Source organism: Triticum urartu, chromosome 6A (assembly GCF_056163025.1).
Source record: "Triticum urartu cultivar PI428250 chromosome 6A, HENAU_Tu73, whole genome shotgun sequence".
Classification (NCBI taxonomy): domain Eukaryota; kingdom Viridiplantae; phylum Streptophyta; class Magnoliopsida; order Poales; family Poaceae; genus Triticum; species Triticum urartu.
In genome coordinates, this window is record NC_141878.1 from 226733507 (window position 1) to 226877685 (window position 144179).

Here is a 144179-nt window from a genome sequence, read left to right on the forward strand (position 1 = left end):
TGATATTCCTTTTCTTCGAATCCCTAAAACAGAAAATAGCAATTCTGGGCTGGGCCTCCAGTTAGTAGGTTAGTCCCAAAAATAATATAAAAGTGGATAATAAAGCCCAATAATGTCCAAAACAGTAGATAATATAGCATGGAACAATCAAAAATTATAGATACGTTGGAGACATATCAAGCATCCCCAAGCTTAATTCCTGCTTGTCCTCGAGTAGGTAAATTATAAAAACAAAATTTTTGATGCGGAGTGCTACTTGGCATAATTTCAATGTAAATCTTCTTAATTGTGGTATGAATATTTAGATTCAAAAGATTCACGACAATTGTTCATGTTGACATAAAAATAATAATACTTCAAGCATGCTAACAAAGCAATTATGTGTTCTCAAAATAACATGGCCAAAGAAAGCTATCCCTACAAAATCATATAGTCTGGCTATGCTCTATCTTCAGCACACAAAGTATTTAAATGACGCACAATCCCGATGACAAGCCAAGCAATTGTTTCATACTTTTGACATTTTCAAAACTTTTTCGATCTTCACGCAATACATGAGCGTGAGCCATGGATATAGCACTATATGTGGAATAGAATGGTGGTTGTGGAGAAGACAAAAAGAGGGGAAGATAGTCTCACATCAACTAGGTGTATCAACGAGCTATGGAGATGCCCATCAATAGATATCAATGTGAGTGAGTAGGGATTGCCATGCAACGGATGCACTAGAGCTATAAGTATATGAAAGCTTAACAAAAGAAACTAAGTGGGTGTGCATCCAACTCGCTTGCTCATGAAAACCTATGGCATTTTGAGGAAGCCCATCATTGGAATATACAAGCCAAGTTCTATAATGAAAAATTCCCAGTAGTATATGAAAGTGACAGAATGAGAGACTCTCTATCATGAAGATCATGGTGCTACTTTGATGCACAAGTGTGGTAAAAGGATAGTAACATTGTCCCTTCTCTCTTTTTCTCTCATTTTTTTTGTTTGGGCCTTCTCTTTTTTACGGCCTCTTTTTTTCGTCCGGAGTCTCATTCCGACTTGTGGGGGGATCATAGTCTCCATCATCCTTTCCTCACTTGGGACAATGCTCTAAAAATGATGATCATCACACTTATTTTTTCTTACAACTCAACAATTACAACTCAATATTTAGAACAAAATATGACTCTATATGAATGCCTCCGGCGGTGTACCGGTATATGCAATGAATCAAGAGTGACATGTATGAAAGAATTATGAACGGTGGCTTTGCCACAAATACGATGTCAACTACATGATCATGCTAGCAATATGACAATGATGGAGTGTGTCATAATGAACGGAACCGTGGAAAGTTGCATGGAAATATATCTCGGAATGGCTATGGAAATGCCATGATAGGTAGGTATGGTGGCTATTTTTAGGAAGGTATTTGGTGGGTGTATGATACCGGGGAAAAGTGCGCGGTATTAGAGAGGCTAGCAATGGTGGAAGGAAGGAAAGTGCGCATAATCCATGGACTCAACATTAGTCATAAAGAACTCATATACTTATTGCAAAAATCTAGAAGTTATCAAAGCAAAGTATTACGCGCATGCTCCTAGGGGGATATATTGGTAGGAAAAGACCATCGCTCGTCCCCGACCGCCACTCATAAGGAAGACAATCAATAAATAAATCATGCTCTGAATTCATCACATAACGGTTCACCATACGTGCATGCTACGGGAATCACAAACTTTAGCACAAGCATTTCTCAAATTCACAACTACTCAACTAGCATGACTCTAATACCACCATCCTCATATCACAAAACAATTATCAATCATCAATTTTTTTTCTTAGTGTTCAACGCACTCAAAAGAAAGTGTTACAAACCATGAATACCAAGCATATTATTATTAAGCAAATTAACACGCTATTAAGACTCTCAAAATAATCTAAGTGAAGCATGAGAGATCAATAGTTTCTATAAAACAAATCCACCACCGTGCTCTAAAAGATATAAGTGAAGCACTAGAGCAAAATTATAGAGCTCAAAAGATATAAGTGAAGCACATAGAGTATTCTATCAAATTCCAAATTATGTATGGCTCTCTCAAAAGGTGTGTACAGAAAGGATGATTGTGGTAGACTAACAAGAAAAGAATCAAATTATAAAAGACACTCCAAGCAAAACACATATCATGTGGTGAATAAAAATATAGCTCCAAGTAAAGTTACCGATAGAAGTAGACGAAAGAGGGGATGCCTTCCGGAGCATCCCCAAGCTTTGGCTTTTAGGTGTCATTAGATTATCTTGGGGGTGCCATGGGCATCCCCAAGCTTAGGCTCTTTCCACTCCTTGTTCCATAATCCATCAAATCTTTACCCAAAACTTGGAAACTTCACAACACAAAACTTAAAGTACAAAATCTTATGAGCTCTGTTAGCGAAAGAAAACAAAAGACCACTTCAAGGTACTGTAATGAACTCATTCTTTATTTATATGGGTGTTATACCTACTGTATTCCAACTTCTCTATGGTTTATAAACTATTTTACTAGCCATAGATTCATCAAAATAAGCAAACAACACACGAAAAACAGAATCTGTCAAAAACAGAACAGTCTGTAGTAATCTGTAGCTAGCGCAAGATCTGGAACCCCAAAAATTCTAAAATAAATTGCTGGACGTGAGGAATTTATATATTAATCATATGAAAAAATAATTAACTAAATATCACTCTCCAAATAAAATTGACAGCAGTTCTCGCGAGCGCTAAAGTTTCTGTTTTTTACAGCAAGTTCAACAAGACTTTCCCCAAGTCTTCCCAACGGTTCTACTTGGCACAAACACTAATTAAACACAAAAAACACAACCAAAACAGAGGCTAAATAAATTATTTATTAAATAAAAGCAAGGATAAATATTGGGTTGACTCCCAACAAGCGCTTTTCTTTAAATCCTTAAAGCTAGGCATTGATAATTTTAATGATGCTCACATGAAGGACAAGAATTGAAGCACAAAGAGAGCATCACAAAACACGTGACAAACACATCTAAGTCTAACATACTTCTTATTCATAGGCATCTTATAGGCAAACAAATTATCAAGGTAAGCAAAAACTAGCATATGCAAGGAAACGGAAAGAAACAATAGCAATCTCAACATAACGAGAGGTAATTTAGTAACATGAAAATTTCTGCAACCATATTTTCCTCTATCATAGTAATTACATGTAGGATCATAAGAAAATTCAACAATATAGCTATCACATAAAATATTCTCAACATGATCCACATGCATGCAAAGTTGGCACTTTTCCGAAATAGTGGGATTAACATTAACTAAAGTCATGACCTTTCCAAACGCACTTTTATCAAAAACTTCATAAGATTGAAAATTCTCCAAATATGTGGGATCTAAAGTTGACATTCTTCCAAACCCACTTTCAATATTATTGCAAACATTATAATCAATCTCATATTCATCATGGGGCTTAAATAAATTTTCAAGATCACAAGAAGAATCACCCCAATCATGATCATTGCAACAAGTAGAGGACATAACAAAACTAGCATCCCCAAGCTTAGGGTTTTGCATATTATTTGCACAATTTATATTAATAGAATTTATACTATCATCATTGCAATCATGCTTTTTATTCAAAGATCTATCGTGAATCGCTTCATAAAGTACTTCATCACACTTTTCAGATTCACGAATTTCAAGCAAAACCTCATAAAGATAATCTAGTGCACAAAACTCACTAGCAATTGGTTCAACATAACTGGATCTTTTAAAAAGATTAGGTTCTCTATTTATTAATAAATAAATGACTATTCCAACCATACGAGTAAACAAGAAACGGGCAAAAGAGGCAAATAGAGAGGGAGGATAGAGAGAGAGAGGGCAAATAAAACGGCAAGGGTGAATTGGGGGGAGAGGAAAACGAGAGGCAAATGGCAAATAATGTAATGCGGGAGATAGGGATTGTGATGGGTACTTGGTATGTTGACTTTTGCACAGACTCCTCGGCAACGGCGCCAGAAATTCTTCTTGCTACCTCTTGAGCACTGCGTTGGATTTCCCCGAAGAGGAGAGGTATCAATCCAGTAGGAGGCTATGCGCGAGTCCCTCATACCTACACAAAAACAATAGCTCAACGAAACCAACTCGCTTAGGGGTTGTCAATCCCTTCACTGTCACTTACGAAAGAGAGATCTGATAGAGATGATAAATAATATTTTTGGTATTTCTGGTATAGAGATGCAAAGTAAAAAGTAAAAGGCAAAGTAAAAAGCAAAGCAATAATAAAGTGATGGAGATTAATATGATGAGAAAGAGACCCGGGGGCCATAGGTTTCACTAGTGGCTTCTCTCAAGAGCATAAGTATTCTATGGTGGGTGAACAAATTACTGTTGAGCAATTGACAGAATTGAGCATAGTTATGAGAATATCTAGGTATGATCAGGTATATAGGCATCACATCCGAGACAAATAGACCGACTCCTGCCTGCATTTACTACTATTACTCCACTCATCGACCGCTATCCAGCATGCATCTAGAGTATTAAGTTAAAAACAGAGTAACGCCTTAAGCAACATGACATGATGTAGAGGGATAGTTTCATGCAATATGATAAAAAAACCCATCTTGTTATCCTCGATGGAAACGATACAATACGTGCCTTGCCGCCCCTTCTGTCACTGGGAAAGGACACCGCAAGATCGAACCCAAAGCTAAGCACTTCTCCCATGGCAAGAACAACCAATCTAGTAGGCCAAACCAAACTAATAATTTGAAGAGACTTGCAAAGATAACCAATCATACATAAAATAATTTAGAGAAGATTCAAATATTATTCATAGATAGACTTGATCATAAACCCACAATTCATCGATCTCAACAAACACACCGCAAAAAGAAGATTACATCGAATAGATCAGCACGAGAGAGGGGGAGAACATTGTATTGAGATCCAAATAGAGAGAAGAAGCCATCTAGCTACTAACTATGGACCCGTAGGTCTGAAGTAAACTACTCACACTTCATAGGAGGGGCTTGGATGATGACGTAGAAGCCCTCCGTGATCGATGCCCCCTCCGGTGGAGCTCCGGAACAGGCCCCAAGAAGGGATCTCGTGGATACAGAAAGTTGCGGTGGTGGAATTAGGTTTTTGGCTCCATATCTGATCGTTTGGGGTGCGTGGATATATATAGGAGGAAGAAGTACGTCGGTGGACCAACAGGGGGCCCACGAGGGTGGGGGCGCGCCTGGTAGGGTAGGGCGCGCCCCCTTCCTCGTGGCCTCCTGTTACGTGCCTTGATGTAGGGTCCAAGTCTCCTGAGTTGTATTCGGTGAGAAAATCACGTTCCCGAAGGTTTCATTGCATTTGGACTCCGTTTAATATTCCTTTTCTTCGAAACCCTAAAACAGGCAAAAAACAGCAATTCTGGGCTGGGCCTCCGGTTAGTAGGTTAGTCCCAAAGATAATATAAAAGTGGATAATAAAGCCCAATAATGTCCAAAATAGTAGATAATATAGCACGGAGCAGTCAAAAATTATAGATACGTTGGAGACGTATCACGACCGTTTTTGTATAATCTGAAAGTTTTCCAGTCGTCAGCATCAACCCCCTCGCATAAAATACGGGGGTGTTTGGAAAAGCATTTGATCACTCTTGATCCAACGTCTTGGTCTGTGAAGGAGGTGTCAATGCGGCGAACTAGGCAACCGGACTATAGGGCTTTAGTACTTTCACTTAGCCATAGGAGTTTGACGGTGCGTCTACAATATAGCCCCTGGTATGTATGCAGTCATCCGACTAGGGTGCGTTACATGAGTGACTAGAAGAACGGTCCTTCGTGCAATACGGGAGGAATCGCGAAAGATTCTAATAAGTCATCGAGTGATTGACCAGCTCTCGCCGCATCATGATAGTCAGTTTTCGGCTTTCTCTACTGAGGTGCTCATCCGGATAAACCGGGACACAATCGCAGTAGTTCTCCCTTTACTACCCTAGCCGATATAGCGGAATGTAAGGTAGTAAGCACAGGAGCCGGGCAACCCAACTATTGACCAAATACATGATTCAGAGCTGATGCATATAAGTCCAAACTCGCGATGCCGAAGTGTGCTCTAAAGCTATTCGTACTTGTCGGCAATTCATTTGTTCCCATATCGAGCCCCTGGCAACCCGTGCCAAGGTGTGAGTGTGAAACAACCGGAGAAATTCAGCTTTCTTAGGATAAAGCGAATACTGGGTATGGATTATGCCCACTAGGATGCGATTGATATGTCAATTGCCATTTTACAAATAATAATGCCACGACCCAGTCTATTTGACATATGGGTGGTCAGAGGCTGATGGAGAAGGCATTTACAGGCTCAAAATAGAGAGTACGGTCTACAAAATTATTTGGACCTCCTGTCGCATGTCTACGCCGCCTTGCCTTGGTTTAATGATTCGTTTGACAGGAACAACCTTGGGGTAAGTGTATGAAGCCGAACTCTGTAAGAGTCTATGAGATGACCAATATTTTGCGTCACTTTGATAAGATAAAAAGGAATAGTTAGAAATGAAAAGGAGGAAATGGGAGTGCTTGTAGGCTTGCCCATATCGTGCCTTCGCCGATGGCCAGGGTCCATTAAGTGCATAGTTATGCATGCGCGGTATAAACTTCGCGTGATTGTGAGGCGAACGACGGAGGCTGGACTGCTAATCCTGCTCCGAGACAGTTTGGTTCCATTTAATGGGAACCGGCGGCTTAATGGCCGATGAATTGTGCAGCTTGATGAGGCCGCTTTGTGCTTCGGCTATAATGGCTGAAGTGCAATCCCCTGTACGGCAGGAGTGCCCCGTATTTCCATTTATTATTATGATGCCACACGGACCGGGCATTTTATGTTTTGCGAGGGCGTAGAGTACGACCTCATTGAGTTGAGCAAAAGCGGTATGCCCCATTACTGCGTGGTAGTCACTGTGGAACGGGGCAATATCGAAGGTCAAGCCCTCGCTTCGGAAGTTGTTTGGCGAATCGAAAATGACTTCCAGTGTGACGGAGCCCATGCAGTGAGCTTCTACGCCGGGTATTGCTCCCTTGAGGATTGTTGCAGTGGGTTTGATTCTAGAAGGATCAATGCCCATTTTGTCGACAGTGTATTGGTACAGTAGATTAAGGCTACTGCCGCCGTCCATAAGGACTTTCGTGAGATGGAACCCATCCATAACTGGATCAATGATCAGAGCTGCCGATCCGTCGGGACTGGTATGTCTAATTTTTGGGGGAACCCGCTCTGTGGCGTATGCGTCCCGTAGTGCACGCCTGTGCTCCCATGTAGGGGTGTGCGTCGCATATATCATATTTACGGTTTTCACTCCGGGGGGGTGGAATTGCTTTTGAACCCCGGTGTTCGGCTGGCGAGTCTCTTCATCATCGCTGTCACTAGGCAGCCCCTTCCCCTTGTGTTCGGCTTTTAGCTTGCCATCTTGTTTGAAGACCCAGCATCTTCTGTTAGTATGAGTAGCTGGTTTATCGGGGGTGCCATGAACCTGGCAGGCCTGATCCAATATCTTATCGAGGTTGGATGGTCCGTCTCTATTTGCCTTGGATGGCTTTTTCCGTTGACCGGGCTTGAAGCCGCTGAATCCAGCGTTAACTGCTGTGTCTTGTGTTATTTAATCGTTATTACAACGCTTGTGTTTATTGCGTCATGGCTTTCCGTTGCCGTCTCGGACTTGGGAAGTGCCCGGGTCGCTAGCGCCGTTGCTCCAACGAGAGAGCCAGCTGTCTTCTCCCGCACAAAAGCGGGTCATTAGAGCAGTGAGGGCTGCCATAGATTTTGGTTTTTCTTGACTGAGGTGGCGAGTGAGCCATTCGTCCCAGACGATGTGTTTGAAGGCCGCGAGGGCTTCGGCGTCCGGGCAATCGACAATTTGGTTCTTTTTAATTAAGAACCTAGTCCAGAGTTTTCTGGATGACTCTCCAGGCTGCTGGATGGTGTGACTTAAGTCATTGACATCTGGTGGACGGACATATGTACCTTGGAAGTTATCGTGAAAGGCGTCTTCCAGGTCTTCCCAGCTGCCAACGGAGTTCTCCGGAAGGCTTTTTAACCAATGTCGGGCTGGTCCCTTTAGTTTTGTTGGTAGATATTTAATGGCATGGAGATCATCGCCACGAGCCATGTGGATATGGAGAAGAAAGTCCTCAATCCATACCGCAGGATCTGTTGTTCAATCGTATGATTCGATGTTTATGGGTTTAAACCCTTCTGGGAATTCTTGGTCCATTACTTCGTCAGTGAAGCAAAGTGGGTGAGCGGCGCCTCTGTATCGGGCCATGTCGCGACGTAGCTCGGATAGAGTCCGTCTGCGGTTCTCGGCCCAGGAGTGAGTATGGCTATTGCGTTCGGCTAGATAGTCGTTATCGCGTGTCGGGGCACGTCCCCGTGCTCCAGAGATTGATCTGTTCTGACCTGCTCTACTGTCCGAGTCCTGCCGTAGGTCATATGTATGTTCCTAAGTTGTTTTGTGTTCGGCCTGAGTTGCCGCTTTATCCCGACCGCGTGCTGGTCGGTCAGCCACATTGCCCAGTGATGGTATGGGCTCTAGCGCCTCGTCATCGACCTGAGGTAGCAGTTTGTGCTTCGGGTAACTTTTGGCTAGGCACTTAGGGCCGTATCCTTCGTCTGCCAAGACATCGGTCCATTTATCATTGAGTAGATCTTGGTCAGCTTGAAGCTGCTGTTTTTTCTTTTTCAGGCTCCTTGCAGTGGCTATTAGCTGGCGTTTGAAGCGCTCCTTCTCGAGAGGTTACTCAGGCACGATAAAATCCTCAGTGCCAAGGCTCGCCTCATCCTTGGAGAGTGGAAGGTAATTACAGTGCTCCCGTTCAACTTATTCGTGCGTGGCCAGTTCATCAGGGCTAACTTTCCCGTCTTCCCGTTCAACTTGTTCAGAAGTTGCATCAACGGGGTCTTCATTGTCTTTGGCACTGTCTGGAGTGTTATCTTCTCCTGTGCCGGCGCTTTGATTGTATCTCGGGAGGTTTATACTCAACTGGATCTTCCTTGTCCTTGCCGCTATTCTCTATTGGTGAATCCACCATGTATATGTCACACAAGGAAGTGACCGTCCAGTGTCCGGTAAACGGAGGGTTTTGGGCCTCTTCTTCTACGGCATTGTCGTCCATACCATCAACGTCATTGGAGCCATAATCGAGCATGTCAGTTAAGTCTTCGAGAGTGGCTATTAAGTGGGTGGGGGATGGGAAGCGAAATTCGTCATCAGCCTCCAGTTCGAACCGGATATAATTCGGTCGTGAGTCCCACGCTAAGGAGAGTGTTTTTAATGAGTTTAGCACATCGCCTAAAGCCGAGTGCCGGAAGATGTCCACGGGGCTGAATTCGACGATCGACGCCCGGTTAAGCTTGTCATGCGTGGACGCACATGCTTCGGAACCTGTAGCCGAAAGCGTGTTCGAGGTTCTAGCAACACAGATCTTACTTGAAGTTGGGTCTGTGTGCGGCTCCGACACCGCTGAGTCTGTAGCCCCCGTGGCGGGGTTGGGCCTCCCATCCTCGGATGGAATGACCTGCTCCGGATCTAGAGCTGAAGCATTTGCAGGTTCTATCTCCTAGGTGTAGTTCAATGATAGGGTTAGGCCATGTACATCATGGTGAGAGGGAGCGGCTACTGCCGCGGTCTCGAATCTGTCGAAGATCAAGTCTCCGCAGATATCCGCGACGTAGTTCAAACTTCCAAATCTAACCTGATGGCCAGGGGCATAGCTATCGATCTGCTCTAGATGGCCAAGCGAGCTGGCCCATAGTGCGAAGCCGCCGAACATGAAGATCAGTCCGGGGAGGAAGGTTTCTCCCTGGACAATGTTGTTGTGGATGATTGATGGGGCCATCGAACCTCTTGGCGACAGCACAGCGGAACTCTCAATGAAAGCACCAATGTTGGTGTCAAAACCGGTGGATCTCGGGTAGGGGGTCCCGAACTATGCGTCTGAGGTTGATGGTAACTAGAGACAGGGAACACAATGTTTACCCAGGTTCAGGCCCTCTCGATGGAGGTAAAACCCTACGTCCTGCTTGATTAATATTGATGAGTATGGGGTTACAAAGAGTTGATCTACCACGAGATCGTAATGGCTAAAACCCTAGAAATCTAGCCTATCTGATTATGATTGTTCTGTGTCTCTACGGACTAAACCCTCCAGTTTATATAGACACCAGAGGGGACCAGGGTTGTACAAAGTCGGTTACAGAAAAAGGAATCTTCATATTGGGATGCCAAGCTTGCCTTCCACGCCAAGGAAAGTCCCATCCAGACACGGGTGGGACTCTTCGGTCTTGCATCTTCACAGTCCATCAGTCCGGCCTACGTACCATAGTCCGGACGCCCGAGGACCCCCTAAGGACTCCCTCAGTCACGAGCAGAGACCTTCAGAGGCACTGGGCTTTGCTTCATGGGCAGAACTTCCGGAGATGCTGGATGTTCCCGGCGTTCTGGATGGGGATCCCGTCCTGCGTCTCCAGGCACGCGGCGCAAGGCCTGGAGACACAGGCGATCCTAAATGGGACAACCCACATGGGCAAGATCATGTGCGGCCCTTCCCTATAGAGCACCCGCCTCAGGACGAGATCACCCACTTCGAGCGTCCTGGAGCGGACGCTGCGATAGTAGTACCATCACAGCGCTTGCTGGTATCTTGCTGCTCGGAGCGAGGCTTCACGGCGGCCTTCCTCCCCCAGCACAAGGTCCATCCCCCGCATGGCGTCCTGCTGCGTCTCATCAAATGCCAGGACCCATGCATTGCGATGCCTGAACTCGTGAGGGAGAACCGCTTCTACTCCGTAGATGAGGAAGAAAGGGGTCTCGCCTGTTGGTTTCATGGCGGTGGTGCGGATGGACCACAACACGGAATGGAGCTTGTCGTGCCAGCCCCTGCCACAGGCCTCAAGCTTCTTCTTGAAGGTCCTGGTCTTGAGGCCCCTCAGGACCTCTGCGTTGGCGCATTCGGCTTGGTCATTGCTCCTGGGGTGTGCCACCGAAGCATAGCAGATCTGCATTCCAAGGTTAGCACAATATGTCCTGAAGTGATTGGTAGTGAACTGTGAACCATTGTCGGTGATGATGCGGTTAGGGACCCTGAACTGGCTCAGGAGGCCCTTGATGAACTTAACTACGGACCCAGCCGGGATGGTGCGGATGGCTTCCACCTCTGCCCATTTGGTGAACTTGTCGATGGCGATGTAGAGGTAGCGGTAGCCCCTAGGCGCTCGAGGGAACGGGCCTAGGATGTCCAGCCCCAGACCGCAAATGGCCATGAGAGCAGGATGGTTTGGAGTCCCTGAGCTGGCTGATGGATCTGCTTGGTCTGGATTTGGCAGGCCTTGAAAGACTTTACCAGCTCGGTCACGTTGTTGAGTGCCGTGGGCTAGTAGAACCCGCTACGGAACACCTTGCCGACCAGGGTACACGAAGAGAAGTGATGCCCGTAGTCTCCACCATGTATGTCAGCCAGCAGCTCGCTCCCCTGCTCCCTGGAGATGCATCTCAAGGAAACATCATTTGGTCATTTTCGGTACAGTTCACTGTCCTGGATGTAGTACGCCGTAGCCTGCCGGGCCACATGATCCACGTCTTCCTCCTTCTCCGGCAGAGTCCCATGCATGAGATATGCCTTGAATTCCTTGGTGCAGCACCCCTCCCGAGGCTCGAGCGCCAGGAGCAGACGCGGTCCTGAGGCGGGGATGCAAGCGGGGGCTCCCGAGGCTGGTGGCTGAGGGAGTTCTTCTCGAGGTGATGTAGTCTCCACGGCCGCAGGGGTCGCCGAAGGCTTGAAGAGTTGCTCTTCGAAGACACCAAGTTCTTGGGGTAACTGCCTTGACACCCTCTTGGCGATTTCATCAGCCTCCTTGTTGGTGCCGCATGGGACGTGCTGCAGTTCTAGGCCCAAGAATTGCTTCTCCATCTTACGCACCTATGCGAGGTATGCTTCCATGTGCTTGTCCCTTGGTTCATACACCTTGTTGGACAAGTTGACGAGCAGCTGGGAATCGCTCTTGATGGTGAGACGTTTCACTCCCAAGGCCGCTGCTGCCTTGAGACCGGCGATCAACCCCTCGTACTCCACAGTGTTGTTGGAGGCCTTCTCGCCCTGCTGGAAGCAGAGCTGTACGGCGTAGTAGAGCTTATCTTGGGTGGGTGAGATGATCACGGGTCCAGCGCCCGCGCCTTGGCGCGCAAAGGCGCCATTGAAGTACATGACCTAACCATCCGGTGCTTCACTTCCTGGCGAGAGAGACGGGCTGCTGCCATATTTAGGTTCTGGGAGGTCGATCCATTCGGCCACAAATTCGGCTAGGGCGGCCCCCTTGATGACCCTGGTTGTGCTGAACTCGAGCTGAAATGCCTGAAGTTCGATATTCCACTCAACGACCCTTCCCGCGGCATTAGGGCTCCGGAGCACCCTCTCTAGTGGGTAAGCTGAGACGACTTTGATCGGGCGGCCTTGGAAGTAATGGCGCAGCTTACGTGAGGCCACCAGGAGGGCGAGCAGAAGCTTATGTGGCATGGGGTATCGCGCCCTCGCATCCCGCAGCACCATGCTGACGAAGTACAGTGGGTGCTCGACAAGGGCGGGAGCGTCGATGGAGCCCGCATTTGCTGGAGGTCGGGGCGTCTCTTGAGGTGATGGGACCTCAGGAGCCTGGTCATCCATTGGGGCCTCTGCAGGCTCGAGGACGCCGCCCTACCGGGCCTGATCATTTGTTGACGTTATTGCATCCTCTACGGTATCCTCCTGGTGCCGTATCGCCCTGACTGGAGGTGTGGCATGGCTCAGTGGGCCCTTGGCCTGGTGCTCTTCCCGGACCGCCACTAGTGCCGCGCTGGCGGAGTAGGGAGTGGCGGCAAGGTAAAGCACCAGGGGCTCTAGGGGACGAGGCGCCACCATCACCGGAGGGCTAGCCAGGTATCTCGTGAGGTCTTGAAATGCCAGGTCGGCCTCCGGGGTCCACTCAAACGGGCCCTTTTTCTTCATCAGCTTGAAGAACGGTAAGGCGCCCTCCCCCAGCTTGGAGATGAAGCGCCCTAGCGAGGTCACGCAGCCCGCAAGCTTCTGCATTTCCTTGAGAGTTTGCGGTGGGATCATGTCTTCTATCACCTTGACCTTCTCCGGGTTAGCCTCGATCCCCCTGTGGGACACAAGGAAGCCCAGCAGTTTGCCGGAGGGTACACCGAACACGCACTTCTCCGGGTTGAGCCGCAGGTCCACCTGGAGTAGGCTTGCGAAGGTCTCCTCCAGATCCAGAATCAAAGTTCTTGCCTCCCGAAATTTTACCATGATATCGTCGACATAGGCTTCAATGTTTCTCCCGAGTTGCTGACCTAGGGCGATGTGCATCAGCCGTTGGAAGGTCGCACCTGCGTTGCGCAGCCTGACCGACATGCAAGTGTAGCAGTACACCCCGCATGGGGTCAGGAAGACCGCCTTCTCCACATCCTCCAATACCATCTTGTGGCACCCCGGCTTAGAGAAAACTGGAACGCCCCGTATTCCAGCCCAGAGATCAAGGAGAAGTCTTCTGGAATATAGCACTGCTTAGCCTAGAATAAACCAGCTTACTATTATTACATGAATATGAATACAAGGTCTCCGATATTACAATAAATAACATGGGCACGACGACACTACGCCATCCTTAGTTGCTCTATGCAAGAACCAGAACAACTCGAAGCAGCGGAAAAACTACTGGCAGCGGAACAATGACGACGGTGGTGAACTCCACTCCGCAGGGACTCTGGCTGGAGCGCTTATCCTAGCTCGCAAACACAAGAACAACACCAAACAAGCAAGCAATCCAGGCACGACCTGCAAGCCGGCATGACACGCCAGGTCAGTACATTGAATGTACTTGCAAGATCACAATAACCAGACGCATTCAAGACAAACAACAGCATGGCAATTACAGGTTAAGCAGGAATCATCATGAAATCATCAGGATAACATAACATTAACAACATGAACATAATACTGCTAGAACAATATGATCATGGCAAGAACATATAAATCTGATGATACTAGCATGCAACATGATGCGACTACATGCACCATTTATTCAGCTCAGGTTACCTCGTAACCATCACATACATCACTTACCAACCTCGGACATTACACGATCATCTCAGGATCAAATCAAGCTTGGTATAAACAATACCGTAGTAATCATCAAATGACCACAAGGAGCTTGATCTTTACCCATGATTCTCGCGCAACATCATGCATATCCAACAACTCGGTATCCTCGATAGCACGGTGATCATTCCGGTGATCACAACCATGACCAACACTTGGTCTCAAACCGTGATCCTTCTGGCGATCACAACCAACTTATCTCCTCATCGAGTCATGGTTGTTATATAGCACATTATTATTATTACTGTTGACTCATAGTGTGACCGACACGAACTGGGCCCTTATCCGCGGGCGCGGCTATCGATAGGTTTAGTATACACTCTGCAGAGGTTAGCACACTGTACCCACACTACGGAACCCATGGCCTCGCACTCCCATTCGGGTGGACCAACGGCGTTCCGACAAAACCGATCTACTACCATGACACTCTCCCGGCCACTCCGACCCACTCCCAACTGGGCTAGTCCTGGGTGGCCCCATGTCTACCAAAGACACAACGACAACCTTCATGGCCAAAACGTCCCTCACGGGGACCGGATCCATAACAACAACAACGGACACACAAGGCTTATGTCCGCCTACCTAATCAGGGTAGGCCGCCCATAACCTTCCCTAGTTGGAGGCACCGGCGAGAGGCACGACAATAGACCCAGTTAGGACCTTCCCATAAAGATAAGCGTGGTTGCACTGGTCAGTTTGATATGGTGGCACCATGACTCAGCCAACAGTTGTTCAAGTTCAATTTAATCCGGTTAAACTTGAATGGAATATGCTGAGCCATTCTAAAATAACATGATGCATTTACAAAGCATGAGCATGATATCAACATAAGCACGAGATGCAACATAACTATCCACCATATCAACTATGAATAATCTCCAACTGAACATGGCATAATGACGAGCATTAATATTACAAGTGCAACACTACTCATAGCATAACATGACCACTAGCATCAACCATAAATTCCATGCAAGAACTCATCAATAACATTACCTAGTAACACTTAACCAACTAATAGGAAAGGAACAACGCATATTAACAGTACTCGGTAACCGACGTTAGTCATGCATCGAAGAACATGACCAACCCAACATGTACTACTATCAAGCATGGCAATATGAAAGTACTACTAGCAACTAGCACTACTGGAATCAGCTCATTTGCCATCTGCCAGCTCTTTGCCGTCAGCTAGCGGATGGTAAAGAAGCTCTTTGCCATCAGCTACCCAAAAGCAGACGGCAAAGAAATGGCAGACGGCAAAGAAGCACTTTGCCGTCCGCGAGCTCTTTGTCGTCTGCCAGCAGACGGCAAAGAGAGAGGTGGCCCCCACCCCCCGCCCGTTACTCTATGTTCTCTCCTCGCCGACGCGCCCCGCCACCACTTCCCACCCCACCGCCGCCGCCGCCGCCCGCCGTCGCCCCACCACCCGTCGCCCCCGCCGCCCCACCGCCCCGGCCCCCAGCCGCCCCGTCCCCCCCGCCCCGGCGCCCCGGCCCCCTGCCGCCCCGCGCCCCACCGCCCCGGGCCCGGCCCCCCGCCACCGCAGGCCGCCCCCGCGCCCCGGCCAGCTCCTCCACCGGGGGCCTCCTCCACCGCCCCGCCCCCCTCCTCCACCGGCCCTGCCCCAGGTGAGCCCCCTCCTTTTTTTTCTGTTTTTTTTTTCTGTTTTTCTCCTTTTTAGTTTTAGTTTAGATTTAGTTTTAGTTTTAGTTTTAGGTTTAGTTTTAGTTTAGTTTTAGGTTTAGATTTAGTTTTTTTCCTTTTTTTCTGTTTTATTAGTTTTAGGTTTATGTTTAGTTTAGATTTAGTTTTAGATTTAGTTTTAGGTTTAGTTTAGTTTGAGGAAAGAAGAAGAAGAAGAGAAAAAGAGGAGAGGAGGAGAAGAAGAAGAGGAAAAAGGAAAGGAAGAAGAAGAAGAGGAGGAGGAGAAGAAAAAAGAAGAAGAGGAAGAAGAAGAAGAAGAAGAAGAAGAAGAAGAAAGAGGAGAAGAGGAGAAGAAGAGGAGGAAAAAGGAAAGGAGGAAGAAGAAGAAGAAGAAGAAGAAGAAGAAGAAGAAGGAAAAAAAGGAAGAAAAGGAAGAATAGGAAGAAGAAGAAAAGGAAAAAAGAGGAAAAAAAACCCGACCCGACACGGTACCCCGACCCGACACGGCACCCCGACCCCGACCCGGCACCCCGACACGACACCCCGACCCCTAGACCCCGACCCCGACACCCCGACCCCGACCCCGACCCCGACCCCGACACCCTGACCCCGACCCCGACACCCCGACCCCGAGCTTGACCCGACACCCCGACCCCGACACTGACACGGCACCCCGACCCCGACCCGGTACCCCAACCCGACACCCCGACCCCGAGACCCCGACCCCGACACCGACACGACACCCCGACACCGACACCCTGACACCACACCCACCCTTACCCCGACACCGACACGGCACCCCGACCCTGACCCGGCACCCCGACCAGACACCCCGACCCCGAGACCCCGACCCCGAGCCTGACCCGACACCCCGACCCCGAGACCCCGACCCCGACCCGGCACCCAACCCGACACCCCGACCCCGAGATCCCGACCCCGGGCCTGACCCAACACCCCGACCCCGACACCGACACGGCACCCCGACCCCGACCCGGCACCCCGACCCGACACCCCGACCCCGACCCCGACACCCCGACCCCGGGCCTGACCCGACACCCCGACCCCGACCCCGACACCCCGACCCCGACCCCGACCCCGACACACCGACCCCGACACCCTGAACCCCCGAGCCTGACCCGACACCCCGACCCCGAGCCTGACCCGACACCCTGACCCCGACACCACACCCCGACCCCGAAACAACACTCCGACACCGACACGGCACTACCCCGACATCGACACGACACCCCGACCCCCCGACCCTGAAACAGCACCTCGACCCCGACACGGCACCCCGACACCGACAGGACACCCCGACCACCGACACCTCCCGAAAAGGTGTTCTTTGGCCTTCCAGAGGCCGACGGGGTCATATATTTGTGAATTATTAGTTAGGTCATATATTTTTCGATTTTGTTATGGAAAACATCATATATAATTGTGTTGATCGTGTAGTTTTAAATGTGCAGTTGTTTCATCGCTGCGAGGTTTGGTGTTCGACGACCTCGCCGTGCGTTTGACGAGCTCTGCCCCTTCGTTCGTGGGTGAGCACAAATGACAAGTCCTCCTCCCCCATTAATTATTTGATCTATTCCGATGAAACTTGATAGCTAGCTATATATGTGTCTTGAATCATCAGTATGCGTAACCAATATGTGTCTCCCGTTCGAAAGCGTCATAGTTATAAATATGCATGCATTTGCATATTTATAACGTTGATTCTTTCGAATTGTCCAACGCTATCCATGGACAGCCCGAGTATGTGTAGATTGGGTTCGTTTTCCCATATGCTTTGCTCCGGATCCGACGCATATATTTCATCAGTGCCTCCCCTGTTGTTCTCCGGGTACACATCCTCTCTGTTTATTGCAGAGACGTGTATCAGGAGAACAGCGGAGAGGTGCTGCCAAAATTTTGCGTCGGATCCGGAGCATAGCATGGGAAAATGAACCCAATCTACACATACACGGGTGGGATTAGGACCTATCATTACCTATTAGAGTGTAGGTTGCATGGACGTAATAAAATTGACAAAGTAGATCAACTAATGAATATATACATGGTGAATTACATATATAATTGTTGTGTGTCCAGTAGCTCTGAAAGTCAAGATGAGTGACCGTGCTTGGATGTATACCGGTCACACTGGTCAGAACAAATGGAGCGCTGAATGATTCACAAAAACTAAGGGGTTTGTGCAAGCCGCATTTGCAAATGGCCAAAAGAAAACCTGGTGCCCCTGTTTCCGGTGCGGCAATTGGGAAAAGAAGACAGAGGCTGAAATGGACAAACACCTGCAGAAGAGTGGTTTTACGCCCGATTATACGGTGTGGACATTTCATGGTGAGTCTGTCCAACGTGACCGAGCTGAGGTGGATCGTCGTCGCACTGACGAGCATGGTACCGGGATGGAAAACATGGTGCAAGGCTATGATGATGCTCGGGATTCGGACGAGGAGATGGAGGAATCTGCAAAGGCCTTCAATGAAATGTTGGAGTCTTCGAAACGTCCGCTCCACGAGCACACTGAGCTTTGTCAGTTGGATGCCATCTCACAAGTAATGGCTCTGAAGGCTCAGTTCAACTTGGGCAGAGAATGCTATGACGCAATTATGATAGTATTTGGACGCTTTCTACCCAAAGGCCATGTAATGCCTGCAAACCTGTATCAGTCAGACAAAATCCTCCGTGCACTGAAGATGCCCTATGAGAAGATACATGCCTGTGAGAAAGGATGTGCCTTATTTAGGCTTGACTATGCAGACTTGAACTATTGTTCCATTTGCAAGTCTTCCAGGTATATTGTGGTAGACAACGGTATGGGTGAGAAGACACAGACCAAAATCCCCGTTAGTGTTCTTCGGTATATGCCAATCGTACCAAGACTTCAACGTCTTTTCATGGTCGAAGAGACGGCCAGACAGATGACATGGCACAAAATAGGCAAAAGAACCTAACTAGATACAGATGGGAATCTGATGATGGTACACACATCGGATGATGTTGCCTGGAAAAAGTTTGATGAATTACATGCTGACAAAGCGGCAGATCCGAGGCATCCTCGAGTCGGCATCAGCACGGATGTGTTCAGTGTGTTTGGTATGACGGCAGCCCAATACAGTTGTTGGCCCGTATTTGTCTTTCCACTCAATCTCCCCCCGGACAGATTATGCAAAGAAAGAACATTTTCCTGACGTTGATAATTCCAGGACCCAACTATCCGGGCAAAAATATGAATGTGTACATGCAGCCGCTTAAGGACGAATTGCAAGAAGCCTGGGATAATGGGTTCAAGACATACGATGCCTTTAGCAAACGGAACTTCATAATGCGTGTCTGGTACATGTACTCGACGCATGACTTGCCGGCGTATGCGCTATTCGTTGGCTGGTGTGTGCATGGAAGGTTCCCGTGCCCCACATGCAAGGGAGCTCTTGAGTTTCGTTGGCTTCAGGCCGGTCGCAAGTTTTCTTGCTTCGACATGCATAGACAGTTCCTGGATCTTCGCCATAAGTTCAGGAAAGACAAGAAGAACTTCATCAGGGGTAGAGTTGTCAAAAACTCTGCACCACCTGCATTGACATGCCAACAAACCCTGGATTAGTTAAACGCTCTCGAGCCAGATCCACAACGTCCAGGGTACTTCAAGGGGTATAATACTAAGCACGCGTGGACTCACAAAACATGCCGATGGGATCTGCCTTACTTCAAAGACCTCCTTTGCCCACACAACATCGACGTGATGCACACTGAGAAGAATATCGCCGAGGCACTTTTTGGTACATTGTTCGGCATAGATGGGAAGTCAAAGGATAATACTAAGGCTAGAGTCGATCTGGAGGCGCTATGTGATAGGCCGTTACAAAACATGAAAGAACCGAAAGGAAAGCAGAACTGGATGAAGCCAAAGGCATGGTTCAATCTTGGAAGGCTAGCTATGAGGGAAATTCTCTTGTGGGTGCAACAGCAGTTGATGTTCCCCGATGGGTATGCAGCGAATCTAAAGAGGGGAGCGAATCTTGATAAACTGAAGATATTTGGTCTCAAGAGTCATGATTGGCACATATGGATTGAGCGGGTAATGCCGGTGATGTTGCGTGGCTTCATCCCTGAGGATGAATGGCTAGTACTGGCAGAACTCAACTATTTCTTCCGTGTTCTTTGTGCGAAAGAACTATCGCCTGGCGTGCTAGAAGAAATGGAAGAGTTGGCGCCGGAGTTGATCTGCAAGTTAGAGAAGATCTTTCCACCGGGCTTCTTTAATCCAATGCAGCATTTGATTTTGCATCTCCCGACCGAGGCAAGATTGGGGGGGCCCGTGCAAAATCGTTGGTGCTACCCAACTGAGAGGATGCAGAAGACGCTTCGAGAAAAATGTAAAAATAAACGTAGAATTGAAGCATCGATGGCTGAGGCATTCATCACAGAGGAGGCGGCAAACTTCGTAACAGCGCACTACGAAGCCAAAAATCGTCATTTGCATAATCCGAAGCCTCGGTACAATGCTGACGAGCCTAAAAAGGGTGGATCCAACCTCAGCCTATTCAAAGGGAATCTCGCACCAGCTAGTGTTTCACATCCAGTATCTTTGGATAACGAAGAATGGCGGACCATTTCGTTGTATATCTTCAACAACCTGATAGAAGTGCGGCCGTACATCGAGTAAGTTCTCGGTACATTGTCTTGCAACTTCTATTTCCTTTGAACTACTCTTATTCCTGGATATGTCATACAGTCGATACGTCGCCATATTCTCGTATGGAGCGGAGATCCAAAAGGATTCCGTCGAAGAGTATGAGCTTCTCGCAAAGCAAGGAGGTGGCTATCCCGGTTTCATCTCTTGGTTCAAACAAACGGTAATTTCTATTAGACAATTTCATTTCATTCGCTAATTTGTGCATAATGCAACAATCCTTTCATAAACTTGTAGGCTAATTCAGAGTCTATGGACGCCGAATTGAGACAAGTCGCTAATGGTTTTGACTATAAGGTCCGTTCATTTGACAAGTACGACATCAACGGGTATCACTTTCGTACCTATGGCAAAGAGCTATCTATGGCCGACCGAAAGTCTACAAATTTTTGTGTATCTGCTATCGGCGAAGGAGGTACCGAGTATTATGGGAGAGTTGAAGCAATTTATGAACTTCTGTTCTATGGTGAAAACCCACCGAATGTCGTAGTCTTCAAATGTTATTGGTTTCAGCCGAAGGAGACTAGAAGGACTCATGAACATATAGGGCTAGTTGAAATCAACCAAAGCACTCATTTAGATGTTCCTGATGTCTATATTATGGCTCAACAGGCGACCCAAGTATTCTATCTACCGCGGGCCTGCCAAACTAATCCAAATCTGAAAGGTTGGGATGTCGTTTATGAAGTGCCGCCACGTGCTAGACTTTCTCCCCCAAAGGAAGAGGATTATGAACCTCACATTAACCCAGACACATCTGAAGGAGAATTCTTCCAAGAGACACGTCTTTCCAAAAAGCGTTTCAAGAACCGCTATACTTCACCCCAAAACATTGAAGTAGACAGCGACAATGAATCCGACATCACCCCAGAGGAGGAACAAGAAGAGCCAGAACAAGAAGAGGTTACTGCTATGGATGACCTGTCAATGCTTGACCGATTACGTCAAGGTGGCCTTGCACATGTTGATGCCAATGAACCCTATGAGCCCATCATTGATTATAGTGATGATGATGATTATGCATTTATTGATGATACTGATCGAGATTATTAGTAGTGTCAGGTATTCAATTTTTTTATGTTGTACTTGATGATGATACACTTAAGTGATATACATATTATTATTCATGTCGGTACTTTTTTTATGTTGTACTAATTTCGTTTATTCTTTGTCATGGCAGGTGTTGAAAGATGGTGGGCGCTGGTCGGGAGCGCGCCGAGGCCCCTTCTTCGTCGGAGCGTGGTGCGAGGTCTTCCATTCCACACGCACCTCTCCGCCGAGCGTTGCTGGACAGTATGGCGACACCGCCGGGCCCTTCTTCGTCGACCGCGGTGCCCAGCAGGGGACGAGGTAAGAAGAAGAGAGGAGCTGGAGCACGTGGTCGCGGGAGAGGACGTACGATGACTGCTAGGGCGCCTTCCTCGCCGCCACCCCCAGCTATTTCACCCGAGCACGTGACTGCTAGGGTGGACTCGTCTGAGGAGGAGGCTGCACGGACTCCGGTCCACGAGCCTCCGGTCCACCAGTCTTCGGCTCACGAGCCTCGGGTCGACGGGCCTTCGGCCCACGAGACTTGGGCCCACGAGACCCTGGAGGAGCACACGTCTGGATGGGGTACCTGGCCGGGTCAGCTTGAGCATGGCGGGGAGCCGAGTGGCCATGCTGATGATGGCGGGGAGCCGACTGATGAGGAGGGGGGAGGAGGGGGCAACGTCTACCAGCGTGGTGCTACACGGCTCCCGTCCGTGCCGGTGACCCGCGAGCAGAGGTGGTTGATTTTCCCTGATGGGGAGAGGTACGTAAGTGCATTTAATATTTTTGTACCTTCTGCATTCACGTTTCTTCAAATAACTAATGCGTTGGCCTTGTCATGCTGCAGGGGTTGGGACCACCATCATAGTGTCCGCCGGCCCAACTCCGTCCTTGGAGTTCTTTGCCGGCAAAACTTCCCGGGGTTTGTCACGTTGCCTGGTGAGGGTCGGCTTCCAGAGCTTGGATTGAGCTGGGAGCACTACGTGGCTGCCCCGGCCCCGCCGGATGAGATTATCGACGGTGTCGTGTGCGACATGAGGGCAGACATGGTGATCAGAAAGTTCTGGGTAATTTCTCCTTTACACATTTAAAAATCTTCAACTAGCTAGTTATTAATTGTACTAATCAATATTGTCTCATTTGATTGCAGACATTCTACAGGTGTGAGGAGGGATACGAGGAGGACGCGGCACATGTTATCGGGAACGTTTGCAAGCGCCTACTCCAGAACTTACGGCACGAGGCTCGGGTGCAGGCTGTTCGAGACTACTACGCCTTGCGTGGTATCAAGAAGACCAAGCCGGCGTGCCGCGATAAGTTCCTGAGTAAGGAGCAGTACATGAAGGTAATTCTTAAGGCCTTCTCTACTTAAGTTCCTTCATTTAGTAATTCTTAGCCGTAGCGCTCAAGTTTCTATTTGCTAACTTAGGCGCCTCCGAGATGGTGTGCGGATCGGATGGATTGTTGGGAGGTGTTGGTCGATGAGTGGTGCTCAAAACAATGGCTAGCCCTCCACAACGAGGCCAAGGACAAACGTGCCCAAATGGAAGGTGTGCCACACCATCAAGGCAGCTCCAACTTATATCAGTTCGGGGCGCAACTGGGTATGTGGTTTGCTTCATGATTCATGCAATTCATTCATCATGCTAGCTTGAGCCCTTTAATTACTAATTTTCATTGTTTCTCTCTTTCAGGCACGCTACAATAAGGCGGATAAGGTGCCAGAGGTGTACGACCTGTATGCCATGGCCCACACTGCCTCTTTCAAGAAAGTCAAGGCTTTCTCTCAGTCTGACCTCGATGATGCAAACAACTTCACCATTATCTCCTCCCACAACAAGCTCGTGAGATATAGAGATGAGGGGAAGGCGAGGAAAGGGGAGGACTTTAACCCGAGCCAGGGTCCCATTGATCAAGAGCTGGTGATGATATCTGGTGGCGGGAGGTCCCATGGCTCCATAGCCATTGGAGATGGACTTATCCGTTGTCCTAGCACTCTCCCGGAGATCAAGGCGCGCCAGTCGAGCTCCGCTCCTGAGATAAGGCCTCGTGAAGGGCCAGTGCAACTCGCCATCAAGGTTAGTGATACGTACTCAGTTATCTTTCTCCATTAATTACATTGTGTGCGCTTCCATCAATGATTAGAAATGGTCATGTGAGTGGTGTTGCAGGCTGGTATACAGAGTGAGAGAGATAGAACGGAGAAACTTCTGGCGGAGGCGGCGGAGAGGCAGCGGGAGTTGGAGGAGAGGACGACAAAGATGATGGAGGAGGAGAGGGCACAGAATGACATGCAGGCAAGGGCCATGTACGAGCTCCTTGTGGTAAGTTTCTTCCGCAGATTAGCCAAAACATTCATGTAGTGTTTGTCTCATTACTAACTAGTATGACTGAGTCATCAAAACCAAATGTGCAGTCTGTGTGCGAGAAGACAGGTCAGACCGCTCCGCCGATGCCAGTGATTGCTCCTGGGACCACGGTGAGTTTTATTTGAATGGACATTACTTGCTAGTCTTAACATTTGAGTGTCATCATGCTAACAAGACATTGGAAATGATCTTTGGTGCAGCGTAACTCCAGACAAGCATCGCACGATCCTTCTCCATCTACCGACACGAGCCACCCCGCTCCTACACCTCCTGGATCTTGGTAAGTTTATCTAGTGTTTTGCTTAACACATGCATAAAGACCTGGACTTAGCTTTATTTCCTCCAATGCTTACCATAATGACCTAGACTTAGCTTCTTCTCCTCCAAAATGACTTAATAAGCTTACTGACCTCCAAAACCATCCATTTTACCTAAGTTAGCTCTAAAACGATCTGTACTTAGCTTACTTATGTCAAAAATTGCATAATTAGCTTAGTTAGCTCATAGACGATCCATTTTACCTAAGTTAGCTCTAAAATGACCCATTTTACCTAGGTTAGCTCATAAATGATCCAGTTCATCCAAGTTAGCTCAAAAATGACCCATTTTACCTAGATTAGCTCCTAAATGATCCATTTTACCTACGTTAGCTTTAAAATGACCCATTTCACCTAGGTTAACTCCAAAATGACCCATCTTACCTAGGTTATCTCATAAACGATCCATTTCAACTAATTTAGCTCATAAACGATCCATTTCACCAAGTTAGCTAAAAAACGATCCATTTCACCTAAATTAGCTCTTAAATGATCCATTTCACCTAAGTTAGCTCAAAAAGATCCATTTCAACTAAATTAGCTCATAAATGATCCATTTCACCTAAGTTAGCTCAAAAACGATCCATTTCAACTAAGTTAGCTCATAAATGATCCATTTCACCTAAGTTAGCTAAAAACAATCCATTTCACCTTAGTTACCTCAAAAACGATCCATTTGACCTTAGTTAGCTCATAAACGACCCATTTCAACTAAGTTAGCTCATAAATGATCCATTTCACCTTAGCTAGCTCATAAACGACCCATTTCAACTTAGTTAGCTCATATATGATCCATTTCACGTAAGTTAGCTCATAAATGACATACTCTTCTTGTTCTAGTCTTCTTCTTGTTCTACTCTTCTTGTTCTAGTCTTCTTCTTGTTCTACTCTTCTTCTTGTTCTACTCTTCTTGTTCTAACTTTCTTATTTTTCATTTTGCAGATTTCATTCACTTGACGAAAGCTTGCATAGATGGAGTGCTACTTATCCCTTTCTCTGTTTCTTTTGTATCGTTGAACTATGCATGTATCGTTGGATGAAACTATTGTAATATATATGGTTGGATGCCTCTATGTTGAACTTGTTATGTATGATGGAACTATGCATGTAATATATATGGTTGGATGATGAAGTTATGTGTTGGATATCTTATATGTTTGCTCTGTAATGGCCTTTTGAAATATATCTATATATGTCATATATATTTGTGATGAAAATTGTTGGATTTAATAAAAAACAGATAAAAGAGCCAATATGCAGGCTCTTTGCCGTCTGCCACCGACGGCAATGGGCTCTTTGCCGTCTGCCGCGGACGGCAAAGAAGACACGTGGCATCCAGCTGTGCTTCCTGGGAGCTGACCCATTTGGTTAGTTTGCCTACAGTGGCAGACGGCAAAGACTTTGCCATCAGTGGCAGACGGCAAAGAACCTGCCATGTAGTGATGTGTAGATGACATCATACGGCGGACGGCAAAGACACTAGAAATTTTGCCGTTAGCGGCGGACGGCAAAGGCCTGCCGTTAGCCACTTAACCGACTGATAGCGCAATTATTGCCGTCCGCTCTCTTTGCCGTCCGCCGCAGACGGCAAAGGGCCTTTGCCGTCAGCCGCCAGGAAGCAGACGGCAAAGTAGTTGTTTACCGTAGCCTACTTTGCCGGAGCCTTTTGCCGTCCGCGGCTGACGGCAAAGGCCTTTCCCGTCCGCCGTTCATGCCTTTGCCGTCCGCCGTGGCAGACGGGAAAATAGCTGATTCCTATAGTGTAGCAGGGCATGATAACCAGGTGCATAACAACATAGCAAACATGTAAGCACTAACCCAGAAGCATTACCGAAACAACGATAACCATATTTTAAACAAGCAATCGTTTGATAAATATTCAAGTTGAAAACCATGGCTACTGCATGACTATTATGCAAGTGGGTATTATGGCTTGCCTAGGGATGAAGAAGGCACCGAGGATAAGTGTGGTGAAGCCGTGGAAAGATTTGCTAGAAACAGTTCTCTCTCGGAGGGGATGTTTACGTGCAAGGGAAAAAAGCTCATTTTCACAGTGTCAAACCATAGTGAAAATGAAACCAACAGAACGGGTTCGACAAAACGAAGACGTGGGCTTTGGAATCACCTCATTTGGAGTTGTGGTTAAAAAGATATGAAGGGTTGAAGTTCAGGGACTTTTCTGCAAAAATATCATCACAAACAAGTCCCTGAGTGGATAAGACAGAGGCACAAAGTTAGAAATACGCTTTCTGATTAAGAAAACGCATTCTGGGCTGAAACAGAGAGGAAATACGCTTCCTCTAAAAGAAAACGTACTCAGGGGAAAGTACGCTTTCTTTACGCGAAAACATACTGGAGTGTTTTACGCCTCCACTTAAACACATGGCAGAGGCAGGGCAGGGGCTTGAGCAGCTGACGTGCGGGTCCCATGGGTGGGGCCCGTCACTTATCCAGGTCAGCATGGCGGGGCGGGGCTCTGGGTCGATGATGCGTGGGGCCCGCCATATCCATCTCCCTCTCCTCACGCATGTATTCTTCGTCCTCACTGCCTCCCCGATCAGAGACAGAGGAGAGTCAGGGGAGGGCACAGCGTCGGCGATGGGCCGACCGGCTCCGGCCACTTCCGGTCGAGATGAGGCCAGCGGACGGCACAGGCGGAGTGCCACTCCCGCCTGGAGCAGAAGTGGCGCCGGAGAGGGAGCGGGGCCACAGCGACGGGAGGAGGCAGGGACGGAAATCGGTGGCCGTTCTCGAGGGACACAGCCCTGGAGGGGCTCCGGCAAGGAATGGAGGTGAGAGGAAGGGTCTCCGGTGTGTGGGGAAGCTCGTGGAGAGGTCAGGGAGTGGAGGGGTGGCTTGGGTGGCTCAGATTTGAGAGGAGACCCGAGGCGGCCATGGCGGCGATGGTGGACACAGAGAGCTCCTCGAGCTCGTTTGAGAGGCTGGGCGGGACCGGAGGAGAGTTGTGAGGCTGGTGGTGAGCTCAGAGGCGCTCGAGGTGGGCCTATATAGCCATGGGGCGAGGTGTCGCGCTGTCGTCGCCGCGGACACGTGTGCGCACGCATGAGCTCGGGGAAGGCGACGAGAGGGAACATGAGGGAGATCTCACGGGGAAGAGGCGGCCAAGGGAGCGCAGGAGAGACGTGGCCGAACACCATTAAGGCGCGGTCGTCCATAGTGCGCCCGTGGTCGTTCGGCGGCGAGCATCGGTGGGCGTCGGTGAGGAAACAGACGGAGGAGGAGAGGGGTCCAGGGGAACGGCGACGACGCGGGCCAGCTGTTGGACACGCTCACGCGCGCGAAGGCGACGAGAGGGAGAGGGTCCCGAACAAGAAGCCATTCTAGACGCGCCCACTGGTGCACATAGTGCCACAAGCGAAACCAAACGATGTCTGGGGGTTTGGCCTTCCTTGGTAGATTTTAACTGAGGTGGTAGATTGGTTAAAAGTGCTCTGGTTAAGTGGTAAACCACCTTTGAAGTTTACTGCAATAAACTTGGATGAGAACTGCTGATCAACAGGAAAGAGTTTGGAAGCAATGGAGTTGTCTGGTAGGTCTAGGGTAAGGACTTTCACCCTGGTAACTTGGAGAGGATTAGGATCAAGATTTAATGTAGTTGCTTAACAACCACATAAAATGGCCCAGAAACTAGATTAGGATGATGCACTCTGATGAAGCATCAACTTGAGCACAAATTGGGAAAGGCAGAGTCATTTGGTCCTATGAAGATTCTCAAAAAGTGTCATACCAATTGGCCTAGCCAAACTGGTACTTGCTTCACAAACATCTCCTCTGGAGAGAAACTTGCAAAAATTCTAGAGGAAAAATGGTTGATGAACCATTCCCAAAATGGGTGGAAGTAGGCTATATGGATAATAGAAGACCTAGAAAAATTGGCAGCCATAATGGAGCAAGATAAAATATACTTGCTTCACAAACTGAAATTTTGGACAGAATCAAAGAATAGAAGATGATCTCACATGGAGGCATGACATGAGCTCTACTTTGGTGGAGGGCTATGATATGATGATATGAGGGATCATGCAAAATGGCAACTTATTTGGATATGCCTAGCTTGCACCTCCTTCACAAAGTTTATTTCTGGACAGGAAAAGGTGTCAAAGGAGTTTGAGGTCAATTGGGAAAAGGAAAAGGTGTCAAAGGAGTTTGAGGTCAATTGGGAAAAGGTGTCAAAGGAGTTTGAGGTCAATTGGGAAAAGGAAAATAGCACTTGCTTCACAATGTGCCATTTAGGGCAGAATAGGAAATGAATTATTTGAGCATGATGATAAACATGACAAATGAAATATTTTGCCATATTTGAGAAATAAATGACCCAAACAATTTATGAGAATTATTTGGGAATTTTAGGAGTGGTGGAAGTAAAGGTTGCTTCACAACCTAGGGCAATTTGAGTTATTCCTTTAATAGAAAAGGAATATTCCCAATAAAAAAATATTGGGATTTGGGCTAGGATGAAAATGACAGGGTCTAGGGAAGGATTTGGGAATGACAAGCCACTCTGGAAACAAAGAATAGGGCATCTTCTTCAGTTTCCAGACCACATAGCCACGGAAAAAGAAAATCTCAGGCAAAAACCTCAGAAAAATGAAAGAAAAAGAAAGGGCCAAAAATCAGGCTGTTACAAACCTTACCCCGTTAAAGAAATCTCGTCCTCGAGATTTGGTTGCTCAGGGAACAAGTATGAAGATACTGACTTAAGGAAAGCATTTCCAACTCGGGTATCCTTTTTCTTATGTTTGTTCCCCCTAAATTTTTATCTGACTGGTCCTAGGGTGGTTCGCTTTAATATATCCATATTCTGATAGATCTTACCGTGCTTGTTCATGCTTATCCGGGCTCCAATTTCTTTTTAGATCTGCTGACTTGGCTGACTGTGATTGATTCTCATGACTGAAATATATGTAGGTCCCACAAATCCAAGAGTGATTTCCGCTGGGTGTGTTATCCGGCACTGACAATCTTTCATGAAGTGGTGATCAGATTTTTCTAGTGGACAACCAAGCTCAAACTGCTTGCATTGGGTTTCTCCACTAAATGCAGGACCTTTGGGTTCCAAACAGTGAGTTGGGTCATAACCACTTTCCTGACAGATTCTGGCTTATCGCGGAAGTTTCTGAATCATCTTAACTGGTTCCACTATCTTGAGTATCAGATCCGTACAAAATATTTGATTGTCGCCTGTCATGGCTAGCATAAGAGTTTGACCTGTATGATAATATCTGCAGACTTGACTGTCGGTGGTTCTGCACCACGCGGGTCTTGCAACAATTTTCATACCTGCAACTGGTCTTGCTCCTTCATTATTGTTTCCTTGGTCTGGATCCTTGGCGGAAAGAGCTGGGTCATATTGCTTCTTCGTATCACCATAGGTACTGTCGGTGAAATTTTTCGGCAATTGTAGCTTATCCTCAATTTTCTGACAAGGTACCCCATTAAATGGCAGGTTCAACACCCCTCAAGTTCTGACCGCAGGAAAATGATCATCCGAACCTTTGCAAGAAATTGGCAAATAAATTAGTAGCCACCAGAACGGTCTTTACAACTCAGATCTTGGACATTACTGAAATAACTAAACCACGGCTCAGGACGGCCGAAAAGCGGCTCAGAACATGAGACCGGGTTGATAAGAAGAAGGTGGCAGCTCCCTAAAATAGGCAAAAAGCAGCTATAGGGCCACTGTCACAAAAAGAAACTCAACAGTTGTACGAGACAGCCGAAAAGCAGCTCAGAACTCGTGACAGTCGTTGAAGAGAGAAATAAAAATCGGCATCCACCCCGGATAGCTCAAAACATCTTAGATCACAGGCGTGGTGCCGTCATTGGAGAGAAAGGGGACAAGGGCTCATCAGGATCATTTTCCAGGTTCACATGTACTTGCATTGAGCTCATTGATGTAGTCAATCCTCATAATCCTTTGTCACGCTGCGGTGTATACTGGCTTTCTTGTCTTAACCATCCTCACGTGGTTGTCAGATCCTCATCCGAGTGACTTGTAAGATCTTAGTGGTATGCTCACTGCATATATATGAGAATCTAATTCCTGACGCAGACATGTATTCTGACTGATTCTTGCTTCTGACCAAAATGTTGCAGATCTGATTCTTGGGATTCACTGCCATATGCTATCAATTCACAGCGTACTACCTTGTACCAATGTCTTACTGAGGAAGATTGGCTGGCTTGTGCTCGAAACTTTCATTGGACAGCTTGCTGAACAAGACTGGGTATCGTGCTTCAGAAGCTTACCCCCTTAAAGACTTTGCTGGGGAAAGACTCAGTACCTTATGCCAGAAGCTTTTGCGGTTTCTTACTGAAGAAGGCAGAGTACCTTGTACGGGAAATCATCCATGTATCGTACTGAGGAAGATAGATGAATCCTCCCTTGGAAGCTTCTTGGGTATCTTGCGAGGGAAGATTGGGTTGCTTACACCAGAAGCTTCTTATTGTTATATGCGGACCGATTTCCACATATATAACCATCTTAATATTTTTGTTATTGATTTCTTGTATGAAACGGGGTTTTGCAGGACTATCCTTCTTTCTGAGTACATGCCATATTTTTGCTTGCTTCCAGGTACATCGGGTTCCAAAATCATTCTCAATGGAAAATTAAACTTGTATCTGAGCCATACCTTTGATAATATTCTGTCAACCTTGCACACAATTAATCTTCTTGCTGATTTGATCATTTCTGCTATGAGGAGTGCACGTTAATGCAAACTTTATACTAACATTCCATCCAGGATTTCTTTTGTATTCAGACGAGCTATTTCCAATTTCACTGTAGTCTGCTGACAATTCCATTCTGTTTAGCTGAGTTTCCAAATATATGTATTTCTTCCTGACTATTCGGGTCCGGTGTCGGCTGACGAGAAACTTTAATAGGGGAAAAATTTGTAACACCGAAGGCCCAAAGAAAGAAACAAAAGAAACGACTAAAACAAAAGCACCCAAGCATACTACTAATATAATTAATCAAGCAATCTTCACATATTACTGCTACTCACACCATAATATGCATGCACACCTAAGCACACAAATTGCATGGGAGCTCCGGTATTACGGTCTAATATGTTGTGGCGGCGTGCACGAAAATTATATCCATGTGTGGAAGGAGTTGGTGTAACCGAAGCTACACCAAGCACTGGCAGAATAGTGGCTGGATCTGGATGGATACACTAGTGAGGACGGACTTGACGATCAAGTAGCGAGACACAAAAGTCATGATCACCTCATCATCATGCGTACGAAGGGAATAGTACCCGTCCAAAGAATGAAATGACAAGGCAAGATAACAGTGGAAGACGGGGTTTAATGGCATTGCCCTTTTCTGATCAGCAAGGGTTGCCAAAAGAACGAGATGGAGGGCAATGGATGATGATGTGGTCGAATCACACCGAAGAGCAGGCATGCTAAGAAGGAGGGCGTAGGTAGTGGATCGGAACCGATACCACCTACACTTACAAGATTAACCGTTAGTGACAAAATAATAATCTATATGCATGCTATGCGACAAACAAATGCAACAATCAAGTGCAACAAACCAACTGGGATATATACTATCGCTTTCTAACGTTCGCGCGGGCTAAGGCATCCTACAGCCAGACCTGCTCTGATACCAAGCCTGTGGCACCCCGGCTCAGAGAAAACCAGAACGCCCTGTATTCCAGCCCAGAGATCGAGGAGAAGTCTTCTGGAATACAACACTGCTTAGCATAGAACAAACCAGCTTACTATTATTACATGAATATGAATACAAGGTCTCCGATATTACAATAAATAACATCGGCACGGCGACACTACGCCATCCTGACTTGCTCTATGCAAGCAGCAGAACAACTCGAAGAAGCGGAAAAACTACTGGCAGCGGAACAGTGATGACGGTGGTGAACTCCACTCTGCAGGGACTCTGGCTGGAACACTTATCCTAGCTCGCAAACACAACAACAACACCAAACAAGCATGCAATCCAGGCACGACCTGCAAGCTGGCATGACACGTCGGGTCAGTACATTGAATGTACTTGCAAGCTCACAATAACCAGACGCATTCAAGACAAACAATAGCATGGCAATTACAGGTTAAGCAGGAATCATCATGAAATCATCAGGATAACCTAACATGAACAACATGAACATAATACTACTAGAACAATATGATCATGGCAAGAACATATAAATCCCATGATACTAGCATGCAACATGATGACACTACATGCACCATTTATTCAGCTCGGGTTACCTCGTAACCATCCCATACATCACTTACCAACCTCGGACATTACACGATCATCTTAGGATCAAATCAAGCTTGGTATAAACAATACCGTAGTAATCATCAAATGACCACAAGGAGCTTGATCTTTACCCACGATTCTCGCACAACATCATGGATATCCAACAACTCGGTATCCTCCATACCATGGTGATCATTCCGGCAATCACAACCATGACCAACACTTGGTCTCAAATCGTGATCCTTCCGGCGATCACAACCATGACCAACACTTGGTCTCAAACCATGATCCTTCCGGCGATCACAACCAACTTATCTCCTCATCGAGTCGTGGTTGTTATTAAGCACATTATTATTATTATTATTATTATTATTATTAATGTTGACTCAGAGTGTGACTGACACGAACTGGGCCCTTATCCGCGGGTGCGGCTATCGATAGGTTTAGTATACACTCTGCAGAGGTTAGCACACTGTACCCACACTATAGAACCCATGGCCTCGCACTCCCATTCGGGTGGACCAACGGCGTTCCGACAAAACCAATCTACTTCCATGACACTCTCCCGGCCACTCCGACCCACTCCCAACTGGGCTAGTCCTGGGTGGCCCCGTGTCTACCAAAGACACAACGACCACCTTCGTGGCCAAAACGTCCCTCACGGGGACCGGATCCATAACAACAACAACGGGCACACAAGTCTTATGTCCGCCTACCTAATCAGGGTAGGCCGCCCATAACCTTCCCTAGTTGGAGCCACCGGCGAGAGGCACGACAATAGACACAGTTAGGACCTTCCCATAAAGGTAAGCGTGGTTGCACTGGTCAGTTCGATATGGTGGCACCATGACTCAACCAACAGTTGTTCAAGTTCAATTTAATCTGGTTAAACATGAATGCAATATGCTGAGCCATGATAAAATAACATGATGCATTTACAAAGCATGAGCATGATATCAACATAAGCACGGGATGCAACATAACTATCCACCATATCAACTATGAATAATCTCCAACTGAACATGGCATAATGACGAGCATAAATATTACAAGTGCGACACTACTAGAATCAACCATAAATTCCATCCAAGAACTCATAAATAACATTACCGAGTAACACTTAACCAACTAATAGCAAAGGAACTATGCATATTAACAGTACTCGGTAACCGACGTTAGTCGTGCACCGAAGAACATGACCAACCCAACATCTACTACTATCAAGCATGGCAATATGAAAGTAATACTAGCAACTAGCAGGGCATGATAACCAGGTGCATAACAACATAGCAAACAAGTAAGCACTAACCTAGAAGCATTACCAAAACAACGATAACCATATTTTAAACAAGCAATCGTTTAATAAATATTCAAGTTGAAAACCATGGCTACTGCATGACTATCATGCAAGTGGGTATTGTGGCTTGCCTGGGGAAGAAGAAGTCACCGGGGAGAAGTGCGGTGAAACCGCGGAAAGATTTGTCAGAAACAGTTCTCTCTCAGAGGGGCTGTTTACGTGCAAGGGCAAAAAGGTCATTTTCACAGTGTCAAACCATAGTGAAAACGAAACCAATAGAATGGATTCGACGAAACGAAGACGTGGGCTTTGGAATTACCTCATTTGGAGTTCTGGTTAAAAATATATGAAGGGTTGAAGTTCATGGACTTTTCCGCAAAAATATCATCACAAACAAGTCCCTGAGTGGATAAGACAGAGGCACAAAGTTAGAAATACGCTTTCTGATTAAGAAAACACATCCTGGGCTGAAAAAAAAAGGAAATACGATTCCTCTAAAAGAAAACATACTCAGGGGAAAGTACGCTTTCTTTATGCGAAAACATACTCGAGTGTTTTACGCCTCCACTTAAACATGTGGCAGAGGCGGGGCAGGGGCTTGAACAGCTGACGTGCGGGTCCCACAGGCGGGGTGTAGGATCGAAAGTATGTCTAGAGGGGGGGGTGATTAGACTACTTGACCAAATAAAAACTTAACCTTTTCCCAATTTTAGTTCTTGGCAGATTTTAGCTATTCTAGGACAAGTCAAGCAATCATCACACAATTCAAGCAAGCATGCAAAGGGTTTATTGGCAGCGGAAAGTAAAGCATGCAACTTGCAAGAATATAAAGGGAAGGGTTTGGAGAATTAAAACGCTATTGGAGACACGGATGTTTTTCCCATGGTTCGGATAGGTGGTGCTATCCTACATCCACGTTGATGGAGACTTCAACCCACGAAGGGCAACGGTTGCGCGAGTCCACACAGGGCTCCACCCAAGGGCAATGGTTGCGCGAGTCCACACAGGGCTCCACCCACGAAGGGTCCACGAAGAAGCAACCACCCACAAAGGGTCCACGAAGAAGCAACCTTGTCTATCCCACCATGGCCATCGCCCACGAAGGACTTGCCTCACTAGCGGTAGATCTTCACGAAGTAGGCGATCTCCTTGCCCTTACAAACTCCTTGGTTCAACCCCACAATCTTGTCGGAGGCTCCCAAGTGACACCTAGCCAATCTAGGAGACACCACTCTCCAAGAAGTAACAAATGGTGTGTAGGTAATGAACTCCTTGCTCTTGTGCTTCAAATGATAGTCTCCCCAACACTCAACTCCCTCTCATAGGATTGGATTTGGTGGAAAGAAGATTTGAGTGGAAAGCAACTTGGGAAGGCTAGAGATCAAGATTCATATGATAGGAATGGAATGTCTTGGTCTCAACACATGAGTAGGTGGTTCTCTCTCAGAACAAATGAGTTGGAATGATGTGTGTGTTCTGATGGCTCTCTCACTCGAATGAGAAAGAGGTGGAGGGGTATATATAGCCTCCACACAAAATCCAACCATTACACACAATTTACCAATCTCGGTGGGACCGAATCAGAAAACTCGGTCTGACCGAAATAGTAAACCTAGTGACCGTTAGGAATTTCGGTGGGACTGACATGCAACTTGGTAGGACCGATTCGGTTAGGGTTTGGGCATATCGTAATCTCGGTGAGACCGATTACACAAACTCGGTGGGACCGAGTTTGGTAATAAGCTAACCAGAGAGTTGGTCAGGCAAACTCGGTGGGACTGATTTGCTCTTTTGGTGAGACCGAGTAGAACTCGGTGAGACCGAAAAGTTACAAAGGGGAAACACTGAGTTTACATTGCAATCTCGGCGGGACCGATTCGCTCTTTCGATGGGACCGAAAAGTTACGAAAGGGAACCAGAGAGTTTGCAACCCCATCTCGGTGGGACCGACAACCTCATCGGTAGAACCGAATTGGTAGGGTTTGGCAGTGGCTAATGACAAGTGAAACTCGGTGGCACCGGATAGGAAGAATCGGTAGGACCGAGTTTGGCTTAGAGTTTAGGTCATATGTGGATATGGAAAAGTAGTTGAGGGTTTTGGAGCATATCATTAAGCACATGAAGCAAGAGGCTCATTAAGCAACACCTCATCCCTCCTTAATAGTATTGGCTTTTCCTATGGACTCAATGTGATCTTGGATCACTAAAATATAAAATGAAGAGTCTTGAGCTTTTGAGCTTGAGCCAATCCATTGTCCTTAGCATTTTGAGGGTTCCACATTCACATCCATGCCATGCCAATCATTGAGCTTTCCTGAAATAGTCATCTTGGAATAGCATTATCTCAACGAGCTATATGTTGTTATGAATTACCAAAACCACCTAGGGATAGTTGCACTTTCAATCTCCCCTTTTTGGTAATTGATGACAACATATAGATCAAAGCTTCGACAAATGATAATAAGCATGAAATATATCGTCGCTTTGAGAAGTATGTGATAGGTAAGAGCTCCCCCTAAATTTGTGCATATTTAAAATTTGCTTTGGACTGCAAATGCACAAAGAATTAGAATCATGGGTTACTCTTCCATGTCACATACATCTTGGTGGAGCGCTCAAAATGATAAGATTGAAATACATGCACTCATCACCAAGAATAGTGAATGATCACAAACGATAGATAGAATGATAATATTTAAGCAATCATTAAGCAAACATTAAGTGTAGCTTATGATCTCACAGGCATAAGGACGTAGTATCAAGCACTCAAAAGTAGAAAAGGTTCGAAAAACCACCAAATAAAGCAAGAGAGAAAAGCAACACTCTCTCTGTCGAAGCCTATGATCTATACATCTTCTCCCCCTTTGGCAACAAGTTACCAAAAAGTTCATAGAAAATGCATAGCACTAGATCGACGCTCAGGCTTGATCCTCAGGTGGTGGTGGAGTCCGGATCACTCCAAGGACGAAGGCTTCTGTAGATGTTGAAGTAGTCACTGGAGTTGGAGCTGAAGTAGATGCTGGAGTTGAGGCTGTAGCTGGTGCTGAGGTGGTGGCTCTGGTGTCAGGAACTGGCAGTGCAGACGACCTCGGACCTCGTGGCACCCTCGCAAAAGCATGAGTCGTGGTCCTGCCTCTCCTCTCATTCATGTCCTCTTGGAGCTGCTCCACTACAGACTGAACTTCTGTTACCTTGACATCCAAGTCATAGAACTTCTGTTCCATGATTCTCTCTAGGCTCTTCTGATTCTTAGTGAAATTGGCCAGACTTTGCTCAATTCTCAGCGTGGACGCAATCAAGTAACTGAGCTGCTCTTGTTTGGTCTTCAAGAAGTACTCAGATGCCTCCGCTTGAGTAGGCATCTTGGCAGCTTTTTCCTTCTTCGCCTTCTCCTTCTTTGCAAATGCTTGGGCAGACGATGGCTCATTCTCTGTCATCACAACTTCATTGTCCTCGAAATCTGGACGGATGGGCAGGTGTTCCTTATCCAACAAGTATATGCCCATGCCCATCTTGGAGTTGATGAGCTCCTAAATCTGTGGGGCATACCCACAACTCCTCTTCTGGTCTGCAGCCATCCTCTTAATGGTTTCCACAATGAGACTCATGACCTTGAATTTTTGAGGCACGTCAAAAACATGAAGCAAGTTGATTGCGTGACCTCTGATCATCTTGTGATCTCCAGACTTGGGCAGTAGAGTATGCCTTAGTATCCAATTGATCGTAGGCAATCCTGAGAGCAGATAATGTACTGAGCCAAACTTGAACGTGTCAAGTGCTTCATTCGGAATCTCCTTGTACATGTTGGACATGGAGTTATGATCCATCTTTTTCTTGGCATAGATATCCAAGTCCTCATCTTGCTCCTCTGGGGCATTGATGATCTGTGCCCACTCAGCAACTATAGATTGGTACCTTGTACCTTCTGACATCCATGTAATCCTCCCATCTGGATAAAAGTGAGCTGTGCAGTAGAACTGCATGATGAGTTCCTTGTTCCACTTTGTGAGCTTCTGCCCAACAAAGTCCTCTACTCCACACGCTCTAAAGCTGTCCTGAACTCCTGGGTAGTACTCTTCATTCTCCTTGATGTAGGTCCAGTCGACCCATCTCATGTCACAAACGATTGGCTTCTTGTCAAGCAAAACAGTCTCATAGAAATCTTGCTGCTCCTTGGTATGAAATCTGTAATCCACGGCAGTCCTTCTCCTAGAAGCATATGGATCTGCTTCTCTCCATTTCCTGAGCCCTGAGTCTCTCCTTAGCTTCATATCCTCAGCCACAGGATGAGCATCGTTGTGGTCTGGGATCTTGGGCTTGAGCTTCCGAAGGACACTCTCTTCTTCTTCTTCAGTAGCTTCAGGCACTAGGGCCTTGTTCTTTTCTGCAGCAGGTATACTCCTTGTATTTCTCTTTGGTGATGTCTTAGGCTTAGATGCAGCCTTGGGTGCTTCCTTGGGCTTGGATGCAGCTCCTGACCTTATGGCATCTCCCATAAGTTTGGCTGCCTTGGGCGCTGGTGCAGCTGCCTCTTCTTCCTCCTCCTCTTCTACCATGATGGAGGCTCTCCCAAGCACTTTGGCTACAGTCTTCTTCACCCTCTCTTTCCTCTTTTTGCTCTCAGCAGCAATGGGCTCAATGGGAGCAGGTGCAGGCTTCTCAGTGGAGACTCTAGCCTTTGACATGGGCTGCCTGCCTGCTGGCCTTTTGATTTTCAGGCCCGGCTTTCAGCCATGAGCTGGCTCAGCTCTCTTGGAAGTGGCCTCTTCCTCTGCCACATAGTCTTCATCCTCAGAATCAGACGTTCTCTTCTTCCTTTGACGTGTGGAAGCCTTAGGCAGATTGCTGGGTGTGCTCCTGCTGCCATCATTAGAAGAACTTGAGGGGCTAGTGCCCTCACTCATCACAACTTGCTGCTCAGACACATTCTGGCTGTCACTTTGATCAGACATGTTGCAAACTGACTGCTGACCCTGTGAATAGATTATGGATAAGATAGAGTGGATGAGCATCATAGAAAGCAGAGATAGTTGCAAAAGATTAATTCAAAAACTTAGTTTTAGTTTTCCACAGAAAGCATCTCGGATCTACCGATTTTCAAACTCGGTGACACCGAAGCAGTTTTGGCACCAGAACTGGTGAACTCGGTCAGACTAAGTCACAGTTCGGTGGCACCGAGACTGCTAGGGTTTCACAGAATTCCAAAATCGGTCGCACCGATAAGTTATTCTCGGTCAGACCGAGTTTCACTTGTGCAATGGCAAAAGCCAGATCGGTGGGACTGAGTTTTTCAACTCGGTGGGTCCGAGATGGTTTCGGCGGAAACCTAACCCTAAACTTTTCGAATTAAGCCTAATCTACGAGTTCATTGACTGGATAGGAGTGTTTCAAACGTGGCAAGAATCATGATGATCACAATGTGCTAGGAATCGGAGAGGAGAATAGCACAAAGACCGAGTCCATACCCTAGTTCGGCGGAGACTCGCTACGGCGGCAACGGCGGGGCAGAAATCCGTTGACGGCGGCGGAGACCAGCGACTGGAGGCTGTTGGCGGCGAGAAGACGATCCGGAGACCTCGGGGGCAGAGCAGGCTATCGCGCGGGTGAGGGGTTTCGGAGAAATTTCCAAAATTCTGCCCGTCACTATATATAGCCCGACCCTGTCGGTGTGACCGAGTGGAACAACTCGGTGGCACCGAGATGCAAAACTGTGTGCAGTTATTGCAACTCGGTGTGACCGAAAGGTTCAAATCGGTTGCACCGAGATTGAAAACCTAGATCAACTTAATGAACTCGGTAGGACCGAAATGGAGTATCGGTCAGACCGAGATTCATAAAGAGGTTTTGGAAGTTTAAGTCTATGACGAATCGGGGACTCCGAGCGCTCCTCACACAGAGTGGTTCGAATCTGACTTGATCAAACTTTGTGATGCAGCATGAATAGAGTTTGAGACGAGAAAAGCATAGATAGCTAGGGAAGGTTCTTAGGCATTCTTGTCCATCCACTTGGCAAAAAGAAATAAAACCGAACAATCAAAGCAACAAGTGGATGTCCTCGAATGAGTAAAATATGCAATCAGCATGCTCACACAATAAGATAGCAAATGAAATATGTGACAAAGCATGCACAACCAATCCTAGCATCTATCAAGCAATTTGCGATGACTAGGTCATCTATATATGAGTATATTGACTTAGGAGTCAAGTGAGAACACTTGATTGTAGGTCATACTCATCGTTTAAGCTCAAGTGGGGTTACCACTTTTACATAAAGCATTGTTTTGTTCACATCTTTAGAGTTGCTCTAGCTCAAGTCTTAGAGTAAAGCTCCCCCTAGATGTGATATCCCCCCTAAGAGGGATGAACTAACCTTGGGTTTTGTCGATGATGACTTCATGTAGATATTGAAGATGTGGATGCTCAATGTTGATGTAGATCTCTTGGGGCTATCCATTTGAGTGAATTGCACTTTCAATACCTACATGGGTTAGTCCCACAAGGAACAAACAAGGATATCCATAGACATAGAGTGATGCACACAAAAGATGATGTCCATGAAAGCTTTTAGGTTACCTTGTCCCTTGTCTTACCAACAAGAGGGTTTGTGACTCCTTGAACTAGTGCAAGATGTGGAAGTTGATTGCACTTGTTCTTGCCAAAATGATAAGAGTGAAGTATATTGGCGGAGTCACCCTCAAGAACTCTCTAGTTCTTCTTCTTTTGGATCTACATCATCTTGATGGGAATCCTTGGAGTTGTAGTCGTACTTGATGAAGTGGAATTTGAAGTAGTCTTGGGAATCCACTTGATTAAGGTCTTAGGAGCTTCTACAAATGCATCAATTTCCTCTTGAAGCTTGTCCTTGACTTTTTGCTCGTAGTCTTGTGGTGGAAGATCATCTTGAGCTTGTGTCCCCTTGAAAGAGGTCTTCTCTTGTTGAGGGACAAACTTCGTCTTGGGATATTGATCTTCTTCCCATTCAACTCCATTGGCATTGAACTTTTGTTCAAAACCAACACCTTGATTCTTCCGGTGCATTCCTTGCTTGCGCACAATTTCCTCGAATTGCTTACTCCCGGCAAGGCTTTTGTACACTCCTTTCTCTATAATTCCCTTCAATAAGCTATTTTCTTGCTCAAGTGTAACTTGGCTAAGAGAATCATTAGTGGAATCAAGAGAACTACTAGAAGAAACAATATTGGATTTAGCATGATCATTGTTACGACTAGAGGAAGAATCTTTCTTGTTAGACTTGACTTGAGGCATGTAAGTGGATAAGAGTAAACGCTTGGCAATGTAAGAAGAACTTTTCTTGCGGAGATCATCATTGATTGCCTTTAAGAACTCATGCTCTTGCTCAAGATTGAGCTTTTCAAAGCGTAATTTCTCATGAGCTCTTAAAAGTTCTCGATGATCTTCGAAGATAGTGTCATGAGCTAACTTAAGAGTTTTTAGTTCTTTAGTTAGAGCCTCAATCTTCTCCTCATCATTGTCATTCGTTTTATCTTGATTAGCATGATTAATTGGTCTTTCATCATAGTATTCATCACTAGAGTTTTCACCAAGCAAATCATCACCTAACAAGTCATCTTCATCACTATTGAAATCAACATACTCGGGGTGTGTTACCTTAGGACCTTTGGCCATGAAGCATCTTCCAATTCCCTCATTTGGTGAGTCAAATATGTCGTAGGAGTTGGATGACACAAGTGCTAGACCGGCAACACCTTCATCTTGAGTATCTTCGGAGTCGGAGTGATAACTTCTCTCGGAGTGGCTGTCGGAGTCGGAGCCGGATACCCATTCACCAACATGAGCTTGATGTCTTCGTCTTGTGTAGCTCCTTGATGATTTTTCCTTCCTTTCCGAATCCTTGCTTCTCCGTGAGTATCTTCGTTCATAACGATCATCTCTACTCCTTCTCTCTCTTGGTGGTGATCCTTTGCTTCTTCTTTTTGGAGAATCTTCTCTTCTCTTGTAGGGAGCCGTACACTCATTGGAATAGTGTCCGGGTCTTCCACAATTGTAACAGTTTCGCTCTCGACTAGAAGATCTTTTGTCATTGTAGGACCTTGATTTGGAGCTTCTATCGTTGCTTCTACTCTTGTAGAACTTGTTGAAGTTCTTCACCATTAAGCTCAATTCTTCATTGAAGTCTTGTTTCTCACTTGATGATGTAGGGGCTTCACATGAGGCTTTATAGGCACCACTTGATTTGTTGTGAAGTTCCTCTTTATCCTTAAGTGACATCTCATGAGCAACAATCCTTCCAATCACTTCCGTTGGCTTGAGATCTTTGTAATTGGGCATCATTTGGATCAATGTGCACACGGTATCATATTTTCCATCCAAGGCTCTTAGGATCTTCTTGATGATGAATTTATCGGTCATCTCTTCACTTCCTAAGCCGGCAATCTCATTTGTGATGAGAGCAAGCCTAGAGTACATTTTAGCGACACCTTCACCATCCTTCATCTTGAACTTGTCAAGTTGGCTTTGAAGCACATCCAACTTGGATTCCTTGACGGAGTCGGTACCTTCGTGCATATCAATCAAAGTGTCCCAAATTTCCTTTGCATTCTCAAGGCGGCTGATTTTGTTGAATTCTTCGGGGCATAATCCGTTGAAGAGAATATCACAAGCTTGAGCATTGTATTGCAACATCTTCAACTCATCCGCGGTAGCTTCACGGTTTGGTTCTCTCCCATCAAAGAAGTCACCTTGCAAACCAACACACACAATAGCCCAAACGGCGGGGTTATGTCCAAGAATATGCATTTTCATTTTATGCTTCCAACTAGCAAAATTAGTACCATCAAAGTAAGGACCTCTACGGTGATAATTTCCCTCGCTAGACGCCATACTCTCCTAGGTTGTGAAACCAAGGCTATGACCACCAAAAGCTATGGAGATCAAGCAAATGGAGACCAAAGCTCTGATACCACTTGTAGGATCGAAAGTATGTCTAGAGGGGGGTGATTAGACTACTTGACCAAATAAAAACTTAACCTTTTCCCAATTTTAGTTCTTGGCAGATTTTAGCTATTCTAGGACAAGTCAAGCAATCATCACACAATTCAATCAAGCATGCAAAGAGTTTATTGGCAGCGGAAAGTAAAGCATGCAACTTGCAAGAATATAAAGGGAAGGGTTTGGAGAATTAAAACGCTATTGGAGACACGGATGTTTTTCCCGTGGTTCGGATAGGTGGTGCTATCCTACATCCACGTTGATGGCGACTTCAACCCACGAAGGGTAACGGTTGCGTGAGTCCACACAGGGCTCCACCCAAGGGCAATGGTTGCGCGAGTCCACACAGGGCCCCACCCACGAAGGGTCCACGAAGAAGCAACCACCCACAAAGGGTCCACGAAGAAGCAACCTTGTCTATCCCACCATGGCCATCGCCCACGAAGGACTTGCCTCACTAGTGGTAGATCTTCATGAAGTAGGCGATCTCCTTGCCCTTACAAACTCCTTGGTTCAACTCCACAATCTTGTCGGAGGCTCCCAAGTGACACCTAGCCAATCTAGGAGACACCACTCTCCAAGAAGTAACAAATGGTGTGTAGGCAATGAACTCCTTGCTCTTGTGCTTCAAATGATAGTCTCCCCAACACTCAACTCTCTCTCATAGGATTGGATTTGGTGGAAAGAAGATTTGAGTGGAAAGCAACTTGGGAAGGCTAGAGATCAAGATTCATATGATAGGAATGGAATGTCTTGGTCTCAACACATGAGTAGGTGGTTCTCTCTCAGAACAAATGAGTTGGAATGATGTGTGTGTTCTGATGGCTCTCTCACTCGAATGAGAAAGAGGTGGAGGGGTATATATAGCCTCCACACAAAATCCAACCGTTACACACTATTTACCAATCTCGGTGGGACTGAATCAGAAAACTCGGTCTGACCAAAATAGTAAACCTAGTGACCGTTAGGAATTTCGGTGGGACTGACATGCAACTCGGTAGGACCAATTCGGTTAGGGTTTGGGCATAACGTAATCTCGGTGAGACCGATTACACAAACTCGGTGGGACCGAGTTTGGTAATAAGCTAACCAGAGAGTTGGTCAGGAAAACTCGATGGGACCGATTTGCTCTTTCGGTGAGACCGAGTCAAACTCGGTGAGACCGAAAAGTTACAAAGGGGAAACACTGAGTTTACATTGCAATCTCGGTGGGACCGATTCGCTCTTTCGGTGGGACCGAAAAGTTACGAAAGGGAACCAGAGAGTTTGCAACCCCATCTCGGTGGGACCGACAACCTCATCGGTAGAACCGAATTGCTAGGGTTTGGCAGTGGCTAATGACAAGTGAAACTCGGTGGCACCGGATAGGAAGAATCGGTAGGACCGAGTTTGGCTTAGAGTTTAGGTCATATGTGGATATGGGAAAGTAGTTGAGGGTTTTGGAGCATATCATTAAGCACATGAAGCAAGAGGCTCATTAAGCAACACCTCATCCCTCCTTAATAGTATTGGCTTTTCCTATGGACTCAATGTGATCTTGGATCACTAAAATATAAAATGAAGTCTTGAGCTTTTGATCTTGAGCCAATCCATTGTCCTTAGCATTTTGAGGGTTCCACTTTCACATCCATGCCATGCCAATCATTGAGCTTTCCTGAAATAGTCATCTTGGAATAGCATTAGCTCAATGAGCTATATGTTGTTATGAATTACCAAAACCACCTAGGGATAGTTGCACTTTCACGGGGCCCGTCACTTATCCAGATCACCGTCGTGGGGCCATGCTCTGGGTCGATGACGCGTGGGGCCCACCTTATCCATCTCCCTCTCCTCGCGCCTGTCTTGTTCCTCCTCGCTGCCTCCCCGATCAAAGTTAGAGGAGAGGCAGGGGAGGGCACAAAGCCGGTGATGGGCCGACCGGCTCCGGCCACTTCCGGTCGAGACGAGGCCAGTGGACGGTGCGGGCGGAGTGCCGCTCCCGCCTGGAGCAGCAGTGGCGCCGGAGAGGGAGCGGGGCCACAGCGACAGGAGGAGGCAGGGACGGAAGGCGGTGGCCGTTCTCGAGGGGCACGGCCCTAGAGGGGTTCCGGCAAGGAATGGAGGTGAGGGGAAGGGTCCCCGGTGTGTGGGGAAGCTCGTGGAGAGGTCAGGGAGTGGAGGGGTGGCTCGGGTGGCTCAGATTCGAGAGGAGGCCCGAGGCAGCCATGGCGGCGATTGTGGACACAGAGAGCTCCTTGAGCTCGTTTGAGAGGCTGGGTGGGACCGGAGGAGAGTTGTGAGGCTGGTGGTGAGCTCGGAGGCGCTCGGGGGTGGGCTTATATAGCCGCGGGGCGAGGTGTCGCGTTGTCATCGCCGCGGACGCGTGGCCGGCGCCCCGGACGCGTGTGCACGCGCATGAACTCCAGGAAGGCGATGAGAGGGAACAGGAGGGAGAGCTCACGGGGAAGAGGCGGCCAAGGGAGCACAGGAGAGACGCGGCCGAACGCCATTAAGGCGCGGTCGGCCACAGTGCGCCCGTGGGCGTTCGGCAGCGAGTGTCGGTGGGCGTCGGTGAGGAAACGGACGGAGGTGGAGAGGGGTCCAGGAGAACGGCGACGACGCGGGCCAGCTGCTGGACACGCTCACGCGCGCGAAGGTGACGAGAGGGAGAGGGGCCCGAGCAAGAAGCCATTCTGGACACTCCCACTGCATGCCAAGTCGGTGGTCACCGCGCGCACTGGTGCACACAGTGCCACAAGCGAAACCAAACGATGTCTGGGGGTTTGGCCTTCCTAGGTAGGTTGTAACTGAGGTGGTAGATTGGTTAAAAGTGCTCTGGTTAAGTGGTAAACCACCTCTGAAGTTTACTACAGTAAACTTGGATGAGAACTGCTGATCAACAGGAAAGAGTTTGGAAGGAATGGAGTTGTCTGGTAGGTCTACCGTAAGAAGGACTTTCACCCTGGTAACTTGGAGAGGATTAGGATCAAGATTTAATGTACTTGCTTCACAACCACATAAACTGGTCCAAAAACTAGATTAGGATGATGCACTCTCATGAAGCACCAACTCGAGCGCAAATTAGGCAAGGCAGAGTCATTTGGTCCTATGAAGATTCTCAAAAAGTCTCATACCAATTGGCCTAGCCAAACTGGTACTTGCTTCACAAACATCTCCTCTAGACAGAAACTTGCAAAAATTCTAGAGGAAAAATGGCTTGATGAACCATTCCCAAAATGGGTGGAAGTAGGATATATGGATAATAGAAGACCTAGAAAAATTGGCAGCCATAATGGAGCAAGATAAACTATACTTGCTTCACAAACTGAAATTTTGGACAGAATCAACGAATACAAGAAGAGCTCACATGGAGGCATGACATGAGCTCTACTTTGGTGGAGGGCTATGATATGATGATATGAGGGATCATGCAAAATGGCAACTCATTTGAATATGCCTAGCGTGCACCTCCTTCACAAAGTTTATTTCTGGATAGAAACTTTGGAAAATCATAATTAAATAATTACTAGACAAATGAGGTTGCATTTTGGCATGTGGCAATTATAAGGACAGGAAAAGGTGTCCAAGGTGTTTCAGGTCAATTCGGAAAAGGAAAATAGCACTTGCTTCACAACATGCCATTTAGGACAGAATAGGAAATGAATTATTTGAGCATGATGATAAACATGACAAATGAAATATTTTGCCATATTTGAGAAATATATGACCCAAACAATTTATGAGAATTATTTGGGAATTTTAGGAGTGATGGAAGTAATGGTTGCTTCACAACCTAGGGCAATTTGAGTTATTCCTTTAGTAGAAAAGGAATATTCCCAATAAAAAGAAAATTGGGATTTGGGCTTTGATGAAAATGACAGGGTCTAGGGAAGGATTTGGGAATGACAAGACACTCTGGAAACAAAAAATAGGGCATCTTCTTTAGTTTCCAGACAACATAGACACGGAAAAAGGAAATCTCGGGCAAAAACCTCAAAAAAAAGAAAAAGAAATGGCCAAAAATCAGGTTGTTACACATCTTGATCTGGTGGTAGCCCGAGAACGCGTCCAAGAAACACAGCAGGCCGCACTTGGCGGTGGAGTCGACAATCTGGTCGATGCGCGGAAGCGGGAACGAGTCTTGGGGGCAGGCCTTGTTCAGGTTGGTGTAGTCAACACACATGCGCTCCTTTCTGCCTTTCTTTGGCATGACGACGGGGTTCACCAGCCACTCCGGGTACCGGACCTCGCAAATGATGCCTGCTGCTTCTAGCTTGCGCGTCTCCTGGATGATGAAGTGCTTCTCCGTTGACTGCCGTCGCGCCTTCTGCTTCACAGGGTGCACATTGGGGCACACCCTTAGGTGATGCTCGCTCACCCCCCCTTGGGACCCCTACCAACTACTTTGGTTCCCAGGCGAATACCTCCTTGTTCGCGTGTAGGAACCTCACCAATGCCGCCTCTTGATCCGGGTCGAGGTTGGCACCTATGGTGAAGGTGGCTCCTTGACTGGTACTTGCTTCATCTCGGGCCGACCATGAGTGAAAAACTTCTTCTTCGTTGCTGGCGTGGCCTCCTTGGCTCCGGGAGTGGCCTTGTTGGCCGGGCGTGCTGCCACCGTGGCCCTGAAGGCAAGCTTGAGTGCCGTCAGAGCCTCCTTGGTGTCTCCAGCCACGGTGAGGACGCCATTGCTCCATGGCATCTTCATGAGGTTATAAGCATGTTGGGTAGCCGCCATGAACTGGGCCAAGGCCGGGTACCCGAGGATAACATTGTACGGGAGGCCGATACGGGTGATGTCGAAGTCGATAAGCTCGGTGCGGTAGTTGTCGCGGGTGCCGAAGGTCACAGGATGGCGGATCTGCCCTAGGGGGCTGGCAGAGCCGCCGCTGGCCCCGGAGAAGGACTTGGTGGGGCGAAGCCGTTCATGCGGCACATGGAGCAAGCCGAAAGTTTCCATGGAGAGCACATTAAGGCTGGCCCCGCCATCGTTGAGGGTCTTGGCGATGGCTACGTTGCAGATAGTGGGCATGCAAAGCATTGGGAGCACGCCCAAGCTAGTGGTAGTGACGGGGTGGTCCCTTGAGTCGAAGGTGAGGTCGGCCTTGGGCGCCGCCCAGCCTAGGGGAGCTCCTTGCTGCATGGAGGCGGCACTGATCTGGCGGAAGAACTGCTTGGTGTGGCGGTCCGAGGGCGGTGCTTGTGAGCCACTAAGGAGGGCTGCGATGGCGATGGGTGCTGGTGCCGCAAAGCATGCGACAAAGAGGCCGCGCAGCTCCTTCCAAGACGGCACTGAGGATTCTGGGAGCGTGAGCAGCCAGGCGCGCGGCACGCCAGCGAGGGCAATGGGGAACCAGTTGGCCATGACCTTGTCGTCGCCTCCAGCTTCCAGGACGGCCTCCTCGTATGTCACCAGGAAGGCCGACGGATCCGCCATGCCATCATAGCGAGGCGGCATCTCTGGCTTGATCTTGCGCGGCCACTGCACCCGCCGCAAGGCAGGGGTGAAAGCTCTGAGCACCCTAGCACCGACATGGGTGCCCGTCGCCCTAGCCAGAGGAGCAATGCCTGCCATGGGGACAAAACATGGAGGCGGTGGAGCGTGGATTGATGGAAGGAAAGCTTCAGCACACCCCTACCTCGTGTGCCAAATGTCGGATTTCGGGTTCCGGCAAAACCCTTGAGGTTCGAACACCCGGGTGCGCACGAAGATCTTTCCCCCAGCTAACGCTCTCGCAACGATCTCAAAACCTAACTCGCCAAACCCGAAGAACAAGGGACACAAGAGTTTATATTGGTTCGGGCCACCGATGTGGTGTAATACCCTACTCCAGTGTGGTGTGGTGGATTGCCTTGTAGGCTGAGGATGAACAAGTACAAGGGAAGAACAGCCACCCGAGGAGAGGTGTTCTTAAGCTCGATGAGCTGGTGCGTACGAGGGTGGAATGGATCTGGCCCTAGCTCTCCTCGTCCCTCTTTCCTATGGTGGAGGCTAGTCGTATTTATAGAGGCTCTGGTCCTCTTCCCAAATATCAGGCGAGAACGGATCCCACAACGGCCAATTTGAAGGGGGACAACTAGTACAAGCTATCCTGACAAAAGGTGGTCTTCGCCTGCCAAAGGCTCTGGTGGTGACGATGTCGTGGGCTCCGCGATGACCTCCGTCCCGCCGTCCTTCTGGTCTTGGTCTTGTTGCACCGATATGGAAACCTTTGTCTGATGCCTCGGGACTCCTCGCCTGCGCATGCTCCTTTAGCACCAAAGAGGAAACCAGTACTTTGCACCCACTGGCGCCCGCCTGGTCTTGGTTGTCATGGCTCACGTCATGGAAACCTCACGAGGTGCCCCTCACCTTGATCTCTCCGCTCCTCGTGAGCCAGCCCAGCGAGGCTGCCCCTGAGGAGGTCTTGTGTTGTCCGCCTAGCGAGGCTTGGCCCCTCGCGAGGGTCTTGAGTGTTTGCTGGTGAAGATGGGTCGTACCAGCCCGCTAGAGGAGCCACGCCGTGGGCTGTAGGCAGGCAAGTCTGGGTAGCCCCGTTGCCAAAACGCCAACAATGGCTTACTTGCTCAACATGTTTAGTGATGTGCTCCAAAGGCCCTCAACCACTTTCTCATATCCACGTATGTCCCAAACCAAAAGTCAAACTCGACCCTACCGATTTGATCTATCTGGCGCCACTGAGTTCACTTGACATAGCCACTCCTAGAAACCCTAGTCACTTCGGTCTCACCGATAGGGATCTCGGTCACACCGAGAAGGGATTGCAAACTCTCTGTTTCCCTTCTTAACGTTTCGTTCGAACCGAGATGAGCGATCGGTCCCACCAAGTTCGCAATGCAAACTCTCTATTTCCCTTTCGTAACATTTCGGTCCAACCGAAATGAGAGAATCGGTCCCACCGAGTTTGCCTGACCAACTCTTTGTTTGCCTATTATAGAAATTGGTCCTACCAAGTTTATGTGATTGGTCTCACTGAGATTAATTTATGCCCTAACCCAAATTAAATCGGTCCTACTGAGTTGACATGTCAGTCCCACCAAAAATCCTAATGTTCACATTTTGAACTAAATCGGTCTGACCGAGTTTCATGATTCAGTCCCTCCAAGTTTGGTGATTTGTGTGTAACGGTTAGATTTTGTGTGGAGGCTATATATACCCCTCCACCCTTGCTTCATTAGTAAGGAGAGCCATCAGAACGTGCCTGCACTTCCAACATACATTTTCTAAGAGAGAACCACCTACTCATGTGTTGAGACCAAGATATTCCATTCCAACCATAAGAATCTTGATCTCTAGCCTTCCCCAAGTTGCTTTCCACTCAAATCATCTTTCCACCAAATCCAAATCTGTGAGAGAGAGTTGAGTGTTGGTGATACTATCATTTGAAGCACAAGAGCAAGGAGTTCATCATCAACACACCATCTATTACCTTTTGGAGAGTGGTGTCTCCTAGATTGGTTAGGTGTCACTTGGGAGCCTCCGACAAGATTGTGGAGTTGAACCAAGGAGTTTGTATGGGCAAGGAGATCGCCTACTTCATGAAGATCTACCCTAGTGAGGCAAGTCCTTCGTGGGCGATGTCCATGGTGGGATAGACAAGGTTGCTTCGTGGGTGGACCCTTCATGGGTGGAGCCCTCCGAGGACTCGCGTAACCATTACCCTTCGTGGGTTGAAGTCCTCCCTCAACGTGGATGTATGATAGCACCACCTATCGGAACCACGCCAAAAATCTTGTGTCTACATTGCATTTGCTCCCCTCAAACTCCTAGATTGGCTAGGTGTCACTTGGGAGCCTCCAACAAAGATTGTGGAGTTGAACCAAGGAGTTTGTAAGGGCAAGGAGATCGCCTACTTCGTGAAGATCTACCCAAGTGAGGCAAGTCCTTCGTGGGCGATGGCCATGGTGGGATAGACAAGGTTGCTTCTTCGTGGACCCTACGTGGGTGGAGCCCTCCGTGGACTCGCACAACCATTACCCTTCGTGGGTTGAAGTCTCCATCAACATGGATGTACGATGGCACCTCCTATCGGAGCCACGCCAAAAATCTCCGTGTCTACATTGCGTTTTCTCGGATGTTAGGATAAAGAAATTAGCGACAAAAAACAACAAGATCTTTGTCTACACAATGAGGAAGACATTAGTTCACTACGGGATGGTACTAACTATTATTCCTTGCCTTTTTATTCCTTTGCCCCATTTCCAATATAGAGAAGATATTTATGCACATCCTTGTTTTCAGGCCTTTCCAAAGCAGTTCACTGATGATTACCTCTCAAACCACCTGTATGATCAGGAGGCGAGGAAGGTATTCATACAACACCCATGGTTCAATATTGAAGTGTTCCTGAAGAGGACGAAGGATGGATGGTCAATCATCCAGAGGCACTGGCCTAAAGTTACAAAGACCTTCAACATCAATGAAGGCTCAATATTCGCCTTCTGCTTCAGCAGTTTTCCATATGAGATACATCTGTCTATGTACCGTCTATGATGCTAATTTTGAAAGGTTATAGATGTTGCATGTGAAACTTGGTCCTGGTGTAGTTGTGTAATGGGGTAGCTGAGTGTTGAAGCTATATGATGTTGTACTCTAATGTATTTCAATTATGAAAATGAAATATATTGTGTGCTTAATATGAAATGTCAATTAGATTAATAAATGGATTATGAATAATCAGATAATTAGCCTGCTAATTGGGTTTTGCTATTGCAAATGGTTGTTGAAAAAATACCGTGGGTGATGACCTCAGGCAACGCTCACAGTTTCTAGGAATAAACCGTGTTGGATCAATGAACAATCACACATGACTTTCTCTTGAAAATTGTTTGCGTTAGGCGACCTTGCGTAAATGTTTACCACATAAAAACTGTGTGTGATGGACAGCCTTTGCCACACAGTTTCTTCTACAGACCGTGTGTGATGCATTCAATAATGCAAACGATTTAACGGGAAAAATTGTGTGTGATGTACCTGTGAACGGAAACATTTTCATTGGAGCGACTGTGTGGGACGTACATACGAATGGAAACGTTTAGCAGGGACTGACTGTGTGGGATGTACTTGCGAGCGGAAACAAATTTGGTGTATAATTGTATTTTTAGCTCCACTTTACGTATTTCCGTATTTGAGTGCTCATCGGTCGCACATGACCTCATTTTGCCGAGTGTGTGTGCTAGGAGAGCATATCCCCGACGGTTTCTGGGTCGTGTGTGAAGGACCCCCCCTATCGCCCACACTCACTAGGCGACAGTTCCAAATGCCGTCGCGGAAAGGGGTTAAAAACCGTTTGTATAGGACCGACGCGTACCAGTGCATATTTTCTTCATAGGGGGAACGTTCCTGCAGTTAGTGCCAACATATCAAGCAAATACTTCACCATTCTAATTTTTGAATAGTTTATAGATGGAGTCAAATGACTCATTAGAGGAATATGAAGATTCACAAGTAAAGCCAGATAAAGTGGATGGATCTATGGATGTCCCTTTGCAGCAACCCATGAGGTTTTGGGATACAACTTAGGTTTCCAGTAGGTCCCATCAGCATTGAGTTTCCTCTTGAAGGCAATACCCTCTTTCATAGGGTTCCTATTGAGGATCTTCTTTTTAAGAACGTCACAAAGAGCCTGATGCCCTTTGAGGCTTTTGTACATGCCTGTCTCATACAATTCCTTCAGCCCTGCATGGTCAGTGATACTAGTAGCATCCTCAGATGAGGAATTTGTGATAGCAGAGACAGTTGAAGAATTTGCAGCAATAGAAGCATTTGAACATTCATGTGAAGAATTAGCAGATTCATGTTCAATGCATTTCAAACATGGTGGAATGAATTCAACCTGAGTGGAACTGATCTGTTGAGCAAGTAATGAATCACTTTCCTTCTGAAGATCTTCATTACTCACCCTTAGCTGCTCAAGATCTTGCTTTCTTTGAAGAAATTCATAAGAAAGCTTCTCACGATCAGATAAGGGAGTGTCATGATGGCTTTGAAGGTTATCAAACTTAGACTGAAGTTTCTGAAGATTTTTAGTCAAAGTTTTAGTACGATCCATTTCTTCACCCAACATATCATCGCTCTCATCTAGCATGTTTTGAACTTTTTCCAAGCTCTTTTTGTTTAGTGGCAAGGGAAGCAAGTTTGGTATAGCTGGGTCCAAATTCATCACCAGATTCACCATCACTGGACTCAGATAGGTAGCATTCAGTTACCTTGGCACCTTTTTCCATAAGGCATGGTGTAGAGGATAATGATTCCGGATCGAAAGTCATCGCCTTGAGTGATTCCTTGAAATCCTCAAACCAGTGATCATGACGAGTTCGATGACGTCCCAGATGAGCTTCACCTGGTTGAGATGCATAATGTTCCCGAACTGATTTTGGGACAAGTAAGAGTAGATGATGTCATTCGCGTTGAGGTTAAGTAGAGTGTACTTGTGAATATCATCAGCCTCCGCCATCTTGCATAGATCGGTAAGACCAATCTCAGTGATGGTCCATAGTTTGATGTTCATTGCCATGAGGCGCTTCTTCATCATGGCCTACCACTTGGGATAATCATGACCGTCAAAGATGGGGCATGTCACTGCCTTCATTCCTATCGTCAACATAACTAAAAATCCAGGCGGTTAAACCAAAATCATACAGAGCAAGGGAGTACCTTGCTCTGATACCAATTAAAAGTGCGTTATATCGACTAAATGGGGGTGAATAGGTGATTTTTACAAATTCGTCACTGAGGAATTTTAGGGTGAGGATATTCCTAAGCAACAAACTACTTAGTAGCGGAATAAGTACTCAGGTGTAAGCATAAAAGGGTACTAGCACAGTCATCATGATGAAATGAAAACAAGAACAGAGTACAAGTAGCGTAAACACAGGATAAGCAGGCTGAAGACAAACTAACTGAAGAAATAGGATTGAGGAAATTGAGAAAGTCTTCAGTCAAAGTCTTAAAATAGTAATGATCAAGTACTTCAGCATATGAATGAGGAAATGAAAGGGTTGAGTAAATAGAACCAATAGCTTGGTGAAGACGATGATTTGGTAGACCAGTTCCAACTGTTGTGATGCTGCTAGGTATTTAAACCTGAGGACACATAGTCCCGGACACACAGTCCTCACCATATTCTCCTTGAGCTAAGGTCAAACAGACCTCACCCAATCACCCGTGGTAAGTCTTCAGGTGACTTCCAAACCTTCACAGACTCGGTCACTCGGTGATCCACAATTTCCTCTTGGATGCTCTAGACCATGACGCCTAACCGTCTGGAGGATGCACAGTCCTCAACGGTAACAAGCATCAGTTAAACACATGAACAATCTCTTCAGTGATGCTCAATCACTTTGGGTTTGTAGGTGTTTGGGTTTTGGTTTTCCTCACGTGATGATTTTCGCTCAAAGTCCTCGGAGGATGGGATGCTCTCAATGACAAGTGTCAGTTTCTCGGGAGCAGCCAACTAGCTAGTGGTTGTAGGGGGCGGCTATTTATAGCCTAGGGAGCAGCCCGACATGATAAGACATAAATGCCCTTCAATGATATGACCGTTAGGTGGGTAGATATTTTGGGACAGCTGGCGCGTAGCACAGCAACGGTCGGAAATTTGGCTATCAAATTCCTCAGGGCTATCATGTTCCTCACTTGTAGGCAATTCGCACTGGCGAATTCCTAACTCCTCAGTTAGAACAAATTGCTCAAAGAACAGAAGATCTTCATCTCTGTCACTAAAGAAATTGACTGAACTGTATGAGATTTCCAATGGCTTCACTCGAAAGGATTGGGTAGGTGTAGGATTTTGAGATAAGCATCACTTGGAAACTTTTCCTTAGTTTTACCTCGACCCCCTTTAACAGTATGGTGTTTCCTATCACTTAAAGAAAGATAAAATGAAACTATGAAAACAAAAGTCTTCACGCTTCATATTCCTTGCATGAATATCAAGTCTTCAGGATCACACCAATTTCTTCACATTCAAAGTCTTCAAAAAGCCAAAGTATTTAGTTGAAGGCATTCATTTTTAGGGGTTGACTTTCTCTGTAAATATCAAACTCCTCATAGACTTATAGACCTATGTACACTCAGAAACGCATTAGTCCCTTAACCTTTAGATGCACTTACACTAACCATTAGATGCACGGGAACACACGAAGAGTGGCGCTAGCTTGCCGTGGTATTATTATAACTAAAAAAAGCTTGGAAAATAGAAGAATCGCCTAGAACAAGAGACATTGTGGCTGGTCGAGATAGAGCTAACCACACCTATCCTCCGTGCCACGTTAGCATGATTAAGTTGTGTGGCTAGTGGGGCATTTTCGACCGACTGGCTGGGTCCCGAGGTCGAACCATAAGTAGTACGTCTGATACAGTATATTTTTACACACACATTTTTCCTCCGTGCTGAGACATGGCACACCGTACCACGCGGTTTCAGGTCCTATCGGGTGGTGCACGCATATTTTCTTCCTTGCCGATATTTGGGACGCCCTACCGCGTGTTTTCTGTGCCCTCCTCGGTCGTAGCGCCGAAGCAATTAAATGAGTCATCAAATCAAGAAAGACCACCTTTCCCGCTGAGTACATCAGTGAAGCATGGTGGCTAGCTAGTTGGGCTAGTATGGATGATTATCTAGGCCGCTGCCAAATTTTTTTCACCCCTTTTTTATCTCCTTGCCGGCAGGTAAATTTAAATATTCACCATGGTGTTGCTTTGCTCTTTGGGTGCGGCAGGCGCGGTAGGATTTTTAATTTTTTGATTGACAAGAAGAGGTGTGACATGGTTTTTAATTTTTTGATTGATGGGAGCAGGCGCGACAACAATTAGTCACGATGACTCCGCCTATCAAACCCACTACTCCCTGATGTGAAAAGTTGTCGACTGGTGTTTTCCAATGCTGAAAACCAAAAGATTCACCCCGCTCCTCGGCTGGCTCCCTCCGCCTTCCCGTAGATTGCATTGCCTTTCAGCCATCTCGCGCCCTTTGCTTCCTCTCCCCATTGCTTTTACCTGGTTCCATGGTGGCGCAAAAGATCATGGAGTCTGAGGTGAGGCGCCTGACACAGGAGATCTAGGCCAAGGATGCAAAGCTTAGGGCCAAGGACGTGGAGCTCCGTGAGCTCAAGGAGGAGAGGGGTTCCATGCTCCTCCTTCATGTGCGGGAGTTCACGGAGTTACAAAAGTGGCAGGCGTTCACCACAAAGATGCCCGAGGCACCGGCAGCGTTGCTGCCGAAATTGCGAGATATGATAGGCAGTCAGGCGAGCTGGCTGGAGCGCGAGCGGGCTGATCGTGACGAGGTCCAGGATCGCCTCAGCCACTTGGTGGACCATGTGGCCACTTACGTGTTGCGGCTACGCGATGCCTATCATCGTGCCAGCGTGACCATGCTGGGCATCGGGCTAAACCCGTTCGACCACCCCGTTGACTTCAATGAGCTGCGGCTTCCTGACCCGGTCTCCTTCTTCACCTATATCTCCGAGGAGCTGAGCTGTCTCCGCGCAATGGTGGGGGCGAAGCTGGACAAGGAGGGGTTGCGGACTGCCGTCACCGTTGCCGGGCGAATCCTCTCAAGGCTCCATCACCGGAATCCATTTGTGCCATTGGACACCGTCTTTGATGAGCTGGCTCCCGTCGACCGGGAGTGGGCTCTGCGGGTGGTGGCACCCTGCATCACCAACGTCGTTCGCCTTGAGAAGTAGAGGCACTTCGGTGGTGTTTAGGCGTCCTCTGCATGGGCAACATTACCATTGGATCAAACTCATACAGTGCAGACCAGTCACTGTAGCACAAAGCATGTGGGTGTGTTTGGTTGTCTCAATATAGTTGTTCCCTCTTCGTGCATGCTCATATCAGCACCCCTCTTCATGCATGCTCCTAGTGTATTTGTGTTAACCTACTAGTGTGGACTAATGCACCCTTCATGCACTTTTCCAAACACCCGAAAGTGGGTCGAGAAGGGAACCTTTGCTGCCATCCCATGCAACCTTCATACATCCTTCCTAACACTGATTCGTGATACATATGGTTCATGTTCCGTGGAGTACTGTAGCACCATACTCTCTGTGCGCTGTAGACTGAGTTCTGTTAACACTGATCTCACCCTTCATTCTTGACCGGATAGTCAAAAAGGGGTACTATGTTACATTATTGTTCATATAGTTGACATGCGCACAACATCATTTGTTATCATCATATCTTACTACACTAGTAACAAGATTATGTAGTACTAATGTATGATTCACTTCACATGCCTAGTAGTAGGAGCACTGTGTAAGTTCAATTGGCTGCCGTGTTTCGCACTCCTCCATTATAAGAGTGGAAATGCTTGCTGTAAACATTTTTTTCTTTAGAAATAGTGGACACAGTCTACCGTGCAGATCCTCCTCGACGGTCGTCGGGAACCTTTCACCGACGTATGAGACAGCCAGCATCGGGGTTCACAAGCAATGCACTAAATTACTCCGTGCTAGAGTGCCCAACTGCTCGGTAGACTACCCCGTTCGAAGCGCCACGGTAATGCCCAATGAGCCATCAAATCACAAAACCCCCACCTTTCCAGCAGTAAGTTGGATGGACGAAGTAACTGTCAGGACCCTGATTCCAAGCCACATCGATCTAGCCGGTAACACCTCATATCACTTTGCGGCCTCACGCACGGTATTCCACGGGTGCCGCCTTACCATGGCCCGGGACCGTTTGCGCCTTTTGGCTCACGTATATGATAGTGTCGCTAGCATCCATATGACAGAGAACCCGGGCCGACATGGCTAGTCGTGAACCCAACGCGGCACAGACCTATGGAGGCAGGCATACATGAATCACATCGAGCATGTCGGTCATCAGCGAGTGATTCTGGGCTGTAGCACTGGGCTAACAGGACTCCGGGGAACCCGGGCTGTAGCAGGCTAGGCAGGACTCCGGAAATCACCGCGTGACATTTCCCCGAAGGGACAGACATAGGAACGAAGTGAAACACATGCCGGCTAGTCAAGTGTCCTGAACAGTAGTGCTAGGCTAGCAGGACTCCGGTGAACCGGGCTGTAGCGGACTACTATGGCTCGAGGAACAGTAGACTACATTTCCCCATAAGAAAGTCTGCCAAGGATAAACAACTAGATTGTCGGATCCCACTCATACCAAGCATTTCAATCATACACACAATATGCCCGATATGAGTACATACAACATGGCATCACAAAAAAACTCTACAACTCAAGTACTTTATTTAAAGGCTCTAGAGAGCCATACATAACAAGTTCATACAGATAGGGGTCACATGACCCGACACTCAAGTCATACAATCACACAAGCACAAGCGGAAGTAAATAGTCTGAGTACAGACACTAGAAAGAAAGAAGGCCTCTCGACGCCTGTCTATCTACATATTGCCCTCCATGGCCAGGATCACCACATGGGTGGCTAGTCACTCGTCGACGTCAAGGTCTACGTAGAACCCATCGGAGGGGGCGGTGTTGTCGTCTGAAAACACTAATTAAGCAAACATGAGTACAAAGGTACTCAGCAAGTCTTACAACAGAGCCTACTATACATGCTCATTCTCAAGAAGGTGGTGGGGTTATTGCAGCAAGCCAGCTTTGACTCTTGGCTAAGCTATCCTACGGAACTCCACTAGTAAAATAGTTTTCGCACACGAGTCCACTACTCACCAACACAATACTCCACCGGGGATCCTCTCTCGTCATCCTACGTGAGGGCCATCCTCGGTACTCACACTTATCTTGAGACTTTTAATAGTATCCATTAACTTGTCTATGAACTATATAGGCAACCAAGTAGTCCTTTACCGCGGACGCGGCTATTCGAATAGTTTTATACCCTGCAGGGGTGTACTTCTTCATACACGCTTTCACCACTTACCGCCGTTTACACGACATGTACTCGGCAACCTTCAAGCGGAAGCCCAGCGAGGGTGTCGGCCACGGCCTACCTAAACACTTAGGTCTCTAGTCCAGGTTTATCGCCTATCTAGGTTCCATCCGCAGGGAGTCCGGCCGAGGTTTCCACATACGGCCCCGAACGATGTGAACAGGGTCCCGAGACGCCAAACGGGCGCCCGGCATACCCGGCCACGGTGTATCTACCGCAACATAGCCCACCCCTAGGGTCAGCGCTACGCACGGCCGCCAACACATAACCTACAAACACCAGAAACTATTTGCAACTCCTGGACAGAGTACTAGGGTGATTAAGAAGCCGAGAGGGTCCATTGGTTTCGGGCCCAATGTACGGTAGTAACTTCATCTTAAATCACACATACAGATCTTAGTTCTTATGGACGGCCTCAATGAAACAACCCACCATGTACTCCTGCATGGCCTGTCAACGATACCTTTACCAAAACATGTTCAACACATCCCTCATATTACCGACATAATCATATCACTCTAGCCCATCACCCAGATGAACCAGACCTGACACAACTCTAAGCATAGCAGGCATAGCAAGGTAGGAATCACATACATGGCTCAAACTCCTACACATGCTAGTGGGTTTCATCTAGTTACTGTGGCAATGACAGGTCATGCAGAGGATAAGGGTTCAGCTACCGTAGCACACAACAGTTTGAATCGCGTTGTCTTAATGCAGTAAACAAGAGAAGAAGCGGGAACATGGGTTGTATCGGAATGATCAATGGGTTGCTTGCCTGTTGTAGAGGTAGTAGGGTACTGCCCTTCAAACGGATACTCGGGGTTATCCTCGGAGGCAGAACCTACCACGAAAGACACACTGAACATAATCAACACATGGCAATATGCAACAATATGATGCATGCTATGACATGGCAAGATGAAAGTGTTTTGGCCTAATGCAAGCTAAAACAGAAGGGTATGAACTCATTTGAATCAAAGATTCAAGTATTAGCTCATTAAACATGGACTTATTAGTGCATAACCTTATTCTGCTTAAACAGCAAGGTTAACTTGTTTTTTCATGCATGAAACCATTACAGATGGATAGATTGAATTTTTCTGATCATTTTTCATATATAAATCTTTGCATTTGGAGCTATGGTTGATTTTCTATGATTTTTAGAAGTTTTGACTATTTTCTGGAATTTTCTATTAAAGAATAAATCCAGTAATTGAGTTAATGTGTCAGCACTGCGTCACTGTGACGTTACCAGGTCAAAGGCGCCAGCCCAAGTCAAACCTGACTGGTGGGCCCCTTCTGTCAGTCTCTCAGCTAACTAACAGAGTTAGTTAGTGTTTAGTTAGCACTAAACTGGGTTAGTTAGGCTCTGGGCCCACATGTCAGTGAGAGAGGGTTAGTTAACGACATCATTAACCTCTAACAGAGTGATTAGCTCTAATTTAAACTAATCTGAAGTAGTTAGGCTCCGGCCCCACCTATCCGTGTCTTAGGCAGAGTCAAACTGGGGTCAAACCCCTGGTCAGCGGGGTTAATCCCGCTGGCGTTGAGCCGCCGGCGAGGCCGAGGCGGCGGAGAGCTTCAGAAATCAGCCACAGGTGACCAATTAGACCGCGGTTAGGTCCTACGCGTAGCTGGGGCTCGCACGCATCTAGTGGGGCAAGTGGGAGGAGCTGGGGTGGAGCGAGCTCGCCGGAGTCGAGCTCGTGGCGGCGGCCGGAGCTCGGCCGTTGGTGATTTTGCTGCTGCAGCAAGCTAGGGGGAAAACGGTCGTGCTAGCGAGGCGCTGTGAGGTGCGGGGAGTGCATTAAGCACCCGCGCTTGACCAAAAGGACACCGGAGTGACGCCGGCGTCGAGCTCGCGCGGCGGCGTGCTACGGTGAGCAAGGGGGCGGCGTCTACGGCGGGCAAACGAAGCAGAGAAGAGGCAGGATCGGTAGAGGAGCTCACGGCAGTTGCAGGACGCGTCTCAGCAGGCTCGGGGGAGGTTGGACATCGTCGGGGCGTTGCCGGCGATCTCGACGGACCAAGGAAGAAGAAGGCGTCAGGGAGGCGCTTGGAGGCGTCCGGCATTGCGTGAGTCGACGGGAAGGCGTAGACAATGGAGGCGGAGCTCACGGGCACGTCAGGGAGGCGAGGGGGTGGCTCTGGTGGCAACTACGGCGAACGGCAGCGAGGATCGCGCTCGGCCATCGCGGGAGAGGGTGAGGGAGACGAGGGGGAGAGAGGGGAGGAGTTCTGGGAGGTGCTGGGCGTCTCCGTGGCGCTCGAATGGGGACGAGGAGGCAGCAGGAGGTGGAAGCAGGAGGTGGCCGCGGGAGCACGCGCCGGCGACACGCCTCTTCCTACTGGCAGTGGTGGGTGACGACTGGCATAGGCCAGGTGGGCCGGCCAGCACAGGTAAGGCCCAGGTGGTCTTCTCCTCTCTCTCTTTTTCTGATTTTTTTTCTTTTTCTATTTAACTGCAACTGTTGGGCTTTATTAAAAATACTAAAACATTTCCAAAAATCCTGAAAATAATTTTGGGCTCTGTTTAGAATATTTCCAACAGCAAACATTTATTTCCAGAATTATTTGAGCATTTAAATGCCCAAATTCAAATACTTATGATTTAATTCAATGACCTTCTATTGACCTAGAAAATTGTGCACCAATTTTGCCAGAGGTTCTAACCCAAGACAAAGAGGGTGAACTTTTTAGAAGGGGATTTCAGGTTCATTGAAAATAATTTTAGTAAACCCTAGTTGTTTCGAGGGGGTGTTGGGGGTTTCTGCCTTCCCCATTTCAAATTTAAGAGGAATTTAAGCATGATGCACACTCTAATGCTTGAACTAGCTAGGGTGTGAGAACTCACCCCACTCAAAAGAATCTCGTCCCGAGATTTAGGATCCTCCGGGAAAAGGTGGGGTACTCGAGTCGAAGACGATCCTCCCTTTCCCAAGTGGCTTATTTCTCGGAATGGTGTGACCATTGAACCTTGAGAAACTTGATGTTATGGCGTTGAGTGGTACGCTCGGCTTGATCAAGGATACGAACGGGATATTCTCGATATGAGAGGTTATCTTGTAGATCAAGCGTTTCGTGGTCCACTCCACGGATAGGATCCGCGAAGCAATGCCTGAGTTGAGAAATGTGGAAGACATCGTGAAATCTAGAAAGATGCAAAGGTAGTTCCAATTGGTAGGCAACTTCTCCTCGTTTGGCAAGAATGCGAAAGGGTCCAACGTAACGAGGAGCCAATTTGCCTTTGATACCGGAACAATGGTTCCCTTTAACGGAGTAACCCAAAGGTAACCTTCTCGTCAACTTCATAAGTCATAGGCTTATGTTTACGATCATATTGACTCTTTTGACGAGATTGGGCTGTTTTCAATTTCTCACGAATAACGTGAACCTGCTCTTCTGCTTCCTGAAACATATCCGGGCCAAAGAGTTGTCTTTCCCCGGTTTCTGACCAGTTAAGAGGCGTTCGACATTTTCGTCCATAGAGAACTTCGAAAGGAGCCTTGCCTAAGCTAGCTTGATAACTATTGTTATAAGCGAACTCCGCGAATGGAAGGCATTTCTCCCAACCCATTCCGAACGAGATGACAGAGGCTCGGAGAATATCTTCCAGAATTTGATTAACTCGCTCTACTTGACCACTTGATTGAGGATGGAAGGCGGTGCTAAAAGAAAGACGAGTTCCCATAGCATTTTGGAAACTTTCCCAAAATCAAGAGGTGAAGAGGCTCCCACGGTCTGAGTTAATTTCCAATGGGACACCATGAAGAGACACTATTCGGGAGATGTATAAATCGGCTAGCTGGCTAGCGGTGATACTCTCACGAACATGTAGAAAGTGGGCTACTTTGGATAGACGGTCGACCACAACGAAGATGGCATTATTCCCTCTCTTGGTCCTAGGAAACCCAGTGATGAAATCCATACTGATTTTATCCCATTTCCACTCGGGAATAGCCAAAGGTTGAAGGGTGCCAGCAGGCCGTTGATGCTCTGCCTTAACACGATGACAAACGTCGCAATTAGCAATGTATTGAGCGATTTCTCTCTTCATCCTAGTCCACCAAAACCTCTGGCGTAGGTCTTGATACATTTTGGTACTACCGGGATGAATGGTGAGAGGGGATTCATGAGCTTCCTTAAGGATCAGCCGCCTCAGGTTTCGTGCCTTTGGAACCACTAGGCGATTACCAAAGTATACGACACCTTGATCATCAATGGAGAAACAATTCGCGACTCCTTTCTTAATGCTTCTCTTAATACGTGAGATTCCCGGATCTACCTTCTGTGCCTTGATGATCTGATCCGTAAGGGTAGGTTTCGCCACCAGGGTGGATAGGAATCCTCGAGGAACAATGTGAAGATTAAGCTTACGAAATTCCTCATGGAGAAGTGGTTGACTTTGTTGTAACATCGGGTTGTTACAATAGGACTTACGACTTAGCGCATCAGCCATGACATTGGCTTTGCCCGGGGTGTAAGTTATTCCTAAGTCGTAATCCGAGATCAACTCGACCCAACGTCTTTGCCTGAGATTCAAATCTGGTTGGGTGAAGATATATTTCAAACTTTGGTGATTGGTGAAGATCTCGCAACGATTACCGAGGAGGTAATGTCGCCAGGTTTTAAGTGCATGGACTACAGCTGCAAGCTCTAGATCATGTGTGGGATAATTTTCCTCATGTGGGTGTAATTGCCGTGAAGCATAGGCAATTACCTGACGATCCTGCATGAGTATGCAACCTAGTCCTTGTCGCGAGGCGTCGCAATAGATAACAAAGTCCTTGGAGAAGTCTGGTGGTACTAGTACGGGAGCAGATGTCAGGCGTCTTTTCAGTTCCTAGAAGCTGAACTCGCACTGTGGAGTCCACTCGAACTTTTTATCTTTCTTGAGGAGTTCAGTTCGAGGTTTAGCAACCTTGGAGAAATTCTCGACAAAGCGGCGGCAATAGCTCGCTAAGCCCAGGAAGCTCCGAACTTGCTTGATCGTCTCAGGTGGAGTCCAATCAAGGACGGCTTGAACTCGCTCGGGATTGACAGCAATACCCTTACCAAAGATTACATGGCCTAGATAGGTCACTTCTGGCAACCAAAATTCACACTTGGAGAATTTGGCATAAAGGCGATGCTCTCGAAGTTTCATCAATACCAGCCTTAGATGTTCGGCATGTTCCTCTTCATTCTTGGAGTAGATGAGTATGTCATCGAGGTATACTACGACGAATTTATCCAAATACTCCATGAAGACCGAGTTCATTAACCGGGAGAAGGTGGCTGGGGCATTGGTTAAACAGAAGGACATAACGGTGTACTCGTATTGGCCATAACGAGTAACAAAGGCCGTTTTGGGAATGTCCCCGTTTCTGATTTTGATTTGATGGTAGCCCAACCTCAAATCCATCTTGGAAAAGACTAAGGATCTAGCAAGCTGATCATACAGATCGTTGATCCTGGGAAGCGGGTACTTGATCTTGATGGTGACCAAGTTGACAGGTCGGTAATCTACAACCATTCAATCCGTTCCATCCTTCTTCTTGACGAAGAGAACGGGGCAAGCCCAAGGAGAGGAACTGGGACGGATGAAACCCTTTTTCAAGGACTCATCGAGTTGGTTCTTAAGCTCGGCTAGTTCTAAGGCTGCCATCTTGTAGGGTCTTCTGGAAATTGGAATGGTTCCTGGAACAAGGTCTATCACAAACTCAACATCCCTGTCAAGTGGAACACCTGGCAGTTCTTTTGGAAAGACATCCGGAAAGTCTCGGACTACCGGAACATCCTCAAGGTCTGGAAGGGGGTTGGCATTTAGGGAGTAGAGCTGGCGCTTGGCCACTCGAGTTAAGACATTGACTATCAAGTTGAACGGTTCTAGTGGCACAATCAATCTTAGCATAATGACTTTACATCCAGTCCATACCCAAGATGATGTTTATGTCCGAGGACTTGAGAGCTATTAAGGATGCGAGGAAGACAAGTCTATCGACAAGAATTTCGTTCCCATGGCTTACTCTAGAAGTTTGCCATCTAGAGCCAGGGGTTTGAATTTCCATGGTAGAGGGCATGTCACAAAATGTCGTGTTATGCAATCAAGCATAGTTCTCGGATATGAATGAATGAGATGCTCCAGTATCGAAAAGAACAGATGCCGGATGGCAGTTAACAAGGAGCGTACCAAGGACGACGTTGGGATCCTCATGAGCCTCCTCGGCTGAAACATAGTTGACATGGCCACGGGCAGTAGTGACCGGCTTGGCGTAGAATGTCTTTCCCGCGGGCTTACCACGGCCAACAGACTTTCCAGTTTGAGTGGGGTTGTTGTTCTGGGGACACTCTCGGCTATAGTGACCCGGCTCTCCACACTTAAAGCATGTCACCACATTGGGGCGTGGAGCAGCATTAGCAGTGGGGCCACCATAAGGCTTGGGCGGTGCAAATTGCTGGTTGGGATGAGGCGCCTCAAAGGATGGCCTCGGGATGAACCTGGGTGGCAGTGCCATGCTTGGGATCCATACCCGGCGCTTCTGAGCTCTAGAGCCGGATGAAGAGCCAAAATCACGGGAGTGCTTGCGTGAAGCGTCATAATCAGTCTGGCTTGTCTCGGCACTGATGGCTTTATTGACCAACTTCTGAAAGGAGGTGCACTCGTGCAGACGAAGATCGCGGCGAAGCTCAGGGCTAAGTCCCTTGCGGAACCTTGCCTGCTTCTTAGCGTCAGTAGATACCTCTTCAGGGGCATAGCGTGCCAAATTCCCAAATTCACGACTATATGCATCCACGGTCAGTCTTCCTTGGGTGAAATTGCAGAACTCCTCCCTCTTGCGATCCATGAGACCTTCCGGAATGTGATGCTCACGGAAAGCCTCATTGAATTCAGCCCAAGTAGTCATTTGGCCGACCGGGCGCATAGCTTCAAAATTTTCCCACCAGAGGCTAGCAGGGCCTTCGAGATGGTAGGCAGCGTAAGTAAACTTGTCGGCTTCGGCTACGTTGGCAGAACGTATCTTGTGGGTGATGCTGCGAAGCCAGTCATCTGCGTCGAGGGGCTCGACGGAATGGTTAAACTTTGGTGGGTACAGCTTGATAAAGTCATTGATTGACACCAAGTCATTTCGTGGATGGCGTGCAGTGTTCTGCTCAATCCGCTCCAGCAGGCGGTTAATCTTATGCTTGTTTCTTTCCGCCTCCAGCATTACTTCGGCCAGAGAAGGCGGATGAGGCAGATTTTCACCCCTAGCTGCACTGGCTTCCCCCTGCTCCGGGGCAGTAGGGTTGCTGCGGGTGTTGACCATCCTAGGAGAAAACAAGACAACGGTTTAGATAAGGATGGCTCAACTTAGCAAGGAAGTGCAGAATGTAATGGATAACACAGAATGCAGAGATGTTCATCCGTATGTCATGGGTATATAAAACTGCCATATGTATACCAACGGTCATACACATAATACATAGTTTAGTACAAGCCCGGGCTACAGTACAACTATGGTGAAAGACGTTACATCTCATCGGAGGCATTCCAAGCTCCTATACATTATTTGTCTACACCTCCAGAATTGATTATACGCCAAGTCATATTCCACAAGTCACGCAGGACAGTGGAAATACAACTATTACAATACTAGTGATACTACTACTAACTCAGACAGCTCCGTAGTAGTCCTCATAGAAGTCACCTCCATAGCCTGGAAGTTCAACGTGATCATCCGGGAACAGACGGTCCTGAGGAGCTTGTGGACCATAGGGGCTAGGATGAGGTCTTGGACCAACAAACAGTGGCCTGCGAGGACCACGGGGTGGGGTGATGCCCCCCACATCACGCCAATCCACCATGTCTGGAAGAGCAGATCTCACAGGATACAGATCCCTTGTATCCATACATCCAGCTTGCACCGCAGGTGCAAACCGAGTTAATGTGGCCCAATGATCAGCACGGGTATTGAAAAGCTCCGACCTCAAGGCCCGATTCTCTCGGTCCTTATCTTCGAGCATCTTGGCAGTGGTATGAGTTAATGAGTCCTCCTGAGTGGAGTCAGCATAGATGGCCTGAAGATACCCTTGCGCTCCCGGAAGTGAAGCTGGCATGTAACGGAAGCCGGTGTTCCGAAGCAGGCCAGTCCGGACTCGCATGATGGTCATCACGGAATAGGCAGCATCCTTCACAGCCATCTCAACAGTAACCCCGAGTCCATAGGAACAGTGAAGGGGCTTGGTAGATCCAGGATAAGAAGGAAATATCCTGACGGTGCAGAAATATTGGCTTTGATTAAAGTCGCGGAACTGCTCTTCGACAGTGTATTCGGGATACCATGGTAACCCGTCTCGATCATTACCCGGACTAACATAGCAATATGACCGGGCACGTCGAGGCACCGGGTCAGGCGAACCACTTGGTTTTGAACACGGTTGGCCATCTGAAAGCACAACCACAAAGCAAAGACATTAGAATTTCTAGGAAAAATTGGACAGCATAACAGCTGTAAATGCTCAGAAAAAGATTTGAGACACCCACAACAGTCTGCAATACCACTCAACAACATCATATCAAGGTTCTGATTCAATTATTAACATACTAAAGATAGTAGAAACTGAACTGGGAGTTGTAACAACAATCCTATAAGCTACCACAGATTAGTAACACGTGAACCTGATAGAAGAAGAGAGCCTAGTCCTTAACCCACGTTGAATGAGAAGAGAAAGACTCAGATCAGAGGGCATAGGGTAAAGGAGTAAAAGAGCCTTACGTTCCCTCCCACAATCAATTCCCCTACATATAACTAAAGCATTTCTAGACTCGACATCGACCAGTTTGGCTCAACGAACCTACAGGCAGTCCAGCTCTGATGCCAACGCTGTCAGGACCCCGATTCCAAGCCACATCGATCTAGCCGGTAACACCTCATATCACTTTGCGGCCTCACGCACGGTATTCCACGGGTGCCGCCTTACCATGGCCCGGGACCGTTTGCGCCTTTTGGCTCACGTATATGATAGTGTCGCTAGCATCCATATGACAGAGAACCCGGGCCGACATGGCTAGTCGTGAACCCAACGCGGCACAGACCTATGGAGGCAGGCATACATGAATCACATCGAGCATGTCGGTCATCAGCGAGTGATTCCGGGCTGTAGCACTGGGCTAACAGGACTCCGGGGAAGCCGGGCTGTAGTAGGCTAGGCAGGACTCCGGAAATCACCGCGTGACATTTCCCAGAAGGGACAGACATAGGAACGAAGTGAAACACATGCCGGCCAGTCAAGTGTCCTGAACAGTAGTGCTAGGCTAGCAGGACTCCGGTGAACCGGGCTGTAGCGGACTACTATGGCTCGAGGAACACTAGACTACATTTCCCCATAAGAAAGGCTGCCAAGGATAAACAACTAGATTGTCGGATCCCACTCATACCAAGCATTTCAATCATACACACAATATGCCCGATATGAGTACATACAACATGGCATCACAACAAAACTCTACAACTCAAGTACTTTATTTAAAGGCTCTAGAGAGCCATACATAACAAGTTCATACAGATAGGGGTCACATGACCCGACACTCAAGTCATACAATCACACAAGCACAAGCGGAAGAAAATAGTCTGAGTACAGACACTAGAAAGAAAGAAGGCCTCTCGAAGCCTGTCTATCTACATATTGCCCTCCATGGCCAGGATCACCACCTGGGTGGCTAGTCACTCGTCGACGTCAAGGTCTACGTAGAACCCATCGGAGGGGGCGGTGTTGTCGTCTGAAAACAGTAATTAAGCAAACATGAGTACAAAGGTACTCATCAAGTCTTACAACAGAGCCTACTATACATGCTCATTCTCAAGAAGGTGGTGGGGTTATTGCAGCAAGCCAGCTTTGACTCTTGGCTAAGCTATCCTATGGAACTCCACTGGTAAAATAGTTTTCGCACACGAGTCCACTACTCACCAACACAATACTCCACCGGGGATCCTCTCTCATCATCCTACGTGAGGGCCATCCTCGGTACTCACACTTATCTTGAGACTTTTAATAGTATCCATTAACTTGTCTATGAACTATATAGGCAACCAAGTAGTCCTTTACCGCGGACGCGGCTATTCGAATAGTTTTATACCCTGCAGGGGTGTACTTCTTCATACACGCTTTCACCACTTACCGCCGTTTACACGACATGTACTCGGCAACCTTCAAGCGGAAGCCCAGCAAGGGTGTCGGCCACGGCCTACCTAAACACTTAGGTCGCTAGTCCAGGTTTATCGCCTATCCAGGTTCCATCCGCAGGGAGTCCGGCCGAGGTTTCCACATACGGCCCCGAACGATGTGAACAGGGTCCCGAGACGCCAAACGGGCGCCCGGCATACCCGGCCATGGTGTATCTACCGCAACATAGCCCACCCCTAGGGTCAGCGCTACGCATGGCCGCCAACACATAACCTACAAACACCAGAAACTATTTGCAACTCCTGGACAGAGTACTAGGGTGATTAAGAAGCAGAGAGGGTCCATTGGTTTCGGGCCCAATGTACGGTAGTAACCGCATCTTAAATCACACATACAGATCTTAGTTCTTATGGACGGCCTCAATGAAACAACCCACCATGTACTCCTGCATGGCCTCTCATCGATACCTTTACCAAAACATGTTCAACACATCCCTCATATTACCGACATAATCATATCACTCTAGCCCATCACCTAGATGAACCAGACCTGACACAACTCTAAGCATAGCAGGCATAGCAAGGTAGGAATCACATACATGGCTCAATCAACTCCTACACATGCTAGTGGGTTTCATCTAGTTACTGTGGCAATGACAGGTCATGCAGAGGATAAGGGTTCAGCTACCGTAGCACACAACAGTTTGAATCGCGTTGTCTTAATGCAGTAAACAAGATCAGAAGCGGGAACATGGGTTGTATCGGAATGATCAATGGGTTGCTTGCCTGTTGTAGAGGTAGTAGGGTACTCCCCTTCAGACGGATACTCGGGGTTATCCTCGGAGGCAAAACCTACCACGAAAGACACACCGAACATAATCAACACATGGCAATATGCAACAACATGATGCATGCTATGACATGGCAATATGAAAGTGTTTTGGCCTAATGCAAGCTAAAACAGAAGGGTATGAACTCATTTGAATCAAAGATTCAAATATTAGCTCATTAAACATGGCCTTATTAGTGCATAACCTTATTCTGCTTAAACAGCAAGGTTAACTTGTTTTGTCATGCATGAAACCATTACAGATGGATAGATTGAATTTTTCTGATCATTTTTCATATATAAATCTTTGCATTTGGAGCTATGGTTGATTTTTTATGATTTTTAGAAGTTTTGACTATTTTCTGGAATTTTCTATTAAAGAATAAATCCAGTAATTGAGTTAATGCGTCAGCACTGCGTCACTTTCACGTCAGCGGGTCAAAGGTGCCAGCCCAGGTCAAACCTGACTGGTGGGCCCCTTCTGTCAGTCTCTCAGCTAACTAACAGAGTTAGTTAGTGTTTAGTTAGCACTAAACTGGGTTAGTTAGGCTCTGGGCCCACATGTCAGTGAGAGAGGGTTAGTTAACGACGTCATTAACCTCTAACAGAGTGATCAGCTCTAATTTAAACTAATCTGAATTAGTTAGGAGCCGGCCCCACCTATCAGTGTCTTAGGCGGAGTCAAACTGAGGTCAAACCCCTGGTCAGCGGGGTTAGTCCCGCCGGCGTTGAGCCGCCGGCGAGGCCGAGGCGGTGGAGAGCTTCGAAAATCGGCCACAGGCGACCAATTCGACCGCGGTTTGGTCCTACGCGTAGCTGGGGCTCGCGCGCATCTAGTGGGGCAAGTGGGAGGAGCTGGGGTGGAGCGAGCTCGCCGGAGTCGAGCTCGTGGCGGCGGCCGGAGCTCGGCCGTTGGTGATTTTGCTGCTGCAGCAAGCTAGGGGGAAAACGGACGTGCTAGCGAGGCGCTGCGAGGTGCGGGGAGTGCGTTAAGCACCTGCGCTTGACCAAAAGGCCACCGGAGTGACGCCAGCGTCGAGCTCGCGCGGCGGCGTGCTACGGTGAGCAAGGGGGCAGCGTCTACGGCGGGCAAACGAAGCAGAGAAGAGGGGGGATCTGTAGAGGAGCTCACGGCGGTTGCAGGACGCGTCTCAGCGGGCTCGGGGGAGGTCGGACGTCGTCGGGGCGTTGCCGGCGATCTCGGTGGACCGAGGAAGAAGAAGGTGTCGGGGAGGCGCTTGTTGGCGTCCGGCGTTGCGTGAGTCGACGGGGAGGCATAGACGATGGAGGCGGAGCTCACAGGCACGTCAGGGAGGCGAGGGGGTGGCTCTGGTGGCAACTACGGCGAACGGCGGCGGGGATCGCGCTCGGCCATCGCGGGAGAGGGTGAGGGAGACGAGGGGGAGAGAGGGGAGGAGTACAGGGAGGTGCTGGGCGTCTCTGTGGCACTCGGATGGGGACGAGGAGGCAGCAGGAGGTGGAAGCAGGAGGTGGCCGCGGGAGCATGCGCGGGCGACACGCCTCTGCCTACTGGCAGAGGTGGGTGACGACTGGCACAGGCCAGGTGGGCCGGCCAGCACAGGTAAGGCCCAAGTGGGATTCTCCCTCTCTCTCTTTTTCTGATTTGTTTTCTTTTTCTATTTAACTGCAACTGTTGGGATTTCTTAAAAATACTAAAACGTTTCCCAAAATCCTGAAAATAATTGCGGGCTCTGTTTAGAATATTTCCAACAGCAAACATTTATTTCCAGAATTATTTGAGCATTTAAATTATTTTATAGCATTTAAATGCCCAAATTCAAATACTTATGATTTAATTCAATGACCTTCTGTTGACCTAGAAAATTGTGCACCAATTTTGCCAGAGGTTCTAACCCAAGACAAAGAGGGTGAACTTTTTAGAAGGGCATTTCAGGTTCATTGAAAATAATTTTAGTAAACCCTAGTTGTTTCCAGGGGGTGTTGGGGGTTTCTGCCTTCCCCATTTCAAATTTAAGAGGAATTTAAACATGATGCACACTCTAATGCTTGAACTAGCTAGGGTGTGACAGTAACCATCATTTCACTCTTCTCCCTCAGCTTCCTCTCTTGAAGAAAACCCTAACTCGCTTCTCGCTCATCTTTTTCCTCATTTCTTCAAGAAAACCCCGACCTTATTCTCCCATTGTTCTTTTCTCCCAAAGAAGGAAAGGTGAGCGCATCAATGGTGTTGATTCTAGCCAAGGCTGGATCTTGCAACCCTGAGACTGATCCTGTAACTCCCTCTCTATTCTTCTTTTGGGTTTGTCATTATGGCTTATTTTCTTTTATTTCTATTTGATAGTTTCTTGATGGACCCTGGAGCACCGGCCGATGTGATGTCTATGGCTCTGGCCAAAACCGTCAAGCGTCAGGGTACGAAGAAGCTGAAAGTGCAACTAATCCCTGGGTGGTTTTGGTAATTATTAACAACATATAGCTCATTGAACTAATATCCATTCAAGATAATCTTTTCAGAAAGTTCAATGATTGGCATGGCATGGACTAGAGATGTGGACCCCTCAAAATGCTAAAGACACATATTGGCACAAGCTCAAGACTCTACATTTTCATTTTAGTGATCCAAGATCACATTGAGTCCATAGGAAAAGCCAATACTATTAAAAGGGGAGGAGGTGTTGCTTAATGGCTTGCTTGCTCAAAATGCTTAGTGATATAATCCAAAATCCCTCAACCACTTTCTCATATCCACATATGTCCCAAACCAAAAGTCAAACTCAGCCCCAGTGATTTGATCTATCCGGCCCCACTGAGTTCATTTGACATAGCCATAGCCAGAAACCCTAATCAGTTCGGTCTCACCGATAGGGATCTCTGTCTCAACGAGATGGGATTGCAAACTCTTTGTTTCCCTTCGTAACGTTTCGATCTAACTGAGATGAGCGATCGGTCCCACAGAGTTCACAATGCAAACTCTTTGTTTCCTTTTCGTAACTTTTCGGTCTCACCGAAATGAGCGATTGGTCCCATCGAGTTTGCCTGACCAACTCTCTGTTTGCCTATTATTGAAAACGGTCTCACTGAGTTCTTGTGATCGGTCTCACCGAGATCAAGTTATTCCCTAACCCTAAAAAAATCGGTCCCACTGAGTTTATCATGTCGGTCCCACCGAAAAGCCTAACGTTCAAGTTTTGGACTGAATCGGTCTGACCGAGTTTCACTATTCAGTCCCACCGAGTTTGGTAAATTGTGTGTAACGGCTAAATTTTGTGTGGAGGCTATATATACCCTCCACCCTTCCTCCATTCGGGGAGAGAGCAATCAGAATGTGCCTACACTTCCACTACTCATTTTTTGAGAGAGAACCACGTACGCATGTGTTGAGACCAAGACATTCCGATCCAACCACAAGAATCTTGATCTCTAGCCTTCCCCAAGTTGCTTTCCACTCAAATCTTATTTCCACCATATCCAAATCTATGTGAGAGAGTTGAGTGTTGGGGAGACTATCATTTTAAGTACAAGAGCAAGGAGTTCATCATCAACACACCATCTATTACCTTTTGGAGAGTGGTGTCTCCTAGATTAGTTAGGTGTCACTTTGGAGCCTCCGTCAAGATATTGGAGTTGAACCAAGGAGTTTGTAGGGGCAAGGAGATCACCTACTTCGTGAAGATCTACCCAAGTTAGGCAATTCCTTCGTGGGCGATGGCCATGGTGGGATAGACAAGGTTGCTTCTTCATGGACCCTTCGTGGGTGGAGCCCTCCGTGGACTCGCGCAACCGTTACCCTTCGTGGGTTGAAGTCTCCATCAACGTGGATGTACGATAACACCACCTATCGGAACCACGCCAAAAATCTCCGTGTCAACATTGTGTTTGCTCCCCTCAAACTCCTCCCCTTTACCTTCATTTGAAATGAGTTACATTCCGCTACTATACTCTTAGAATTGCACGTGTAGGTTGATTTCTTGACTTGAGATAAGTTGCTAAAATACGCCAAGATATAAAACTAGGAAAAGGATAAAATTTCATTTGGTCAAGTAGTCTAATCCCCCTCTAGACTTACTTTCGATCCTACAAGTAGCATCAGAGCTTTGGTCTCCATTTGCCTTGATTTCCATAGCTTTGGTGATCATAGCCTTGGTTTCACAACCTAGGAGAGTATGGCGTCTAGCGAGGGAAATTACCACCGTAGAGGTCCTTACTTTGATGGTACTAATTTTGCTAGTTGGAAGCATATGATGAAAATGCATATTCTTGGACATAACCCCACCGTTTGGGCTATTATATGTATTGGCTTGCAAGGTGAATTCTTCGATGGGAGAGAGCCCAATCGTGAAGCTACTGCGGAAGAATTGAAGATGCTGCAATACAATGCTCAAGCTTGTGATATCCTCTTCAACGGATTGTGCCCCGAAGAATTCAACAAAATCAGCCGTCTTGAGAATGTGAAGGAAATTTGGGACACTTTGATTGATATGCACGAAGGTACCGGCTCCGTCAATGAATCCAAATTGGATGTGCTTCAAATTCAACTTGGCAAGTTCAAAATTAAGGATGGTGAAGGTGTCGCTGAAATGTACTCTAGGCTTGCTCTCATCACAAATGAGATTGCTGGCTTAGGAAGTGAAGAGATGACCGACAAATTCGTCATCAAGAAGATCCTAAGAGCCTTGGATGGAAAATATGATACCGTGTGCACTTTTATCCAAATGATGCCCAATTACAAAGATCTCAAGCCAACGGAAGTCATTGGTAGAATTTTTGCTCATGAGATGTCACTCAAGGATAAAGAAGAGCTTCACAACAAGTCTAGTGGTGCCTACAAAGCCTCATGTGATGCTCCTACATCATCAAGTGAGAAACAAGTCTTCAATGAGGAATTGAGCCTAATGGTGAAGAACTTCAACAAGTTCTACAAGAGTAGAAGCAAAGAAAGAAGTTCTAAGTCAAGGTCCTACAATGACAAAAGAACTTCTAATCATGAGCATAATTGCTACAATTGTGGAAGACCCGGACACTACTCCAATGAGTGTATGGCTCCCTACACAAGAAGAGTAGACTCACCTAAACGGAGAAGTAGAAGAGAAGAATCACCTCCAAGAGAGAGAAGGCGTATAGATGATCGTTATGAACGAAGAACCTCTCGTGGAAGAAAGTATTCAGAAAGGAAGGACAAGTCATCAAGGAGCTACACAAAATGAATACATCAAGCTCATGTTGGTGAATGGATATCCGGCTACGACTCCGACCACCACTCCGAGAGAATTTATCACTCCGACTCCGAATATACTCAAGATGAAGGTGTTGCCGGTCTAGCACTTGTGTCAACCAACTCCTATGACATATTTAACTCACCAGATGTAGGAATTGGAAGATGCTTTGTGGCTAAAGGCCCAAAGGTATCACACCCCGAGTATGTTGATTTCAATAGTGATTAAGATGACTTGCTATGTGATGATGATTTACTTGTTGACAACTCTAGTGATGAAAACTATGATGAACTTGCTATTAATCGTGCTAATCAAGATAAAACAAATGACGATGATAAGAAGGTTATTGAGGATCTAACTAAAGAACTAAACACTCTTAAGTTAGCTCATGAAAGTACCTTAGAAGATCATCAAGAACTTTTAGAGACTCAAGAGAAGCTACACTTCGAAAATATCAACCTAGAGCAAGAGCATGGGTTTTTAAAGGCCATCAATTATGATCTTTGTAAGAAAAGTTCTTCTTACATTGTCAAGCATTTACTCTTGTCTACTTGCATGCCACAAGTAAAATCTAGCAACAAGAGTAAGAAAGATTCTTCTTCTAGTAGTAAAAATAATCATGCTAAATCCAATATTGTTACTTCTAGTAGTTCTCTTGATTCCACTAATGATTCTCTTAGCCAAGTCACACTTGAGCAAGAACCTGGCTTATTTAAGGGAATTATAGAGAGAGGTGTTTACAAGAGCCTTGCCGAAAGTAAGCAATTTGAGGAAATTGTACACAAGCAAGGAAGGCACCGGAAGAATCAAGGTGTTGGTTTGGAACGAAAGTTCAATGGCAGTGGAGTTGAGTGGGAAGAACATCAATACCCCAAAACAAAGTTTGTTCCTCAACAAGAGAAGAATGATCCTACTTCCTTCAAAGGAACACAAGCTCAAGATGATCTTCCACCACAAGACCACAAGCAAAAAGGCAAGGACACGTTTTGAGAGGACATTGATGCATTTGAAGAAGCTCCGAAGGCCTTGGTCAAGTGGGTTCCCAAGACTACATCAAGTTCTTCTTCATCATGTATGAATACAACTCCAAGGATTCCCATCAAGATGATGTGGATCCCGAAGAAGAAGAACTATAGATTTCTTGAGGGTGACTCCGCCAACATACTTGTAACGCCCCGAGACCGATGTGCCAGGTGTCGTCCAATTATTCGCTATTGTTTGCCTTGTCATTGCTTGCGTGTCATGCATTGCATATCATGTCATCATGTGCATTTCATTTGCATACATGTTTGTCTCATGCATCCGAGCATTTTCCCCGTTGTCCGTTTTGCATTCCGGCGCTCCGTTCTCCTCCGGTGGTCATTTCTACCTTTCTCTCGTGTGTCGGGATTAAACATTTCCGGATTGGACCGAGACTTGCCATGCGGCCTTGGTTTACTACCGGCAGACCGCCTGTCAAGTTTTGTACCATTTGGACTTCGTTTGATGCTCCAACGGTTAACCGAGGGACCGATAAGGCCTCGTGTGTGTTACAGCCCAACACCCTTCCAAAGTGGCCCAAAAACCCACCTAAACCCTCTCCATCATCTAGAGCGTTCGATCACGATCGCGTGGCCAAAAACCGCACCTCATTTGGACTCTCCTAGCTCCCTCTACCTATAAATATGTGTCCCTCCCGAAATTCTCGCGCAGACCTAACCCTAGCTTCGTCCTCCTCGCGCCCGGACAAATCTTCCTCGCCGCCGGAGATGTTTGCCGCCCCGCAGCCACCTCACTCCGGCCAATAGCCGGCCGCCACGTCAGCGCCTCCGCCGCCTCAGCCAACCGCGCGCCGCCACCTCACCGCCCTCTCTCTCCTCCCACCGCGGGCCCGAGGAGACCCAGATCCGGCCCGTCCGGGCCCGGATCCCACGCCGCCGATCCCGCGTCTGAGCGAGCCCGACGCCGCTGCTCGCCGCTGTGCTCGCCGGCCGCCGCCTCCTCGCCGTTGCGCTCGCAACCGGCCGCCGCCGCCTCCACCATGCGACTCCACCGCGTCGCCCCGCTCGCCCCTGGACGCCGCCGCCGCCTACGCGCGCCACCGCGCGCCTTGCCTCGCCGCCGCAGCCGGCTGCCCGCACCACACCTCGCCCGGGAACTCCGGCGAGCGGCCCGACCTCGCCGGCGTCGACCTCGCTTCCCAACTCCAGCCGCCTCCACCGCCACGTCGTCTCCGGCCATCCCCTCCGGCGAGATCCGGTGGATCGGGACGAGATCCACCGGGATCTTATCCAAACACATCCCGTCTCAGATCTGCACCGCTCCATCCCGGATCCCTCCGTCCCGCGTTGACTTTCGCGGAGGTATAATTTCACTGTCCCCGAAATTCCAGATCCATATGTCTTTGTTCATCATGTCGTAACTCCGCATCCGTAACTCCGATTTGTGCATATAGCATATCAAAATGTTCGTCTCAGAGAGTACATCATTTCATCTCATTGCATCATTTTCATTTGAGTTCATCTTGATGCCCGAAATTCTGCTAGAAGAGTGCTAGTTGAGATAATTGTCAGATATGCTGCTCCATTTAGATATTTGTCATTTTTGCCATGATTATTGTGTGCATGATATGCTCATGAGCTCTACATGTGTTTTGTTAAGGGTTTTTCCATCTTGACAGAGGTGCAACTCATGTATTTTTGTGATGTGTGTGGTGACTAGCACGAGCTTGCAAAGTGAGGCACTTGGTAATGCTGATTTCAGGGACTTAGCATTTCCACTAAGTCCTTGAGCTGTTTATCTCATGATGCCATATGTTCATGTTGTTTCCTAGTGATCCGTGCCTCTTTTGAGGATGATCAGTAAGGATGTTTTGTTAATCTTGTAGTGCTCTATCCATCCATGTCTTTGTTTGCAATTATGGAGCACCCTAGCTTGAGTCAATCGAGCTCTACTTTTGTCATTTCGTGAATCTGGGCAGATTGTCTACTTGTTAGCGATTTTGCCGATGATGTTGTAGTTGATCCGTGCGTGCTATGTTATTGTTCTTTCCATGTCTAGCTTTTATTTTGTGTATTCTTGATGGATGTATGCTTAGTTTGTCATGACTTGCTCTGTGGTGAGTACGTCGAGCTCGTATACTTGATATCTATTTCAGCATGCTCCAGTTTTCACTAAGTCTGTGATCTGATTATGTTTTTGCCATGTTCACATGCTTGCAATTGCATTTTCTGATCCCTTTTGGCTCAAGGTCACTAAGGGACTTTTGTTAAGCTCTTTGAGTAGCTCCATGACATGCTTCACTTTTCCATGTTCAGGTCCTGTAGCATATAGTTTTCATGCTCCGAAGAGTGCTATCTGATCTGAAATTCCAGACAAGTGTTGATTTCACCAAGTCTGAAATCTGTTTGTCAAATGCATTTTTGCCATGCTCGTTTGAACCTGTTAATGGATGATTTAGCCGTAGCTTAGTGCTAGACTTTTGTTAAGCATCATGAATGGATTCCAGCCATGTATTTTGTTGCCATGTTTGGGTGCTGTAGCATGTTCATCTCATTGCATTTAGATGGCTACTTGCTGTAAGTCGCAGACCGGTGCCATGTTTGAATTGCTTGCCATTTCCAAACCGTAACTCCGATTCCGGTGATCTTTATATCGTTTTCAAGCGATTTCATCTCATCTTTCCAGTGGTACACTTGGATTTCCATGTTGAGGCTAGGTTCATGCATTCCCTTGCAAATCATGCATATGCATCGCATACCGCATCTCGCATATCATACCATGTTCATGTGTTGGTTGTTTACTATGTTGTGTGCTTCTTTCCGGTGTTTGATTCTTCGGGTTGGTTTAGGTTACGTCGCGTTTGTAAGGACCCGTTCGTCTACGTCCGTTTGTCTTCTTCATGGACTCGTTCTTCTTCCTTGCGGGATTTCAGGCAAGATGATCATACGCTCGAAATCACTTCTATCTTTGCTTTGCTAGATGCTAGCTCTTTTGCTATGCCTATGCTGTGATGCCTACCACTTGCTTATCATGCCTCCCATATTGTTGAACCAAGCCTTGAAAGTGCAACTATCCCTAGGTGGTTTTGGTAATTCATAACAACATATAGCTCATTGAGCTAATACTATTTCAAGATAATTATTTCAGGAAAGCTCAATGATTGGCATGGCATGGATGTGAAAGTGGAACCCTCAAAATGCTAAGGACAACGGATTGGCTCAAGCTCAAAAGCTCAAGACTCCTCATTTTATATTTTAGTGATCCAAGATCACATTGAGTCTTTAGGAAAAGCCAATACTATCAAGGAGGGATGAGGTGTTGCTTAATGTGCCTCTTGCTTCATGTGCTTAGTGATATGCTCCAAAACCCTCAACTACTTTCCCATATCCACATATTACCTAAACCCTAAGCCAAACTCGGTCCTACCGATTCTTCCTATCCGGCGCCACCGAGTTTCATTTGTCATAAGCCACTGCCAAACCCTAGCAATTCGGTTCTACCGATAAGGATCTCGGTCTCACCGAGATGGGGTTGCAAACACTCTGTTTCCCATTCGTAACTTTTTGGTCTCACCGAAAGAGCGAATCGGTCCCACCGAGATTGCAATGTAAACTCAGTGTTTCCCCTTTGTAACTTTTCGGTCTCACCGAGTTCCACTCGGTCTCACCGAAAGAGCAAATTGGTCCCACCGAGTTTGCCTGACCAACTCTCTGGTTAGCTAATTACCAAATTCGGTCTCACTGAGTTTGTGTAATCGGTCTCACCGAGATTACGTTATGCCCAAACCCTAACCACATCGGTCCTACCGAGTTGCATGTCAGTCCCACCGAAAATCACTAACGGTCACTAGGTTTACATTTTCGGTCCGACCAAGTTTATTGATTCGGTCCCACCGAGATTGGAAAACTGTGTAATGGTTGGATTTTGTGTGGAGGCTATATATACCCCTGCACCTCCTTCTCATTCGATGAGAGAGCCATCAGAACACATACACCATTCCAACTCATATGTTCTGAGAGAGAACCACCTACTCATGTGTTGAGACCAAGATATTCCATTCCTACCATATGAATCTTGATCTCTAGCCTTCCCAAGTTGCTTTCCACTCAAATCTTATTTCCACTAAATCCAAATCCTATGAGAGAGAGTTGAGTGTTGGGGAGACTATCATTTGAAGCACAAGAGCAAGGAGTTCATTACCTACACACCATTTGTTACTTCTTGGAGAGTGGTGTCTCCTAGATTGGCTAGGTGTCACTTGGGAGCCTCCGACAAGATTGTGGAGTTGAACCAAGGAGTTTGTAAGGGCAAGGAGATCGCCTACTTCGTGAAGATCTACCGCTAGTGAGGCAAGTCCTTCGTGGGCGATGGCCATGGTGGGATAGACAAGGTTGCTTCTTCGTGGACCCTTTGTGGGTGGTTGCTTCTTCGTGGACCCTTCGTGGGTGGAGCCCTTCGTGGACTCGTGCAACCATTGCCCTTGGGTGGAGCCCTGTGTGGACTCGCGCAACCGTTACCCTTCGTGGGTTGAAGTCTCCATCAACGTGGATGTAGGATAGCACCACCTATCCGAACCATGGGAAAAACATCCGTGTCTCCAATAGCGTTTGAACTCTCCAAACCCTTCCCTTTACATTCTTGCAAGTTGCATGCTTTACTTTCCGCTGCCAATATACTCTTTGCATGCTTGCTTGAATTGTGCGATGATTGCTTGACTTGTCCTAAAATAGCTAAAATCTGCCAAGAACTAAAATTGGGAAAAGGTTAAGTTTTTATTTGGTCAAGTAGTCTAATCACCCCCCCTCTAGACATACTTTGATCCTACAAGTGGTATCAGAGCTTTGGTCTCCATTTCCTAGATCTCCATAGCTTTTGGTGGTCATAGCCTTGGTTTCACAACCTAGGAGAGTATGGCGTCTAGCGAGGGAAATTATCACCGTAGAGGTCCTTACTTTGATGGTACTAATTTTGCTAGTTGGAAGCACAAAATGAAAATGCATATTCTTGGACATAACCCCGCTGTTTGGGCTATTGTGTGTGTTGGTTTGCAAGGTGACTTCTTTGATGGGAGAGAACCAAACCATGAAGCTACCGCGGATGAGTTGAAGATGTTGCAATACAATGCTCAAGCTTGTGATATTCTCTTCAACGGATTGTGCCCCGAAGAATTCAACAAAATCAGCCGCCTTGAGAATGCAAAGGAAATTTGGGACACTTTGATTGATATGCACGAAGGTATCGACTCCGTCAAGGAATCCAAGTTGGATGTGCTTCAAAGCCAACTTGACAAGTTCAAGATGAAGGATGGTGAAGGTGTCGCTGAAATGTACTCTAGGCTTGCTCTCATCACAAATGAGATTGCCGGCTTAGGAAGTGAAGAGATGACCGATAAATTCATCATCAAGAAGATCCTAAGAGCCTTGGATGGAAAATATGATACCGTGTGCACATTGATCCAAATGATGCCCAATTACAAAGATCTCAAGCCAACAGAGGTGATTGGAAGAATTGTTGCTCATGAGATGTCACTTAAGGATAAAGAGGAACTTCACAACAAATCAAGTGGTGCCTATAAAGCCTCATGTGAAGCCCCTACATCATCAAGTGAGGAACAAGACTTCAATGAAGAACTGAGCTTAATGGTGAAGAACTTCAACACGTTCTACAAGAGTAGAAGCAAACATAGAAGCTCCAAATCAAGGTCCTACAATGACAAAAGATCTTCTAGTCGAGAGCGAAACTGTTACAATTGTGGAAGACCCGGACACTATTCCAATGAGTGTACGGCTCCCTATAAGAGAAGAGAAGATTCTCCAAAAAGAAGAAGCAAAGGATCACCACCAAGAGAGAGAAGGAGTAGAGATGATCGTTATGAACGAAGATACTCACGGAGAAGCAAGGATTCGGAAAGGAAGGAAAAATCATCAAGGAGCTACACAAGACGAAGACATCAAGCTCATGTTGGTGAATGGGTATCCGGCTCCAACTCCGACAGCCACTCCGAGAGAAGTTATCACTCCGACTCCGAAGATACTCAAGATGAAGGTGTTGCCGGTCTAGCACTTGTGTCAACCAACTCCTACGACATATTTGACTCACCAAATGAAGGAATTGGAAGATGCTTCATGGCCAAAGGTCCTAAGGTAACACACCCCGAGTATGTTGATTTCAATAGTGATGAAGATGACTTGTTAGGTCATGATTTGCTTGGTGACAACTCTAGTGATGAATACTATGATGATAGACCTATTAATCATGCTAATCAAGGTAAAACGAGTGACAATGATAAGGAGAAGATTGAGGCTCTAACTAAAGAACTAAAAACTCTTAAGTTGGCTCATGACACTATCTTCGAAGATCATCGAGAACTTTTAAGAGCTCATGAGAAACTACGCTTTGAAAAGCTCAATCTTGAGCAAGAGCATGAGTTCTTAAAGGCAATCAATGATGATCTCCGCAAGAAAAGTTCTTCTTACATTGCCAAGCGTTTACTCTTATCCCCTTACATGCCTCAAGTCAAGTCTAACAAGAAAGATTCTTCCTCTAGTTGTAACAATGATCATGCTAAATTCAATATTGTTGCTTCTAGTAGTTCTCTTGATTCCACTAATGATTCTCTTAGCCAAGTTACACTTGAGCAAGAAAATAGCTTATTGAAGGGAATTATAGAGAAAGGAGTGTACAAAAGCCTTGCCGGGAGTAAGCAATTCGAGGAAATTGTGCGCAAGCAAGGAATGCACCGGAAGAATCAAGGTGTTGGTTTTGAACGAAAGTTCAATGCCAATGGAGTTGAGTGGGAAGAAGATCAATACCACAAGATAAAGTTTGTTCCTCAACAAGAGAAGTATGATACTTCTTTCAAGGGGACACAAGCTCAAGATGATCTTCCACCACAAGACCATGAGCAAAAAGGCAAGGACAAGCTTCAAGAGGAAATTGATGCATTTGAAGAAGCTCCTAAGACCTTAGTCAAGTGGATTCCCAAGACTTCTTCAAGTTCCACTTCATCAAGTACGACTACAACTCCAAGGATTCCAATCAAGATGATGTGGATCCAAAAGAAGAAGAACTAGAGAGTTCTTGAGGGTGACTCCGCCAACATAATTCACTCTTATCATTTTGGCAAGAACAAGTGCAATCAACTTCCACATCTTGCACTAGTTCAAGGAGTCACAAACCCTCTTGTTGGTAAGACAAGGGACAAGGTAACCTAAAAGCTTTCATGGACATCATCTTTTGTGTGCATCACTCTATGTCTATGGATATCCTTGCTTGTTCCTTGTGGGACTAACCCATGTAGGTATTGAAAGTGCAATTCACTCTAATGGATAGCTCCAAGAGATCTACATCAACGTTGAGCATCCACATCTTCAATATCTACATGAAGTCATCATCGACAAAACCCAAGGTTAGTTCATCCCTCTTAGGGGGGATATCACATCTAGGGGGAGCTTTACTCTAAGACTTGAGCTAAAGCAACTCTAAAGATGTGAACAAAACAATGCTTTATGTAAAAGTGGTAACCCCACTTGAGCTTAAACGATGAGTATGACCTACGATCAAGTGTTCTCACTTGACTCCTAAGTCAATATACTCATATATAGATGACCTAGTCATCGCAAATTGCTTGATAGATGCTAGAATTGGTTCTGCATGCCTTGCCACATATTTCATTTGCCATCTTATTGTGTGAGCATGCTGATTGCATATTTTACTCATTCGAGGACATCCACTTGTTGCTTTGATTGTTCGGTTTTATTTCTTTTTTGCCAAGTGGATGGACAAGAATGCCTAAGAACCTCCTCTAGCTATCTATGCTTTTCTCGTCTCAAACTCTATTCATGCTGCATCACAAAATTTGACCAAGTCATATTTGAACCACTCTGTGTGAGGAGCGCTCAGAGTCCCCGATTCGTCATAGACTTAAACTTCCAAAACCTCTTTATGATTCTCGGTCTGACCGATACTCCACTTTCGGTCCAACCGAGATCATTAAGTTGATCTAGGTTTTCGATCTTGGTGCAACCGATTTGAACCTTTCGGCCTCACCAAGTTTCAATAACTGCACGCAGTTATGAATCTCGGTGCCACCGAGTTGTTCAACTCGGTCACACCGACAGGGTCGGGCTATATATAGTCACGGGCAAAATTCGCCTGCGCGATAGCCTGCTCTGCCCCCGAGGTCTCCGGATCGTCTTCTCGCCGCCAGCAGCCTCCAGTCGCTGGTCTCCGTCACCGTCAACGGGATTTCTGCCCCGCCGTTGCCACCGTAGCAAGTCCCTGCTGAACTAGGGTATGGACTTGATCTTTATGCTATTCCTCAATCTGATTCCTAGCACATTGTGATCATATTGATTCTTGCCACGATTGAAACACTTCTATCCAGTCAAAACGCTCATAGATTAGATTTGATTCGAAAATTCTAGGTTTAGGTCTCCGCCGAAACCATCTCGGACCCACCAAGTTGAAAAACTCGGTCCCACCGATTTGGCTTATGCCATTGCACAAGTGAGACTCGGTCTGACCGAGAATTACTTATCGGTGTGACCGATTTTTGAACTCAGTGAAACCCTAGCAGTCTCGGTGCCACCGAACTGTGACTCGGTCCTACCGAGTTCACTAGTTTAGGTTCCAAAACTGCTTCGGTATCACCGAGTTTGAAAATCGGTAGATCCGAGATGATTTCAGTGGGAAACTAAAACTAAGTTTTTGGATCATTCTTTTTGCAAAAATCTCTGCATTTTGTGATGCTCATCCACTCTATCTCCTCTATAATCTATTCACAGGGTCAGCAGTCAGTTTGCATCATGTCAGACTAGAGTGACAGCCAAAACTTGTCAGAGCAGCAAGTGCAGCTGAGTGAGGGCACTAGCCCCTCAAGTTCCTCAGATGATGGCAGCAGGAGCACACCCAGCAACCTGCCTAAAGCTGCCACGAGACAAAGGAAGAAGAAAACCTCAGATTCTGAAGATGAGGACTATGTGGCAGAGGAAGAGGCCACTTCCAAGAGAGTTGAGCCAGCTCAAGGCTCAAAGCCAGGCCTGAAAATCAAAAGGCCAGCAGGCAGGCAGCCCATGTCAAAGGCTAGAGGCTCAACTGAGAAGCCTGCTCCCATTGAGCCCGTTGCAGCTGAGGGAAAGAAGAGGAAAGAGAGAGTGAAGAAGATTGTGGCTAGGGTGCTTGGGAAGGCCTCCATCATGGTAGAAGAGGAGGAGGAAGAAGAGGCAGCTGCACTAGCGCCCAAGGCAGCCAAACTTATGGGAGATGCCATAAGGCCAGGGGGAGCTGCATCCAAGCCCAAGGAAGCACCTAAGGCTGCATCTAAGCCTAAAAGTGCACCAAAGAGAAACACAAGAAGCATCCCAGCCACTGAGAAGAACAAGGCCCCAGTGCCTGAGACTGTTGTAGAGGAAGAGGAAGAGAGTGTCCTTCGGAAGCTCAAGCCCAAGATCCCAGACCACAACGATGCTCATCCTGTGGCTGAGGATATGAAGCTAAGGAGAGACTCAGGGCTCAGGAAATGGAGAGAAGCATATCCATATGCTTCTAGGAGAAGGACTGTAGTGGACTACAGGTTTCATACCAAGGAGCAGCAGGATTTCTATGAGACAGTGCTACTTGACAAGAAGCCCATTGTCTGTGATATGTGATGGGTTGATTGGACATATATCAAGGAGAATGAGGAGTACTACCCAGGAGTTCAAGACAGCTTTAAGGCGTGTGGAGTAGAGGACTTTGTTGGGCAGAAGCTCACAAAGTGGAACGAGGAACTCATCATGCAGTTCTACTCCACAGCTCACTTTTATCCAGATGGGAGGATTACATGGATGTCTGAGGGTACGAGGTACCACTCTACTGTTGAGGAATGGGCGAAGCTAATCAATGCCCCAGAGGAGCAAGCAGATGACTTGGATATCTATGCCAAGAAGAAGATGGACCATAACTCCATGTCCAACATGTACAAGGAGATTCCGAATGAAGCACTCGACACATTCAAGTTTGGCTCAGTGCATTATCTGCTATCAGGATTGCCTACGATCAACTGGATCCTTAGGCACACCCTTCTGCCCAAGTCTGGAGATCACAAGATGATCAGAGGTCACGCGATCAATTTGCTTCATGTTTTTGACATGCCTCAAAAATTCAAAGTCATGAGCCTTATAGTGGAAACAATCAAAAGGACTGCGGCAGATCAGAAGAGGAGCTGTGGATATGCCCCTCAGATTCAGGAGCTCATCGACTCCAAGATGGGCACGGGCGTATATTTGTTGGATAAGGAACACCTGCCCATCCATCCAGATTTCGAGGACAATGAAGTTGTGATGACAGAAAATGAGCCATCATCTGCCCAAGCATTTGCAAATAAGGAGAAGGCAAGGAAGGAGAAAGCTTCTAGGATGCCTACTCAAGCAGAGGCATCTGAATACTTCTTGAAGACCAAACAAGAGCAGCTCGGTTACTTGATTGCATCCACGCCGAGGATTGAGCAAAGTCTGGCCACTCTCACTCAGAATCAGCAGAGCCTAGAGAGAATCATGGAACAGAAGTTCTATGACTTGGATGTCAAGGTAACAGAAGTTCAGTCTGCAGTGGAGCAGCTCCAGGAGGACATGAATGAGAGGAGAGGCAGGACCACGACTCATGCGTTTGCGAGGGTGCCACGAGGTCCGAGGTCGTCTGCACTGCCAGTTGCTGACACCAGAGCTACAACGTCTGCACCAGCCACAGCCTCAGCTCCAACATCTACTTCAGCTCCAACTCCAGCGACTACTTCAGCGTCTACCGAAGCCTTCGTCCTTGGAGTGATCCGGACTCCACCACCACCTGAAGATCAAGCCTGAGCGTCGATCTAGTGCTATGCATTTTCTAGGAACTTTTTGGTAACTTGTTGCCAAAGGGGGAGAAGATGTATAGATCATAGGCTTCAAGAGAGAGAGTGTTGCTTTTCTCTCTTGCTTTATTTGGTGGCTTTTCGAACTTTATTTGCTTGCGTGTGAGATACTACGTCCTTATGCCTGTGAGACATCGATGATCATGTGTTTGATCATAAGCTACACTTAATGCTTGCTTAAATATTATCATTTTATCTATCGTTTGTGATCATTCATTATTCTTGGTGATGAGTGCATGTATTTCATTCTTATCATTTTGAGCGCTCCACCAAGATGTATGTGACATGGAAGAGTAACCCATGACTCTAACTCTTTGTGCATTTGCAGTCCAAAGCAAATTTTAAATATGCACAAATTTAGGGGGAGCTCTTACTTATCACATACCTCTCAAAGCGACGATATGTTTCATGCTTATTATCATTTGTCGAAGCTTTGATCTATATGTTGTCATCAATTACCAAAAAGGGGGAGATTGAAAGTGCAACTATCCCTAGGTGGTTTTGGTAATTCATAACAACATATAGCTCATTGAGCTAATACTATTTCAAGATAATTATTTCAGGAAAGCTCAATGATTGGCATGGCATGGATGTGAAAGTGGAACCCTCAAAATGCTAAGGACAATGGATTGGCTCAAGCTCAAAAGCTCAAGACTCTTCATTTTATATTTTAGTGATCCAAGATCACATTGAGTCCATAGGAAAAGCCAATACTATTAAGGAGGGATGAGGTGTTGCTTAATGAGCCTCTTGCTTCATGTGCTTAGTGATACGCTCCAAAACCCTCAACTACTTTCCCATATCCACATATGACCAAAACTCTAAGCCAAACTCGGTCCTACCGATTCTTCCTATCCGGCGCCACCGAGTTTCACTTGTCATTAGCCACTGCCAAACCCTAGCAATTCGGTTCTACCGATAAGGATCTCGGTCCCACCGAGATGGGGTTGCAAACTCTCTGTTTCCCTTTCGTAACTTTTCGGTCCCACCGAAAGAGCGAATCGGTCCCACCGAGATTGCAATGTAAACTCAGTGTTTCCCCTTTGTAACTTTTCGGTCTCACCGAGTTCCACTCGGTCTCACCGAAAGAGCAAATTGGTCCCACCGAGTTTGCCTGACCAACTCTCTGGTTAGCTAATTACCAAATTCGGTCTCACTGAGTTTGTGTAATCGGTCTCACCGAGATTACGTTATGCCCAAACCCTAACCACATCGGTCCTACCGAGTTGCATGTCAGTCCCACCGAAAATCACTAACGGTCACTAGGTTTACATTTTCGGTCCGACCAAGTTTATTGATTCGGTCCCACCGAGATTGGAAAACTGTGTAATGGTTGGATTTTGTGTGGAGGCTATATATACCCCTGCACCTCCTTCTCATTCGATGAGAGAGCCATCAGAACACATACACCATTCCAACTCATATGTTCTGAGAGAGAACCACCTACTCATGTGTTGAGACCAAGATATTCCATTCCTACCATATGAATCTTGATCTCTAGCCTTCCCAAGTTGCTTTCCACTCAAATCTTATTTCCACTAAATCCAAATCCTATGAGAGAGAGTTGAGTGTTGGGGAGACTATCATTTGAAGCACAAGAGCAAGGAGTTCATTACCTACACACCATTTGTTACTTCTTGGAGAGTGGTGTCTCCTAGATTGGCTAGGTGTCACTTGGGAGCCTCCGACAAGATTGTGGAGTTGAACCAAGGAGTTTGTAAGGGCAAGGAGATCGCCTACTTCGTGAAGATCTACCGCTAGTGAGGCAAGTCCTTCGTGGGCGATGGCTATGGTGGGATAGACAAGGTTGCTTCTTCGTGGACCCTTTGTGGGTGGTTGCTTCTTCGTGGACCCTTCGTGGGTGGAGCCCTTCGTGGACTCGTGCAACCATTGCCCTTGGGTGGAGCCCTGTGTGGACTCGCGCAACCGTTACCCTTCGTGGGTTGAAGTCTCCATCAACGTGTATGTAGGATAGCACCACCTATCCGAACCACGGGAAAAACATCCGTGTCTCCAATAGCGTTTGAACTCTCCAAACCCTTCCCTTTACATTCTCGCAAGTTGCATGCTTTACTTTCCGCTGCCAATATACTCTTTGCATGCTTGCTTGAATTGTGTGATGATTGCTTGACTTGTCCTAAAATAGCTAAAATCTGCCAAGAACTAAAATTGGGAAAAGGTTAAGTTTTTATTTGGTCAAGTAGTCTAATCACCCCCCCTCTAGACATACTTCGATCCTACAAGCCTCTAACCCACCTTGTCCTAGCAAACCGTTGTTTGGCCATGTTACCGCTTTGCTTAGCCCCTCTTATAGCGTTGTTAGTTGCAGGTGAAGATTGAAGTTTGTTCCTTGTTGGAACATGGAGATGTTGTTCCTTGTTGGAACATGTTTACTTGTTGGGATACCACAATATATCTTATTTAATTAATGCATCTATATACTTGGTAAAGGGTGGAAGGCTCGGCCTTATGCCTGGTGTTTTGTTCCACTCTTGTCGCCCTAGTTTCCGTCATATCGGTGTTATGTTCCCGGATTTTGCGTTCCTTACGCGGTTGGGTAATAATGGGAACCCCTTGACAGTTCGCCTTGAGTAAAACTCCTCCAGCAATGCCCAACATTGGTTTTACCATTCGCCACCTAGCCTTTTCTTTTCCCTTGGGGGTCGCGCGCCCAAGGGTCATCATTATTTTAACCCCCCGGGCCAGTGCTCCTCTGAGTGTTGGTCCACCTGTCAGCTGCCGGTGGCCACCAGGGACTTAGCATTTCCACTAAGTCCTTGAGCTGTTTATCTCATATGGCCATATGTTCATGCTGTTTCCTAGTGATCCATGCCTCTTTCGAGGATGATCAGTAAGGATGTTTTGTTAACTTGTAGTGCTCTATCCATCCATGTATTTGTTTGAAATTATGGAGAACCCTAGCTTGAGTCAACAGAGCTCTACTTTTGCTATTTCGTGAATCTGGACAGATTGTCTACTTGTTAGCGATTTTGCCGATGATGTTGTAGTTGATCCGTGCATGCTATGGTATTGTTCTTGTCATGTCTAGCTTGCATTTTGTGTATTCTTGATGGGTGTATGCTTAGATTGTCATGCCTTGCTCTGTAGTGAGTGCATCGAGCTCGTAAACGTGCCTACTTGAAATCTGTTTTGCATGCTCCAGTTTTGCTCCAAGTCTGTGATCTGATTATGTTTTTGCCATGTTCACATGCTTGCAATTGTATTTTATGATCCCTTTTGTCTCAAGGTCACTAAGGGACTTTTGTTAAGCTCTTTGAGTAGCTCCATGCCATGCTTTACTCTTCCATGTTCAGGTCCAGTAGCATGTAGTTTTGTTGCTCCGAAGTGTGCTACCTGATCTGAAATTCCAGACAAGTGTTAATTTCACTAAGTCTGAGATCTGTTTACCATATGCATTTTTGCCATGCTTGTTTGAACCTGTTAGTGGATGAATTGGTCGTAGCTCAGTGTTCATCTTTTGTTAAGCATCATGAATGGATCCCTGCCATGTATTTTGTTGCCAGGTTTGAGTGCTGTAGAATATTTAACTTGTTGCATTTAGATGGCTACTTGCTGTTTATCGCAGACCGGTGCCATATTTGAATTGCTTGCCATTTCCAAACCGTAACTCCGATTCCGGTGATCTTTATATCGTTTTCAAGCGATTTCATCTCACCTTTCCAGTGGCACACTTGGATTTCCATGTTGAGGCCAGGTTCAATCATTCCTTGTCAAATCATGCATATGCATCGCATCCCGCATCCCGCATATCATATCATGTTCATGTGTTGGTTGTTTACTATGTTGTGTGCTTCTTTTCCGGTGTTTGCTTCTTCGGGTTGGTTCCGATAACGTCGCGTTGTGAGGACCCGTTTGTCTACGTTCCGTTTGTCTTCTTCATGGACTCGTTCTTCTTCCTTGCGGGATTTCAGGCAAGATGACCATACCCTCGAAATCACTTCTATCTTTGCTTGCTAGATGCTTGCTGTTTTGCTATGCCTATGCTGCGATACCTACCACTTGCTTCCCATATTGTTAAGCCAAGCCTCTAACCCACCTTTTCCTAGCAAACCGTTGTTTGGCTATGTTACCTCTTTGCTCAGCCCCTCTTATAGCATTGTTAGTTGCAGGTGAAGATTGAAGTTTTGTTCCTTGTTGGAACATGGAGATGTTGTTCCTTGTTGTAACATGTTACTTGTTGGGATATCACAATATATCTTATTTAATTAATGCATCTATATACTTGGTAAAGGGTGGAAGGCTCGGCCTTATGCCTGGTGTTTTGTTCCACTCATGCCGCCCTAGTTTCCGTCATATCGGTGTTATGTTCCCGGATTTTGCGTTCCTTACGCGGTTGGGCTATAATGGGAACCCCTTGACAGTTCGCCTTAAGTAAAGCTCTTCCAGCAATGCCCAACATTGGTTTTACCATTTGCCACCTAGCCTTTTCTTTTCCCTTGGGAGTCGCGCTCCTGAGGGTCATCATTATTTACCCCCCCCCCGGGCCAGTGCTCATCTGAGTGTTGGTCCAACTGAGCGATGTCTGGGGCTACCAGGGGTAACTCTGGGCTGGCCTACCCGACGTCCGGCTCATCTGAGTGTGCCCTGAGAAAGAGATATGTGCAGCTCCTATCAGGATTTGTCGGCACATTCGGGCGGTGTTGCTGGTTTAGTTTTACCCTGTCGAAATGTCTTGTATAACCGGGATACCGAGTCTGATCGGAATGTCTCGGGAGGAGGTCTATTCCTTCGTTGACCGTGAGAGCTTGTGATGGGCTAAGTTGGGACACCCCTGCAGGGATTTGAACTTTCGAAAGCCGTGTCCGCGGTTATGGGCAGATGGGAATTTGTTAATGTCCGGTTGTAGAAAACCAGAAGTTAACCTTATTTAAAATACATCAACCGCGTGTGTATCCGTGATGGTCTCTTTCTGGCGGAGTTCGGGAAGTGAACACGGTGTTGGAGTTATGCTTGACGTAGGTTCTTTTAGGATCACTTCTTGATCATACTTTCTCGAACGTGCTTTGCCTTCTCTTCTCGCTCTCATTTGCGTATGTTAGCCACCATAAATGCTAGTCGCTTGCTGCAGCTCCACCTCATACTTTTACCTTACCCATAAGCTTAAATAGTCTTGATCGCGAGGGTGCGAGATTGCTGAGTCCCTGTGGCTCATAGATACTTCCAAAACCAGTTTGCAGGTGCCGTTGAGTCCGTGCAGATGACGCAACCAAGCTCAGGAGGAGCTCGTTGAAGATCTTGTCCTTTGTCTTGCTTCGTTCTAGTTGATTAGTAGTGGAGCCCAGTTGGGGTCGATCGGGGACCTTCGTCGCATTTGGGATTCTTCTTTTATTTTGGTTCCGTAGTCGGACCTTGATTGTATCTAGATGATGTAATGCTTTATTCATGTAATTGTGTGAAGTGACGATTGTAAGCCAACTATGTATCTCTTTCCCTTATGTATTACATGGGTTGTGTGAAGATTATCTCACTTGCGACATTGCTTTCAATGCGGTTATGCCTCTAAGTCGTCCTTCGACACGTGGGAGATATAGCCGCATCGAGGGCGTTACAAGTTGGTATCAGAGCCTTCCCCGACCTTAGGAGCCCCATTGCTTGATCGTTTTTAGCGGCCGAGTTGTGTCGAGAAAAATGTTTTGAGTCATTTAGGAATTATATATCGGAGAGTTTAGGAATTCTTTTTACTTCCCAGTCTCCTCATCGCTCTGGTAAGGCATCCTGACATAGAGTTTTGACTCTTCTCTTCTCAAATTTCACAAAAAAAAATTTAGGATCACGCGGGTATCTTGGAATCGTTCCAATGGTTTTATGACGAGAACATTGTCCTGGTGCCTCCTGTCAGGGGTTTTGTGGAAGTGTCCCAGGGAGTTGAGCTCCGAGGTGTTGTCGTCATAATTTTATCGTTTCAATTCTGGAATACCTGAGTTTAGTACGCCGACATCGAAAATCTCTTTTATGCAGTTGTTGGTGAGATAACCTCGACGCCACCCAGTACTGGGGCGGGATTTCGGGAGTATCGCCATAACTTGTATAACGGATGCTTTTCGAAGGTTGAGGTAGACGATTTCCGAAGGTTTCTTGGTTATGTGTTGAAGGATGGATACAGCTGGATGTAAGATTTGCTAGATTTGGGTGAGATATTATGCTTCCCCTATATCCCCAACACCTGATTGCATAACCGGAAAGGTTCGGGAGTTTCATAGGTGGGAATCAAGTAGCTCTTAGGATATCTTTCCGACAGATGTATGATATGAAATTGGGGTTCGACGTCTAGTGGTCCGCCTATTCACGGTCGGTTTTAAAGTGGTCTCGTTGTGTCTTAAAGAGTCCTTGGCTATGCCGACTCGGGGATGCTTCGTATGTCATGTGCACTGCCTTATACATGACGGTGTTGTACGATCGAGCCCGTGTAGGCCCCACCACGAAAACTTCGGACGAAATCTCTATCATATGTTTGTTCCGGCTTATTCTGCAAGCCAATCCTTTGTTTTGCTTTGAGTTGTGGTATTCGAGTTGCTTCAATGTCAAGTGTTGATTCCATACCTTCCCCAAATGGTGTTCTCATACTCCGATGTGAATACCAATCCTTCTTGATCATCAAGATTGTCTCGTCAATCCTTTTCACTGGCGTGTTTCTCTTCAAGTGGATCCGATCATTCCAATATCAGCAAGATCTATTACTAGTTCTCAATGGTGTTGTTTTCATCCATCTCCAAGTTGCTTTTGTTTTTCCCGCCCACCCACCCCTTTTTCTTCAAGGACTCAGATTTCTTATTCAAGTATCCTTCTATTGATGGGAAGCCTCTCCATTTCTTTTTCCATTAATGTTCTTACCCGGTGATTCTCATGAAGATTTTAACGGAGCTTCAAGTTTGTCACTCTTCACTCATTTTCTTCTCCGGTGGATTCAATTCAAGCTTTGTTGATCATATTCCTTTCCTCATTTCAAGGCTTTCTCATACTGGTGCAATTCTTAATCGTTCACCTCTCGATATCCTATTGTCCTGGAGTGCTCAAGATATCTAAGAAGGCTCGTCTTTTCATTCAAGATCAGTTCAACCTATTACGAGGTTGTTATCTCATTCAAGCCATTTAATTCAACCGGTGCAACCTCTCTTTTAAATCATTTCAACGGTGTTTCTTTTGAGTGGGCCCTAACCCACAGGTCTTTTTCCAGGATCTTACCTGACGCTTCTAATTCTCCCGGAGATATCCTTAAAATTCTTTTCGAAGTTTGACGTAAGAATGAATTGCCATCAGTCAAATGTCTTTCTCCAAGATCTTTCAAAATTCTTTTCATCGTTGGCTCAACCTTTCCATTCGTCATTTTGGAGTGTCTAAATAATTCATGGTAGTGTTTCTCATCATCATTCTCAACATTTAAATACCAAGGAATAATTTTCTCTTCAATCATATCCATTCTCGTGAAGATTCATATTCTAGCTTGTTGCCTTCCTCTCATAATTGCTTTCGATTGTGAGAATTCTTTTCACCCAGCCGGAGTAATCCAGGAGTCTTTCTAGTTTGTTTCTCCGGAGCCCATCATTTCAGAAGATTTATTAATTCTCAGCTTTCAGTTATCATTCTCCAATCCTACCGGTGCATCGTTCAAGAGATCTCTAATCGGCTCGTGATCTCTTTGTTCTCATGGGTCTAAATTCTCTCAAGCATCTTCATTCATTTGCTAATTCTTCTCGGTGTCTTCCTTATCTTTTCTTTGTTCATTTTTAATTCTTACGGTGGTTCGTTCAAGAGTTTTCTTCCTTCGTGTATCATATCTATGCATTCGTGCTTTTCAAATTCTAACGGTGGATCGTTGAAGACCTTCCCAAGTTTATGTTATATCTCTCTTAATATTTTCTAAGAGAATAAGTAATATGTCAAATCCGTTGATTGTCATCAATTTAATTGGTGAAGGATAAGCATAATGTAATTCTTATTCTTGTTTCATCCAAGTGATTAATTCCTTATTCCGGAGCCTCATCAAATTCTTGGTTTCAATTGTTTCATCTTTTCTTTTCCGGAGTTCCAAGCTCTCTCAATTTATTTCATCGTGAAGATCCATCTAATCATTGCAAGGATTCACCTTGTGTTTTCAACTTCTCTTTCTTCTTATTATCCTTTCGTTACCGGAGTTCTTCATGGAGGTTCTACATGATGGTTCATCAAGGATTTAATTCCTTCTCCAACTTTTTCATCGAGATTCTTTTCTAAGAAGCTCAAGCATTCTTCATTTTGCAATCCAGAGTGCAATTCCTTTCTTCCGCATCATTGGAGGTGGTATTATGTCATTCTTGATAATTTGAGTTCTTATTTCATGTTTGACAAGCTATCGAGAATGGGGTATTTTAAATCCATCAACCTCTTCGTTGGAATTATCTTGGGGTTGTATTTCACCTAAAACTTTCCCTAAGGATTGTTGCTAATTATGGTGCTTATAAATAATCCAATTTCTTCATCTATCCTCCCGGTGTAATAGCTTTCCTGTCTCCTTGTTCATACCAATCCAATTCTTTTCCCGTGAGTGGCAGGTTGTCACCTCATAATTTGAGATGTACTCCATAAGACCATATCAAGCTTATTCTTTTCGTTGTTGGTGTTCCAACAACTCCGTTCGACCCTTCACCTAAAGATGCCTCTTCAAGCTCTTTTGTGGAAGAAGTTGGCATTCTCTTCTCAATTCTCCTATGGCAATTATCTATCTTCTATTCTTTTGTTCCGGAGACTGTTAACTTCATTCATCTCCATTGTATTCTTTTCTCAAAGTGGCTTAACATTTTCAAGGTTCTTTGGTTTCACTCGTTTGTCAAAGAAGCAACTTAGCTTTACCTCTTCTCTTCCTTTTCCGTTTCCCCCGGTGCCATTCTAGATCTCGGGACGAGATCCTCTCGTAGTGGTGGAGTGTTGTAACGCCCCGAGACCGATGTGCCAGGTGTCGTCCAGTTATTCGCTGTTGTTTGCCTTGTCATTGCTTGCGTGTCATGCATTGCATATCATGTCATCATGTGCATTTCATTTGCATACATGTTCGTCTCATGCATCCGAGCATTTTCCCCGTTGTCCGTTTTGCATTCCGGCGCTCCGTTCTCCTCCGGTGGTCATTTCTACCTTTCTCTCGTGTGTGGGTATTAAACATTTCCGGATTGGACCGAGACTTGCCATGCGGCCTTGGTTTACTACCGGTAGACCGCCTGTCAAGTTTCGTACCATTTGGACTTCGTTTGATGCTCCAACGGTTAACCGAGGGACCGATAAGGCCTCGTGTGTGTTACATCCCAACACCCTTCCAAAGTGGCCCAAAAACCCGCCTAAACCCTCTCCATCATCTAGAGCGTTTGATCACGATCGCGTGGCCGAAAACCGCTCCTCATTTGGACTCTCCTAGCTCCCTCTACCTATAAATATGTGTCCCTCCCGAAATTCTCGCGCAGACCTAACCCTAGCTTCGTCCTCCTCGCGCCCGGACAAATCCTCCTCGCTGCCGGACATGTCCGCCGCCCCGCAGCCACCTCACTCCGGCCAATAGCCGGCCGCCACGTCACCGCCTCCGCCGCCTCAGCCAACCGCGCGCCGCCACCTCACCGCCCTCTCTCTCCTCCCACCGCGGGCCCGAGGAGACCCAGATCCGGCCCGCCCGGGCCCGGATCCCGCGCCGCCGATCCCGGGCCTGAGCGAGCCCGACGCCGCTGCTCGCCGCTGCGCTCGCCGCCGGCCGCCGCCTCCACCACGCGACTCCACCGCGTCGCCCCGCTCGCCCCTGGACGCCGCCGCACGCCTTGCCTCGCCACCGCACCCGGCTGCCCACACCACACCTCGCCCGGGAACTCCGGCAAGCGGCCCGACCTCGCCGGCGTTGACCTCGCCTCCCAACTCCGGCCGCCTCCGCCGCCACGTCATCTCCGGTCATCCCCTCCGGCGAGATCCGGTGGATCGGGACGAGATCCACCGGGATCTCATCCAAACACATCCCGTCTCAGATCTGCTCCGCTCCGTCCCGGATCCCTCCGTCCCGCGTTGACTTTCGCGGAGGTATAATTTCACTAAGTCCCCGAAATTCCAGATCCATATGTCTTTGTTCATCATGTCGTAACTCCGCATCCGTAACTCCGATTTGTGCATATAGCATATCAAAATGTTCGTCTCAGAGAGTACATCATTTCATCTCATTGCATCATTTTCATTTGAGTTCATCTTGATGCCCGAAATTCTGCTAGAAGAGTGCTAGTTGAGATAATTGTCAGATATGCTGCTCCATTTAGATATTTGTCATTTTTGCCATGATTATTGTGTGCATGATATGCTCATGAGCTCTACATGTGTTTTGTTAAGGGTTTTGCCATCTTGCCAGAGGTGCAACCCATGTATTTTTGTGATGTGTGTGGTGACTAGCACGAGCTTGCGAAGTGAGGCACTTGGTAATGCTGATTTCAGGGACTTAGCATTTCCACTAAGTCCTTGAGCTGTTTATCTCATATGGCCATATGTTCATGCTGTTTCCTAGTGATCCGTGCCTCGTTTGAGGATGATCAGTAAGGATGTTTTTTTAATCTTGTAGTGCTCTATCTATCCATGTCTTTGTTTGCAATTATGGAGCACCCTAGCTTGAGTCAATCGAGCTCTACTTTTGCTATTTCGTGAATCTGGATAGATTGTCTACTTGTTAGCGATTTTGCCGATGATGTTGTAGTTGATCCGTGCATGCTATGGTATTGTTCTTGCCATGTCTAGCTTGAATTTTGTGTATTCTTGATGGGCGTATGCTTAGATTGTCATGCCTTGCTCTGTAGTGAGTGCATCGAGCTCGTAAACATGCCTACTTGAAATCTGTTTTGCATGCTCCAGTTTTTCTCCAAGTCTGTGATCTGATTATGTTTTTGCCATGTTCACATGCTTGCAATTGTATTTTCTGATCCCTTTTGGCTCAAGGTCACTAAGGGACTTTTGTTCAGCTCTTTGAGTAGATCCATGCCATGCTTTACTCTTCCATGTTCAGGTCCTGTAGCATGTAGTTCTGTTGCTCCGAAGTGTGCTACCTGATCTGAAATTCCAGACAAGTGTCAATTTCACTAAGTCTGAGATCTGTTTACCATATGCATTTTTGCCATGCTTGTTTGAACCTGTTAATGGATGAATTGGTCGTAGCTCAGTGTTCATATTTTGTTAAGCATCATGAATGGATCCCTGCCATGTATTTTGTTGCCATGTTTGAGTGCTGTAGAATATTTAACTTGTTGCATTTAGATGGCTACTTGCTGTTTATCGCAGACCGGTGCCACATTTGAATTGCTTGCCATTTCCAAACCGTAACTCCGATTCTGGTGATCTTTATATCGTTTTCAAGCGATTTCATCTCACCTTTCCAGTGGCACACTTGGATTTCCAAGCTGAGGCCAGGTTCAATCATTCCTTGTCAAATCATGCATATGCATCGCATCCCGCATCCCGCATATCATATCATGTTCATGTGTTGGTTGTTTACTATGTTGTGTGCTTCTTTTCCGATGTTTGCTTCTTCGGGTTGGTTCCGATAACATCGCGTTGTGAGGACCCGTTCGTCTACGTTCCGTTTGTCTTCTTCATGGACTCGTTCTTCTTCCTTGCGGGATTTCAGGCAAGATGACCATACCCTCGAAATCACTTCTATCTTTGCTTGCTAGATGCTCGCTCTTTTGCTATGCCTATGCTGCGATACCTACCACTTGCTTATCATGCCTCCCATATTGTTAAGCCAAGCCTCTAACCCACCTTGTCCTAGCAAACCGTTGTTTGGCTATGTTACCGCTTTGCTCAGCCCCTCTTATAGCGTTGTTAGTTGCAGGTGAAGATTGAAGTTTCGTTCCTTGTTGGAACATGGAGATATTGTTCCTTGTTGGAACATGGAGATGTTGTTCCTTGTTGGAACATGTTACCTATTGGGATATCACAATATATCTTATTTAATTAGTGCATCTATATACTTGGTAAAGGGTGGAAGGCTCGGCCTTATGCCTGGTGTTTTGTTCCACTCTTGCCGCCCTAGTTTCCGTCATATCGGTGTTATGTTCCCGGATTTTGCGTTCCTTACGCGGTTGGGCTATAATGGGAACCCCTTGACAGTTCGCCTTAAGTAAAGCTCTTCCAGCAATGCCCAACATTGGTTTTACCATTTGCCACCTAGCCTTTTCTTTTCCCTTGGGAGTCGCGTTCCTGAGGGTCATCATTATTTTACCCCCCCCCCCCGGGCCAGTGCTCCTCTGAGTGTTGGTCCAACTGAGCGATGTCTGGGGCTACCAGGGGTAACTCTGGGCTGGCCTACCCGTCGTCCGGCTCATCTGAGTGTGCCCTGAGAAAGAGTTATGTGCAGCTCCTATCAGGATTTCTCGGCATATTCGGGCGGTGTTGCTGGTTTAGTTTTACCCTGTCGAAATGTCTTGTATAACCGGGATACCGAGTCTGATCGGAATGTCTCGGGAGGAGGTCTATTCCTTCGTTGACCGTGAGAGCTTGTGATGGGCTAAGTCGGGACACCCCTGCAGGGATTTGAACTTTCGAAATACGTGCCTGCGGTTATGGGCAGATGGGAATTTGTTAATGTCCGGTTGTAGAAAACCTGAAGTTAACCTTATTTAAAATACATCAATCGCGTGTGTAACCGTGATGGTCTCTTTCTGGCGGAGTTTGGGAAGTGAACACGGTGTTGGAGTTATGCTTGACGTAGGTTGTTTTAGGATCACTTCTTGATCATACTTTCTCGAACGTGCTTTGCCTTCTCCTCTCGCTCTCATTTGCGTATGTTAGCCACCATAAATGCTAGTCGCTTGCTGCAGCTCCACCTCATACTTTTACCTTACCCATAAGCTTAAATAATCTTGATCGCGAGGGTGCGAGATTGCTGAGTCCCTGTGGCTCACAGATACTACCAAAAGCAGTTTGCAGGTGCCGTTGAGTCCGTGCAGATGATGTAACCAAGCTCAGGAGGAGCTCGTTGAAGATCTTGTCCTTTGTCTTGCTTCGTTCTAGTTGATCAGTAGTGAAGCCTAGTTGGGGTCGATCGGGGACCTTCGTCGCATTTGGGGTTCTTCTTTTATTTTGGTTCCGTAGTCGGACCTTGATTGTATCTGGATGATGTAATGCTTTATTCATGTAATTGTGTGAAGTGGCGATTGTAAGCCAACTATGTATCTCTTTACCTTATGTATTACATGGGTTGTGTGAAGATTACCTCACTTGCGACATTGCTTTCAATGCGGTTATGCCTCTAAGTCGTGCTTCGACACGTTGGAGATATTGCCGCATCGAGGGTGTTACAATACTTTACTCATACCATTTTGGTGAGAACAAGTGCAAACAACTTGCACTAGTTCAAGGAGTCACAAACCCTCTTGTTGGTAAGACAGGGGACAAGGTAATCTAATGCTTTCATGGACATCATCTTGTGTGTACTTCATTCTATGTCTATGGATATCCTTGTTTGTTTCTTGTGGGACAGAACCATGTAGGTATTGCAAGTGCAACTGACTCCAATGGATTGCTCCAAATTATCTACATCAACATTGAGCATCCACATCTTCAACATCTACATGAAGTCATCATCGACAAAACCCAAGGTTAATTCATCCCTCTTAGGGGGGATATGACATCTAGGGGGAGCTTTACTCTAAGAATTGAGTTAAAGCTACTCTAATGGTGTGAACACAAAAATTCTTTATGTAAAAGTGGTAACCCCACATATGCTTAAACGATGAGTATGAACTATGATCAAATGTTCTCATTTGACTCCTCAGTCAATATACTCATATATATAGATGACCTAGTCATCGCCAATTGCTTGATAGATGCTAGAGTGTTTGTGCATGCTTTGCCACATGTTTCATTTGCCATTTTATTGTGTGAGCATGTTGATTGTACATTTTTATTATTCGACGACATCCATTTGTTGCTTTGATTATTTGGTCTTTTTCTCTTGCCAAATGGATGGACAAGAATGCCTAAGAACTTCCTCTAGCTATCTATGCTTTTTTTGTCTCGAACTCTATTCATGCTACATCACAAAGTTTGATCAAGTCAGATTCGAACCCTCTAGGTGAGGAGCACTCGGAGTCACCGATTCGTCATAGACTTTCAACCAAAACCTCTTGTGTATTTCGGTCTGACCGATTCATTCCTTTCTGTCATACCGAGTTCATTGAGTTGATCTTGGTTTTTAATCTCGGTGCAACCGATTTAAACAATTCGGTCACACCGAGTTGCAGTAACCGCTTGCGATTCTGCATCTCGGTGCCACCGAGTCGTTCCACTCGGTCACACCGACATGGTGAGGATATATATACCCACGGGCCAAAATTTGGAAATTCCTTCAAAACCTTTCACCCGCGCGTGTGCTGCTCTACCGACACGGGTCTCCGGATCGTCTCCTCATCGCCAGCGACCTCCCGGCGCTGGTCTCCACTGCCGTTGTCACCGTAGTGAGCTCATCGCCAAGTTAGGGTATGAGTTCGATCCTTTGTGCAATATTTACCTTAGATTCTTAGAACAAACTCAATGCCATGATTCTTACCACATATGAGATCACTCTATCCAACAAAAACTTCCTTTAGATTAGTTTTGATTCGAAAATTTAGGGTTAGGTTTCCGCCGAACTTATCTCGGACCGACCGAGTTGTAGAAATCGGTCTCAACGATTTGTCTTAGGCCATTGCACCTGTAACTTTCGGTCTGACCGAAACTTGCAAATCAGTGTGACCAAGTGTGATTCTCAGTGAAACCCTAGCAATCTCGGAGCCACCGAACTGTGTCTTGGTCTGACCGATTCCACTAGTTCAGACTCCAATATTGCTTCAGTGGCACTGAGTTTAACAACTCGGTAGCTCCGAAATGCTTTCTGTGGAAAACTAAAACTAAGTTTTTGACTCAATCGTTTTACAAAATCTCTGCACTTTGTGATCCTCATTCACTCTATCTCAACTACATCCAATCACAGGGTTAGCTTTCAGTTTGCAGTGTCAGAAATATCTGATTAGAGTGACAGCCAGAACAAGACTGACGAGCAAGTTAACATGAGTGAGGGCACTAGTCCCTCTGACAGCTATGATGATGCGAGCAGAAGTACACCTAGCAACCTGCCTAAGGTCGCTACTATGCAGAGGAAGAAGAGAAACTCAGACTCTGAAGATGAAGATTATGTTGCTGCTAAAGAGGAGGTCAGCTCCAAGAAGAAAGTTGTCAAGAAGGAATTTGGGACAACAATTTCAACCAAACTTGGTATGCATAAGAAGCCTCCTGACAAGAGAGTGTCCATGTCAAAGGCCAGAGCCTCAACTCTTGAAGACTCCAAATCAATTGTAGAAGAGGCTGCTGGTGAGGGCAAGAAAAGGAAAGAAAGGGCCAAAAAGACTATGGAAAGAGTTATTGGAACGCCCTCAACTATGATCCAATTAGATGAGGAAGAGGAAGAAGAGGATGCTGCACCAGCATCAAAGACTCAAAAGCTGATGGGGGATGCCATCAAGTCTGGGGCTGCTCCATCAAAGCCCAAGACTGCCCCCAAAGCTACTGCTCCAGCCACCAAGTCTGCATCAAAGAGATCCACTAGAAATATACCAGCTGCTGAGAAGAATAAGGCCCAGTGCCTGTAATAGAAGAAGAAGATGAAGCCCAAGTGCTCAGAAAGTTGAAGCCAAAGATCCCTGATCACGATGATACACATCCAGTGCATGAAAACATGAAGATAAGGAAGGATGCAGGTCTCAGACTGTGGAGATAGTCAGATCCATATGCCTCAATAAGAAGAACTGATGTAGATTACATATTCCACACTAAGGAATAACAGGACTTCTATGAGACCATGCTCCTGGATAAGAAGCCCATCTTGTGTGACATGAAGTGGGTTGATTGGAAGTACATCGACAATAATGAACACCACTTCCCTGGAATTCATGAGAGCTTCAGAATGAATGGTGTTGATGCCTTTGTGGGTCAAAAATTGACCAAGTGGAATGATGAGCTCATTATGCAGTTCTATGCAACAACTCATTTTTATCCAGATGGGAGGATTGTTTGGATGTCTGAAGGTACAAGGTACCAGTCAACTATTGCTAAGTGGACCAAGCTGACCAATGCCCCTAAAGAGCATGATGATGACATTGATGTGTATGCCAAGCCAAGGAAGGGACACAACTCCATGGCACATATGTACAAGGAGATTCCTGATGCAGCCATGGAACACCACAAGTTTGGCTCTATCTATTATCTTCTGTCAGGACTGCCCACAATCAATACCATGCTCAGGCACACATTGTTGCCCAAGTCTAGAGATCATAGGATGATAAGAGGGCACTCCATGAATTTGTTGCATATGTTTGATGTGCCAGAAAAGTTCAAGGTGATGACACTGATTGTAGAAACAATCAAGAGGACTGCTGCTGATCAGAAGAGATCATGTGGGAATGCTCTACACATCGAGATGCTCATCAACTCCAAGATGGGAAAAGGCATATACATGGGAAAAGGCATATACATGTTGGACATGTTGCTTCTTTTTTCTATCTCTTTTGCTACTTGTTTTCTACTCATTTGTTTGCTTGCTTGGATAATACTTTATGGTTGTGTGTGTGAGATACTTGTATGGTCATGTGTTTGATCATATCATACTTTAATGTTTCTGCTTGGATGATGATATTATCTATCTCTCATGTATGATCACTCACTTTGTCTTGGTGATGAGTGTATATTTAATATTCTATCATTTTGAGCGCTCCACCAAGATGTATGTGACATGGAAGAGTAACCCATGATCCTAATCGATTGTGCATTTGCATTCAAAAGCAAATTTTAAATAATGCACAAATTAATGGGGGGCTCTCGCATATCACATACTTCTCAAAGCAACGATGTATTTCATTCTTATTATCATTTGTCGAATCTTTGATCTATATGTTGTCATCAATTACCAAAAAGGGGGAGATTGAAAGTGCAACTAATCCCTGGGTGGTTTTGGTAATTATTAACAACATATATCTCATTGAACTAATATCCATTCAAGATAATATTTTCACAAAGTTCAATGATTGGCATGGCATGGACTAGAGATGCGTACCCCTCAAAATGCTAAGGACACATACTAGCACAAGCTCAAGACTCTACATTTTCATTTTAGTAGTCCAAGATCACATTGAGTCCATAGGAAAAGCCAGTACTATTGAAAGGGGATGAGGTGTTGCTTAATGGCTTCCTTGCTCAAAATGCTTAGTGATATGCTCCAAAAGCCCTCAACCACTTTCTCATATACACATATGTCCCAAACCAAAAGTCAAACTCGGCCCCAGTGATTTGATCTATCCGGCGCCACTAAGTTCATTTGACATAGCCATAGCCAGAAACCCTAATCAGTTCGGTCTCACTGATAGGGATCTTGGTCTCACCGAGTTGGCTTTGCAAACTCCCTGTTTCCGTTCGTAACATTTTGGTATAACCGAGATGAGTGATCAGTCCCACCGAGTTCGCAATGCAAACTCTCTGTTTCCTTTTCGTAATGTTTCGGTCTCACCGAAATGAGCGATCGGTCCCACCGAATTTGCCTGACCAACTCTCTGTTTTCCTATTACTGAAATCGGTCTCACCATTTCATGTGATCGATCTCACGTATATCAAGTTATGCCCTAACCCTGAAAAAACGGTCCCACCGAGTTGATCATGTCGGTCCCAACGAAAAGCCTAACGTTCACATTTTGAATTGGATCGGTCTGACCGAGTTTCACTATTCGGTCCCACCGAGTTTGGTAAATTGTGTGTAATGGTTAGATTTTGTGTGGAGGCTATATATACCCCTCAACCCTTCCTCCATTCGGGGAGAGAGCAATCAGAACGTGCCTACACTTCCACTTCTCATTTTCTGAGAGAGAACCACCTACTCATGTGTTGAGACCAAGACATTCCAATCCAACCACAAGAATATTGATCTCTACCCTTCCCCAAGTTGCTTTCCACTCAAATCATCTTTCCACCATATCCAAATTTGTGAGCAAGAGTTGAGTGTTGGGGACACTATCATTTGGAGCACAAGATCAAGTAGTTCATCGTCAACACACCATCTATTACATTTTGGAGAGTGGTGTCTCCTATATTGGTTAGGTGTCACTTGGGAGCCTCCGTCAAGATTATGGAGTTGAACCAAGGAATTTGTAACGGCAAGGAGATCACCTACTTCATGAAGATCTACCCAAGTGAGGCAAGTCCTTCATGGGCGATGGCCATGGTCGGATAGACAAGGTTGCTTCTTTGTGGACCCTTCGTGGGTGGAGCCCTCCGTGGACTCGCGTAACCATTACCCTTCGTGGGTTGAAGTCCTCCATCAATGTGGATGTACGGTAGCACCACCTATCGGAACCACGCCAAAAATCTTGTGTCTACATTGCATTTTCTCCCCTCAAACTCCTCCCCTTTACTTTCATATGCAATGATTTATATTCCGCTGCTATACTCTTAGAATTGCATGTGTTGGTTGATTACTTGATTTGTGATAAGTTGCTAAAATCTGCCAAGACTTAAAATTGGGAAAAGGCTAAATTTTTATTTGGTCAAGTAGTTTATCCCCTCCCCTCTAGACATACTTTCGATTCTACAGAAGCGCAAGCACTCCATCGAGACTACCACAGACAAGCTCAAGGCCATCGCCCCATCCAAGGCCCCCTCTCCGGTATCCCTCATTAAGCAAGTCTAAGTAATATCTCTTCTTAATGATATTTTTATCGATCTTAATCGTGTTTTTTCATCTAACACACAGTACTAGTACCATTAGTACAACTTTCTAGGTGATCTTACATGTTATTTGTGTGTGCAAAATCACGGTTGTAAATTCCTCTTTTGATCAAAACATGCGAGAGGTTGACACTGATTTCTTATAGATTACTTTCAACTACTCAGTACTAGGGAAAAGCCTAGCAGTAGTGCGGGTATTTGGTGTATTAGTAGCATGGGTACCCGTGCTACTGATAAGGCGCTATAGCTAATGCTTGGCAGTAGCGCGTGTTGACACGTGCTACTGCTATACCTACTTACCAGCAACGCATCCCATACCAACGCTACTGCTAAGTGCTTTAGCAGTAGCATTTTCCTGTCCAGCACTAAAGAGCGCTACTACTATATTTTGTCATATCTTTCTTGCTGCCTATTTGCGATGTTTTTGTATAGGTTTTATATAGTATTGTAATCATATCATAAACATGCAATATGCTCATCATATCATACAAATAATAGTCTCATCATATCATTCAACACAAATCATGTCGTCACATCATAATCACGATATAGCTATACAAGTTACATGGCATGTCTCATCATACATAATGTAGTACTTCTTGAGGAGCCGGTTCTTATCCCTATCTCGCACTAGCGTGAACCTAAACTAACTACTTGCTATCGCTCCGAAACCGGAAACCGGTACACTTGGGCCTGACACTCCGGCCAGTCGTTGTATACTCCTGGCGTAGCACTTCTTTGTCATCGATGATCTATGCACCTGCATCGTCACATGAGTCGATGATATGCAACATATATAGTTGAGCAACAAAAAGAGACATACTTGGCAAAAATAGAAGCAACATATCATAAGCATAAATAACAAAGTTCATCGTACCCAAAATGCCCTAACTAGAGTGATCTTTGCAAGTTGAGGAGGACGGTTTAATTACATCACAAATAATGTTTCATCATGCATAACTCAAAGTTTTGTCATTCAGAAAGTATGGACTAAACGAACACATTGTCATATATCGACAATCACTCCAACATGTCACGCCATCCATCCAAGTCAGGGAGATAGTCCCCGAGCTTAGTGAAAGGCTTCAGGTCGAGGACGCTGAGTGGCTACGCGTGTTCGGAGGTCTTCCTGCGACATTTGCCCTTCCTCGTAGAATATCCCTGTTTTTCAAGGACCTCCTTCATGATGATTTGGGTAAGTTCACTGATAGAAATCAGCTCGAAGTCGATGATCCGGGATATCTCCTACATTCTTTACCCATTGCAGAATTTGGGCATCGCCGGATTTAGGTGACATGCGAAAGTTCTACTGATCCCGTATGTACTCCAGCATGTTGTGTAGGACATAGAATCCATCACTAAGAGATAGGTACACGGTCTTGAACCCGAGGCTGCTGAGGCGGTTGGATCATAGAAGTAGCTTTGTTGCCTTTCCTCGGTCTCTTCCTATGCTTCTTGGCTACCGGAAGGTCATTTATAACACGTTCATCCTCTGGCAATTCAGGCACCGACTCATGACGCTCAAACCTTGAGTACTCATACTGCTGAGCCATCAATCCTCCATCGTCATAGGCGCCAATATTGAGATACTGTAGAGTGTCATTATCATGCTCGTCGATGGCATCGTGCATTGCTTCTTCGATGGTGGCGATGTCATCAACGACTAATGGAGCCTCTTCCTCACCCCGTCCACTATCACCCGGCACGACATGCAACACTAATTGGGTAGGTGGGGTATTGATGTTCATACCTTGATGTGGCTGCGTGGTCGTGGTGGGTGTCCAGGCTGCCTCCAAATGAAGTAGACTCTTTGGCCACAACAGGACCCAAGTCTTGCAATCGCCAAGCCACCGCGAGGTCTCGTCATCATCTCCCCCTATTATAGGAGGAGCCAAATTCTCGTGGCCCGGTTTGACACTGGCCACGGAAACCTTGAAGGCATCAGGGGGGAACGGCCGACTGTGGAACAATGGTTCCTTCGGCTTCAATATTGTCGCCTTCCCCACGTCCACCTTCTAGCCCCTGATAGTGTACATTATGGTGCACAGGGTTTCTTCAGCCTGCAAAGACATGTTTGTGACATGAGACATCCGAAAGGCAACGAAAACAGGAGATTATACAATTATTGAAGAGGGCCGGTGTGACAGGTACCATGAGGGCGTCGAGCTCAGCCAAAGACAAAGCACCACCGAGCACGACCGAGATGGAGGACGGGCTGCTATGAGCAGGTGCGGGACCCGGTGCAGGAGCTGGTGCTGGTGCAACGATAGTCGAGCTGCTCCCAAAGTAGTAGGCAAGGGGAAAGTCCGCTGCATCTTTATTTGGATTTTTCCTGCTCCAACTGATAACGGCCGGAACCAAGACACCATATGAATCTGCAATCGCTTGTTTTGCGGCAGCTACCGCTATTGCGACTGTCTCAGCTGATTTCTTCTCAACCGCAGTCTCAACCTTCTTGTCGCTGTTTCCTTCAGGTAACCTCCGTCGTTCCTTTCTCTCCTCCCTATTTTCCAACGCCGTGCACGTGTCCATACGACGACCGATTGTCCACCGGGAGTCGTTTGAATATGTTCAAGGCCCGGTTGAATGGGGTGTCCCACTTGGGCCTCGCCAATGCCTCAAACGGCAAGCCGCTTTCGGCCGCAATCCTGTGCTGCTCTCTCTGCAAAAGGAACATGGATCGTTTACAAATTTGACTAAACGTGCAGTAGAATTGATCAGAAACTAAAATTACCAGCAGTCTAATGAACTCTGTCGTGACCGCGTCTGTCTCGAAAACCTTCTTCACTAGGTCCCAACGATATCGAGCCTTGAGGACGTCACGCTCCTGTGGGATGGTGAACTCCGCCAAGGTGTCTAGGATGCCCAGACTTTCGTGTTCTGCTTCCTCCTTGGCCCATATGGACCTCTTCCCCGCGTAACCATGACTTCCAAGGTGGTGGCACCCCATGTTCCTCTCTTGAAGCCCCTTCATGTACTTTGACTTTTCTTTGGCATCTTCGGCATCGTAATCCGCCTTGAATATTTCAAACTGCTCTTCTGTAATTGTCGGATTATCCTTTACAATCTCGAAGTAGGGTTCCTTTTTGTCGATGGTCTGATGTTTCACCCTTAATTTCTAGGCGGCAAACCGCGTCGCTAAACTTGCTCATGGCGCGTTTGTTTATCTTCTTCATTGTCGAGGCTTTATCTGGATCAGTATATTTCTTTTCATCCCAGCCTGGGAACAAGAATACATGGTGCATCTTCTTTAGGAGGTTGGGCCTAATATTTTATGTCTCCCCTAGTTTCTTATCAGTGATGGTGGCAGTTTTCCATATGGTGCATCCTATCTGGTTGCCATAGCACGCTCGCGCTTCTGCAGGCTCTTTTGGCTCAAAATTTCTGTTGTCCACCTTCGTGACCACCACTCTAGTAGTGCTGAGCTTGTTTGGGCGATGTCTCCTCTTCGGTTTTGGTTCTATACCGGCTTCGCCAGTCTCAGTGCTGGTCTGGGTCTCAATGCCAGTCTCGGCGCCGGTCTCGATATCGGCTCAGTTGTGATAGGTGGGCCCAGCAACAACAACTGTTGATCATCGACAAGGCTCAAATATTCGTCTGCGGCCAGGTAGGCGTCGTCGCAATCACTAGAACCATGTCCTCCATCGTTGCTTGCCATGTTTCCTACGGTTAATTCTAGTCAATTAATTTTAGACCTAATAAAATGAATAATGACATAAAAAGGCCTATGTTTTGCAGGAACTATGTTTCCTTCCCGGTGCGGCAAATCCCGGGCACTCGATATGTGCTAGTTTGTAGCACAAGTCATGCTGAAATTCAATGAAAATTTCGGCATGATCTTTGCTAAAAAGTAGACAAATCGAGCACCTGAAATTTGCTGGAACGGAAATGAATCAACATCCGGCAAAACATAGGCCACTCAGAATCATTCCCTTCAAACAACAAAAGGCCAGTTGGGCATAATCTTACCACTTCAATGAAAAGATATAACGTGACCACTTCAACGAATAGATATAATCAGTAATAATGGAATATGCAAATGAACATCAATGACATATATCATATAACATCAATTCTGTTTTTTGTTTATAGCTATATGCCATAGCTACTATTTTTTAGTTTTAGGTAAATGCTTTTGTTTTTTGTTTCAAGCTAAAAGTCTAGGAAGGGATCATCTTTAAAATAAAACTTGCCTAAATTCTTTACCTTGAAAAATAGTGGCCTTTTCAAAAATCAAAAACCTTTGCAAAATGACCTCACTAAACACTTCTTTGCCTAGGCCAGTACCCAAATTCTGTTCTAGTTATTCCTCTCACACACACATTATTTTCTTTTCATCCAAATTGTTTTAGAGCAAATATTTCAACAATACTTGACATTATTAGAAATTGCAAAGAACTCCATTTTCTCTAACCCTTCTGTCCTCACCAAAATTTCCACAGCAAGACCTTAGTACCTACACCCAATTTCTTAAAAAATATTTTGGTCCATAGTCCAAATAATTCAAATTTCATTTGAATGAAATTTGGACCAGATTCAGGTCCATAGTCCAAATAATTTTTTATAGCTAAATGCTATTGTTTTTTGTTTATAGTCTCTATTAATTTAAAGCTAAATGCTACTATAAGTTATATACCCTCTGTTAGTTTAAAGCTAAATGGAATTACTGTTTAGGCATTTTCATAAAAATTTGGCCTAGCTAATTTCCTAAAAAAAATCTCATCATTTTTCCTAAATGCTAAAAAAATGCCTACTGCCCTAAACTAATCTCGGGTTCATATGAACACCCAGGGTTCATATTTATGAACATCATCAAGCAGCAACATATGAATTGCCTCACGGTCGGCAGCGAGGAGGGCAGGGGAGAGGACAAGGAGAGCCTTACGGTCGATGGCGAGGGCGGGCTTGGGCTCGGGTGGCGGCGGTCCTGGGAGGGCTCGGGCAACGGCGGTGAGGTCGAGGTCGACGACGGTGAGGTCGAGGGCGGCCTCGGGCGGCGGCGGTGAGGTTGAGGGCGGCCTCGGGCGGAAGCAGTGAGGTCGAGGGCGTGCGCGATCAACGGCGGCAATAGAGGAGTTGGGGGAGTTGGGGAATAGGGGGAGAGGGGGGAAAGGACTTAGCAAAATTTTGAGCCTGCGCGTGGTTAAGTCAAACTAGCAGTAGCGCTGGTAGGAAAAACGCGCTACTGCTAAGTTAGCTATAGCACTTTCGGCCAAAATGCGCTACTGCTATAGGAAGTAGCTATTTATTTCCCTTTTTCTTTTCCTTTTATAGCGCGGGAACACAAAACGCACTACTACTAATGTAGCTATAGCGCTTCGTGAGAACAAGCGCTACTGCTATGCCTTTCTCCACTATTTTTTTCTTTTTTTCATTTCTCCTTTTTCTATTTCTGTTTCTTTCATTTTCATTTACTTTTCTATTTATTTTTCTACTTATTTTCTTTTTCTTACCAGGAGCGCTTTACAAAACAAACGCATTGCTACAAGCCACTTAACAATAGCGTGTTTCCCTCAGGCTCGCTACTACTATTCCTAGCCTGCCGACAACAGTATGGGAATTATAGTAGTACCGCTTTTCTAGGAAGACGCGCTACTGCTACAACTATAGTTGTAGCGTGCTTTTGTGACAAGCGCTACTACTAAGTAGCAGTAGCGCTTAGTTTTGACCAGTGCTACTGCTATACCTCTGTACATAAGGTTTTCCCTAGTAGTGACCTTTATGAACATCAATACTACCTTTGAAGAGAGTATATTAACCTCAGTAACTTGTTTTATGGATATTGCAAGTAATCCCTCTGCTCTCATGCCTTTGAAGACATGTTCTAGTGTCTTTGTTCACTCATTTCTGTGCATATATGTAGTCTTATATGGAGTAAAATATAGAAAATCATCTTATATTTCTGAAGGGAGGTAGTAAAAAATATTTGTTTTCTGTTTGAATTACAACCAGGTACGCGGTGGAGATAATGTTCTCAAAGTCATGCCGTGTGAACTGGAAGACCTGAGGATGAGTTCTACTCCGAAACTATCCAGCTGTTGTATCCTTGTCGCCACGTGTCCTGAACTAGTGTTTTCCTGTATCATTGTTGTCAGGCATGTTGTCAAGGGTGCACTTGACCACAACAATTTCCAGATTGTGCCTTCGATTACGAAGGGTGTTATTCTTGTAAAGCTTCCCGACAAATCTGATGCGGACTGTCTTCATCGTCATGTTTATGAGTGGAAAGACCACTCTGTTAGGTTCTCCAAGGTTGACGGGATGGTGATGGTGCTAGTAGACATCTCTCATGAAGTCCATGGCCTAGTCAATTATGCGGGGTTCATCCCATAGGTCGGTGGTAGGAAATAGTCTACAGAGTTTAATTAGTGCAACTTTGCTTGTCTGTAGTAAGTACTATTGTTCAGTACTTGATTTGTGTGTGTGAACCCTGTATTTTTTTGTACTGTCGCTTTTGTTGTGTGGTGAGTCCTGAGAACAGTCTATGTTAATGTCTGTCCACTCAATTCATTTTATATATTTTGAAGTATCTAGATCATCTTTTTTGTGAGGGCGGTTTATCAATTATGGTTACACTCCAATATTTGTATGCATTGCAAGGTTTATCGCACCCACTAGGATTTCCAGTCCCATGGATGTTCGGTCCATATGATTTGTCACGACCTTTGGACTGTCCTACTTGTGGGAGTAAGTGGGGGCCCTACATGCCACGGGTAATTCGGCGATCAATCTTCTGCTTAAAACTTGAACATAGTGGTAAGGATTCACTCGTGTCACATCAACTAAATCTTATTGATTTACTGTCTAAATCTTATTGATTTAATGTTATGTTTTCTTACATTTGCTGCAATTTTACGATGCAGGTTTTACCATGTGACATTCGTCACAGAATAAACTATTTGGTTTGCTTTATGATGGTTATTTTTTTGCAGGTTTCACTTCTTAGGTCATGTCTTTAACGAAGGCACTGTCCATCACTTATATTACTGGACACAATTGGATTAGTCTGTTGTCTAAGTACAATCTGAAGCCCTATGATGAACTGTAGTTTGGTTTAACAGACACGCCACAATTAGTCCTTCTCACGTTTAAAATAAATGAAGAAAAAGACTGGATCAAGTTCATAGAGCCTAGTCAAGTTAGAAAGCTGATCATAGTAGACCAGAGACGATCGTTACTATCTCGCACATTGGTACCACCTTCAGTAACGGATCGAGCACCGGCACCTTCTCCGACGACACTTGCTCTAGCACTAACAGCAGCAGCAGCTCAGTATGATCCACCTGAGTGGGCACCGACCGCGTCAACGGATTAGGATGATCTACCAGAGGATCGGACATTGACACCAGCACCCGCTCCACAAGGAGCACCATCTCCAGAAGCAGCGACACTACTAGTCTCACCGGCAAGGGCACCGGCAAGGGCACCAGCAACGGCTCCGGCACCTGCACCAACACTTGAAGTTTCACTTGCATCTGCTCCCGCCCGTGCACCAGAAACACAACCAGCAGTTGCACTGACAACAGACTGGGCTTCCGTTCGCACTACATATAACAAAGTCCTTACAAAAATCGACATCTCCATCTTCTTGGTAAGCATTGGCCACCCAAGTGCTTCGTTCTTTTTTCTTTCCATGCTATTTCACATGATTCATTGTGTTGATCTAACTGTTTGTGTATGTCTTCTTGTTCGCAAACAGAGAATTCCTAGAGCAACAAGGGAGTCGTTCAACAATCCAGGCGACCGTGTCCAAGTTTCTCTTACCACGCGGAGCCTTGGTGTAACGCCCCGAGACCGATGTGCCAGGTGTCTTCCAGTTATTCGATGTTGTTGCCTTGTCATTGCTTGCGTGTCATGCATTGCATATCATGTCATCATGCCCATTTCATTTGCATACGTGTTCGTCTCATGCATCCGAGCTTTTTCCCCGTTGTCCGTTTTGCATTCCGGCACTTCGTTCTCCTCCGGTGGTCATTTCGAGCTTTCTTTTGTGTGTGGGGATTAAACATTTCCGGATTGGACCGAGTCGTGCCAAGCGGCCTTGGTTTACTACCGGTAGACCGCCTGTCAAGTTTCGTACCATTTGGACTTCGTTTGATACTCCAACGGTTAACCGAGGGACCGAGAAGGCCTCGTGTGTGTTGCAGCCCAAAACCCTTCCATTTTGGCCCAAAACCCACCAAAACCCACTCCATCATCTCAGTCGTTCGATCACGATCGCGTGGCTGCAAACCGCACCTCATTTGGACTCTCCTAGCTCCCTCTACCTATAAATATGTGTCTCCCTCCGAAATTTCCGCGCATAATCAAACCCTAGATCCAACTCCCTCCGCGCCGCTGGACGTTTCTTCCCACGCCGGACATGTCCGCCGCCCTCAGCCACCTCACTCCGACCAACCGGAGGCCGCCACGTCACCTCACCGCTGCCGGTAGCCAACCAGCGCGCGCCATCTGTCCGCTCCGTACCCCACTTCGCCGCACCACGCCGCGGAGCCCGCGAGGCCCGCCGCAGGCCCTCCCGGGCCCGAGGTTCCCTGCCGCCACTCAAGATCCATGCGCATCGCCCTGAGCTCCAGATCGGGAGGAGCCCCGATCCAGAGCCCCCGCCACCGGCGACCAGGTCGCGCCGCCCCCTGCTCCTTCTTCTCCTGTCTCCTTCATTTTCTCTCTAACTCTTCTTCCTCTCTCTGTTATGGAAGCCCGCCATGGGCGCCCGAAGCATGGACCGCCGCCGCCCTTGCCATCTCCGGCTAGATCCGGTAGCTAGGGACCGGATCCGCCCGTTCCTGGTCCTGCCTTGCCATTTGTGCTGCCGGAGTCGGAGCTCCTCCGCGCCAGCGCCGTCGCCGCTCGCCCACGTCGGGAGATGGACGAACGCCTCCAGCGCCTCGTTGACCACGGCCTCCGCCCGCGTGGGCCTGCGCCTTCCCCACAGCCCAGCCAGCTCCAGCCGGCCCACCGGCCTGCCTCCTCCTCCTTCCTAGGCCGAAGCCCATGGGTGAGCCACTCCCCAGCGCCTCCTATTTTTTTCTCCTTCCTGCTGTTGAGCTTGCCCCAGATTCGGCCCGCATCGTTTTTTTCCAGATCTGGATGATTTGTCTATTATTCTGGAGATTGCTATTTTACAGATTAGTCCCCCTAGTTCATGCATTTAATAACGCACTAACCGTGCATCGGATTAAAATGTTTTATATATGAAACTTGCTCAGAATTTTGTGTAGATTAATAATATCCAACTTTCATCTATGTTTGAAATGTTAAAAATGATGTTTGTTTAAATTTGCCCCTATGCCATGCTAAAATGATTTAATTCATAACTAAATAACTGTAACTCCGAATTTAATAAACTTTATATGTAATTGGGGTAGAATTTTGCCTAGTTTATCATGGTGGCCTTACTTTGCATGTTTAACAACCCTAAAATTATGTTTAGGGCAGAACAGTACCAAACCTTAAAATTATGCATATGAGGATTTTCCGGAATTGTTGTTCGTTGCTTCCGGCCTCATTTAAACTTGCCTAGATGGGTAGTTTTGTTGTGCTTCGCCTCTTGCCATGTTAATCAACATTTAATATTGTTGGGGTACATAAACGAGAGAGAACTAAATAAGTCATGTGGTGTTTCATCAATATGCAACGGAGTTGCATATTGAGCTCCACTTAATTTGTAGGATTGTTTGTGCACTTTGCCATGCCATGTATCATTAAACCGGACATGCATCATACTTGATTGTGCATCATGCCATGATTATGTGATGGTTGTTTACCATGATTGTTTGCTTCTTTCCGGTGTTGCTTCTTCGGGTTGGTTCTGATAACGTCGCGTTTGTGAGGACCCGTTCGTCTACGTCCGTTTATCTTCTTCATGGACTCGTTCTTCTTCCTTGCGGGATTTCAGGCAAGATGATCATACCCTTGAAATCACTACTATCTTTGGTATGCTAGTTTGCTCGCTCTTTGCCATGCCAATGCTACGATGTCTACCATTTGCTTGTCAGCCTCCCAATTGCCATGTCAAACCTCTAACCCACCATGTCCTAGCAAACCGTTGATTGGATATGTTACCGCTTTGCTCAGCCCCTCTTATAGCGTTGCTAGTTGCAGGTGAAGCTTGGAGGCCGTTCCTTGTCGGGACATTTATTTACTTGTTGGGATATCACAATATATCTTATTTAATAAATGCATCTATATACTTGGTAAAGGGTGGAAGGCTCGGCCTTATGCCTGGTGTTTTGTTCCACTCTTGCCGCCCTAGTTTCCGTCATATCGGTGTTATGTTCCCGGATTTTGCGTTCCTCACGCGGTTGGGTTATAATGGGAACCCCTTGACAGTTTGTTTTGAATAAAACTCCTCCAGCAAGGCCCAACCTTGGTTTTAACATTTGCCACCTAGCCTTTTTTTCCCTTGGGAGTCGCGCATCCCGAGGGTCATCTTATTTTAACCCCCCCCCCCCCCGGGCCAGTGCTTGTCTAAGTGTTGGTCCAAACTAGAGCCACTTGCGGCGCCACCTCAGGGAAACTTGAGGGCTGGTTTTAGCTGTACGTAGTGTTCATCCGGTGTTGCCCTGAGAACGAGATATGTGCAGCTCCTATCAGGATGTCGGCGTATCAGGCGGTCTTGCTGGACTTGTTTTACCATTGTCGAGGATGTCTTGTTGTACCAGGATACCGAGTCTGATCGGAATATCTCGGGAGGAGGTCTATTCCTTCATTGACCGTGAGAGCTTGTCATGGGCTAAGTTGGGACACCCCTGCAGGGATTTGAACTTTCGAAAGCCGTGCCCGCAGTTATGGGCAGATGGGAATTTGTTAACGTCTGGTTGTAGAAAACCTAAACTTAACCTTAATTAAATGAATCAACCGCGTGTGTAACCGTGATGGTCTCTTTCCGGCGGGGTCCGGGAAGTGAACACGGTTGTTGGAGTTATGCTTGACGTAGGTTGTTATAGGATCACTTCTTGATCATACTTTTATCGGCCGTGCTTTGCCTTCTCTTCTCGCTCTCATTTGCATATGTTAGCCACCACATATGCTAGTCGCTTGCTGCAGCTCCACCTCATACCTTTACCTTACCCATAAGCTTAAATAGTCTTGATCGCGAGGGTGCGAGATTGCTGAGTCCCCGTGGCTCACAGATTCTTCCAAAACCAGCTTGCAGGTGCCGATTAGTCCTTGCGGATGATGCAATCAATCTCAAGGAGGAGCTCTATGAAGATCTTGTCCTTTATGTTGTTTCGTTCTAGTTGATCAGTAGTGGAGCCCAGTTGGGGTCGATCGGGGACCTTTGTCGCATTTGGGGTTCTTCTTTTATTTTGGTTCCGTAGTCGGGCCTTGAGTGTATTTGATTGATGTAATGCTTTATTCCTGTAATTGTGTGAAGTGGCGATTGTAAGCCAGCTATGTAATCTCTTTCCCTTATTATATTACATGGGTTGTGTGAAGATTATCTCACTTGCGACATATGCCTTCAATGCGATTATGCCTCTAAGTCGTGCCTCGACACGTGGGAGATATAGTCGCATCGAGGGTGTTACAAGTTGGTAATCAGAGCCTTCCCCGACCTTAGGAGCCCCATTGCTTGATCGTTTTTAGCAGCCGAGTTGTGTCTAGAAAAATGTTTTGAGTCATTTAGGAATTATATATCGGAGAGTTTAGGAATTCTTTTTACTTCCCAGTCTCTTCAACGCTCTGGTAAGGCATCCTGACGTAGAGTTTTGACTCTTCTCTTCTCAAATTTCACTAAAAAAAATTTAGGATCACGCGGGTATCTTGGAATCAATCCGATGGTTTTGTGATGAGAACATTGTCTTGGTGCCTCCTATCAGGGGTTTAGTGGAAGTGTCCCAGGGAGTTGAGCTCTGAGGTGTTGTCGTCATAATTTTATCATTGCAATTCTGGAATACCTGAGTTTAGTACGCCGACATCGAAAATCTATTTTATGCAGTTCGTTGGTGAGATAACCTCGACGCCACCCAGTACTGGGGCGGGAGTTCGGGAGTATCGCCATAACTTGTATAACGGATGCTTTTCGAAGGTTGAGGTAGATGGTTTCCGAAGGTTTCTTGGTTATGTGTTGAAGGATGGATACAGCTGGATGTAGGATTTGTTAGTTTTGGGTGAGATATTATGCTTCCCCTGTATCCCCAACACCTGATTGCATAACCGGAAAATTTCGGGAGTTTCATAGGTGGGAATTCAAGTAGCTCTTAGGATATCTTTCCGACGGATGTATGATATGAAATTGGGGTTCGACGTCTAGTGGTCCGCCTATTCACGGTTGGTTTTACAGTGGTCTCATTATGTCTTAAAGAGTCCTTGGCTATGCCGACTCGGGGACGCTTCGTATGTCATGTGCACTGCCTTGTACATGATGGTGTTGTACGATCGAGCCCGTGTAGGCCCCACCACGAAAACTTCGGATGAAATCTCTATCATATGTTTGTTCCGGCTTATTCTGCAAGCCAACCCTTTGTTTTTGTTTTGAGTTGTGGTATTCGAGTTGCTTCGAAGTCAAATGTTGATTCCATACCTTCCCCAAATGGTGTTCTCATATTCCTATGTGAATACTAATCCTTCTCGATCATCGAGTCATGTCAATCTTTTTCAACCGGCTTGCTTCTCTTCAAGTGGATCTGATCATTGCAACATCCGCAAGATTCAATCCCAGTTCTTCTCAACGGTGTTTGTTTCATCCGTCTCCAAATTGCCTTTGTTTTTCCCACCCACCCACCCTTCTTCTTCGAGGACTCAGATTTCTTATTCAAGTATCCTTTTATTGATGGGAAGCTTCTCCATTCCTTTTCCATCAATATTCTTATCCGGTGATTCTCAAGAAGATGCTAACGAAGCTTCAAATTCGTCTCACGTCACTCATTTTTCTTCCCCGGTGGAACCAATTCAAGCGTTATTAATCATATCTTTCTCCTCGTTTCAAATACCTTCTCATGCCGGTGCACCTCATATTCATTCACTTCTCGCTATTTAATTGTTCCGTAGTGCTCAAGATATCTCTAAGATTCGTGTTTCCACTCTACTTTCGTTCAAGATCTTTCGAGGATGTTATCTCTTTCAAGTCATTTATTTCAACCAGTGCATTCTCCTTTTCAAGTAATCTTTTCAACGGTGTTTCTTTTGAGTGGGCCCTAACCCACAGGTCTTTTCCCAGGATCTTACTTGACTCTTCTTATTTTCCCTGAGCTATCCTAAATTCTTTTAAAGTTTGACGTAAGAATGAGTTATCATCAGTCAAATGCCTTTCTCCAAGATCTGTCAAATTCTTTTCATAGTTGGCTCAACCTCTTCGCTTTTGATTCTTCCAGAGTATCTCAACAATTTGGTGGTGTTTCTCGTCGTAATTCTCAGATTTTGAAGACCGAAGAAGAGTTTCCCTTAAATCTTGCTCCATTCTCTCCAAGATTCACGGTGCTAGCTTTATGCCATCCTCTCATAATTGTTTTGGTTGTGAAAATTCTTTCCACCCATCCAGAGCATTTCATGAGTTGTTTTCCATTTCTTTTCTCTGAAGGCCATCTTTTCAAATATTATTCATTTAAGCTTTCAGCTCTCGCTCTCCAAATCTTACCGGTGCATCATTCATATATTTCTCTAATCAAGCTCCTTCGTTCAGTTGCAAACCCTTCCCGGTGTTCTTTATCTTTTCCTCGATCATTTTAATTCTTTCGTTGTTTCATTATACCGGTGGTTCTTTGAATACCTTCTCAAGTTTGACTTATATCTCTCTTAATCCTTTCTACGAGAATAAGTAGTATGCCAATTCCATTGCTTGTCATCAATTTTAAATTGGTGAAGGATACGCATAATGTAATTCTTATTCTTGTATCATCAAGTTTATTTAATTCCTGTTTTCCGGAGTGGTTCATCATACTTATTCTTGGTTTCAAGTGTCTCTTCTTTCTTTCCCGGAGTGCCAAGTTCTCTCAATTATTTCATCACGAGATCCATCTAAATCATTGCAAGGATTCACCTTGTGTTTTCAATTTCTCTTTCTTTTCATTCCTTTTGTTTACCGGAGTTCTTCATGGAGGCTATACATGATGGTTCATCAAGGAGTTAATTCCTTCTCCAAGCTTTTCTTCAAGATTCCCTCCTAAGAAGTTCTAGCTTTCTTCTTCTTGCTATCCGGAGTGCAATTCTGTCTTCCATATTCTTGGAGGTGGTATTATGTCATTTTGATAATTTGAGTCATGTTTTCATGAATCACATGTTGTTAAGAATGAGATATTTTAAATCCATCAATCTCGTCATTGGAGTTACCTTGGGTTATATTTTCACCTAAAGCTTTTCCTAAGGATTGTTGCTATTAATGGTGATAATATACGATCCAAGTTCTTCATCTATCCTCCCGGTGATATAGCTTTCTCGTCTCCTTGTTTATATCAATCCAATCTAGTGCTTCCGTCAGTGGCAGAATTTCACCTCATATTTTGAGAGGTATTCCTTAAGCCCATGTCAAGCTACTCTTTTCGTTGTTGGATTTCCAACAATTCCGTTCGACCCTTCTTCTAAAGATGCTTTGTCGAGCTCTTTTGTGGCAGATGTTGGCATTTTCTTCTCCATTCTCCTATTGTAATGATCTGACTTCTATTCTTTTCTCCCGGAGGTCTATTGATGTTGCTCTTCTCAACCCATCATCTCGTTTGTCTGAGATCATGTTCTCTTCATGATGGCCCATTTAACCGGAGTGTCGTGCCCTCTTTTCAAGTTCTATCTCCTTATCAAGTTCTTATTCAATTATTTTCATTTCGACCGGAGTGCTGCCCGAATTTGGTCTTCCTGGATCCCCTTCTTTAACCAGAGTGTTTTCAATATATATCTTGCCCTTCAACCTCAAGGTTTTTCGCAATGTTCTTTGTCCCTCTTTTCTAACGGAGTGTTTTCGACTTCGTTCATCTTCGTTGTATTCTTTTCTCGTATGGCTTAACCTTTGCAAGGTTCTTTGGTTTCACTCATTTGTCAAGAAGAAACTTAGTTTACCTCTTCTCTTTCTCTTCCGTTTTCCCTCCGGTGCCATTCTAGATCTCGGGACGAGATCCTCTCGTAGTGGTGGAGTGTTGTAACGCCCCGAGACCGATGTGCCAGGTGTCTTCCAGTTATTCGCTATTGTTGCCTTGTCATTGCTTGCGTGTCATGCATTGCATATCATGTCATCATGCGCATTTCATTTGCATACGTGTTCGTCTCATGCATCCGAGCTTTTTCCCTGTTGTCCGTTTTGCATTCCGGCGCTTCGTTCTCCTCCGGTGGTCATTTCGAGCTTTCTTTTGTGTGTGGGGATTAAACATTTCCGGATTGGACCGATTCTTGCCAAGCGGCCTTGGTTTACTACCGGTAGACCGCCTGTCAAGTTTCGTACCATTTGGACTTCGTTTGATACTCCAACGGTTAACCGAGGGACCGAGAAGGCCTCGTGTGTGTTGCAGCCAAACACCCTTCCATTTTGGCCCAAAACCCTTTCCATCATCTCGGTCGTTCGATCACGATCGCGTGGCCGCAAACCGCACCTCATTTGGACTCTCCTAGCTCCCTCTACCTATAAATATGTGTCTCCCTCCGAAATTTCCGCGCAGATCAAACCCTAGATCCAACTCCCTCCGTGCCGCTGGACGTTTCTTCCCGCGCCGGACATGTCCGCCGCCCTCAGCCACCTCACTCCGACCAACCGGAGGCCGCCACGTCACCTCGCCGCTGCCGCTAGCCAGCCAGCGCGCGCCATCTGTCCGCTCCGTACCCCACTTTGCCGCACCACACCGCGGAGCCCGCGAGGCCCGCCGCAGGCCCTCCCGGGCCCGAGGTTCCCCGCCGCCACTCAAGATCCATGCGCATCGCCCCGAGCTCCAGATCGGGAGGAGCCCCGATCCAGAGCCCCCGCCACCGGCGACCAGGTCGCGCCGCACCCTGCTCCTTCTTCTCCTGTCTCCTTCGTTTTCTCTCTAACTCTTCTTCCTCTCTCTGTTATGGAAGCCCGCCATGGGCGCCCGAAGCATGGACCGCCGCCGCCCTTGCCATCTCCGGCCAGATCCGGTAGCTAGGGACCGGATCCACCCGTTCCTGGTCCAGCCTTGCCATTTGTGCTGCCGGAGTCAGAGCTCCTCCGCGCCAGCGCCGTCGCCGCTCGCCCACGTCGGGAGATGGACGAACGCCTCCAGCGCCCCGTTGACCACGGCCTCCGCCCGCGTGGGCCCGCGCCTTCCCCACAGCCCAGCCAGCTCCAGCCGGCCCACCGGCCTGCCTCCTCCTCCTTGCTGGGCCGAAGCCCATGGGTGAGCCACTCCCTAGCGCCTCCTATTTTTTTTCTCCTTCCTACTGTTGGGCTTGCCCCAGATTCGGCCCGCATCGTTTTTTTCTAGATCTGGACGATTTGTCTATTATTCCGGAGATTGCTGTTTTACAGATTAGTCCCCCTAGTTCATGCATTTAATAACGCACTAACCGTGCATCGGATTAAAATGTTTTATATATGAAACTTGCTCAGAATTTTGTGTAGATTAATAATATCCAACTTTCATCTATGTTTGAAATGTTAAAAATGATGTTTGTTTAAATTTGCCCCTATGCCATGCTAAAATGATTTAATTCATAACTAAATAACCGTAACTCCGAATTTAATAAACTTTATATGTAATTGGGGTAGAATTTTGCCTAGTTTATCATGGTGGCCTTACTTTGCATGTTTAACAACCCTAAAATTATGTTTAGGGCAGAACAGTACCAAACCTTAAAATTATGCATATGAGGATTTTCCGTAATTGTTGTTCGTTGCTTCCGGCCTCATTTAAACTTGCCTAGATGGGTAGTTTTGTTGTGCTTCGCCTCTTGCCATGTTAATCAACATTTAATATTGTTGGGGTACATAAACGAGAGAGAACTAAATAAGTCATGTGGTGTTTCATCAATATGCAACGGGGTTGCATATTGAGCTCCACTTAATTTGTAGGATTGTTTGTGCACTTTGCCATGCCATGTATCATTAAACCGGACATGCATCATACTTGATTGTGCATCATGCCATGATTATGTGATGGTTGTTTACCATGATTGTTTGCTTCTTTACGGTGTTGCTTCTTCGGGTTGGTTCCGATAACCTCGCGTTTGTGAGGACATGTTCGTCTACGTCCGTTTATCTTCTTCATGGACTCGTTCTTCTTCCTTGCGGGATTTCAGGCAAGATGATCATACCCTTGAAATCACTACTATCTTTGCGATGCTAGTTTGCTCGCTCTTTGCCATGCCAATGCTACGATGCCTACCATTTGCTTGTCAGCCTCCCAATTGCCATGTCAAACCTCTAACCCACCATGTCCTAGCAAACCATTGATTGGCTATGTTACCGCTTTGCTCAGGCCCTCTTATAGCGTTGCTAGTTGCAGGTGAAGCTTGGAGGCTGTTCCTTGTCGGGACATTTATTTACTTGTTGGGATATCACAATATATCTTATTTAATAAATGCATCTATATACTTGGTAAAGGGTGGAAGGCTCGGCCTTATGCCTGGTGTTTTGTTCCACTCTTGCCGCCCTAGTTTCCGTCATATCGGTGTTATGTTCCCGGATTTTGCGTTCCTCACGCGGTTGGGTTATAATGGGAACCCCTTGACAGTTCGTTTTGAATAAAACTCCTCCAGCAAGGCCCAACCTTGGTTTTAACATTTGCCACCTAGCCTTTTTTCCCTTGGGAGTCGCACATCCCGAGGGTCATCTTATTTTAACCCCCCCCCCCCCCGGGGGGGCCAGTGCTTGTCTAAGTGTTGGTCCAAACTAGAGCCACTTGCGGCGCCACCTCGGGGAAACTTGAGGGCTGGTTTTAGCTGTACGTAGTGTTCATCCGGTGTTTCCCTGAGAACGAGATATCTGCAGCTCCTATCAGGATGTCGGCGCACCGGGCGGTCTTGCTGGACTTGTTTTACCATTGTCGAGGATGTCTTGTTGTACCAGGATACCGAGTCTGATCGGAATATCTCGGGAGGAGGTCTATTCCTTCGTTGACCGTGAGAGCTTGTCATGGGCTAAGTTGGGACACCCCTGCAGGGATTTGAACTTTCGAAAGCCGTGCCCGCGGTTATGGGATGATGGGAATTTGTTAACGTCCGGTTGTAGAAAACCTAAACTTAACCTTAATTAAATGAATCAACCGCGTGTGTAACCTTGATGGTCTCTTTCCGGCGGGGTCCGGGAAGTGAACACGGTTATTGGAGTTATGCTTGACGTAGGTTGTTATAGGATCACTTCTTGATCATACTTTTATCGACCGTGCTTTGCCTTCTCTTCTCGCTCTCATTTGCGTATGTTAGCCACCACATATGCTAGTCGCTTGCTGCAGCTCCACCTCATACCTTTACCTTACCCATAAGCTTAAATAGTCTTGATCGCGAGGGTGCGAGATTGCTGAATCCCCGTGGCTCACAGATTCTTCCAAAACCAGCTTGCAGGTGCCGATTAGTCCTTGCGGATGACGCAATCAAGCTCAAGGAGGAGCTCTATGAAGATCTTGTCCTTTATGTTGTTTCGTTCTAGTTGATCAGTAGTGGAGCCCAGTTGGGGTCGATCGGGGACCTTTGTCGCATTTGGGGTTCTTCTTTTATTTTGGTTCCGTAGTCGGGCCTTGAGTGTATTTGATTGATGTAATGCTTTATTCCTGTAATTGTGTGAAGTGGCGATTGTAAGCCAGCTATGTAATCTCTTTCCCTTGTTATATTACATGGGTTGTGTGAAGATTATCTCACTTGTGACATATGCCTTCAATGCGATTATGCCTCTAAGTCGTGCCTCGACACGTGGGAGATATAGTCGCATCGAGGTGTTACACTTGGTGTGAATGAACCTGCTCAATATACCGTAAGTACAAAGGATGGTCGCATGATGATTGATGCTAAAGGATGGTCAAGATTCAAATCTAAATCAAATCTTGCGGTTGGGGATGATGTGAAAATCAAACTTTCTCAGTAAGGATAGCTGATCCAAATCAGCTTTGAAATTCTTTAGTAGCAGCACACAACTGCCGAACTGATATATCCTCCGAGAGATTTTGATGTAATAATATGGCATGGTGAAAGAAGTGTCCTGTGTGTATGTGTAGTACGACCGTATTACTTATCATGTAGGATATCGTGAAAGAATTGGAACTCTGATTGCTGGTTAGGAACTATTGTTCGATTTCATTCTAACAGCCACGGTGCTTTATTCAATTTTCTGTATTCGCCTTGCGACAAAATCTAAAACCAGCGTCGTACCGATTGCTTGTAGTATGAAATGCGCATGGGCCCCCAAACATGTAGGCCCACCGTCTTGTGGCCCAAAGTCCAGAACCATGAGCTTGTCTGAGTATTATATTCTCAGCTGAACCCCCATATCATGTTATATATTCCCCTTGATTTTTGTTATGTATAAAGTTGTGATATAATTTTTTATATTTCTCTACAGAGGGAGTATCTCTTTCTCAAAAATATATTTATATGTAACTAGTTACTCCTGCCTTTATAGTCCCTTTCGCTGATATGTGGGGCATCCGACAACGAGGTCCATGTGCCATGCACCAAATTAGAGTGCACAACTGCACGGTAGAGTCACCCCGGTCGTAGCGCCGCAATAATGCCCAATGAGCCGTCAAATCGCAAAAACCCCCACCTTTCCATCTTTAGCAGTAAGCTGGATGGACGATGCAGCAATATTTCACTAGGCCTGAATGCCCTTCTCCCTCGTCTGCTTGTTCAGAGAAAACTCCCTGTCGGCGATTGCATAAGTTTTTCTCATGGAGAACCAGGTATGAATTCTTCATCCATCCCCAATAAATCCAAGTCCCTTGTTCGCGGGTAATCCTAGGATGACAACCACCGCCATTGATGCATTTTTCTTCCGACTGAATCTAGTGTGTTTCATTTGCAGTGCCCAAAGTGTGAGGACCCTACAGGTTTCTGCATCCTCGGCGAGACATCACACTTGTTCCTTCTCATCCTAACACATGATTTTAAAACACGCACAATATGTTCCTAGAGTCCTCTTTTCTATCCAGGAGGGTGGGGGGTTTTGAACATGCTGTCGACTAATTTGGAAATTTGGATTGCTATATTTGGATAAAAGGTACTAGTACCATGGTCAACACTGACGTGAAGGAGGAAATTATTTCGAGATTTGGATAGGGAATACATTGTGTTCTCATATTATTTTTCCTACAGTGCAATCCTTTCTCTACCAGAACACATGTACTCACGATGCACTAGTAGAAAACGGGCCATTAGCACCGGTTTGTAAGGGCCTTTAGTGCCGGTTATGGAACCGGCACTAACGTTTCGGCACTAAAGGCCCCCCCCTTTAGTACCGGTTCAGCACGAACCGGTGCTAAAGGGGAACCACATGGCACGAGCCAGCTCCGGGGGCCGGGAGCCCTTTAGTACCGGTTGGTAACACCAACCGGTACTAAATGGTTGTGGGTTTTTGTTTTATTTTGTATTTTTCAATTAAATTTGTGTTATCAATTTAATTTAGGATTGTTTTACGTTATAATGAGTTGTAGTCATCGTCATCATCATCATCATCGCATATTAATAAATAAATAAACTCTAGCTAGCTAAAAATCATCGTAGTCGTCTAATTACCACTATTTAATCATCATAGTCATTACTGCGCTAGCTATCTAATCATCATCAACGCTGGCTAGCTTAAAGAGGAAACATTCACTTTGTAACAGAAGCAAAGATATCATCAAGTTCAACATAATCGTCACCAAGATCGAAGTTCAGGACACGGACATGAGACAAGTACTAATTAAGAGCATGAACTAGTAGCTACTGATCCTGCTGCTCCCTCTCAGGTAGAATAGCATAGAACATGTATAGCTCTCCTGATTCATCATACTGGAGCATGCAGATGAATCTGTCTCCTAATCTTGGGTTGCGCTTCACCTTACTGCCCCCTAGTACTTCTCTGCGATCGTTAACAATTTTGCTCCAATCTTTCACTATTAAGCATTCTTCGCTTTCAGAAATCCTGAATGCACTCATGTGAAATGTAGGAAATCTTGGTCGTAAGCTAACCATTGACATGCGACCTTTTGTCTCGATCCACTGAGGCACAACTGTCATCGGAAGTCCCTGTTGAACAACATCGTATAGTAATTAATATACTAAGCAATGAAAGTTTAGCTTCAAAAATAATGTATGCAAAAGATGCACTAATTAAGGACAAATATTTAAAATCTTACCATCTTTTGATTATAGATGTGACCGTAGTTCAATACGATCACCATTGGTCGCACGTTTTGAGTACTAACATTTCTAAGTTTAGGAAAAAAATTTGTCTTGACAGTATTAAGATCCTCAAGCCATGAAACATAATGACTTATCTCCTCGCAGTTTAGTTGAGCCCCGGGGCAGTAGTAGGTCCTGTCTACCAAGCGCCGGACATGTTTGCTTGAACCGAAATAAGCTGACAATACAAATTAGTTGTCAACTATTTTTGAATAAACTGTATGAAAGACATAAACATATGCATGCATGGTTGAGAAAAACTCACCAAATGGTAGAACTGGAGGCGTTTGCACATCGACCCAGATGTCTATATTACCTTCAATATCATCTTCCGGACGAATATCAAAGGTGATAACCATATCAGGCTCAAATGCATAAGCCTTGCATAGTGATTGCCAAGTTTTGCATTCAAAATGGGTGTATGTGTCTCCATTATATAATTTGACGTTGAAAGTATACCCATGCTCCGTCTTCAAGTAAACTCTCTTTACCTCCATATCATCTATAGCACTAAAACCTATCTTATCCAAGACAAAAATTCTTGCATGGCAGGGGATGCGCTAGTAGAATAGTGAAAATTTAAAATTATAAGTTGAAGCAAATGAACCATAAGTTTTGCATTCAAATAATAATTGACAAAGTGACTTACTGTATCAACTTCGAATGTCTCATCCAGCTTGATGCTGAAGCGGCTACCATCAACAAGGAAATTTTGGTCGCACAGGCCGTGCTGGTCTTCACAGTGTTCGCACAAAATAAAATCTTTTTCGTCGTCAGATGACATTTCCTATGTTCATATAGGTGAAACATTAAACACCTATATCTAGCCAAATATATATTCATCTAACATTTGACATTAATATATCTAACTATATATTCAATTGACATTACTATATATTTAACTTTTCTATCTAATTCATCTAACATTCGACATTAATCTAACATTTATATAAACTCAAAATATATAAAAAATTAAATAAACAGAAAAAATCATTAACAAATAATATTTTAATTAGATCATCAAATCTCATATACCTAAATTTTCTTACTAAAATAAACTAGTTATATTAATTATTCAACTAGTTCTAATCTCATATACCTAAATTTTCTTACTAAAAATAAACTAGTTATATTAATTATTCCACTAGTTCTAATCTCATATACCTAAATTTTCTTACTAAAAATAAACTAGTTATATTAATTATTCAACTAGTTCTAATCTCTAGTTTGACAATTTTTCTATCTAGCTAGCTAATTCATCTAACATTCGACATTAATCTAACATTCGATCATCTAATTAACTTTTCTAAAAAACAGAAAATAAGTAAAAAAATGTGTGTGTGTGTATGTGTGTGTATGCATGTGTGTGTATATATACATATATGTGTGTACGTATGTGTGTATGTGTGTGTGTATGCGTGTGTGTGTGGTATATGTGTGTGTGTGTGCGGCCCCGTACGTACGAGCGGGGGCGCCGGCGTACGGGGCGGGGGCGCCGGTGTGTGTGTGTATGTGTGCGTATGTATGTGTGTGTATGTGTGTGCGGGAGCGAGAGAGAGAGACGTACGGCCGCGGCGATGGCGACGGACGGCGGCCGCGTTCGGGGCGGCAGCGCGAGACGACGACGACGGGCGGCGGCGGGGACAGCGACGATGACGACGGACGACGGGCGGCGACGACGGGATCGAGCGGCGCGCGCGGCGGAGGTTGGAGACGAAGTGGGGATGAAACTGAAATTTTCGTAAGAGCTATATATATAGGGATGGGCCTTTAGTACCGGTTGGTGGCTCCAACTGGTACTAAAGGCCTATTTTCGCCAGGCCAAGCGGCGGGAAATGAAGGCTTTTAGTACCGGTTGGAGCCACCAACCGGTACTAAAGGGGGGGCCTTTAGTACCGGTTGGAGCCACCAACCGGTACTAAAGGCCTTGCGCTGCCACCCCAAAGTTTAGTCCCACCTCGCCCGGCGAAGGGCAGCCGCACTGATTTATAAACCCAACCGCGGCTACCTCTTCGAACTCCTCTATATAGCAGGCTTCTGGGCCTAATTAATTAGGGCGCGCTGCCGTGTGAGTCTGCTGGCCCTCCTGGGCCTGCATTTGCACACCCTAGGTCTGGTAGACCCACAGGGCAGTGTGCCAACAAATTTGTTATATAGTTTTTTCTTTTCTGCATTACTTATTTTCTTTTATTTATTTTTGAGTAGTTTTTATATAGTTTTTTCTTTTCTGCATTATTTATTTTCTTCTATTTATTTTTGAGTAATTTTTTTGTATAGTTTTTTATTTTCTGCATTATTTATTTTTGTATAGTCCGAAACCCTGATACTCGGAAAGAGTTTGTCCAATTTGTACACGAAGTGCGTTCAGTTTTTGCCGTGACCCTCTCTACTCTTTCGTGCATGCTATGCGGGTGATATGATGATACCATGCCAAGTTTCAACATTTTCAGGATTCATTTTGTAGTGATTTTCAATTTCACGGTCATTTAGCTCTCTAAACAATTAGGTAAATGACCAAAAAACAACAAATGATGTCAGAACATGTTGGAAATTGATGACGCCGCTTTAAATGCTGCATACTGAACACAAAAGAAGTCCGGAGTTTAAATAAGTTATTAAAAATAAAAAAGAGGTGCAATGCTGGTTAATTTGCTTCAAGCCATTCGGAATAGTGTAGACTGCACTGCACATAGCTCAGTGCAATCTATGCTATTCCGCAAGGCTTGAAGCTAATCAACATGTAGGTGAGCATTGCAACTCTTCGTCATTGTCTGTGCACTCACGGCTTATAAACCGCTCATACTACCTCTCTCTTGGCGAAGATCACAAGATAGTTTGGTTAAATTGCATTACTTGTAAGTCCAGTTAACATGGATGCTTATGATGCAAGAGCAACAGCAAAAGTGAAAATTTGGCACAAATAGGTAGTTGTGTAACTAAAATAGGTAGGAGGAGAGATAGCTCTTATGTCACAAAAATGAAGTTGTATCAAACCTTTTATGTCGGATCTAGAACAAACCAATCGGTATCGCCATCATACAGCCCAACCGTGGCTCGTGATGCATATATATGCATATCAAATGCACGGTTGGACGTATGATGGCGAATCCGAATGATTTGTATTCAGTCGATGAACTGGTAGATGTATGCAGTCGATGAACTGGTAGATGTATGTAGTCGATGAACTGAAAGACTTATGCAGGGAAGGCGAGAGGTGGGCTAGCTATATATAGGGTCGTCTGGCTCACAAAGTGATTGTGGTAGTTTCGATCCAACGACTCACATGAGCTAGGAAGAAACACACCCTTGATCCAACGACTCGCAAGAGCTAGAAAGAAACACACGATCCGTGTGATTCTTCCTGATTGGTGGGATGCACATTAGTACCCACTCCGGACTCCGAAACCCTGATACTCGGAAAGAGTTTGTCCAGTTTGTACACGAAGTGCGTCCAGTTTTTGCCGTGACCCTCTCTACTCTTTCGCGCATGCTATGCGGGTGATATGATGATACCATGCCAAGTTTCAACATTTTCAGGATTCATTTTGTAGTGATTTTCAATTTCACGGTCATTTAGCTCTCTAAACAATTAGGTAAATGACCGAAAAACAACAAATGATGTCAGAACATGTTGGAAATTGATGACGTCGCTTTAAATGCTGCATACTGAACACAAAAGAAGTCCGGAGTTTAAATAAGTTATTAAAAATAAAAAAAGAGGTGCAATGCTGGTTAATTTGCTTCAAGCCATTCGGAATAGTGTAGACTGCACTGCGCATAGCTCAGTGCAATCTATGCTATTCCGCAAGGCTTGAAGCTAATCAACATGTAGGTGAGCATTGCAACTCTTCGTCATTGTCTGTGCACTCACGGCTTATAAACCGCTCATACTGCCTCTCTCTTGGCGAGGTGGGACTAAAAACAGCTTGCCATAACCTCATTAGTACCGGTTCGTGGTAAGAACCGGCACTAAATGGTGATGGTGGGGCCATAGCCTGACCGCAGGCTGATGCAGCCTCTTTAGTACCGATTCGTGGCATGAACCGGTACTATAGGTTCGCCACGAACCGGTACTATTGATCGCCGCCACGAACCGGCACTAATGTACACATTAGTGCCGGCTCTAATTCAAACCGGCACTAATGTGCTTCACGTTTGACCCTTTTTCTACTAGTGATGGTCAGCCTTGCCATAACTGAATACACCAGTTTAATGGTCACATTGAAGACAAGCCATGGATATAAGTTCTAAGTTGGGTTCATGAACCAAGAAGACCGCTGCTTTTTTATGGCTGAACTTGGATAAACTTTCTCAAGTGTTACGGACTGAAAGTTGGTGCACGAATGTTGATGGAAATAGAAGAACCTGGTCTCATCTTCATTGTGATCTTCCACCCTGACATCATTCCAGTAGTTCATCCATGTTAGTTTTGTATCTGGTTCTTGCTTGTTGCCGCGATTACTTCTTAATCCACCTACAATGTCTAACTAATCACAATTTAACTTTAGAAGTAGCAACGATTTGTGATTCCCTTCTCTCACGAAGATGCTACTTCTAACTAATATTTCTTATAATTGGTGGCATGTGTAGGTTATTTCAAAGTTATGCCACTCGTTTGTTATTCTATAAAACTCGACTGGTACTGATGGCACGGAAGTTGACTGGGCCGACATCCACAAGTTCCTACACTTTATTGATCATCTTGAGGTCCTTGTGGGGTGTTTCAATGGTGGAAGGCCACATGGGATATGTGTGCCAATGCTGCACACAATGAACAAGTCCAACTGTGTCGAGAAACTTATGGTACGAGCTATTTTCTGTTATATATGTTGTTCATAAACTCTTGCTTATACACAATTTTACAGTTGTGATCTTTTTGAAACAGAAACTTCCCAGTTCTATTATTCCTATATAGATGCCTGACCATGGTCGGATCAGACTTGCGCTTGGTCACAACATGATGTCTATGTTGACCTACTCCATCCCCCGTGGAGGTGAAAATATACTTATTCATGGGTGGTCTCAAATAATGAAGTCCGTCCATCTTGGAGAATAGGACAAAAGGTTATGCTTATGCTTTTCCATGGCTCTAAAGCAATATCCTATTTATTGACCACATTGCGAGATGAAGCCGCTTTCAGAAGGTTGTGGATTTGTGGGGTGGCGCTTGGGCCTTGTCCTGGAGCTTGGTGGCCTCACCCTTGGTTAACTGTAGGCAAAGTAGCACTATTCGAGGCGTGCTTTCTACGGTTGAACCTGTATAAGTACTCATACTACTTCCAGCTATGGTTGTTAAGTGCCTTGCTGGTTTCACTTAAGGTTGTTAAGTACTCCTGCTGCTTTTACAGTCTGTTGTGTTTCTTCAGTCCTGTCTTCCTCCAGTCGCCAAAACCAAACCAGCGCCGGCGGGGCCGCCTCCTACGGCTAGCTGCGCCTCAGCGTACGAATCACCGCCACACTGTCTCCTAAATTGTTAATGCCGACGCCCGACGCCTCGCCGTCGTCCTCCACTGCTTTGGTGCACTCGCCGCGGCGCGGCCCTCTCGCCTAGTCAACATGGTCAACAAACAAGAGGAATCGGGAGAGGACTGTACGTGGAGAGGATGACAGTAGGTGTCCACCATGTCCATGCCCGTACGCAAGGAAGTTCCTCGTTTTTTGTTATATATGCTCCATTGTCAGCGCATAGAAAAAGAAAATGCTTCCTCCTAGTAGTTTCCTAACATCTGGGACCCACGACATTGTTAGCGTATATAGTCAATAGACAAGAGAACAACACAAGATCGGATGACACTTGGGACGTAGCTGCTTGAGCAGTTTTTTTTGTTATTGTTGAGATGGAGCAGGGTTTCGACTGGGCTGTGGCCCGTCTAGCCTAGGCTTATATTTTACGTTCACCACATGACCAGCCCAGCTATTTTTTCTTTGTGAAAATGAGCCCAGTTTATTTTTTCTGAAAAATACCCAAACCGGGCCTACTTATATTTCTACGCCCTAATGGGCTGCAACTCTTTCAAGATGGCTGCAAATCTTGAAACTAATATGAAATGGGTTGTAAATATAAAAAACAGATGACAAATTGGCAATTACTTTATAATTTCTGAAAATTTTCATATTTTCAGATTCCAATTTCACTGGGCTTTAACCTAATTTAAATATATCTTCAAAGTACATTAAATCTGGCTCGACATTTCGATATTAAAAATAGTTTGGACCCCACAAAAATATGCGGAATTTCATTTAAATATTTAACCCTGGCCCTGGCCAACAAAAAATAGACTACAGTAAATTGCATAAGTAGTTGCAATGAGCTGTAAATTATTAAAAAATAGGTAATCTTCTAACTTGTGGGCCTATTAAGTTGACGCGTATGCAAGATTTTTTTACTTATTATATACGTTAACAAATGATTCTAGAAGACGTAACCGTTGGATGTCAATCAAACGGCCGTCGTGCTTCATCAATCTCTGATCTTCTTGCTCCAGCCGCCAAATTGAGTGTCGGCGTGACTGCCTACTCCCTCCTCCCGCGTCCGGCTGTGCAGCCAGCCGTGCAGGCCTCACCACACCCTACTACTCCCACCGCTGGCCAGGCCATCCCTCTACACACCCACATCCCTCCACTGATGTGGCTTCGGCGCCGCCGGGTCATTCCCTTCCTAGGTCTCATCGTCGTCCATCGCGTTGGTGTTCTCGGCACGGCGTGGTCAACGTTGTCAACAAACGACAACATCAGAACAAGGATGTACATGGAGAGGCTGACAGTTCAGACCCACATGGTCCGTTGCTGCACCCAAGCTAGTACCTCCTTATTATGCCAAAAAGAATGAATCCTCACAATGATAGCTGGGACCCACAAGCTATATGTTGGCACGGAAGGAAGTGCCTCCTTATTAAGTGAAAAATAATGAGTGCTCCCCATGACAACTAGGGCCCACCAGACTTGAAGGCTGACTTGTGGCCCTACTAAGTTGACGCGTACGGAGGGCGTTGTTAACTTAGTCAATAAATGATTCTATCACCACTGACAGTTGGATTGTTAACATCCAACGGTCGTCTTGCTTCTTCAACCTCTAATTTTCTTGCTCCAGCCATCCAAACCACCACGTGCTCCTGCCCCCCGTGGTTGGCTGTGCTGCCGTGGAGGCCTCACCGCCCCCTACTACTCCCATCGCTGGCCAGGCCATCCCTCTACTAACCCGCACCCCCTGTTATTCTGCAGTAACGACAGCCCCACACCACAGCCGAACCAGTCAACCCTCGTACTCCTCTCCACGTGGGCATCCATTGCCGCGTCTTCCCCGGCTCCGCATCATCCCCTTCCTAGGCCTCACCGCCATCCACCGCCTTGGTGCTCTCGGCGTGGAGTGGTCAATGTGGTCAAGGAACGACTTCCATTGGAAAAGTATTGTACATGGAGAGGCTGACAGCTGGCTCCACGACCACAGCAAGGAAGTGCAACCTTATTATGCATAAAATAATGATTCCTCCACCTGACAACAGGGACCCCTTGGACGGGCCACCATATTTCGCGTAAAAAAAGTTTCCCCTGGACTGCTGGGATCCACGGGCTACATCTTGGCACACAAGGAAGTGCGTCCATACTACGGGCAAAAAATATTATTCGCCCCCTGACAGCTAGGACCCGCCAGCTATATCTTCGCATGCAAGGAAGTGCCTCCTTATCCTCCCTGACAGTCGAGACCCACCTAGGCCAAGCGTATGTAGCATTGTCATTCTGGTCACGAACATGTACATACATACTGGTCGATCGGTCTGTCTGCAGGCTGCAGCGATGAACCATGGCCGACTAAGGAAGGGCACGTGTCGTAGTAGAGGCACGGACGTAGCATGTCACGCAGTCCCGTCAGTACGTATCGTGCACACGTACGTACAACCAGGGTGCAAGAAAGTAAATATGGCCACATACATACAGGCGGGGTCTCGAACGCCTACTTGCGCATACATACGACTAGGGCTCATGTACATGCAGAGGCAGCGGAGAGCAGCGATGGCGTCCTGTTCATCGGCAGCCAACCGACTAGGTCAGAACGAAGAAACTACATCATCGTGTTCATCGGGTGGCAACGGAATGCTTCGTGTTCATCGGGAGCCAACCGGCTTGGATGGAACAGCCGAAACGAGGCCTGCCATACCGCAGAACAAAGGAAACGGCCTTGTGTTCAACCACCTACGATCGAAACGGGATCCTTTTCACCGGGAGGGGTCTGGCATACCACAAAACGGAGGAAACAGACTTCTCTTTGACCTCCTACGGTCAAAACAGGATCCTATTGATCGGGAGGGGTATAGCGTACCACAAAATAGAGGAAACAAACTTCTCTTCGACCTCCTATGGTTGAAACGGGGGTCCTGTTCATCAGGAGGGGTGTGTTGTACTACAAAACGGGGCTCCACGGGCTACTGTTCGTCCACCGTCGACCTCCTCCCACCCCCACCTGCGACTGTTCATCCACGACGTCGCCCTCTTGCCTCTACTAGCAATTGTTCATCCACGGGCTCCTGTTCATCCATCCTCCACCGGCTACTGTTCAACCAGCCCTCTCGACGGGGTCCTATTCAACCACCCCTCCATGGGCTACTATTCATCCAGCCCTCCACCGACTACTATTCAACCAGCCCTCCACCGACTGCTGTTCATCCAGTCCTCCATGGGGTCCTGTTCATCCACCCCAACTGGCTCGATCGGGGTCCTGTTCATCAAGCGGCAATGACCTCTACGACCACGGGGTCCTGTTCATCGAACCCCCACTGGGAACTGTTCATCCCACCCCCAACAATGCTCACTATTCATCAAGAGGCAGCATGTTCGATTGGCTTCAGTTGGCTGCAGTAGCAAATGAATCGCTCGATCGGGTTCAGTTAACAGCCAGATCAATCGATCGCTCGGGTTTAGTAATGTGTAGCCTGCAATGCAATCGCTCGAGATCAGTAGGCGAACGCCTCGCTCGGGTTCATTTAGCGCCCAATGCCTCGCACACACGGGCATACTTGTATGAGAGAAACGCGCAAACCTTCGTGCATCGCTCGGCCCCGACCACGCACCATAACCGGGAACTCCCTGAAATTTCCTCGCCCTCGCTTCTACCATGATTTTTTCCATCATGGACGGCTGAAAGAATGTCATGCAGGTGCGTCTCCGGACCGCCTAGGACGAAAAGCCCATTTTCTTCATGATTTTTTTCATAAAAGTAGGTGCCCACCACATCTATGATGATACCTGGTTTTGTCACAATTATCATCATAGACGTGTCATAAGCAGGACATAATTTTGTTTCGTTTGGCCCAAAATGTCACAGATGTGTCTTTTTTGGTAGTGTGATCTTGGATAACTAAAATAGAAATGAAGAGTCTTGAGCTTTTGCCAATCTTTGTCCTTAGCATTTTGAGGGTACACATCTCTAGTCCATGCCATGCCAATCACTGAACTTTCTGGAATGTTGAACTTGAATGGATATTAGTTCAATGAGCTATATGTTGTTATGAATTACCAAAACCACCCGGGTATTAGTTGCACTTTTAGTATATGATGTCTAAACTAAGAAATGCAAGACACCATATGCATGATATGAGAAATATAAACATTGCAAGTTAGAGCATACACCTCAGGTGAGATATATGACTGGTCATCTGTCTGTGAATCCTCCTCGGAGGAGCTACCTGTAACCATCGAGATATATGCTTCAACAGGTACCATTGTCTGTTATGAAGACCTTGTTTTGATTCCAGATTTTTCCATACTGGCTCAAATGGCTAATGCACATGAAGAGTAGTTCAATATACACAAATTGTCGACAAATGGAATACGTAGTGAAAAAAGGATGGCATGAGATAATTCACATATATGATGCCTAACTACACAGGATGGTGGTGCATAATTCACATATATGATAACTGTCTAAAAAACATGACATTGCATAATTCACATATCTGATATAGAAAGTAAACATGAGGCATTCACACAAAGCATGTCTAATCTAAGTAGATAGCATGGCAATGCAAGACACCATATTCATGATATGAGCAATATAACTCTGCCAAGTTAGATCATACACTCGGGGGAATACGACTGGTCATCTGCCTTTGAATCCTCCTCCGAGGAGCTACCTATTACCAGCAAGAAATCTGCATCGACAGGTAGCACTAATTGCTTAGAAGACATTGTTTTCACTCCAGATTTTCCCATCACCGACTCAAATGGCCAATACATAGGAAGAGTAGATGAATGTACAAACATCGTAGACAAATGGAATACATGATGAAAAAAATAGTATGGTTCGATTCAATTGACATATACGATGATTGGCTAAACACGATGGCATTGCATGATTCACGTATATGATGCCTGATGAACAAGATGGCATTGCATACTTCAAATATATGATATAGAAACCCAATAGGTCGCATTCACACAAAGAAAATCTAAACTAAGCTGATGACATATAAGATGTATAAAGTAAGCAATACAACGTGCCATATGCATGATATGACCGACATCAGCATACCAGGTTAGCAAACACCTTAGAGGGTAAATAGGAGTGGTCGGCTCCCTCTGAATCCCCCTATGAACAGTTATCTCCCTCTGGAATACAATATGGAATGGGGGTCCCCACTGGGCCCACCATGGAGCGGCGTCAACATGACATTATACTCCTAAGCAACGGTCTACTCTTTTTCTCTACATGTTTAGTATGATTGTGTACAATAACTGACATGCATAATAAAAAAACATAGTTAGATTATGTAAGGCCTAAGGGGTGCATGCAGAAATCAAGACTCATGGTAGTAAACGAGTGGATAGATCCAAAAATAATGATAGCAGGTAGATGGTAGCTTCAATTTAAAAAGATAGATGATGGCTCCTCTACTGTTTGTTGCCCACCCAACATGAATCACATAGAAGACTCGAGATGAACCAGATAGTCGACAGAGATACTATTCATAGATGCCTCGATATGTGCCCCACAAGCATTTTAGAACTCAAGTTTGAACATTAGTTTGGACATGACTCGGAGTCTAAGAGGTGAACCTGGCGATAAAGTAGCACGTAATAATAATCGATGTATAACGTAAGTAGACACGAAAGAGTGCGACCTCTCTTCCGATACTTTGTAGTCCTCAGGTTCATCTGCTCCGTCGATGATGGTAATGAAGTTAGCGTGGCTACCAGCAGCATGGAAGATGATCTGAGGCGGCGAAAGAAGGTCTGCAGGGGTTATCTCTGCCGCGGTGGACGCTTTTGTCGATCGTGCACATCAGGTGGGGTGGATGACGGCACGGCAGGAGCAAGACAAAACACACATATTTTCTTTGACACATATCTGAAAATGAAGTAAATTTGTAAGGGCTCCATATAATTGGAGGATTATAAAACGTAGGGACAGGAAAAAACACAGGAATAGGATAGGAATGCACGTGCAAACCGAGCATTTGCAAACATAGGATTCTGTCAACCTGGTTGTTTGGTTCACATGAATTGGAAGAACACAAGAATGGAGAAACATGGCCAAATTAAAGTCAAACCACATGCAAATGTAAAATAAGAATCTTATTATGCCAGTAATGCACTTAGTCATGTTCTTCATGCATATTAATTTGAAAAGGACGTCCATGTGGATATTAAAGTTCCTACATTTTTTCTTTGAAAAGACACCAAAGGAAAAAAAATCCTCCAGTGTTTCTTTGCTCCATTCCTTCCAACCAAATGCATGAATAGTAGTACCATAGGGAAGTTTCCAATTCATATGTTTTCCTTCACTTTTTCTTTGAACCAGTGGCGATTCTAGTAGGCAGTCTTCAACAGGCTGAAGCCTGCCCTCGAAACTTTTTGTGAGCTTATTTGGTCCACATGATTATCATATAATGTTTGTCTTGCTAAACCATTCAAATTGTGATTCAAAAGAGCATTTAGTTTTCTCCCTGTTATCTTTATGACCATGATTCATTTCTTGCTAGATTTGCAACTGCTTTGAACCAAAGGATCCCCAAGGGATCGGCATGAATGTAGAGTAAAAAAGTGATGCGATGAGTGTACAACCTCTTTGGTAGCCTTGTCGAGCTAAAAATCATTGGGTTGGACGTGGAGGATGCTGATGCTGGTGTGACTGTAGGTGGCGGGGAACAAGATCTGATGCCCTTGGAGATGGCGCCGTGGGTACTGCTCTGCTATGATGGACGGTTCCGTCGTTGGAGCAACTCCGGTGAGGTGTATGACGATGAGGCTTGATACATCTCCATCGTATCTACTTTTCCAAAATCTTTTGCCCTTGTTTTGGACTCTAATTTGCATGATTACAATGGAACTAACCCGGACTGATGGTGTTTTCAGTAGAATTGCCATAGTGTTGTTTTTGTGCAAAAATCAAAGTTCTCGGATTGACCTGAAGATTTACGGAGAATATTTTTGGAACATATAAAAATACTGGCGGGAAAAGATACCAGAGGGGGGCCACCAAGGAGCCACAAGCTCTGGGGCGCACCTATTAGGACCGAGAGTATATCGACCAGGGGGGTGAATGGGAGATTCAAAATTTATTTGGAAAGTTTCGAACTATTACAAAACAACAGCGGAAGTAAGGTACGGTAGATATGAACTCGATCAAGCATACTATTGAGGAACAAAGTCTTTGATGTAAGATGCAATAATGGTTCGAGCATAGTAAACAACAGGCTTGATGATGATTATGGTAATGCAATATGCCAACAGATATAATATCATGACAGAGAACTAGAAATGTACTACGATGGATAACTATGAGAAACAATTACAAAGAGGTAAATGATCACAACACAGACGATGATGGGAACCAAGATAGCATGACAGAATGAAGTGGTGCAACAATATGAGAAACAAACATTAACTGACTCAAAGAGAGAGTAGTTGAATGATATGAAACTGAAAATAACTGATCAAATAACTATCATCACAGAGCACATATGAAAACTGCCAAAAGTAATGTAGTGAAGTAAATTGAACTAGTGGTGCTCGATGGCGACAGAGAGATTTGGTAGACCAGTTCACCCTTCTGCCAAAGGGCTACGTCTGGTTGGAGGTTGTTACTTAACACGGAAGATAAACTCTCTTCACCCTATTCTCCTTCAACTCAATGCTGACCAGACTCTAGTTGATTTCACTCATGGTAGATACTTGTCGGCAATCTCCAAACCTTCGATCGACCTTAGCGAACCAGAGTCACTCTTGGTTGCTGAAGATCTAGATCGGTGAAGACAAAAACTCTTTAACACTTGAGCCAAAACCTATCAATCTAGAGAGTGCGCAGCTCTCAAGAGTAATAGGTACAAACACTCTAACTCAGAACTACTGTGATGCTAAACCAGTGTCTATGTTTGGGCTCTTGATTTTCTCTCGGTGGATCTTAAACTCAAATCACTCGGATAGGGGTTGCTCAAATCAATATTCTCATAAATCTCAAGCGGAGTAGCCAACGGATAATGTTGGAGTGGTGTGGCTACTTATAGCCATAGCCTTCCCTGATGGGAAATGACCAAATTGGAGATGAGAGGAGCAGCCAATGACTGAATGACACAAGTCCAACGGTGGGAAATTTGAGCAGAACGGTAACATTACTTGCGGAGCAAGTAATGCTAAATCCTCAGTCCGAAAGATATATCCAGCAGCACAAAGAACAACGTCTACTGCTACCAGGTAATCATTCAAAGCATAAAGAGATTTCTCTTGCATCCTTCATAGGTTTTGGCCTAGCATCACAACAGATTTAAGCTTCGGCAACCTATACGCCTCTTAATAGTACGGAGGTCCTATGACTTAAATAAATGAAAGAGGAACAACAAAACGAATATTACGTCTTGACTTTGTCTTCGACTTCCATTCGCTGCAGTCAATTTCTTCGGATGATAGTACCGAACCAAATGCTTCACTTCAGCGGTACACTTCCGAGGGGCTAATTTCTTCACATCAATCTTCTAGTCTACATATCTTAAACTTATGTAGCTAGTTCTTTTCTGCAAATGCAGATATACTTCGGTGAAGTTCCTCGAACTTAGCACCGGAAACAACATTCTGTTTGGTTCTATATGGACTATTTCTCTCTGTATGCACTAGCAAACAAATCAGTCCATACCTGTTTCTGTCAACAATCTCCAAAACAAAGGTAGGCAGATATTGCACCAACAATCTCCCCCTTTTTGGATGATTGTTAACCAAACAGAACACATCGAAGGATAGAATGAATGGAATGTAATGCGAAGGATAATAATAGACGAGAGATAAATACGAAGATCAAACACGCTCCCCCTGAAGATATGCATCATTTGATTGCATAGTTAAACTGGAAGGAAGTGAGATGAATCTTCTTATGAATGGCATTGACATATGATCTTATTCTTGACTTCTTTCAATGCACTTGATAGTCTCTGAGGTAATTCCTGTCAAATAATCTTTCAAATGAATTAGATAGATATAGTAAATACTTTGAAAAGATTTTTGACGTAGGATATGGCATGGTGGTTTTTCTCAGAGCACAATTTAGATCCACACGAGATGTAAGTTTCCTACAAGTTAGCTGTCCGAGTATGAACAGAGCAAGATAAACATGAGTATATAGATCGGAGTGGATATCCTTCGGATGTGGTTTTCCTGCAATAAAGGTGATACAAAGTATATATGCGAGGAAAAACACTTTTTCAGTCATATAGATTGCTTTCAAATCTCAAGAAATTTAGACTGAGGCTGACATTCCTTTCCTGCAAGGTCAGATAATGAAGGATAATAATCATAGCATATCCAACCATAATAGATATAGTTCATCTATCACTCAATGTACTTTTTCCCCTTTGTACTATCACTCGATGATTTCCTGTTCTCCTTGTAGAACTATTGCTTTCCCTGCGTGATAGATAACTATTGAGAATTAATCATTCCAAGGGAAGACTTTCGATAACACCTGCAAACAGATAGTTGGAAGCAAATGGATTGCAGGGGGGTTTATTAACATTACATGGCGACCGTGTATTTCAACACTACAGGCGGTGTGTTAAGTTCATCAAGCAAATTGTTCGACGGAAAAACCAACAAGTTCGACTGCGAACAACAAATGGTAAATGAAAACACCATGCAAATACCCCATACATCTATCACTCTATGTACTTCTCCCCCTTTTTGTCAACAATTGTCAAAAAGGTAAGAGAAAACATACGAGGAACTACTCTTCCATAGTATCATTAAAATCAAAATTTGCACTGCTTGACGAATCAAAATTCGCGGAGCGAGGAATGGTCGAAGCAGAAGCACGAGTAGCAGCATGGGCTCTGGAGGAAATGGTACGATGAACATACAGCTCTTAGATGAGTGTTCCAGCTGTGTCTTCAATTTCATCATCAGGTTCAACAAAGAACATGTTAGTTTATGCAGAATGCCGAGGGAGCACAGGGGTTTGCCTTCGGATGCGAGGGACAACAACTAATTCCACGTAGTCATATTATTTCATGATGCCCTTGGCAGCCAGCTGCTTGTGAGAATAGTGTTGCCTTAGAAGAGTCCAGGAGCACTTATTTGCTTCCTTCTCATGCAGAAGGGTTTGTCGAGCATAATTATGAAGTGAATTTAGTTTGGCCATTAACTCTAGATTTTCTTTTCGATCAAGCTTGATGTGACTTTCTAGTGCTTCGTGGGTGCGAATGCAAATCACATATAGAGATGGACTTTCTTCACGATGTGTTTCAACCTTGGCTTTCTTAAACTTCAGAGCAGTCTCAGATGCAGAAGCAGTGCCAACAACATCAACATGTGCCTTTCCTTTGCCAATATCCTTCACAATACAGAGAGTGTCACGCACTAGTGGCATGAAAACTTTCAGAACATGCTGGCAGAAGAATTTTTCATTGATGAGCTGCTAAATTGCATACATGATCCAGGGGGCATACGGCTTCAATGATTGGGGGCTGTCAGCAGCAAAACCCAAGTTATGAATGAAAAGATCTGTAACATCAAAACGAATACCTTGAGAGATAACCAGTGACACGTCTTCAACATATCTATAATTTTTGATTGCTCCATGCTGTTATATAATTATTCTTGGTTGTTTTACAATCATTTTATAGCAACTTTTTATCAATTTTTGGGACTAACCTATTAACATAGTGCGCAGTGCCGGTTGTTGTTTTTTTGCTTGTTTTTTACTTCGCAGAAAATCTATACAAACGGAGTCCAAACGCAGAAGGAACAACTTGGGCCGTAGAAGTACCCAAGGGGTGCCCCGAGGGGGGCACAACCCACCTGGGAGCACCTGGGGCCTAGGTGCGCCCTGGTTGGTTGTGCCCACCTCGGTGGCCTCCCGCACCGCATCTTTGCTCTACAAATACCCCGAAAATCCGAAAACCCTAGGGAAGTCGACGAAACACAATTCCAGCCGCCGCAAGTTCCAGAATCACGAGGTGTCTGATGATGCATGAGTAGTTCATTGTAGACCTATGGGTCCATAGGCAGTAGCTAGATGGCTTCCTCTCTCTCTCTCTCTCTCTCTCTCTCTCTCTCTCTCTTTTGATTCTCAATACAATGGTCTCTTGGGGATCTATTTGATGTAACTCTGTTTGCGGTGTGTTTGCTGGGATCCAATGAACTTTGAGTTTATGATCAGATCTATTTTATCCATGAAAGTTATTTGAGTTTTGATCTCTTATATGCATGATTGCTTATAGCCTCGTATTTCTTCTTCGAATCTTTGGTTTAATTAGGCCAACTAGATCGATTTGTCTTGCCATGGGAAGAGGTGCTTTATGATGGGTTTGATCTTACAGTGCTCAATCCCAATGACAGAAGGGGACATAACATGTATGTATCATTGCTATTAAGGTTAACAAGATGGGGTCTATTCCTACATGAATAGATCTTGTCTACATCATGTCATCGTTCTTATTGCATTACTTTGTTTCTCCATGAACTTAATACACCAGATGCATGCTGCATAGCGGTCGATGTGTGGAGTAATAGTAGTAGATGCAGGTAGGATTCGGTCTACTAATCTTGGACGTGGTACCCATATAATGATCATTGCTTGGATATCGTCATAATTATTTGAAGTTCTATCAATTGCCCAACAGTAATTTGTTTACCCATCGTATCCTATTTTTCTCGAGAGAAGCCACTCATGAAATCTACGACCCCAGGGTCTTTTCTTTATCATATTTGCTTTCTGATCTATTATTTGCCTCTTTTATTTTCAAATCTATTAATCCAAAAACCCAAAAATACCTGGTTACAAATTTTTGTAATTTATTTTATTTTGTGATTCCGCGAGATCTATTTATCAAATGTACTACCAATTTATCTATCTCTTACTCTGGAGGGATTGACAACCCTCTTATGTGTCAGGTTGCAAGTATTTGTCCTTTGTGTGTAAGTATTGTTTACATAGTGTTGCGTGGTTCTCCTACTAGTTGGATAACCTTGATCTCATCACTGAGGGAAATACCTACCGTAGCTATGCTGCAT

General features: G+C 45.9%; 1 long non-coding RNA gene across 1 annotated transcript; it reads left to right on the forward strand.

Moving 5' to 3' along the window:
• The first annotated feature begins 23785 nt into the window (after positions 1–23785).
• LOC147964851 (uncharacterized) lies at positions 23786–24211 on the forward strand. Its single transcript, XR_015608131.1, has 3 exons — positions 23786–23886; positions 23979–24041; positions 24132–24211. It is a non-coding gene; the product is annotated as an uncharacterized LOC147964851 (long non-coding RNA).
• The last annotated feature ends 119968 nt before the right edge of the window (positions 24212–144179 follow it).